At 43.5% G+C, this 144179-nt stretch overlaps 1 protein-coding gene and 1 long non-coding RNA gene across 2 annotated transcripts; one reads left to right on the plus strand and one right to left on the minus strand.

The window, feature by feature from the left end:
* Positions 1–3053: 3053 nt before the first annotated feature.
* Positions 3054–94333, minus strand: PLPPR5 (phospholipid phosphatase related 5). Its single transcript, XM_083620728.1, has 6 exons — positions 93073–94333; positions 53716–53848; positions 50615–50865; positions 22464–22640; positions 21027–21146; positions 3054–7095 (listed from the first exon to the last, which is right to left on the minus strand). Exons 1-6 carry the CDS (start codon positions 93340–93342, stop codon positions 7063–7065), a joined length of 984 nt encoding a protein of 327 aa, XP_083476854.1. The 5' UTR covers positions 93343–94333; the 3' UTR covers positions 3054–7062.
* Positions 27204–55336, plus strand: LOC310765609. Its single transcript, XR_014549671.1, has 3 exons — positions 27204–27630; positions 39148–39206; positions 54865–55336. It is a non-coding gene; the product is annotated as an uncharacterized lncRNA (long non-coding RNA).
* Positions 94334–144179: the final 49846 nt, after the last annotated feature.

The following is a 144179-nucleotide window of genomic DNA, read 5'->3' on the forward strand; positions in this document are numbered from 1 at the left end:
CCCTTCTTACAGTTCTTTATTTTGAAACTAGACAGCCCTTTATATATGTTATATACGTTAAGTATAGTTTGAAGTGGACACCTACCTCACTAAAGGCAGCCCCTCCAGGTATGGAAGAGAGGTAAAGAAAGTTGGATGCCAGGTTTCTCCCCATTCATATTACTGTTATTTCAAAGCACTTCACAGCCCAAGCAATCTGTAGTGTGCAATAAGATGAAATACAGATTCTAAAAATAATAAAACCATTTCTAAAATTAGACCATCAATACAGTGGTACCTCGGGTTAAGTACTTAATTTGTTCCGGAGGTCCGTACTTAACCTGAAACTGTTCTTAACCTGAAGCACCACTTTAGCTAATGGCGCCTCCCGCTGCTGCTGCGCCGCCGGAGCACGATTTCTGTTCTCACCCTGAAGCAAAGTTCTTAATCTGAAGCACTATTTCTGGGTTAGCGGAGTCTGTAACCTGAAGCGTATGTAACCTGAAGTGCATGTAACCCGAGGTACCACTGTATTCTTTACATGATGGAGGTCACACTTCAGGGAGAACCTTCTTAAACAAAAAACGTCTTCAACAGTCCTGCCCATAATGATGCTAGGCAACTTTCTAATTTCAGCTGTAAATTGATTTCAGAGGGCTGCAGCTGCAACACTAAAAGCCCGGCTTCTAGAATGAGATCAGCATATCTCCAAGGCCTGCAGGACAAAATGAGAAGAAACCAATCCTCAAGACAACAGTTACTTTCAAAGTGTGTGCCTATAACCTGTGTGTGTGCTTATGTAGTTTCCAGAATTGTTGTCACTGGTCCCTGAAAGGATTAGAACACCAAGTGCATTATGACAACAATGCACCAATATCTGCTATGGCTGCCAGTGTGGCTCTGGCTAGGAGCCTGGAAATCTCCTCAAATATTAATGCATGGCAAGGTCTCAGCAAGCTCACACGCCTCAGTTTTTTGAGGGAAAAGAACTAGTCATTCAAAGAAGGTAACAACTCCCAGTTGGCACCACCATCCACAGACCAGTGTCAAGAGCTGACACATCCTGCCATTTTGCAGTCGAACAGGACTAGATGCCTGGCTGTGGGCCTCCTGAGAGTCTTAAACACTTGATATCTTCTCTAATTTGTCTTCTGAACTTGTTGCAAACTGCTCTGCACAGTATTACAAGAAAGAGAAGGCAGCCATATTTGCTAGGGTCCCCATATTTCAAGAGGTAAGAATCCAGACACAGTTGCTGAGCCTTTCTTCGGAGATCAGCAGCTGCTGGCAGCAGGGTGGTGAGCAGCCTTCCGAAATCGCCATCTGGGAGGCAACAAGGAAACAAACTCTCCACAGCGCTTGTGCTTCCACCGGGGAACAGACAAAATCCCAGACATTTCATCTTAAATTTAAAATCCCCTTCAGGCAGCCATGTTAGCCTCTGGCCCCTGGACACTACCAGAATTTTCCAGTATATATGGCAACCGTAGATACACCAATTTGCAAAGCAACACTGTTGTGACTTTGTGCCACTTGGAGAAATTGATGTAAATTTCTGCATCTCTGCAGCTTTGGATTTTTATCTCCCTTTTCTTTCTCGCTTTGCCTTTTCCTCCACGCCAGATGCTCAATAATCTTTCGCCCCTTTTTCCCCTGAATATATTATGCTAACACAGGAGAGCACTTATAGTCACACCTGCATTCAGCACAGTATATAGGAGGATTTGGTGGTGAAGGAGGAGGGAATATACAGACACACATGCATAATACTGTTAAGTAATTTGCAAAGCTCCCTGTCGTTACAAATGCAGGAAATGATTTGAAAATGGCCATGAACTGGTTCTCTGTAAAGCACATTAGAGTGAGAATGAAACTGCAAATAGCCATGAAATTTGCAGTCAGGGGTGGGGGTGGGGAGTGACATTATCCCCACCTTTTTTAATATATATTTCTAGAAGGAACTTTTGTAAAAGCTGGAGAGAGTTGCAAGCCCAGCTGCTGCCTCCATATGCCTTCTGCATTTCATAATTGTAGAAATGCCAGAAAATACATCTACGGACATCAGTATGGATGTGCACCCAGCTGGTATCCCCATATGCCTTGTCACAAATTCACATTTCAAATGCTGTGCATGGAAGAACTCAAAAAATTGCCCAGTAGCACCTTAGAGACCAACTAAGTTTGTTCTGGGTATAAGCTTTCGTGTGCATGCACACGTCTTCAGATACATCTGAAGTAATGTATCTTCAGATGTATCTGAAGACGTGTGCATGCACATGAAAGCTTATACCCAGAACGTTTGGCTCCTGAACAAACTTAGTTGGTCTCTAAGGTGCTACTGGGCAATTTTTTAATTAATCTATTTATTTATTTATTTCGACTGCGTCTGACCAACATGGCTACCTACCTGAATCTAGAATAATTGAAGAACTCATCAGAGATGACTTCTGAGAGACTTATACATTTACTTATTCATACCACAGTTTCTCCATGGTTCCTCCCCTCCTCATTTTATCCTCACAACCACCCTGAGAGGTAGGTGAGGCTCAGAGATATTCACCGGCCCACAAACCTGTGAGCTTCGGGGCAGAGTAGAGGCAGAGAACTGCCACGAATAGGCCTTCCTACTTGACTCAAGCTCAACACAGCCCACCAGATGTATACAGAGTCCACCAGAAAAATATGGTGACTTCTTTCTTACCACTGAAGCTCGTCCCCCCCCATTGTTTTTTCCCATTTTAAATGCCAGTACAGTGGTACCTCAGGTTAAGTACTTAATTTGTTCCAGAGGTCCATTCTTAACCTAAAACTGTTCTTAACCTGAAGCACCACTTAGCTAATGGGGCCTCCCGCTGCCGCCGTGCTGCCAGAGCACCACTTCTGTTCTCATCCTGAAGCAAAGTTCTTAACCCGAGGTACTATTTCTGGGTTAGCAGAGTCTGTAATCTGAAGCATATGTAACCTGAGGTACCACTGCACCTCACTTATTCACCGCATCTTACAAACACTCAGCCTGACAACTTTTCAAGTCCCTCAAGGGGACTTTCTCTAAGAAAGAAACTTGCAACGTATGCTTGAAAAAAATTACTTTATTTAAAAATACAGTACACAGCAGTGTGTCTCTTCCCCACCCTGTTACTGCTGATTCACAAAGATAACATGATCAATTTAACCCAAATACTAGGCTCTTATAAATCCTGAGAGACAGACTCAGTTACATGCTGATTTACATAAGACAATATGCTGAAAAAGAATAGTCTTTCTTTTAACATAAAAGAGTCTCTTCCTGAACTTAAGAATCAGATATAAAATCTGCAGAATTGCTGTACTGCACTGACCAACCGAGGATTTCCCTGAATTCCTCGTTGTGAACAATTGTACATAAGGAGGGTCCTAAACAGCTAGACCAAGAAATGAAACAAGCAAGGGGAGCATATGGGATATGCTATGATTTATCAAATGTAATTGATCCTTTAAGAAATGATGCGCATAACACACATTAGACTTATAGTTAAGGGCTCGATTCTTTGCTTCTAGTGAGCACTTTACCCCTTCTTTTTAAAAGATCCACACAGTATCACATAATCTTTGGGAAACACTTGTATGCCAGCTGCCTCTGATCCAAAATCACACAACTGTATCCATCCCTAGAGAAGACATGTCCCCTCCTTAAGAATGCTCCCAGACCAAGAGCTGGAAATTGGCTATTGAAGTTACATGGTCATCACCATCCATCGTGCAGGCTGGATACAAGAGTGCATTTGATCTATCTCTGAAAGAAATATCGTGAGTAAAGTGACACGATTAGCAGAATCACATGGTACAAGCTCTTTCAGACTGCATCACTTCAGACTGCAAGGGGAAGATCACAGAAGGAAACATTGACAACAATTAGCTTTCCTGCACACAGGAAGGTAACATGTTGAAGATTATGTTGCAACCTTCATGGCTGCTAGTCTGAGAAAACTTAAGAGGGTTTTAACAAGAGGGTGTATTGAACAACGTGATCCCCTCCCCATAACCCTCAGTCTGAAGTTGCAAACTCTAGAAAAGGCTAAAGTCATGTAGTTCTGATGATCGTAGAATTTGGAACTTCCGTTGATGAGAACAGAGTTTAATTTGCCATGTTGAATGAAGATAATAAAATGCCCATGAGAATAATTGTGGATGGCACGGAGCACCACATCATTTGATTAAAAATTTGGCAAGTGTACACGAGCCACATAGAATTTATGTTGCAGTTTCATCTCCTGCTGCCAGACAGAGCAAAACATGAAGTATATGGGTAAAGCATGGCTCAAGGGACAATTTTCCTTGGACATTTGCCCTGTACAAATTTCACTTTAGCAGGAGCAAAGAGCTGGGTTACCTTTTTACTAGGGAAGTCTCAGCATGTTTGCTCAAAGCAATTAATGGAAAGGGAAGGGAGCTAATCAGAGCAAAGGACAGCATTTTTTTCCCTCCCTCTGATTTCAAATGGAGGAAATTAAGTGCATGCCTAACTTTCTCAGTGAAATCAAGGGAATATAAAGGTGCATAACTTGGATTGTGTGCAAAGTCTGTTGTAGAAAGGCCTAGCTCACTTTGACACACTGGGGAGGAAATGTGAAACGATGTCTGTAGGTTGCCAGGGTAAACTAGATCTCAAAATACAGATGTTTTGGATTTTATGTTCCTTTGTGATTTTGAAAAGTAGGAACATGTGCAAAGCTGTTCACTAGGCCTTCTCTTGTGTATTCTCACATACTTTCCTGGCGTAACTGAAAAAATTCCTGAGATATACAATAAATAATTGGAAGGATGATAGTACTTTGGTTAAACTTCTTACCATTTTCAAGACCATTTTTTCATGAGTCCTTTAAAAGGAAAAAAAAAAAAGCACCCACCCCCTACTGCCTCCCAGACTAAAGAAATTGAAATGTGAAGCCTCCTGGCATAGAAAGGCTGTGATATAGCCCCATTTTACTTTGGCTGTTATGGTGTTTGAAAGGCAATGTGAAAAGACCCTTTATTTGGAAGCCTGAATCCCATTCTCAAGAGTGCCTTAAGCAGTAGGGAGTGGTGATCTTCACACTGTGGGTTGTAGTCAAGAAATCAACAAGGGGGTTGGCATTGGTGACTTAGAGATGGGACCTGAAGTGACCAAATCCAGATTTTATCCTTCAGTAAAAATGGGAGTTAGTGCTCCAGAACACCTGCAACAGGGCTACAACATGACTTAAGGTGAACCATAGCAGTGGTGCTTCCACTTTTTGGAGAAGAAAGGGGAAGAGAGGAGTCGGGAGAAAGTCATAAGAGATGGTGAATCCAGGTCCAGGAGAAACAGCAGAGAACTGCGATAGAACATGGTTACATTAGGTATTGAAATGACTACAGGATCCTTACAAACCATTCACACTGATCTGGTACTGTTAGGGTGAACAGGGCTATATCATTAAGTTGTCAGTGATTTATTCTTGATCATACACCTAGCCATACCTGCTGCAGAAGAGAGGAATGTGTTGAAACTGAGATCAGTGAAACAGAGCTGGGCATCTTAAGTCCACGTACTTGTAAAAGGAATAGGGAAACCCATTGCTACAGCAATAATGTGCCACGCGGAGGAACTCTGGCCCCCTCTATTGGCTACTCCATGTTGGCCAACATTCTCCTTACCCTATAAAGCTTCACTCTCTAGCACTGGAGCACCCACCATTCACCACTGCTTCACACAAAGGATGGGGACAGATCTCAGATCAGCAGAAGGCAACCTCTTGATGGTTCCACCACCCTCCGAGGTTTGGGGGCATGTCAGCCCAGGAGAGGGTATTCTCTATGGCAGTGGATTCCCTCCCACAGAGGTGTGTCCAACACCTTCATTGTGTAGTTTCCACCAAACAAGGAAGAAGCAACTCTTGACCCTAGCCTTTCACAGCCACAACACGTATTTTAGGACCCATGCTATTATTGTGACTGTAATTTGTTTTTAAAGTATTTTGTAATATAATATTTTAAATTGTCGCAACCCACCTTGGAACCTTGTGGTGAAGGGTAGGTGATAAATTAAAATAATAATGATGAAGATCACCGTCATCATCAGAACAAGGGAGAAGGATGTGAGGACCCCTCAGGCTGGGAGCCAAGCACATCTTATATATTGCTCCTTCTTCATGCCAGAATCAAAGGTTTTGAGATGACTTTTGGAAACAGGTTGCTAGCTATGTCACATTAACCTTGAAGTACTATCAATGAAAGCAATCATTTTACTTTTATGTTACAAATGGGGTAGGGGGGGAGAATATGCTGGACCTCAGAACAGAGCCATTAACCTTCAGTATGAGATTGTTAATCGCTAAAATAATAGGATATCCCAATGCCTAAGTGTTCTCACTTCTAATCCTAACTACAGGGTACATTGTAGACATTCAAGAACTACAAAATCAACTATTCAACCACATGAAGTCAGGAAAATATCCAAATAAATAATTTGTTTTAAAATTATGATACAATATACTTATTACAGTAAAAATTGGCGGGTTGTTGTTGTTGTTGTTTCTTCAAAAGCAGAAGCACCAGTCTTAAGATATAAATGTGTATGTGAAACACGGCATAATACGAAGTGCAAACAGCATTTGAGTATGGGATTTTTAGAAAAGAAAAAAGAAAAGAAAAAGAAGTGTATACACTGAAATCTGTTTGAATGGGAACAAGTGTCATGCTAAAATGTAAAAATAAGTAACAATGAAAAATCAGACATAATAATGTTCCGTCGGATACTTACATGGCTGGGGGTGGGGGGGACAGCCAGAGATGGGAAATGATATATTTATGTGATGTGAACAGATTCATGCTTTCCCAATACCTCCCCTCCCCAAAACCCTCATCCCCTAAATGGTGCAATGCTTTTTGTTGGAAAATATTCCTAACTTTTGACATTTCTGGCATGTTCTTCATAGGCTGATGTAAATCTTCATGCTGCTAATCAGGTCATAAAACCAGACAAAAGTTTTATTTTTCTCCTCTGCTGGAAAACATGTCAGTTATTATGAGTGAACTGTGAAAAGGGATGACGTCCAGTGCAGCGAATAGACATCCGTCTCAACATCATGTGACTTCTGCAAAGGCCGTGATGTGGTTCTACAAAAATGTTAAAAAGGTGTAGGGTTGGGGGGGAGAGAGAGAGAGAGAGAGAGAGAGAGAGAGAGAAGAAAACAGTTAAAAGTCTATACAGTGACTGACAAAACAACAATGTGCATTTCCTACCCTACCACTTTGGGAACAGTCGTGTGTTTTTGGAGTTTTGTTGCGCTGCGGTGATGCAAACACACATTCCTGCAAAAAGTCCAAAATGTTTCACAAGACCACCCATTTTAGGGCATTGTCAACGCAATGTGAATGTGGGGAGGTGAAGGGGACATTTGAAGGAAGAATGAATATTCCAAAGGAGTGTGCGGTACTTAACCCGCTGCCGCCACAACATATATAACACACTTGCCAATTCTCTCTTGAAACTCCCAACCCTCCCCAGTTGATTTTCCTCTGTTCTGACTGACTGCCAGTTTTGCAGGACACTTGAGGTAAAAAACATGAAAAACAGCCTGGGTCTCCTTTGCAGGGTGAATCAGCAGGTAGGAGAAGGGTTAAGCCAGGCATACGAAAACTCGGCCCTCCACATGTTTTGGGACTACAACTCCCATCACCCCTAGCTAACAGGACCAGTGGTCAGAGATGATGGGAGTTGTAGTCCCAAAACATCTGGAGGGCCGAGTTTGCCTATGCCTGGGTTAAGCACTACTTTCCTACCCGACAGTTCTCGCTTGGAAATTGTCAGGGGCCCAGAGTCAGGCTTCTTTCTCTTCATTAGGTGAGGGAGGCAAGGACTCGGAACCTGAGGGGCACAAAGGCCAGCCCCAGAAGTACTGCTATCAGATAAACCTGGGGGGCAGCAGAGCCCCCTCCCCCTGGCCCAAGGATCTGGCACTGCCAGGACCGGCAGAAGACATTTTGGCGAACAACAAAATGTCTCCCCCACTTTCTGCCTGGGAAGAAGGGGAGAGTTAAATTCTACATCAGGAACAAGTAGGCGGGGGGATAAAGAACTACATCAGGATCTGCTGCCCTGTGGATCCTGCCACCAAAGGCCATCGCCTCACCTTGCCTCAGAGTGGGCTGGCTCTGGGCACTGCCATCTTCTGACTCAGAGGACTCTACTGGAGGGCTCCCAGAGGGTTCTCTACTCCAGAAAAGTAGGAGATTACAGGAGAAGGCTGAGGCCCTTTGGGTCAAATAGCATCCTGTAGAACAGGTGCTGCACCTGCTGTTACTACAACTATATAAGACTCAGTTTCAGCTTGTTCCTTGCTGGAACAACATCAGAGCTCTTTGTTTTCCAGTGTATTGTATCCACCTTGCACCCCAATTAGGTTTTGTCTTGCTGGACCACAGAGTAGGACAGAAGTCCTCCACCTGTATTTTCATTACAAGGAAAATATGGAACTGAGAACCTAACGTTTCTCTTTTATTATAACATTTAGTTTCACCTTGTTTCTACATTTACTTTATTTGCCATTGCTTAGCAATGTGAGTATTGGGTAACTTAGGTATAATTCTATAAGGATCTTATAATAATTAGGATTTAAATTCCAGGCAACAAATTAGACAGCGTCTGATAGCGGATCATATTGTGTTTCATTGTTAATACAATTTTAATGCTGCATTTCTTCCTTCCTTCATTTTCACTTTAAAAAAGTATTAATTACTCCCAGAGAGACATATGGCACAGAATGAAGCAGCAAAATGTTAGAATGAAAAGGACATTTGCTCACTGACAGTACACATTAACAATACTTCTTTTTCAATCAGTGAGATGCCCCCTTTATTTGATCTGCTCTACACTGTGCTTCTTTAAACAGGGTGATTTTATTTCTCCATTGTTTGTGCACATTAGCAAACATTTAAAAATACATGTTTGTATATAAAACACAAACTGTGGTCTTCTGTAAACAGAAACTTTACTGACAAATTATCTGAGGCCCACAGTCACAGATTTGCATGGTATTTTGCTTTTACAACCAAGTACTCAATAGCACATTGTGGCATTCAAAATAAGCCTGTCGTTTAGTTCTTAACCAGAAAAGGCTGATGGCAAAAAAAAAAAGGATGTTCTAGATGGAAGATACAGGGCATACATTTGTCAAGGTGCTTAAGTCCCCTTGAAGTCAATATGGTAAGTTAACTGTGACCAATTTATGTCCCATTAATTTCAACAGGACTTTTGTATGACTTTCTCTGATTTCAGCTGGGTCTCCAGCGCTTGAATTAAGTGTTAAGACCTATTTATTTATTTATTTCCCACTCATCACCCGAACGTCCCAGGGCAGGTTACAACATTTGGATGGGATGGCAGTGAAGTTGAGTGACAGGAACAGCCCAGCAGTTAATCACACCGAGCAAGCTGGAGTTAACTCTCTATAGTGGTACCTCAGGTTAAGTACTTAATTCGTTCTGGAGGTCCGTTCTTAACCTGAAACTGTTCTTAACCTGAAGCACCACTTTAGCTAATGGGGCCTGCTGCTGCTGCTGCGCCACCGGAGCACAATTTCTGTTCTCATCCTGAAGCAACGTTCTTAACCCGAGGTACTATTTCTGGGTTAGCGGAGTCTGTAACCTGAAGCGTATGTAACCTGAAGCATATGTAACCCGAGGTACCACTGTATTAGTAAAACAGGATCTGGACAGAAGTGTCAGGCCTAATGAGCACAGCAACTCAAGTCTTGCCCCCATGAAGCAGTTCCCAAGACTAAAGGTCCATGCCTCCTGACCGCCAGCTATGTTTAATCCTCTCCAGGGTGTTTCCCAAGCAATCAGAGATTGTGCCTGTAGGCCATTCTATGCTCCTCCTACTTCATGCCTCTCCTAGTTCTGGGAGACCAGAGGGGAAGGGAGCTTGTTGCAGAAGGAAGAGGAGACACCCATGCCTCTTCACCAGCCAGACTCATCTCTACTTCTTGGCCTCCCTCCTCTCCTCTCCTCTCCTGCTTCAGCTTCTGCCTCTTGTTCTGGACTTCTCTCTGCCACAGACTCTCCCTGCTCACTAAGCCCTGTTACCTCTTCAGCTTCCAACACCTCCTCCCTCCAGTCTTCTCCCTCTTTGTTGTCCCACCACTCATCCCCAGGTTCTGAACATACTTCCCTTGGGGTTCTCCAGTGGGTTCCTACCACCATTCCTCTGCACCCAAGAAGTCTATGGCATTGAGGGAGCTTTGGGCTGGGCAAAGGTGTCCTGCAATTGTGTGCACTCCATTCCTGTCCTGGCACACTGTGTCACCAGAAGGCTACTGCTGCCATCCTGGCACAACCCTTCACACACCGGTGCCGGTTGTTCAAATAATCATTCATACGATTAGTCTTCAGGAACGCCTTGAATCACCTGCAATAATGAGCTACAAGCCTTGCTCTTTAAAATGCTACTTTGTGAAATCTAAGCTTGAAGTGATATATATTCTAATGCAGATATTTGATCATGTCAAGGGTCTTGCAGTATGTCCGACCCCTAATTGGTGAACTCCGGAGTTTTCTATCCATGCAATCTTTAGCAAGTCCTTGAGGTGCACTCCCACAGCACACACACACACAGCAGACAAATTGAAATGTCGTGCGAGCAAGCAGCACACACACACAGGCTCCCAAATGAATGTTTGTTTCTACCCGTCAGTGCTCACAATTAGTTCGCATCAGCCTCCTCTTTGGCTTCCTACCAGAGCACTACACGAGTTTGTTTTGTTCTAATTGTCAGAGGCAGTAACTGGCAGCAGCAACAGAAAAGATTAGAAGCACAGCATGCATTGTAATGATTATTTCCCACCAATGCATCACGGGAGAACCAGAGAAAATGGCATAACACGAAAGCCCAAAGGGATCAAACCAGTAAAATCACCCTCCCATTAGGAAAGCAGGATGCGATGGCTGAACCTCAAGTGCAGGTTTTCAATCAAACATTTCAGCATATTTAGCACTATGCTAAATGTTTATTCTATTAATTTTTAAATATATATATATATATGAAGGAGTATCACAGTCATATAAAATATGTTTTGTGAAAAATAAGAAAGGGGCTGTATTAAATATTGGAGATCTGTATATAAATTTTGACTACAGACTCCTTATTTATACTTTGTATTCTAGATCTGATTTCAGAGCATTAAAATGATCTTATGAGAGATGTCAGTACTGAAGTGCAAATTTTGCAAATGCGCATCTCCTCAGCAAATGAATTCTTTTTGCCTCCCCCTGTTACAGCAGAGGCAAACCAAGTATAGAATACAAAAGAATACTTCACAAAAGTTCCATTTCTCAAAATACCCTTAGCCTGCACTGAAGGCTAACATGTCCGCCTTCGTGAGAACACATGTAAAGCACACCAGTGCGCTTATATGCGCACATACGTTTATTGCCTTATATGAAGATGCTCAAACTGGTCCATTCCTACTATCCAGGAGAAAACCCTAAAGAGGCGTGTTTTAAAAGAGCTCTGCTGGAATGGCTCCTCTTGACCATTACCAAAGCCTCGACTCTGCAAAATGTACAATAATTACACAGACAGAATTGAGTTAGACATATTTTCCACATTATGTACTGTCATCTAACCAGCACTTCAAGTGAAGCAAAAAATAAAATAAAATATGAAAGGCGAAGCACAAAGCATGAACAGAAATAACAGCAGTTTATAGGCAGCTCCCTGAAGGAAAATGCTGGCGAATGGGGAGAAATATGTGATGGGGAAAGAAATGTGGATGTTCTGTGCAAACAATATCGCATATTGTGGAGTTTGCTGTAATACATTCCAGTTGTTCTAGATATACTGATATATCTGCAACCAAGCAGACAAAAATAACCTCCTGCTTAATTCTGGGCCTGTGGAGCATATTTTAACCTTTCAGTTGTGCCTGGATCCAAGCCCGGTTGAGAACGAACCCTCACACCATCCCAATCAGCATTCTGAACTGATTTAACAGGTACAGTCAAACATCAGTTGTCAAACATAATCCGTTCCGGAAGACCGTTCAACTTCCAAAACGTTCAACAACTGAGGCGTGGCTTCCGGTTGGTTGCAAGAGCTTCTTGCAGTCAATCGGAAGCCATGTCGGACATTCGGGTTCTGAAAAACGTTCGGAAACTGAAGCATTTACTTCCAGGTTTTCAGCGTTTGGGAGCCGAAACGTTTGAAAACGGAGCCGTTCAGGAACCGAGGTTTGACTGTATGGTATTGGATTTTGGATTTGATATCCTGCTTTATCACTACCCTAAGGAGCCTCAAAGCGGCTAACATTCTCCTTTCCCTTCCTCCCCCACAACAAACACTCTGTGAGGTGAGTGAGGCTGAGAGACTTCAGAGAAGTGTGACTAGCCCAAGGTCACCCAGCAGCTGCATGTGGAGGAGCGGAGACGCGAACCCGGTTCACCAGATTACGAGTCCACCGCTTTTAACCACTACACCACACTGGCTCTTGCTTGCTATGATCTGCTTTCGGAATCAAGTTTAAGTGGACTGGGAAGGATTATGAAATGTGGAAATGTATATGGTATATTTATAACATACCTACCCCTACACACACGCGTGCACACACACACATCATATGCCTATTGACTGATTTTATTTCAGCCTTCAGGCAAGTTAATGTATATATATTTAGGAGGAAAAGAAAGATGCATTGCATGTAAAGACAACCAGTGCTACCTTGAGATTGTATAGATTTTTTAAAAATGTTTTAAAGATGCTTTTATTGTTTTGCCACTTATTGCTTGTCACCCTCAACCCCCTTGGAAGGAAGGGCTGTATATAAATATAAATGTAATAAATAAATAAGGCAATATGAGAACAATTCCATGTGATCTTATCATGATGCAACAGCTATTTTGAAGAAAGGTCTTTTGCACCCCATCTGCAGCTTGAGACCTCAAATAACATCTTTTCCAGTTCTTTTGAGAATAACAGTTGCAACCCTAGACATGTTTTCTCAGAAGTACATCCCACTGTATTCAAAGGGACTAACCAACAGGTAAGTGGGCATGGGATTGTGGCCTTGGTTTATGGTTGGCTTGTGCATTAACATTTAGTGACATCTGAACAGTCAGCACTTCCCACGTGAAAATGTATTTATTCATATTTATTATAGACAGGCAGACTATAAATAAACAAAACAAAACAAAAGGCGATAAAGGAAGTAAGTCTAACACCCAAGTGTGTGTGTCATCTCTTTCATTTGAATCCCTTTTCATGTCATGTCTTTAAGATTATAAACCGGAGGACAAGGATTGTCTCATAACTGATCTTTGTATGCTGCTCTGGAAGCTTTTCTTGACTGAAGAACAGGAAAAATATGCTTTAAATCTCTCTCTCTCTCTCTCTCTCTCTCTCTCTCTCACACACACACACACACACACACACACACACACACAAAATGTATGAATATCATTGTGAAGCCCCTATGGGAGGATTTGTAGTGCCTCATCAGAATCCTGGATTTATGTGAAATCAGGATGAGATAGGGGAGCAAATGTGAAGGCCGGTTGCACAACACCAGTGGCTATGGCATGGGAGTGAGAAGGGAGGGATACTGGGGGAGGGAGACATGATGGTTTAAAATAATGGCAGAAGTTTAGGTAAAGAAGGGAATGGAAGAGGGAGACGTTTGAGTGCAGTGAGAAGGGGAAGACACCAAAAGGGGGGAAATGTCTGCTTTAAACTATTTTGAGTGTGTGGGTGTCAGGAATGAGCCAGCTCCTAGCGAAGGTTTGCAGCCAACTGCAGAAAGCAGCCAAGAACAGAGAGGCTGAGATGTTAGTCAGGCAGGGGAGAGGCAGCAGCTGCAGACTTTGGTTATTCCTGACCTTGAAGTGTAGGCTGATAAACCAGTAGCGGAGAGCAGGCTAGAACACAGTCAAAGCTCGCAGGAAGCTCAAACAGGCATGAATAAACACAGAGATAGCATGTCAGAACAGGAAGGGGTTGGAGCTAATCCAAGAAGTCAGCGAATGGGAGGGCTACTAGACAGGAAGCAAAACAAAAGACGCAAGAGCCATAAGTTCAATATCTTCAGTTGACATCGGAAGGAGTCTTCAGAAGGATCATCTTGAGTGATGATGCTGAAGGCTTTGTTAGAGCCATCCAGAGCTATCTGTTTTTGCAATAAATACTCCTTTTTAATTACCTACGCTTACTGTGTTATCAAGCTGGGAACCTGGACTCCTAAAAGTGTGTGTGTGTGTGTGTGAGAGAGAGAGAGAGAGAGAGAGAGAGAACTCATTGGCCCTGCTCTTCCATTGCTCCTGTTAGAGGGCAGTTGCCTATGTCCCCAGCCCAATTTCTTTATTGAGGTCAGGATGCCCAACCAACTTACACTGGATATAACACCAGTGGCGCTTTCTACTTCCATGTAGCTTCAGGCACAGAGGCATATCTGTTCCATTCTATCATAGAATTGTAAAGTTGAAAGAGACCATGAGGGTTACCTAGTCCAACTCCCTGCAATTCAGGAATCTTTTGTCCAATGGGGGCTCAAACCCACAACCCTGAGATTGAGAGTCTCGTGGTCTACCCACTGACTCTGTGCAAGGTCCTACTTGGAAGATATTTCTCATTGCCTTTTCTATCTACTCTGATTCTTTTTCCCTAGAATGTAGTGGATTCTCAGTCTTTGGCCTGCAAACAAGACCCGGGTGCAGTGATCATAAGGAGGTAGAGAAGCTAGTGTTTTTCGTTTTGGAAGTATTTTCTTTCTTTCATTGCAAAATGCAGAGCTTGGTTTGGGCAGCAATTAGAGAAAGAGAACATATTTGAGCTGAAGAGAAACCTGGAAGTGGCAAGGAAGAGTTTTGCACAGGGAGAATTGAACACAGGAAATATTTATTGCCTCCCATCCCTCATCTTACAATCCTAAGGATAAATATACTCATAGCTGGGGTTAAAAGCATGTTAATTAGCAATCCTTGGAGGTGAGGCATAGTTCCCCCAGCTTTTATGCTAAACACATAAAGCTTGTCTCTAGCTCCCTTAAACTTGATCACTTGACTGTCAATTACATAGAATGAGCATATAATTAATTGCTGGTCATTACCATTAGTCTGCATTCTCTGTGCTAGGTAACACTCTCAATTAAGTTCTTTTTTTAAAGTTACAGTGGGAAAATGATTATCTTTTGTGCACAAAGTACAATCACAGCCTATGGGCAACAATTGAAAGTGCTGCATTTCTTAAAAATGGCACAACCCTAGGCATGTTTACATCCTCTATGCTCAATGGGTAAGAATGACATTGTGGATCATTAGTCAAGCAGAGCCTTGCTTTAAATCATTCTTGGTCTTTTCTGTCTGTTTGGAATGCAAGTTCTCTCTTGACCGCTGGAAAATCACAGATGAGCCTGGCCTAGTATAAATTTCAGAAGCTTGACCTTTTGCCTTTGTCTGGGCAACAGAGCAGTAGCTTCTGCTTGCTTGCGTTTAAAAAAAACTCCTGATTTAGTTTGAGATTGTATCCAAGCACATCTTAAGGAGGGAGGGCACAAGGTGGCACAGATGGCAGTGTACAGGGGATAAAGAGAGAGAGAGGGGGCAAGGAATTTTTATTCTTTCAGTTTCTTGGGTTGCCCGTGGGAATGGGTGAATCTCTCAAGTTTGGTTTCTCTCAATTTCTCATTCTTCCAGTCTTAAATTCAGTTCTCGACATCAGATTGCAACTTTAAAAAAAAATAAATTCATGCAATTTCATCTGCATTTTAGTGCGAAATTCTTCTAATACAGAAGGCTTGTATGCAATTTCCCCTAATATACACATTTTTCTTTCCCCAGATATGACAATTTTCACTTGTTATTTTTGCTAATATATGCATTTTTATGCATGATTTTCTTAAACATATGCATTTGTGTACACATATGGCTGAGGAAATACATTGCAAAATTCAGTAAAGGGCTAATTTGAATTGATAGCTGTTTAAGGTTGCATATTGTTTCAGGTAGTCTGAAATGGGTAAGTTCACCTTTAAATGAGACCTTTTCCCATTTCTGCCCAGTCCCTAGCTGCTGGTAATAGTTATCTTATGTTTGTGTGTGTGTTTGCTTTAGAAAATGCAAAGCAGGTAAATGTGTGCCTCTCAAGATAGAGGAATGGGTCAGTTTTCCCTTAGTGCTAACTTCTACTAGTCTGGGATCTAAAGATCCATACAAAGTTGTTCTACATTCTAAGTGTGGGAGGTTTGTCAATTTTCTCTTCCACAAGCAGTCCCAGCGCATCATGGAATGCAACTTAGGAAGATATCCTAAGCCACAGTGACAGTACATGTGATAGTAAAAGGTATGGATCATTATGGCAAATGAAAGAAATATAGTTTAGATTGCAGAGATGGCTGGTTATATAGGATAGACAGAGAAAGGTACAGCAAACAGAGCTCTTGGTTTGCATCATTCTCCAAACACCGTGAATACTCATTTCAGCTGTCAGAATATTTTAGAAGAGCAGCAAAACCAGCTCAACAATTTCCATTGTTTGTAGCATCATCATTATCGTCGTTATTATTCATTAAATTCCTATACCACCCTTCATCCGAGGACCACAGGTGTACAGAGGCCTGGTGAATCAGAGAAGAAAGCTGGGAATAACAAGAATTTCCTGACCTTCCAACGCTTTGAATAGATCCAAGGATATATTTAAGCAGAGACAATGCAAATGTCACATTGAATTTTCAAACTGAACATAAGGGATAAGGCAGGCCTGTGGGCAGCTGTGCCAAATCTAGACCTTCTAGCTCTGGTTTCCTGAGGTCAGTGGCTGGGCTGGGAGCGAGAAAAGCTGAAGCCTGAAATGCAGCAAGCAGAGGTTGTTGTTCTCTTGACAAGCAAAGGCAAGAGGAGGCTTCCTAATATTCATACCAGGCTTTGATTCCCCTTTGTAAAGTAACATACTGAATTTCAGCTAGACAGATGGGAAACGCCAAGCTGCCATTTCTTTCACTAATGATTCACAGTGCCATTCCTTATCCAGTTCCGTGTTTTCCTACTGTCTCAAAACATCTCTCCCTGTTTGTGTTCTATCAGGTTCACTGCGGGCCCCCACTGTCCCGGCCATCACCTAGGGAAGAAGGAGGAGCAAGCTGACAGTTTGTGCAGTGTCCGAGAGCACAACACTAGTCTTCTAGCCAAAGCCAGGAAAGTGCCCTGAGTTCCCTCTGCTCTGCAATTGCCACAGCTAGGAAGGGGAAGCTCCAGCCAACCAGCCAGACAAGCAAGAGGAATCATCCCAGTTCAGGGACACTTTCTGATCAGGCAAATGCACCCAAGGAAGGCATGCAGCAGGGGAAATAACGGGTGGAGTCTGGGGGAAGAAGTGTGGCCTGCCTGGGGAGACTCTTGAGGGCTGGATGAAGAGGCCTGGGAGGCCACCTTTGTGCTCCAGCTCTGAGCTTTCATACACCTGCCTTGAAATGAGAGAGTTTCCTTCCCAATACATTCCACTATTCTTTGGCTACTTAACAAGTTGATAGGGGGGGGACACAAACACACACAACCCTCACATGCTCCCCCCATCAGCTCCACCTCTGATAGGCTCACAGAGGTTTTATTTTTGCTTCAGACATGCTTCTGGAGTTCTTCCACATAAGAGGGAATCCCAGGCCAATCAGGATTCTCCCTCACAAGATGGTGCCCTCCATTGAAACACACAGGTAGAGTCCCTTCACATGCTAGATTTGGAATAATCCATATGATTCCACAAGGTGGTGTGATTTATGATGTGCCCAGATTCCCAGCCATGAATATTCTCCTCTCTATCTGAGAAGGAACAGTCTGTACATGAAATACAACATTCACAGAGTGGTGGTGGGAGTGGGTCATTTAATTTCCCCATTCATTAACAAAGCAGCAGATGGGGACTGACTTTTTTAACATCAGAAAAAGTCCATGGGTGAGGGAATCTGAACTCTCCCCCACCTCATCTTCGAATGGAGCTCCTCACTTCCTCCTTGATACTTTTCTCTCAGTCCAGCTCTGAGAGTGGAAGTGAGCTGGGCTGTCAGTAAATTGCCTAAAGTGATGGGGCAGAAGATGACCCACTGAAGGACGGAGTTCTCTTCAACCCACAAAACTCTTCGATGGGAGCTTTGGCTGCCCCTTCCACAGTTCCTTTGGGGAAGGCTAAAGCCTTTCCCAAGTATTTTGCTTCATTCTGACATCTAGCAAAGGCCTAACAGAATGGCTTGTGTAGAAGATGAACATTCATCAAGCAAATGCTGGCTCGAGCAAAGGAGATGGTGACCTCCTTATGACAAAGCGTCTCAGGCATCTTTGTGTTGAGTGGTGTGTCAAAGAATTCCAAGAAGAAATCTGTTTATTCTCTGATGGCATTGAAACACACAAAGGCTCTTACACTTGTCCCTGATCATCTGTAACGCTCACAAATTTCAGGGAAATCACAGGGTTATATCCCAAAGACAAGGACGCTGAGTGCCGTGGTAAAATAAACAAGTGAAACAATAGCAAGGAACAACAGCTCTCATCTCTTTCTTTAAGCCACTTCATGTATTGCCACTGCAACACAGCAGCTTCCATGGTGGCAAGCTGCTTCTCATGCACACTGGCAATGCAGATATATACCTCACCTACACTGTATTGATCTTCTGAGCTCTCGCGTGCTGGCTGGGTGCCTCTTTTGATGGAAACCGGGAGCATTTGGGGCAAAAAGTTGTTTTGTGTGACTAGTTGCTTGTGGGTCTATGAAAAGTGATTAGTATTCAACGAATCTGTACTCAGAGCAGAGCCGCTGAAATTAATGGACCTAATTTAGCCATCTTCATTCATTCCAATAGATACACTCTGAGTCAAACTTAGCTGAATGCCACTCACTGCCCACAACTCCCTGGTGAGTGCGCCTGGCAGAAACTCCAGGTGCACATTTAAGTGTAGAATTTTGCAGTATAATGAACAGTAATAAAACGACCTCTCATGTTGACATGTAAAGGTAAAGGTAAAGGGACCCCTGACCAGTCGTGACTGACTCTGGGGTTGCGGTGCTCATCTCGCTCTATGGGCCGAGGGAGCTGGCGTACAGCTTCTGGGTCATGTGGCCAGCATGACTAAGCCACTTCTGGCGAACCAGAGCAGCACACGGAAACGCCGTTTACCTTCCTGCCGGAGTGGTACCTATTTATCTACTTGCACTTTGATGTGCTTTCGAACTGCTAGGTTGGCAGGAGCAGAGACCGAGCAACGGGAGCTCACCCCATCGCGGGGATTCAAACTGCCGACCTTCTGATCGGCAAGTCCTAGACTCTGTGGTTTAACCCACAGCACCACCCGCGTCCCTTGTGTTGACATGTAAGATGCTCTAAATGTTCTCTAGTTCTCTAGACTGTGTATAAGGTTAAAAAGTAAATAAATGATAGGAGCACTGACCACCACTAATGGGCTGTATATTACATGCTAGGTTAATGGATAATGACAGATTTGTGCAAATAAGGGGTAATCTAACTTTTTTCAAGGTAATTAATATTTCTAAAACATTTTGTCCTGCCTCATTATCCATTTCAGTGGTTGCTTTTGTCACAAAAAGCCATTCTGACACAATCTGACTTTCTATTATGTAACCATGTAGCATCTTTTTGGAACTAAAAATGTTCCTTACTGCCTAATATACCCATGTATTATTTATTCTGACTGACATCTCCTAGAATCACCTGTGATTGCTGCAGGCTTTCCAGCCCTTGCTTTGGCAAGGTAATAATAACTCCTAACCATTCACAGTTCTGCTATCCTGATCAAAGGAAGTGCAGTGTGATGCCTGATTGCCTAATCCTACCAGAGACCAAAATTCTGCTCACTTCATTAGCAGTTCTGTGCCTGGGAAGTGGGGGCAGGGGAGACTGCTGGAAGACTTGTCTATCATCCTGAACCTTCTACTCTTTCATGCAGCTGTCTCTTGGCTGACTCACTTCCTGAATTTCTTCCACTAGATGTTTCTTCTCATATAAAGAATATGTTGGAGGGAGAGGAGCAATGAAGATGTTCTTTGGTACCCTCTACTGGATTTTGGTTTGAAGCTACCATGCCTGTGCTGCATATAATGGGAAACCACAAGCTCCACCTTGGCATGGCGAGAAGATTTTGAAAGCATCCACACCGGGTTTTAAAGCACCTATAATTCATGGTTGCATCTGAACTCAGGGGAATTCTAGATAGTTTCAGCAAGCCTTCCACGACCTGGTATCCTCCAGACCCCCATCAGCCCCAGCCACCATGGCCAATCATCTGGGATATTGGAAGTCAAATCCAAAACATCTGGAAGAGACCAGGTTGGAGGGAAGCTGGATCATACACAGTGGTGTGAAGTCGTCTTGTGTGAACAAACCTTTGTTTAAAATACTTGCAGCTCCCCTGAGTTCCAAAGACTTCTAGGCAATTTTAAATCACAACATGCTGCTTCTGATTTCCCCCTCAGGGTTTGCCAAAGGAGGAGAGAAAAGTGTGGAAACCCAAGACTTGATGCCACTCATGCACAGAGCACGAAACCTGGGGAGATGGGTAACATTTTTCAATCCAAGGTCCACATTCCCTCAAGGGCAACCAGCTGGTGGGCAGGAACTGGAGACAAAAGTGGGAAAGCCAATGGATGTGACTCTTACTTTGTACACTAGGTTATTTTCCAACCATACAGAAGTCTGAGGTTACTACACACACACTTCTCCATCTCCCATTAAGATGAGCAACAGGCATTATCAAAGTGAGGGTGCGGTTTGGAGAGAGTGGGTGTGGCCTGGGAAGGGTGTGTGGCCATGGAAGACTCCCAAGGGCTAGACAGAAAGGGCTGGAGGGCCACATTCAGCCCATGTTCCCTAGGTTCTCCACCCCTGCACTAAATACCGGCTTGGCATTATATACAAGATTTCCCTTGCTATCCCAAGTCTGCAGTTGTCCTAGCATTCGGTGAATGGTAGCTTGTGGCTATGAATCAGAAAGTTCTCCTTTTGTGTCACCAGAATTTAGAAAGGAAGTGACATTTCAAATTCAAGAAGAGCATCTATTACCTTTTCTAAAGGACTCTCTACTCGAGGGAGGCTGATCATAGGCATTTGAGCCAGATTGTCCATGTGAGAATGTTCATGTTCTGGTTGTCTACCTCTAAAATTATTTACCACACACACAACCTAGAAAGAGAAGGAAGAAATCAGATATTATGAGAGAGTTTAATAGATTGGATCCTGAACACCCACATCAACTGTACAATGTCCTCCGATAGAAATGCTAATTATTAAATCACTCTTCCATAATGAATGAGATTACAGCACAAGCACAACATTGTAAAAACACAGCTAGAATATGCTTAGGCTAATTATCAAGAAGATGCCAGTGTACATTGTCGTTGCTTGAATTTACCAACAATTGCTTGTAAATAGACATTTTAGATACCTACCAACAATTGCTTGTAAATAGACATTTTTAGATGCCTCTGGAGTGTTTTTTCAACAGACATCAACATGTACTTATACATCAACTTAATGCACTTATCAATATGCACTTATCCATCAACATGCACTCTTTGAACAGAATAGTCTAACCATCAAGAGCTCATAGATAAAATAAACACTAGTGACTGGTGTGGTATTGCTGACCTGGTTTCCCAACACTGCACATCACTGCCAGTTATCAAGAGGGAGAGACAAGGCAACAGATAGTTCTTCACAGGTACAGCAGCGAAGCCAATCCAACACCCATACTATTGCACCTGAACCACATCAAGCTTCCCACTACCTCCCCCCCTCCCTCTTAACAGCCAGCAGTGACATGCTGTTTTGGGAAACCAGGTTAGCAATGCAGCTCTGCCTACATTGCCCACTACCGTAATTAATGTGGCATATCTTCCAGCACATGGTGACTTTCCGTACTCAACTTGTGCAATGTGGATCCACATTGTCAGAAGGCTGCAACAAAAATGCCATTTTCTAAATGACTGTATAGTACTTTGAACTTTTTTTAAAAAAAGGAAAGCCAGTTAACACATTGCACTGACAATAATTTAGTGACATTGCTGACAAACATGAACTCACATTGGCCTCGGCCTCAATTTGTGCTGAAGTCTTCCAATACAGTGGACTCACTTGGAACTGAATGGTGAGGTTTGGATAATAACCTTTTTAAAAAACTAACATATTATTTTAAACATGGGATCCAGCAGTTGCAGATGCACACAGCTCAGTGGAGGAGACACTTTCACTGCAGGCAAAGGGATGAACACATGTAGCAATTTAAACTAGTGAAATCAGTGATCTCTCATATGAATGTGTTCCATGTGCATGCTGGAGCGCATATTGAGCTCAAGATTAGCATTAACTGTGCATTTGTTTATATTTATGAATGATTGTTATTCAAGCATGCCGCCTGCATTCTGATGAATAAATCATGTGAGGAACCCATTCATAGTCAAACTCATAGTCATAGAAAGAGTCACGTGCAGCCGTACTTACCAGAAACGCTGCTATAGAAATGCCAACTAGAAATCCTGCTATCACGTCTGACCAATGATTTCGATATTCTGCTACTCTGTTGATACCAGTAAGAAATGCCATGCACATTAAACTCAAGCAAAGGACTGGTTTTGCCAGTCTTGTTCCTCTGGCCTTTATCGTGTTGGTGATATACATCTGAGGGTGAAAAGATCGGGGAGGGGATGAAAGCAGCGTGAGTTTTCATTCTTAAGTGGGGAAAGCGTCGCTCAGATTTTTAAAAAGGCAAAACTTACTTTGTTGGTTGGTGGGGAATAGAGCATAATGATTTTAAACAATGCAATGTAGTACATACAAATTTAAGCCTTGATTCATTTAATTGTATATATACCCCTGCAATTTAGACAGAAGTGCTCAAAGCAGCTGAAAATATTTATCAAATGGATACACTAAAAGTAATACACCTGAAACAAAACCGGACCAGCAGGAATACATGTCTGATGTTGTCCTCACATTCCTCCCTTTCTTTCTGGCTCCTTCCCACCAGGCAGTTAGTGGTAAATGACCCTGTGTATGGTGGGGACAATGACAGTCTAGCTGCATTAGGACCAGGTGGATGTTGTCTTCACCTGCTTCCTTTGTTATCTACCAACTTCCACCAGGCCACTGGTGATAAGAGAGAGAGAGAGATGATAGATGATGATAGATAGATAGATAGATAGATAGATAGATAGATAGATAGATAGATAGATGATAGATGATAGATAGATAGATAGATGATAGATAGATGATAGATAGATGATAGATAGATATAGATAGATGATAGATAGATAGATGACAGATATAGATAGATGATGATAGATGATGATAGATAGATAGATAGATAGATAGATAGATAGATAGATGATAGATAGATAGATGATAGATAAATAGATAGATAGATAGATAGATAGATGAGAGACAGATATAGATAGATAGAGATAGATGATAGATGATAGATATAGATAGATAGATGATAGATAGATAGATAGAGATAGATGATAGATGATAGATGATAGATGATAGATGATAGATGATAGATGATAGATGATAGATAGATAGATATAGATAGATAGTTAGATAGATAGATGATAGATGATGATAGATAGATAGATAGATAGATAGATGATAGATAGATAGATGATAGATGATAGATAGATGATGATGATGATGATGATGATGATGATGATGATGATAGATGATAGATAGATGATAGATAGATAGATAGATAGATGATAGATAGATATAGAAGAGATAGATATAGATATATAGAGATAGGTGATAGATATAGATATAGATAGATAGATAGATAGATGATTAGATAGATAGAGAGATGATAGATAGATAGATAGATAGATAGATAGATAGATAGATATAGATAGATGATAGATAGATAGATGATAGATAGATAGATATAGATAGATGGTAGATAGATAGATGATAGATAGATATAGATAGATTAGATAGATAGATAGATAGATAGATAGATATAGATAGATATAGATAGAGAGAGATGATAGATAGATGGTAGATGATAGATAGATGGTAGGAGAAGGAACCATCCAGCAGGAGGAGATTGATGTATTTACCTGCTCTCACAGAGCAATTGTTGGTAAAATGCTGTTGTCAGAAAGGGGAGTCCAGCTTGAACAGGAGTAGGGAATCCATCTCTGCTTCCCTCACTTCCCTGTACCTTCCCACAGGGCAGCTGGTGGTAGATGGTCATGGGGGAGGAAGAGTGGAAAGCCCAGCAGAAACAAGTGCTTAGTGTTGTTTTGCCTGCCCCCGCTCTCCTTTGTGCACACAGTCGAAACAGCACCATGCACTCATCCAGTGTTCTGGGCTGAATAAGCTAACAAAGGGCCCTGACAGCAGCAAGAAAAATTGTGCCCACCACTTTCAGTGTTATTGGAGAGCTAATGCACTTCTGCCTCTTGCCTCTTCATGTTCACTAAGGGCAATTAATGCTAATCAACCTCATTGTGTGGAGAGGACATAAGCTGAAATGTCTCTATGGTTAATCAAGAAACATCTTTGCTCTTAACATTTCCAGCAAGCTGCAGACTAGCAAGTAATCTTGCTGCAGTCTATGGCTGCCATCCAACACTGGCGCACTTTTAAGTAAAATCAATGGACTGATTGCACATAACTCTGCATTAAACTGTGACTTAACATCTTTCTTCGCTGCCCAGTAAAATGTGTTCAACAGACTCAGGAATGAAACACAAACAACAAAACGCTACACTTTGAATTCCTGATGGCTCTCCACTGCTTCTAGTCACCGGATGCAAGAACCGCTTAGCAACAATGTCTGAAACCTGTTATCAGTGCAGGTTACATCTAAGAGGCAATCACCCAATTCATCCTGAAGATTAATCCTATGAAGAAAGTAATCTACACTGATCGGGAGCTCTACTGATCAAGGCTAGAGAAAGACTATGGCTTTCTTTGGCATCTTGAAGGCAGTATGATAGCCACTCCTGGAAAACATGGTTCTGCAGTTTTGGGGGAGTTTCTGAAATGCCTGCAAAACCTATTTGACCAGAGATGGCAGTGGAACAAAGGAAAGGTGGGTGTGCACCAGGGGTAGCAAACATGCTGTGCTCCTGATCTTATGGACTACAACTCCTATCATCCTTGGTAATGCTGGTTGAAGCTGATGGAAGTTGTAGCCCAAAACATCTAAAGGGTGCCATGCTTGTTTCTCCTGGTATGCATCATCCTTCCCCATCACTGTAATCTCCATATGTTTTTGGACTACAACTCCCACCAAGCACTGCCAATAAAAAGGGATGGTGGGAGTTGCTGTCTAAAACATCTGGGGAGCACCAGATTAGGATAGGCTGATATACACCAAGGGAATCAATGACTTCATCATACTACAGTGAGGGGGGAATGTATTTGATCCCCTGCTAAATTTGCACGTTTGCCCTCTGATGAAGAAATGACCAGTCCATAATTTTAATGGTAGGTTTATTGTAGCTGTAAGAGACAGAATAACAACAGGAAAACCCCCAGAAACCCAGAAGACAAAAGTCAGAAATTGATGTGCATTATAATGAGTGAAATAAGTATCTGATCCCCTATCAACCAGCCAGATGTCAGGCTACCTGGTATCTTTGCTGTATGTAACGAGCTGAGATTAGAAGCACCTGCTGTAAGGGAGAGGTCTTACCTGTAATCCCAGCTCATTACAGTACCTGTACAAAAAACACCTGTCAACAGAAGCAATCAAACCAGCATATTCCAAAGTAGCCACCGTGACCAAGACCAAAGAGCTGTCCAAGGGTGTCTTGGACAAGACTGTAGGGACAAGACTGTAGACCTGCACAAGGCTGGACTGGGCTACAAGACTATTGCCAAGCAGCTTGGTGAGAAGGTGACAACAGTTGGTGCAATAATTCGCAAATGGAAGAAACACAAAATAACTGTCAACCTACCAATAAAATTATGGACTGGTCATTTCTTCGTCAGAGGGCAAATGGGCAAATTTAGCAGGGGATCAAATACTTTCTCACCTCACTGTACTTCCAATTCTCTTTTTAAAAAACTAAGGTTTTTCTTCCTCCTCAAAGGGTCATAGCCAAGGCTAAATTAGAACTGGAAATCCAGGTCCATGATGCACTACCTGAAATTGAATTTATATGCTGACTAAATTTGTAAGCATCTCATCAAGTCGAAGCCCACACCACACAGCAAGTTTTCCCCCATGCTGTTGACAGATATTCTTGGTGGCAGTTTAAGAAGAAAGAGATAATATGGTTGGAACCATTCCTCATGGCAACTGCTTGCTACAAGGAGTAGCTCCAGTCCCTGCATGTAGACTATTTACTTTCATTGCCCGGCTAGTTTTTGCAAGGCTCTCTGTCTGCATATGTGCACACATGCGTCTGTCCATAATACACACTGGGATCCTTTGTGAAGGCTAAACTTCCAGTCCTTTACAGAATATGACACTTTAGTCATTTTGCTTAACGTACATTTCCATAAGCAAGAAAGAAAAAATAGTAGCAAACATTACATATGTTCTTTTCTTGAGAGAAAAATGCTGAAGCTCATCATCTGCTTGTGAATGTGCTCCTTTATGAATGGCAAGCTAACAAAAACAATTCTGCCTAACATAGAGAATAAACAATGACTTAAAAAGGCTGCATCTCTAATACTACTTTTCCTTCTTTCTCCCTGCAGTCGGGAATCAATGTTGTTTTTGCAGCTCTTCTTTTATTTCTGTTCCCCAAATTGCAGTGAATTCTCTCTTCTGTAGTAAGACAAGTTGCTATATTAGCATATAATACTGATGAACCGAGAAAGAATTCAGTTGCTCTTGTCTTACTCACAGCATCTGTCTTCAAATACCAATAAATGCTCAGCTGCTTTTGGGGGGTATATTCCCCAAGGTCTGCATTTAACACAGACCCAAACCTTATGTGGCCATCCTACTGGCCAAAATTCAATGATTTCTCCTGCAGCAAACTCAAAAGCACAGATGTTTGTCCTTAAAAAAACCTGGTGCATATCCCTGGAAGCCCATGGCTTCCTGCTAAATGTTTTCAAATGTACTATTATTATTATATAATTTATTATTCAGTGATTACCTATGTGTCAAGGTGATTTACAAACATACCATGAAAAGCTAAAAATGGTTTTTAGAGGCAATAGTAAAGATAGCGTTAAGAACAATACAAAATGAATAAGCAGAGATTTTTACACGTAGCTGAAAAAACTTGTCAAAATAAAGATGTCTTCAGTGATTTCTGGGAAGTACAAATAGTGAGTGCCTTTTGTATGTCAGCAGGGATGCTGTCCCACAGAACAGAGGCAGCCACACCTAAAGCCCTGCTCTGAGTTACTGTATTTATGTGCCGCTGTTCACACATTATGCTGAACCAGCAGGGGGGACAAAACACTTGCCACATAAAGTGTGGACTTGACTCTCAGCACAGGGAAGGCATTTTTGAAGGAGTGCCCTATATAATCCCCACTCCAGGCCTCCTTGTGGCCTCTTCCAAGGCCCTGTTCCCTTGGCAACCATCCAGGCTGCAGGAAAACTTGGTGAAAATGCATCCCGATCAGGAAGAAGTGGAGAGCTATGGCTGGTAGAGCCCAAATACAGCCTGGCCCTGCTGTGGAGGCTGCATCACATATGGAGGTAGGCCTGTGGGGTTGCTATGGCAACGGGGCCTAGGGAGTGGACTGTGAGGAGGCCTGGCAGGGAGATATTTGGGGAAAGAGTGTTGGAATTCCATCCTGCTGGGCATACTTTCTTAACAAGCACCTTTCCTGTGGGGAAGGCATTTGCGAAGAAGCACCCTGCACAGAGTTGAACCCTCCTGCTCTTCGTCGGGGGTGAAGGAGGCGCATTTCTTCCAACCATACATTTAATTAGCATCTTAGTTAAGCATTGGCCCTACCCCTGAATTGATTTGGGGTTGGATCTGAAGCAGATGGTCTCCAGGAGGGGCCTTGGGTTGGGCAGGGCTGGGAATAGCTTTCTGCAAAATCAGGCAATGGCCTTTTACTAACCAGCCTGCTGTTCTAGGGGTAGCCAAGCCAACCATGTTACAGGTCTTGTCAGAAGGCTCAGGTTGACAGAAAGTTTCGGTTCTGTTTCATTCCTGGATGAGCCAACATCTTCCCAAAGCTATTTTAGTAGAAGGGAACTTCAGCTAGCAGGGCTCACTTGGAGCTATCCAAGGTCCTGTTTTTTGTTAAGCAAACTTTTGACCATACTTTCCCAGCCTGGCCTGCTTTGACTTTCTACACCAGCCTTACTCAACCTTGAGTCTCCATAAGTTATTAAACTACAACTCCCATAATCCCTGACAACTGGCTATGCTGGTGAGGAATGATGGGAGTTGTAGTCCAATAACCCAGGAACCCAAGTCTGAGAAAGGCTAAACTACACCTTACCTGATGAACCTGACATGGCCTACTGTGACTCAACCTTGCTTATCTCAACTGGGCATTATCTTTTTTTACTTGACTTCACCACACGCTGCCTACTTTCCTTGTGAGCCTCAATAGCACACACAATGGGATAATCACCACCACCACAACAAAAAATTGTTCTAAATTAAACTGGCTTTTCACTTTCACACAAAATACCCTCAACCTTTACACATCATGCTGAGAACACTCTAAAAGGTGCATTTTCCAAACTCATAAATCCTGTAAGATCAAGGCTTCCAACCGTATCTAAATAATAATAATAATAATAATAATAATAATAATAATAATAATAATATATCAGTCTCATACCTATTGGTGATGCCAGTGAACAGTATCAAAATGTTCCATTATTCTTAATTGTCTTTATAGAATAGACTCATCTTATTAAAACAAAACTGCAGGAATTTAACAAAATAGGTTGGCATCTTTAAACACTACCCCTTTTAGTTACTGCAATCCAAGACAGACATTGACAAACTAGAAAGGATACCAAGCAGAATTGCAAAGATACTGAAGAACAATAGTTATGCAACTGTGTATAGCTGAAATCACACAAGTGAAATGTGTGTAAGACACAATCACACAGTAGTTGTTCTTCAACCTCTTTTGTCTCTTGTGTGTTGATTTTACTGTACATTGCTTAAGATACGTCTGTTAGAAGCAGTATATAAACAAATCAATAGCCAGCCATAGACTGAACATGTCTATGATTGATTGATTCATTGACTGGCAGCAATTAAAAATATGGAAAACTGGGGAGTGTTATGGCAGGGGAACCAAAACTTTGCAGGATTATGCAATGGATTCCCCTGAAAGGTATTGTGGGTTCCTCTTATTGTTTTAAATTGGTTATTAGTTTTACACCATGAATTTATATATAGGAAGTCACCTTGGGAGGGGTTTAAATGTAAAAGGCAACCTACAAGCAAATAAATCTGTGACCGCATTCAGTCAAAACTGATACTGTATTCATTTCACAGACCGTACTAACTCCTGCAGTACCATATTCTTGTTAAATCCTGCCCTCCAGTATTGTTGCCATTTTTAATCTTGGTCTTTCTTGAACTTGATTCTGATTGCACAGTGCTACAGAGGTTTTGTGTGCTGGCAGAGAGAGAAATAGAAATGAGAGCTTGTGTATCTGTCAAGAGAAAACATTTACAGAATGTTCAGGAAAAACTACACAGCGCTTTTAGTAATGGAATTCAAATTCAAGCTCCCTGGTAAATAGAGGCTTCATAAACTCAGCAAGGATTGCCTAAACTTTGTTTAAAGTTATGTTGTTGGTTTTTTGAAATGTGGGGGAAATCACTGCTGTCATTTTGAGACTTTCAAATAAAAAGCAAGACGCATCGGGGGGGGTATCTACTTTTGATTTTATGAGCTATTTCAGGGGCAGGGAACTTTCAGTCTGAGGGACAAAGTCTAAGCCTCTCATTCAGCCCCTTGGGATTCTCCCCAGTCTTAACTCTTCACCAGCACTGCTCCATGTCTTTTCCCTGGGTGCAATTTGGAGTCGCTCACATGAAAGATTGCCACTTATTTCCCTCCCCTTTCTCTTTCCCACTTCTTGTACCTGCAAGGGCATTTTTTATTTATTCTTAATGCTTTTCTCCTCCCCCCCCTCTTTGTTTGTCAATCTGAGTGAACACTTTTTTATTTTAAAAAAATCAAAGCAGCACTCACAACTTGGGATGACACTGTAAGTAATTGAGTGTGGGACATGGAAAGGACAAGGGAAGGATTGATCCATTCATTGAGGGGGAGAACCTGATGCAAATCATCTACTGACCACAGTGCAGCAGTTTGGGGTCATTTATTTCTCCCCTTATCGAATTAGCCCCCAATTGGAAAAATCCAAATTCAGTGGAGAAAATGTGTGAAATTGCAGCTCTCCGCAGTGGGGTTCATGCCAATGATGCTCATTTAATGAGAACGCAAGCAAACTGTGAATCCACAACATACATAAGGGTATGAACAAACCCTTAGTCTCCAGGCCCTTCTCCCTTTTAGGCCTTCTCTTCTAGACACACTCTTGTTTGTCCATATCCATCTTAAATTACAGTGCACGGAAATAATACAACGTTCTTTAGAGATGAAATAATTATGTGAAATTGACTGTTTTTGCTTTGCGGGAATTCTCTTTTCCACAGTCTTACAATCGTTTCCCAACTTAGTATGCCACTGTTAGCGCCATGCTTGCAAACACTCTATTTGTATGGCCTCTAGAATTCCTGGATGAGTTCCTGCTTTTGAACCTCTGGATCCTTGAACTCTAGGTGATCCCAGGAGAAGTCTTGCTACAAAAAAATCAACCTGACTGACTCTGGATTTTCTTTTCCCTCACTGCTGCTAACAGTAGAGTGTGTGCCATGAAGACTAGCTGAGATTGAAGGAAGTCTCTCCTTTTTACTTTATTTTTCAGTTTATCCTAATGCTACTGATTCCTGCACAAAGCATAAGGAAGTCTCTCTCTCTCTCTCTCTCTCTCTCTCCCCCCCCCCTCTCTCCAGCTTTCCTACTCCCACTACACCTCCTCCTTTCCCCTCCCTGAAGCAATCCACTGTGCATTACAGCCTCCGTGGCTGACAGCCATATCACTTCTCATCCCCACCCCTCCTTCCCTTCTCTGGAACAGCCTTCACAGTCAATTATTATACGACCACTTTGTTCTTCTCTCCCAATAAATCTCACTTCTTGGGAAAGCTCTGATCTTGTCTCTGTTGCTCCCCACCACTGTCCAAGGGCACTCTGCTTCTCAGATTTTGACCCAAAGTTAATGCAGCCTGTGATCCTGTGCATTTAATTAAATGTGCTTAAGTTTATGAGCCGATTCTATGGATAGACATGAACACCTCCTCTGGCAACAGAGCCAGGATTGCAGAATAGAACCCGGGACATTTCCCCTAGCACATTTGATCTAATTCCCCCCCCCAGTCCTTTCTATTCCAGAAGAGGCTAGTCTCTGAAGACACAGACGCAAATTGTGCATGCAATATACCTTTAAAGCACATTCAAAGCACATTATTTCCCTCAAAGTATTCTGGACACTGTAGTATACCCTTCATATAGATACAATTCCAGACCCTCCAAGTGTCCCTATTTTCCAGGGATGTCCCTGATTTAGAGAAGCTGTCCTGGTTTCTGATTTGATCCTGGAATGTCCTGCTTTTTCTTAAGATATCCCTGCTTTCATTAGAGAAATGTTGGAGGTTATGGAGTTGGAGAAATGTTAGAGGTTATTTGACTCCCGAGCCGTCTGAAGGCAATCCTGTATAGGGAAGTTATTTTTAACGTTTAATTTTTCATTATGTTTTTATATATGTTGGAAGCTGCCCAGAGTGGCCGGGGAAACCTAGTAAGATGTGTTGGGTATGAATAGTGAAATTATCATTACAGAATAGGACGTCCCTATTTTTATCAGAGAAATGTTGAAGGGTATGTAATTCTAAGTACAGTGGTACCTCAGTTTACGAACGTAATCTGTTCTGGAAGTCCATTCTTAAACCAAAACCATTCTTAAAACGAGGCACACTTTCCCTAATGAGGCCTCCCACCGCCGGTGCCCTTCCTCCATTCAGATTCCATTCTTAGACCAAAGTAATGTTCTCAAACCAAGACACTATTTCCGGTTTTGCGGAGTTTGTAAACCAAATTGTTCTTAAACCAGACTGTTCTTAAACTGAGGTACCAGTGTACCTCTTAATAAACTATGGCACCCAGAATTCTTTGAGGGAAACACTGTGCTTTGAATGTGCCTTAGGGCTTAGCCAGCCTTAGTCTGCAGGTATGTACAGTGGCACATATACCAAACAAGCATACTAACAAATAATGCAGAAGTTCCAGCGGTGTTTCCTTAATTTTACTTCTCCACAATAGCACACTTCTATCAAGTCGACTTGGAAGTCACCCTCACTAAATTCAGTGGGTATAAAGTAAACATCCTTACTGGGAACAAGCTCCATTTAATATGCCTAGGGTAAAGGACCCCTAGACGGTTAAGTCCAGTCAAAGGTGACTATGGGGTTGCGGTACTCATCTCACCTTCAGGGAGCTGGCATTTGTCCACAGACAGCTTTCCAGGTCATGTGACCAGCATGACTAAACCACTTCTGGTGCAACGGAACACTGTGGTGGAGACCAGAGCACACAGAAACACTGTTTACCTTTCCACTGCATTGGTACCTATTTATCTACTTGAACTGACGTGCTTTCGAACTGCTAGGTTGGCAGGAGCTGGGACCAAACAACGGGAGCTCACCCCGTCGCAGGGATTCGAATCACCAACCTTCTGATCAGCAAGCCCAAGAGGCTCAGTGGTTTAGACCACAGCACCACCCATGTCCTACCTTACCTTAAAAGGTAAAGGGACCCCTGACCATTAGGTCCAGTCGTGACCGACTCTGGGGTTGCAGCGCTCATCTTGCTTTATTGGCTGAGGGAGCCGGCGTACAGCTTCCAGGTCATGGGGCCAGCATGACCAAGCCACTTCTGGTGAACCAGAGCAGTGCACGGAAACGCCGTTTACCATCCCGCCGGAGCAGTACCTATTTATCTACTTGCACTTTGACGTGCTTTCAAACTGCTAGGTTGGCAGGAGCAGGGACCGAGCAACGGGAGCTCACCCCGTCGCAGGGATTTGAACTGCCGACTATCTGATCGGCAAGTCCTGGGCTCTGTGATTTAACTCACAGCGCCACCCGTGTCCCTTACCTTACCTTACCTTTACCTTAATATGCCTAGCATGACAGGTACAGCCTAGAGTAGATGATTGTACCAAGAACCAAGGATAATCCTTCAGTGGACCTACAGAAGTCATCTGCTCAGAGAAATCCACATTATGCTGCTCTGGAGTTGCTAGGCAGCCATTATCTTTTTCTAACTGTTCACACTCTTCCACCTCAGGCAACAAAATATTATGGGCCAGTCCTGTTGGCCAGAGGCAAAGGGAGGAAACAAAGGGAGGAACATGCTAAGCATGTTGCTGAAATTGCTTGGAAAATTATATGCACAAACATACATACAAACATACATTCATGAGGGGTTTTATTTTTTTAAAAAACCACACTAAATAAAATTAAAAATTCTTAAATAAGAAAAAAACAAAGCACAAAAAACCAATTTTTTATAATTGGGTCAAACGGTCCAATTTAACAAATATCAGAGAGGAGGGAATATTTTATTATAGCAGCCTCTTATGATGATAAATGCACAATAAATGATCATCTCCCAGCCCATGGGATGGTAATAAATAAATCCATTCTTTCACCCTAGACATATTAAATCTTTTTTGTAAAGTTAGACAAAACAATTGGTTGTCATAATTATGTAATAACATGGCAATTTGTGGTAAACTCCATTAGAGGTCAGGAATAATCATCTTCACCGTTACACATACTGGAAGATGAAAGGTAAACGAATCTTGCTGAGAAAACGGCTTGTGGAAATCATAACTAGAAAAATGCATTTGAAACTTTGATATTATAGGTTCATAGTGCAGCAGGTCAATACAAATCAAGGCTATTTAAAGCAGCAACAAAGAAAGGAAAAAGCCAGAATAGTTGGCTGGGTTTCATTATGGAATGTTTTGAGTTCTGGACTAGGCGTGAGAGTCATTGGCTGACAATGGGTAACTATTTCTCTAATAGTTGCTAACTTCTTGGTTAACCTAACCACTAAAATGTGTTTAAAATTTGACACCTAAAGAGAGCATTTACACTACCTAGGAGTGTACACTTTGTATAATTTTGAGTCGTATCCAATAATAATTCTACTTAGAGCAGACCCAGCAAAACTGATGAGCATAACAAACTTTGAAGTGGATGACCAAGTGAATATCATGTATTTTTTGTCCGGCTTTGATAATTTTGTGGCACACAACATTGCAAGATTTGCGACTGCTGCTCAAAAACCAAGAAGGTACATTAAGGGTAATATGGTGGACTGTAAAGATCTGATCACCAATGAATTTGAGAAACTTATTTGTCTCAGCTTGTTTTTTTTCTAATATACATATGCACTAATTGGGTTATACTGCCTTATAACGGTGTCTCTATGTATATTTTGTATAGCTTGTATAGTATGTATATATTTCCATTTTAGTGGTGGTTGAAATGACCAAGATGGTAGCTACCAACAAATAAATTCAGTGCGGTAAGAGACAAAGAAACTTGGGTAATTTAATTTCAAAGGTTCTACTCTGGCAGAACTTAGTTGGTGCTAACCTTATATAAACGTTGCATCCTTACTCCTTTTAGAAAATGGTGTGTCGCTTATTGAACATCTAAGATCTTTGCTGATTGTGTGTGCCTGTCAGGGAATATTATCCCTTCCACGGTGAGATGTCAAGAAGCAGATAAACAAGAAGAGTTCTTACCAAGTAGTTTATTCAATATTCACAGAGAGATAGAGACGAAGGAATGCGGTCTCTCTTAGATAATGGCGTTGCTCCAAGTAAAGTCCCACCCCCACCCCCAGTCCCTCCTATTCTACGTCACCCCTACACTGCATGATCTGTGCTTTCTGCCTCTGAGCTTTCTGTTCTACTGCTCTCAATGTTTGCCAGGACCTGGAGGGGGGGTGTCTGGCATCTTTCCAAAGACACTGAGTCTGTCAGCTGTCCCTTTCCTGGTCCTTCTTCTTCCTGCTCTCCCTCTCTCAATATCCCCCAGCTTCTCCCCTCTACAGCCTCTGAACTATGACCTTCTGCAAACCGCTGTTCTAAATCTATACTGTCCTCCTCTTCTCGGGAAGCTGCAGGAAGAGGGGAGTGTTCCCACCATTCCTCCTCAGTCCAGCCCCTGATAGTGCCAGAATGAGAAGCTAGTAGTTCCTGGGTAGAATCATTTCCTTTCATAGGTTGAAAAGCAAATAAAGGGTCAGGATACATATTTTGAGAACTAAGCAAACTGAATAGCTCAGGTAGCTATAAAAATAAAAGGGCACAAGCTCACTGGCATGGGTAGAATCCTCCTCCTAGTGATAATTAAGGAGGGCATCTCCTGGAACCAGGAACTAGAGATAGAGTCCTGTGCATGTGATGACATGTCCCTGACATGTCAAGTTCCACCAGCAATATAGTACAGTCATACCTCGGGATAAATACGCTTCAGGTTGAGCGCGTTCAGGTTGCGCTCCGCGGTGACCCAGGAGTAATGGAGTGCGTTACTTCCAGGTTTCGCCACTCGCGCATGCGCAGATGGTCAAAATGACGTCACACGCATGTGTGGAAGTGGCGAAAGGCGACCCGTGCACGTGCAGATGCACTGTCTCATCTTACATTATGTTCAGGATGCGAACGGGGCTCCGGAACGGATCCCATTCGCATCCCAAGGGTACCACTGTATATTACCTCATCTGCCATATTTCCAATGCTTGCTTCCAGGAATGTATTGCCCATGTTTCTTTGCGCAACCCCCCCCCCATTCAGCTTTTGTCCAAGGGAGATGGGTTTAGTTCAAGGAAATAAAGTGCTTTTATAATTCAGGTTTAATTTTAACCAAACTGTGTTTGTTTTTTGAAAAAAGGAACTTTTACTTTAAACACTTTACAGTGGTACCTCGGGTTAAGTACTTAATTTGTCCCGGAGGTCTGTTCTTAACCTGAAACTGTTCTTAACCTGAAGCACCACTTTAGCTAATAGGGCCTCCCACTGCTGCCGCACCGCCAGAGCACAATTTCTGTTCTCATCCTGAAGCAAAGTTCTTAACCCGAGGTACTATTTCTGGGTTAGCAGAGTCTGTAACCTGAAGCGTCTATAACCTGAAGTGTCTGTAACCCGAGGTACCACTGTATTATTATTATTATTATTAAAAAATCTCTCATATTATTTTATTTCTGAAAAACCACAAAGTTTTATCTTCCATATATGCTTCCATCTGCAGAACTGGCACTGTAACAAGTTCCATATAATGTTCATTTCTGCAGTTGCGACAAATCAATCTTTTGGTGTGGCAGCACCTATTTTCTGGAACTGACTTTACTATACTGTGTTCGACACCTGTTAAAAGCTTATATGTTTAGGCAAGCCTCCCCAGACACATGTTTAAAAAATTATTATTATTTTTTTAAAAAAACTTGGTTTTATATTGTGATGCTTTTCTTACATCTTTTAGCTTCTTGAAATCTGTTGATTGTATCAGCAATTTCTTATGATTTTTTTCCTCTTATGTTATGTAAAATGCTTAGAGGGCTTTTTTCTTTAAAAAAAGTGTGTGTGTGTGTGTGTGTGTGTGTGTGTGTGTGTGTGTGTGTAGTTAAATATATATATATATATTGTTTATATATTATATATTATATATTATATTGTTAAATATATATATATTGTTAAATAAAATAAAAGAGGGAGGGAGGGAGTGGGCAAGCATAGTGCTCCCTTGCAAGGCACAAGCAGTGCTTTTTTCTCGGGGGACACAGGGGTATGCATACCCTCAAACATTTTGTGAATCTCAGTTTGGCATCATTGAGGGACAGTATTTCAATATGAGTAGGAAAATGAGAGTACCCCTGAACATTTTTTTAGAAGAAAAAAAAGCACTGTCCAGGAGTAAAATGCACTGTACTGGCAGCGGCTGGGGAGCTAATATATTGCCAGCTCAGAAATTCTGAAACCGTTGTTGCGATCTGAACTTCAAACCTATTTCAAACAATGTGCCGTTATATCGCCCAGCAATGGTGTACCAAACATGCAAAGGGAATTCCAGACTGATTTCAAAACTAGCAAGAATTCTGGAGCAGGCCATTAGAGTGGAGCTAGAAGTTATGGCAGATCTGTGCCGGGGGCTGAAAACAGAAACCCACTCCCTTCCTTTTCCATAACACCTAGCATAGCTGTCAACGTTTCCCTTTTTTTAAGGGAAATTCCCTTATTCCGAATAGGATTCCTCTCAAGAAAAGGGAAAAGTTGACAGCTATGACACCTAGTGATACTCAAGGTTTAACACCCTTGTACTATTACACTTCCTTATCCACAAATGGTCACCAATGAAGCAGATCAGCAGCAAGACAACTTTGCAGCATGAGGGCATCCCATCACATTCTGAGCATCTTGCCTTTGCGAGGGGAGGAGATATGGGGCTGCTGGTTTCAGTCCAGAGTCTTATAACTGTAATATCTAGCCTTAATCTGCAGCCTTCCTGTTTTATACAGACACATGCAACAACCACACACTTAAAATCTCTGTTTTAGCTGCTCTGAGGTTAAATCTACACACATATAAAAAAAACCGTGAAAATGCTTTTTTTAAAAAAAAAACATTTCGAAAGATATATTGAATTTGGCATAGCTCACTTTTGCCATCTAATGGCACAATTGTGTACTGCACTTTACAACACATTCAAAACGTTTTATTTGCAGCTGTATAGCTGAGTCCTCATCAGATTCATCAAAATTCACAAAGACCTTCCGGGCAGGCTGAGCACAATGTAAGGATGAACAACACCAGAACAACTTCCTTTCCTGAAAGCCCTTATATCCAGTTCATGCCAAGGAAAAAGATAATAAGTACAAGAGACAGGGCAGGTCAAGAAAGTGGGTGTAAATAAATATAGAAGGAGGAAGAGCTGAATTTCACAGGTTTCAAACTGAACAGCCAATTATTGTGACTGCAGGCTTAGTTTTTCATTAAATAAAAATCTCGGGTTCTTGATCAATATAGTAATCACTGTATTATTGTGACTCTACAGATACAACTTCAGGGTTCCAAGTAGGACAGCTAAGCTTGTTTTCTCCTCTTCTTCCTTTTACTCTAAACAAAAGCTGTAAGCTTCTGCACAGCCAAGCTGTTTAAATCCGACTGACTTCAACAGGATTTAAGCAGCCTAAAGGTTGGACTAGGCATCTGGTGGGAGATGAGAGAATACGAATTGGGTATCCACCTAATACCTTGAAAAGTGGCAAAGGCAGGCATGATTTAGAAGGATGAAGGGGCAAGCTGGCACCTTCATTATACAACTTTAGGCGCCAGATGGAAGCGTTGCTCTTCAACCAGGCCTTTAATAATAATAATTTTATTATTTGTACCCTGTCCCTCTGACTCGGTTGCCCCAGTCACTCTGGGCAGCTTCCAGCATAAACAAAGGCATAATAAAACATTAAAAGCCAGCCTCTACAGTGCTGCCTTCAGATGTCTTCTAAAGGTTGTATAGTTACTTATTTCCTTGACATCTGATGGGAGGGTGTTCCACAGAGCGGGTGCCACTACCGAGAAGGCCCTCTGCCTGCTTCCCTGTAACCTCACTTCTGACAGTGAGGGAACTGCCAGAAGGCCCTTAGAGCTGGACCTCAGTGTCTGGGCTGATTAACATCTTCTACCCCTTTAAATGTACTTTTTATTTTTTGCGGGGGGGGGGGAAGTTTACTGGTTTGTGGGTTTTGTTCTTGCTTTTATCATGTATTTTGTCATTTTATATACAGTGGTACCTCGGGTTACATACGCTTCAGGTTACAGACTCTGCTAACCCAGAAATAGTGCTTCAGGTTAAGAACTTTGCTTTAGGATGAGAACAGAAATCGTGTTCTCGTGGTGCGGCAGCAGTGGGAGGCCCCATTAGCTAAAGTGGTGCTTCAGGTTAAGAACAGTTTCAGGTTAAGAACGGACCTCTGGAACGAATTAAGATTTACATCTTCCTAGCACCTTAAAGGATAAAACTTCACTGCAAGGCAAGTGATAAATCTCCCTGAAACTGACCCGGCCTAATTATATTTGTTTATTACACAGATTACCAGAAGACAACAATGAGCTGAACTTTTCCTGTGCAACGCAAAGCCCACATCAAGGTAAGAAAACAAACACTGCTAATGAATAATGAACGTCGCTTCGCTTTGTATCTCAAAAAAGTACCTGTATGCCAAGGGCTCAGATGCTTCATTATCAATTTAGTTTTTCATTTAATGAAGTATTTATGAAATGCACACAACTCAGATTTTAGATTTCTGACCACGCAAGCAGTAGTACCATAAGAAAAACAGTAAATGACAATGACTGTGTTTGCATGTAATGCTCAACTGAAGTTGAGCATTAAGAGGACATGCGGCAATGTGGATTCCTGTACTTCCCTCTTCCCCCTTTCGTTTCTATAGTCCATTAACCATGGTTGCTCACTACATAAGAACCTTACACAAAACTGTGGTTAATGTTAGTTGTGATTTAGCACAGTGGCGCTGCTAGGAATGGATTTGGGGACCAAATTCTGCGACCTCTGGAGCTTCCACACTCAGAGAGAGATGACCAGAGTTTCCCCGCTCTCATTTCTTCTTCTGGATTGAGCCAAGGTCGGGTGTCCAACCTTGCTGCTAACCTCCCAAGGGAAACCATTGCTGTTTTTAAAGCACCAGAAGGAAAATGGACTTTCAAATCCAAGTGACACTTTTATTGATAACTTGACAAGAGATAACTTGGATGGTCAGCTGCTGTTTTGATAATGGAGCTGCAAAGAAGTGTTGGGATACTGCCAGGGAGATGGAGGCATCAGGCAGGCCCCCAAGGCTAATCCAGTTGCAGGTAGTTCCAAGGGTGGAACAGGTGATACGGGGTATACTGTGTGTATGACATCTGTATGGTTGTTGCAGTTACACTGATGACTGCAAAACAGAGCATGAATTGGGGGAGGATGTTAGAATTCCTGATCTATGATTGCGGTCATGGGATTTTTGTCTATCACATAACGGTATATGTTTTGATTCCACAGAGTGGGAAGTGATGGAAACAGGATGTTTGTGTTACTGTGTTCCATGAAGTGGAACTATTGTCCTTTGCTCTTTTTCTTTTTGCTGTCTGACGCCAGAGAGAGCCATGTTGCAGTGCTCCATGTGTGTTTATATGTAAATAAAGTAGATTAGCCAAAATGCTGAGTCGCTGAGGTCTGTCACACGCAAGTTGCGCAAACTCTGCAGATCCCTAAGTGTGCCGGTGTCGGTTGGCATCGGTCGCTGTGATGTTTGGGCTGAAGAAAGCTTATGAAGCTCCCGAGCGATCGACCAGGAGGGAGGGAACATGCCAGTCGGGCATGTGTCTCTGCCAGGGTCCTACTCGAGTGTAGGCTGAACTCCTGACAATAAGTGGAAAGGGAACTATAGTATGTGACTACAGAGTGCAATTGCTTTCCCACTCCCTTCAGGCTCCATTTTTAAATCACCAACAGGCCTGGCCAGCTCTCCCAGCCCTGGAGGAGAGCACGGCTGCCAAACAAAGAAGCAGGAAGTGTAGCATCAGGGGAGATGGTAATAGCTGGGGGTGACCTCTAAATCCAAGGATGTGCCTAGTTTAGGGAAACCAACAGACCTCAAATTGTGGTTAATGATTCTGGCTAGTTTTCCTAGACCATAGTTCACCCTAACCACAGCTGTCAAATAACCAGTAACTATGGTTAGTTGAAAACTGAAGACAAAGCTTTCAGGCTCCTTGCAGGCATGCAGGACAAGGGGAAGGGTGAACACATGAGCTTATGCTTAAAAAGGCTAAACTGTGGTTTAGCATTACGTGTCAACCAGGCTATAGCCATAAGGAAACTAACCCTCAAAGGATAACCTCAAATTTCTTCCATTTCTTTCCCCCATCCAAAGCTTTATGTGGGTACAAAGATCTTCATTGAACAAAGCTGACATGATTGTAGGGCAGGGTTGCACTGAGGTCTGAGATTCACATTTTGTGCGGCAGTACTATTTGGGTATTTTCTGAAGAATACAGGAAGAGCCGCCCCTGCTGGATCGGGGCAAAGGCCCATCTAGTCAAGCATAGTGTTGTCACAGTGACCAAGCAGATGCCAATGGGAAGCTCACAAGCAAAACCTGAATGCAACAGCACTCTTCACACTTGTGATCCCCAGCAACTGGTATTCTTAGAAGAACACTTTATTTGTGCAGATACAGTTTGCTGGTGTGCAGCAAACATGGCTCCTGCGTATACAACTGATTGGCTTTGGGAAGTATGTCGTGGGATGAAGTATTGAGGCTCTATCTGAACTTGCTAGACATGGAGACAACCTGTAACAACAACACAGGAACATAGGAAGTTGACTTATACCAGATGACTGCACTATCTTGCTCAGTATTGTCCACACTGACTGACAATGACTCTCTGGGGTTTCAGACAGGGTTGTTTTCCAACCAGACCTGGAGATTAGACCTGGTTCTTCTACATGCAAACCAGATGCTGTGTCACTGAGCTACAGCCCTTCCATAGAGTTGGGGGGGGGATCTTTTAATTATCACTTGTTACCTGAAAAAAATACAAGAGCTTTTCAACTCCAGCTTGGCTTAACTGGAAACAGGTATGAATTTAGTTAGAGGGAAAACCAATTACAGTGGTACCTCGGGTTAAGTACTTAATTCGTTCCAGAGGTCCGTTCTTAACCTGAAACTGTTCTTAACCTGAAGCACTTTAGCCTATGGGGCCTCCTGCTGCTGCCATGCCGCCGGAGGACAATTTCTGTTCTCATCCTGAAGCAAAGTTCTTAACCTGAGGTACTATTTCTGGGTTAGCGGAGTCTGTAACCTGAAGCGTCTGTAACCTGAAGTGTATGTAACCCGAGGTACCACTGTACATCAAGCAAGTAAAATGCCTATATCTATCATCTAATCATCTGTCTATATCTATCTATCTATCTATCTATCTATCTATCATCTATATCTACCTATCATCTATCTATCATCTATATCATCTATCTATCTATCTATATCATCTATCTATCTATCTATCTATCTATCTATCTATCTATCTATCATCTATCTATCTATCTATCTATCTATCATCTATCTATCTATCATCTATCTATCATCATCATCTATCTATCTATCATCTATATCTACCTATCATCTATCTATCATCTATCTATCTATCTATCATCTATCTATCTATATCATCTATCTATCTATCATCTATCTATCTATCTATCTATCTATCTATCTATATCTATCTATCTATCTATCATCTATCTATCATCTATCTATCTATCTATCTATCTATCTATCTATCTATCATCTATCTATCATCTATCTATCATCTATCCATCCATCTATCTATCTATATCTATCTATCTATCATCTATCGTATCTATCTTTAATGTATAGCCCAACTTCCAAGCAGTCCCAACGATCGCATTTCCTCCAAATGTTTTCTACAGGACCACCTCCTCCTTGTTTGCATTGATATTCAGCCAGCAGCTATTCATCACCCAGCCTCAGAGCAAGCCGTTGGGAAGCAGAGAGGTGTGGTGGAGGGGAGTGAGCTGAAAGACTGTGCCATCTGGAAGCGAGGGAGAAAGCAGCGTCACCATCATACCGCTGAAACAGCAGCCTCCTGCAGTGCCCCCACACATATGTGAGATGAGGGGAAGTATGCAGAAGGACTTCATGCACAACTGGAATTGGAGGGCAGGAGATCAATCGCTCAGCGGTGTTAGCCAATTAGTGTCGCGCCTTCTGCTCTTCTCCAGAATCGCAGCCTCGGCCATTTTTCATAGTCAAAAAAGCAGTTAATAGGTCAAGGAGTCTTGCTCCTTTATCAAAGAATACGAGCAACAAGCAGAACTGGTAGGGAAGGGGGAAACAACGTGTGTGTCCTTGTGTCCTGTTCCCTTTCATTGTTTTATTAAAACAGAGGCAAATTAGAAGTAGGAATCTCAGGTGTCAACCTGAGCCTTCTTTCTGCTCCTTACAGTGCTCTAACAGGAAGAGGGTCTGCACTTGTGGCTCCTTCCTTCTGCCGCCCTAAATTTAGGGATGGGGAACCAAGGGCCACATTCCCTTCTGGCCAACCTTCTGAGGGCCAAATGCCAGTACAGTGGTACCTCAGGTTACAGACGCTTCAGGTTACAGACGCTTCAGGTTACAGACTCCGCTAACCCAGAAATAGTACCTCAGGTTAAGAACTTTGCTTCAGGAAGAGAACAGAAATCGCATGGCGGCGCCGCAAGGCCCTGTTAGCTAAAGTGGTACCTCAGGTTAAGAACAGTTTCAGGTTAAGAACAGACCTCCAGAACGAATTAAGTTCTTAACCCGAGGTACCACTGTAGTGGGTGGGACCAGAAAGAAAAGTAGGCAGGTAAAGGAATGTAAATTTTACCTTTGCACAGTAGTTTATGCACACCCCTAACTTCTATCCAGGGAAACAAGAAGCATTGTCAAGAGTTCAAGCACACCTTCCAGCCAAGGCAAAAACATCTGAGGAAGCGGGGCTGAGGAAGGGCATGGCCTGAAGACAAGAGACTAGCTTGGAGAAATTTCTGAGTCCCCGTCGCTGCCTCAACAGTTCCTTCCCCTTCTCTCCCATCTCTCAACCTGTGTGAATGAGCAGTGGGGGCCCAGGGGAGAAGGCGGCCTAAGTCACTGCAAATGATCCAGTGGGTGAATCCTTTCATCCTGCCTGAGAGCTTCCAAAAGGACCGGCATGATCACTAAAGTGAAACCCAGCAGTCCTATTTGCAAGGAATGTGTCAAGGGCAAGCTTGCTACAACCTGTGGCCCACCAAAACCCAAAATGGCCCTCTCGCCGACCTTTCCATGCTGGCCTGGTTGTTCCTTTATTTACTTTATTTTACCATATATCTACAAGCTGACACATGAACATACAAACAATAACAGAACCAAGCTGTTACGGAAATTACGGGGGGGGGCACATCTTTAAAGCTGTTAACAGTTACAAATATTATGCCTGAATGTATCCTTTCGATTTGACAGCTCAGGGAATATACCTAGCTTTATGAATCATATAAAATCAAAACCTTTGCCAAGTTCCTCCATTCGAACACCATTTTGCCCTTGGAAAAAGGACTCTTTCCCCTGCCACCTCCCCAAGCTCAAAGACATGTATACACTCCAGGAAATGCCCGGAGGTGACAATTGCTGGGCTCATTGTTCTCCAAGGGAAGCCAAATCTCATCACTTAGCCACTGGGTGTTGGGGGTCTTAACCAACATACCATGATTATCACTAGCCATAGTTAAGGGTTATAACTGTACTTGGCTTTTGGGTTTCTGTTGAAAATGAAGTAGTATTTTTTTGCTCTATAAGACTCACTTTTTCCCTCCTAAAAAGTAAGGGGAAATGTGTGTGCGTCTTATGGAGCGAATGCAGGCTGCGCAGCTATCCCAGAAGCCAGAACAGCAAGAGGGATCGCTGCTTTCGCTGCACAGCGATCCCTCTTGCTCTTCTGGCTTCTGGGATTCAGAATATTTTTTTCTTGTTTTCCTCCTCCAAAAACTAGGTCCGTCTTGTGGTCTGGTGCGTCTTATAGAGCGAAAAATACGGTATGAGACAAGTACTGCTGAAACAGATTTAAAGGTGGATGCCAATTCCAACACCCCTAACAGAACAAATTGTATCACATTGGAAAGTAGCAAAAGGAAAGGGGATAAAACTCTTCATAAATGATGATATCCACTTTGATTCCCCCCCATAGTGTATTTATTTTGCTAGTGTGTCCAGCTGTGCAAAATAAATGGATTTAGAGTGTTCTACACATGAGAGAAGGTATGGAGGCAATTTCCTAAACTTCCACAACATTCCCATCTTTCCTGGGCGATTCTTGGTTTAAAAAAACCCAACAGTATAAAATAAATAACCACGAAGTTTTCCAAACAGGCAATATAAAAGCTGTTGGTAGAAGGCTGCATATCCAGCAGGAGAGAAAGTCCCAAGTTGTCATAGCAGCATCAACCCACACTAAACAGTGGCGAAAAAAGGGAGCCTGTTGTTAATAAAACAATATGCTAAGATATTTAAAAGCTAGAAGATACCCTGGAGATAATTAACATGGGCATAATGGTGTGAGACATAACATTGGCTACTCCTCTCAGTTAAGAGTGCAGAATGCATAGAACTGAACGTGAGTAAAATTGGATATTTGTGTACTTTTCTCTCTCACCCATCCACCAAGGAGGTCAGGGCTGCTTTCCTGAGTTTTCACCATTTCATCTCCTCACAACCACCATGAGAAATGCTAGGGTAGAAGGTGGTGGCCCAAAACCTGCGTCCCTCTAAATGTTGTTTATTATGCAGGTGAGGAACATCTGGAGGACTATGTGTTCTCCATCTGTCCTACAAGTTTCAGATGTCTGACCCTGACCTCCCAAGTCCATGTCCAAAACGCTACTCATTACAGTGGCTACCATTCTCCATTGTTCAATCCCAGCCTCCAGCAGCCTAAAAGACCATGCTTACACTGCTGTTGTTTAGGAGATCAGAGGCACCATATTCCCAACCCACAGTACCCATATGCAAGGTCACTTCATAAGGTCACTGTTGGATCCTAACACAGCGTGCAATGTTTCTTCACTCAACAGTTATTGAACTTATGGAATTAGCCAATGTAAGCTATTCACTAGCCTAGATGGTTTTTCCTGGTTTAGATGATCAAGGGGATGAAGCATCATTAAGATGCCTTAATGATTATCTGTATCTTAAAACCTAGACGCCCACTTAGGTAGTCAGTCCTATTGAACTCAGCAAGTACCCATGTGTTGGATCGTGGAAGGCGGGTTATTGGCTTGTTTTTGTTTTTATAATGTATTTATGTATTATGTATTTTGTTTTCGATTTTTATGTTGTGAACTACGCTGTGATCTTCAGATAAAGGGTGGCATTCAAATGTAACAAATACTGTATTTTTCCGTCTATAAGATGCCCCCATGTATAAGACACCCCCTATTTTGGGGGACTCAGATTTAAGAAAATGGGGGAAGATGTATCCATGTACAAGACGCCCCCTAATTTTTGACATTTTGGGGGGAGGACTAGTCTTATACACAGAAAAATACGGTAATAATAATGATAATGGGTTTCAAATTAATTTGACTCTATGCTGGTCTTCAAGTTCCATACTCCTGCCCCCGCTGGATGTTTCTGGTGGGCTGGTGAAGTAGTCCTGGATGATACCCAAGTTATTTCCCTGCTCCCTATTCACGTATGCCAACTGGCATACCCAGCAGCAGCTGGTGGGGCACTGCTATTTACCTGGATGCCCCAGAGGGAATCAATGTGGTGAAAAAACTGCTGCAGATTCTGCAGTGCCAGGGCAGCACAGGAGCCCATCGGACACTCCTAACGCAGCACCTGCATTGCACCAACCAGCCTAGTGCCTCTCCCCTCTCAGTTAATGGCAACAGCCAGGTGAGCCACGCCACCCCTACCCTCCTCTGCCAGCCTGGGGGCTGGGGGACAGGGGGTAGGCTGGTGTGGAGGACGCCCTGGTCCTGAATGGGGTAACTGTGCCCCTGTGTGTGTCATTTTGGACTCACAGCTGTCCATGGAGGTGCAGGTCAATTCTGTGTCCAGGGCAGCTGTCTACCAGCTCCACCTGGTACACAGGCTTGGACCCTACCTGCCAGAGTGGTGCATGCTCTGGTTATCTCCCGCTTGGACTACTGCAATGCGCTCTAAGTGGGGCTACCTTTGAAGGTGACCCGGAAACTACAACTAATCCAGAATGCGGCAGCTAGACTGGTGACTAGGGGCGGCCGCCAAGACCACATAACACTGGTCTTGAAAGACCTACATTGGCTCCCAGTATGTTTCCGAGCACAATTCAAAGTGCTGGTGTTGACCTTTAAAGCCCTAAAGGGCCTTGGCCCAGTATACCTGAAGAAGCGTCTCCACCCCCATCGTTCTGCCCGGACGCTGAGGTCCAGCGCTGAGGGCCTTCTGGTGGTTCCCTCATTGCGAGAAGCAAAGATACAGGGAACCAGGCAGAGGGCCTTTTCGGTAGTGGCGCCCACCTGTGGAACGCCCTCCCGTCAGATGTCAAAGAGATAAACAACTACCTGACATTTAGAAGACATCTGAAGGCAGTCCTGTTCAGGGAAGTTTTTAATGTGTGACATTTTAATGTATTTTTAATCTTTGTTGGAAGCCACCCGGAGTGGCTGGGGAAACCCAGCCAGATGGGCGGGGTACAAATAATAAGTTGTTATTATTATTATTATTATTATTATTATTATTGTTATTATTATTATTATTATTATTATTATTACTATTACTACTACTACTACTACTACTACTACTACTACTACTACTACCGGGTCCATCTGTCCACCTGTTGCACCGCTACAACCATGGCAGTATCCCACTCCCTGTTCCAAACCTCCAAAGACAGGACATAAATCGTTACCCAAATATGTAGCCTGGTGACCTATGAATCCAGCTCCCATGTCTTGGGGACTACTGTGTGCTTGGCAGGAAGTAAAAAAAACCAGGAAGTTCCTCAAGTCCATACTTTGTGACTACCTTTGGACTCGTGAACCGTAAGTTGTGCAGGCTGTTTGACCAAGGCTTTAGATGCTAACAGATTTATTTTTTTCTAAGTCACTTGTATGCACTTTGATCTTTATATAATTTATACACCACTGAGTTTGCAACTGGGCTTACAGAAGACATACCAATGGGATCCAACAGAAAAGCAGACTTAATTTTACTTAAAATTATTTTACATAAAAAAATCTTTATATTGTGAACTACCCTGTGGACTTCAGATGAAGGGCAGTATGCAAATATAATTATAATTATATAATAATAATAATAATAATAATAATAATAATAATAATAATAATAAACTTCAATCAGGGGAGCAGGGGAGAGATGATTGATCTCAGCTGGGAGGGGAATTCACAGAATTGAACTCACCACACATGACTCCTGGTGGATATGAGCCATGTGTATTTCTAGTAATGACATAAACCTGAAGCTTTACCGGCACTGAAATTGCGGCAAAAGTGCTCAAGTGCATGCCAGTAACTTTTTGAAAGCAGAAACTATTTTTAAGTAGCTTTTATATAAGTTTTCAGTCTTTTTTTAAAAAAAACAACAACCAGAGATTATACTATGGGGAATAACCAAAGAGTATTTCTCTTCCTTATGCTTTTGGTATTTCTCTCTCTCCCTTCTTAATTCTCAATATTTCTCGTTGGCATACATCCAAGAATTTGTGAAAAGACTTTGGGCCACAAAAGAATGTGTGACACAGCCTGCTTTGTGTGAGATCTGACTCATTTCTTATTTGTACTTGATCTCAGGAAAAGGAAAATGTTTCCACCGTAGAATTATTCCTGAAATAATCAGCAGAGAAAGCTGTTGAGTGTAAGGGAAACAGTTTGACAAGATAAACGCAGTTGCAGCGGCACAGGTAGTCTTGTGTAAAGGGCATTCTGAGAGCTAGACTATTTAGCTTTTGCTATGTTGTTACTCGTTACACTTGATTTTAACTCATTTTAATGAGGCATTCGATATTGCTTCAGTTTCGCTCCCTACCCAGAACTGTGTCAGCATGCCTGGAATTTTTCTCCTTGCCTGTTTTCCATCAGTTATTTCCTAATTGATTCAAATGTACAACTCGCAACCTACAAACCTAAATAAAGTACATATGAGAGTCCCTGACATGTGATCGTGCTCTTCTGGCTGCTGAAAAAGACCCACAGATGTCAGCATCAGTGTTGTCAAATTGCCCTCCCAAGGCCCATTTTTCACTCATGTGGAAGACTTAGATTGTGGCTGGGACTCCACATAAAACCAGGCCAGCAGAAACTAGGGAAAGCGGCATGAAATTAGCTTTCCCCCCACCCTTATTCTCTGCTACTCCAGTGCCAGCATTAATGGGGAAGCTGGAGGAAAATTCCATTTGATAGGTTAAAACATGCCCTTGCTTAATCTGGGGACAAACGCAATCTGACAGTGGATGCATTTCTCAGATCGGTCCTTGGGTATTTTGGTTAATTATTTTAGTCCATCTGAAGAACAAATGAACCTAGGTGGAATGCTAAGTACGTCCAAAACTGTAAGAGTCTTGTGTTTGCCTGGACCTATCCCAGACCTGCCCCACCCTCTGAAATTTTCAGTTATATACATTTCAAACATTTTACAGTCATTTTAATATTTTAACTCTGAAACACTTCTTAGAGCTGTTGCCATGGCTGGTGGGTCCCAGTTTGTCTGCAGACATGCTCTAGATGAGGGGTAGTCACTGTCGTGTCCACCAGGTATCATGGACTACAACTCCCATCGGCCCAGCCAACTCGGCCAATGGTCAGGAATTATGGGAATTGTATTCCAAAACATATATAGAGGGCATCCCTCATCTAGAGCAGACCTGTACACAATCTGGGACCATGAGGTTCATTTACTCCAACCCTCTGCAATCTTTTTGCTCAACACAGGGCTCAAACCCATGACGCTGAGATTAAGAGTTTCATGCTCTACCAACTGAGCTATCCCAGCTTCTTGTCCCCATCCCTGACCTAAACAGGTTGAACTCTACCCTTCTCACGGGCTGCAATGCCAAACAAAACACTCTAATGTGCCAATACACTAGGGGTGAGGCAGGTCCCCATGATCTGTTCTCCCCATCCCCCTCCAAAATCCCTTGTTTCAAACACCTGTACATGGTCAAGAAAACAGAGGCATTTCATACTTTTAAAGGTAAAGGTAAAGGGACCCCTGACCATTAGGTCCAGGTGTGGCCGACTCTGGGGTTGCAGTGCTCATCTCGCTTTATTGGCCAAGGGAGCCGGCGTACAGCTTCCGGGTCATGTGGCCAGCATGACTAAGCCGCTTCTGGCGAACCAGAGCAGTGCACAGAAATGCCGTTTACCTTCCCGCCACAGCAATACCTATTTATCTACTTGCACTTTGACGTGCTTTCAAACTGCTAGGTGGGCAGGAGCTGGGACCGAGCAATGGGGAATCACCCCGTCACGGGGATTCGAACTGCCGACCTTCTGATCGGCAAGTCCTAGGCTCTGTGGTTTAACCCACAGCACCACCTGCGTCTTCATACTTTTAAGAAATGCAAAACTGACCAGTGGTGTAGCGTTGGTTGCTGTGTCCTGGGGCGAGTGGGTGCATGTGCCAGGAGGGCAGCAGCCCAGCCCTCACTGCTCACCCCCATAAGAGCAAAATAGGGCTGCACTGAGCCAGCTGCCCACCCGAGGAATGGGCAGCCCAGCCGGCCAACCCAGAGAGCAGCATTGGTCCAGGCTGTGATGGGGGGCCCTGCGTGTGGGGGGCCTGTTCACGCCTCCCCAATTGTGCACCCGGGGCCACGGCTCCCCTGGCACCTCCCACACTACACCCCTGAAACTGACCCATGAGGCATGTGTGTTAAGGCAGAGCAAGTTTAAATAAACAAGGAAGAACAAGATACAGTAGTTGCTCAAGAAGAAGCCGAGGCATCACAGAACGAGGCTGTCTACTTTACTTACGGCCAAATATGTCGCTGCATATACACTCAGAGCTGCCTCTTTGGAAGGAAATGTTTTTCTGGCTTTCATGATAAGATCTGGGTTTCCAGAGCAAGCCTCTGCACCACTGATGAACTGCGTAAATTGCTGGCATCCAAGAGCGGTGTAGTTGGGTTTGCAAAGTGCAATAAAATGTGGCGCCAGATTCCCAGTCACCACTTGTCCGGCATTTACAAAGATGTCCGTTGCAAAAAGTCCAAATGCATAAATGCCTGGAGAAAAGGAAGAGGAAAAGGAAGAGTTCATAATCTGGAATGCTGACCAAATGTTACTTCAAACAGCAATGACAATTTCTCCATGAAAGTACCATCCAGAATGCATGAGCAATAACAATGCTAATATATACTGTATTTTTTGCTCTATAAGACTCACTTTTTCCCTCCCAAAAAGTAAGGGGAAATGTGTGTGCGTCTTATGGAACAAATACAGGCTGCGCAGCTATCCCAGAAGCCAGAACAGCAAGTGGGATAGCTGTGCAGCGATCCCTCTTGCTGTTCTGGCTTCTGAGAGTCAGAATATTATTTTTCTTGTTTTCCTCCTCCAAAAACTAGGTGCGTCTCATGGTCTGGTGCATCTTATAGAGCGAAAAATATGGTAGTTTGGGTATTTAGGATGGTTTGGGGGTCATCCTCTGAGCGTGCGCACACTACATTGTCATAAGCATACTGAAGCTCTATGAAGGAAGTTACAGTAACCTTACTCAAAACAAAATTTAAAAATTCCTTCCAGTAGCACCTTAGAGACCAACTAAGTTTGTTATTGGTATGAGCTTTCATGTGCACTTCTTCAGATACCTGCATGCACACGAAGGCTCATACCAATAACAAACTTACTTGGTCCCTAAGGTGTTACTGGAAGGATTTTTTTTTTATTTTGTTTCGACTACAGCAGACCAACATGGCTACCTACCTGTAAATGGTAAGCTTACTCTTTGCTTTCAGCCTGCTCAGATTGAAGAACTTTCCATATGTTCGATATATGATTTCTACTCCGATGGGGAGTTTCCCTTCGACAAAGTGTAGGGTCATGGCAATGAAAATAATGAATAGAGTTGGGGCAATAACATAACCCTGTTTAACACCTGATCCCACTGAGAATGGTTCACTTTGAGAGCCATTGTTATCTGAGATTGTTGCTGTCATATTATCATGGAGGAGCCGAATGATGTTTACAAATTTATCTGGGCAGCCAATTTTCAGAAGGACAGTCCACAGGGCATTACGATTTACAGTGTTGAAAGTCTTAGTCGGGTCAATAACCACTGACAACTGGGAAACACTGGCCTGCGAGCGCTCCAGTTGGAGAACAGCCTTTACTGAAGGTGTCATGGGCTTTGAAGACGCTTAAACTCAGGACGTAAAGGAGAAACGTGCTAAGAGGAAGGCACGCTTGGCAAATCCACACTGTGATCAACTCCTGCCCAGAAACCAATGTCCCCACCGTGGAAGGATGTGTGGATCCAGAATTGGCCTCCACAGTCACTTACGGACTCATTGTTAAAACCGTGTTTATGGAAGACAATCTTACTCGGTTACGAGTGATCGCCAAAGAAGAAAGAAGATATAGTTTGGGTATTGTATATTTGCATTGTCCTAGCTAGTTAGAGGCAAAGCAATCCAAGAAAGAATTTTTTTAATTTATCTTTTTAGCATAGCTTACATAAAGTCCTAGAACCTCTGCAAGGCAAAGAAAGCTTGGGGAAATAGATGAAATGGGGGAAATGTTGGTAATAATTTCCCTTAGAGGAAGAAGGTCCATCATTAGGTGCGTTTTTATCCTTCCTCCCACCAAACGTTAGCAAAACTGAGGAATGTTTATTATGAATCTTTTATTATCAAAGCTGCATGTATTAGGCCCTGGGTCTTTATTGTTAATCAAGTACAGATGTATTCATCTTATTACTGAAAAGAAAAAGCAGATGTGTTATCATGTGACGAATTCTTTCAGGGGGGTTTCATCAAGTTCCTTAGAAATCTGTCTGGGAATACCAAGTTGAAAATCACTGCCTCTCTTTTAAAAGATTCTGAAAAGGTTTTCAAGAACAACAACAACAAAAACATTCTCTCAGATGCCTCAAAATTACACTTTTGGGGGGGGATTCATTTTCACTGTTGCATATTTTTATGTTTTGGGATTTATAGGACTATGGTGTGTGGCATCCTATTTTTATTTACTTATTTGCTTCCTTGTAGTTCTCAAGATGAATATTAACGTGAGGGGAATGTATTACCATAGGTCATTCTTCACCAGCTTGTTGCCCTCCAGAGGTTTTGGGTGACTGATGGGAGTTGTAGTCCAAAACATCTGGTGAACAACAGATTGGCAAAAACCACCATCTAGGGAAAGTTTTCCCAAACCAGGGTATCCAGGTGTTTTTTGAACTACAATTCCCATCATCCCTAACCACTGGTCCTGCTAGCTAGGGATGATGGGAGTTGTAGTCCAAAACCTGGAGACCCAAGTTTGGAAAACCCTGATCTAGGGTGAAGACTGGCATTGTCTTTGCTTTCCATCACTCTAGTGGGCATCTCAAGAGAACAGGACAAATCTGTAAGGAAGGCCAGCCATGTCTTTGCACATGGTGCTCACCAATAATAATGTAAGAATTATGGAATTCTAGGTTGTCTGATGTAACAAAGTAAGCAGTTTTTGAAGACTAGTCTGGTGTAGAAGATTTAGCAACAGAATTTCATCCTGAAAGGGCACAAAAACCTCAAAGGCAGCAGCAGAGAACCTCTGACCTGCAAACCTAATTCATTCCACCTCATTTGGCCCACAAAATTGTTTTGGTGAAGCCACACTCACCTGCCCTACACTGGGCATCATATACATGTGAGGCAGGTGAAAAACCAACTGGACTATATGGGATTTGCAGGCACCGCTGACTGGCATCAGCTGCAAAACCCTATACACAGTACTTTGCAAGCATTGAGAATCTGCTGGTCATCAGGGCTTTGCAAGTGCTGTGTCAGGGCGCATGCTTTGAAACAAAAATGGATGATTGACAGGTGGACAGCCTGTGTGACACATGAAGATCTGGAAAGAATGCATAATAGTCTTACCAAGAAATCTGACAGTCCTGCGCACCAGTGGGTTTATATAGCAACAGTCTCCGGTTAATATTGTTTTTTCTTGGTTTTCAAAATCCCGTGTGGCCATCTGTAAGCAAAACACTGCAGTTTCTCCAACGATGATCTTGAAGGGGGAGAACAAAGAAGAAAAGGATTTCAGTAAATATGCTTAAAAGCGTGAGCAAACAGTCCCTAAAGAAGCCAGTGTCTAACCGAGTGAGGTGCTGAGTATACTGATGTTGGGGGAGGAGGGAGGCTGTAGATTGTCATCTGTTCCCTTATTGTGCCAGAGCAGGGATGGTCAACCTGGTGCCCACCAGCCCTAACCATCATGGAACATAGGAAACTGCATTATACTAAGTGAAGACATTGTTCCCAGCTCAGTTTTATCTTCAGTGACTGGCCTGGTATTAAACCAATGACCTGCCCTTCTCTACAGGCAGACTTTGCTTCTGATTTATATGACCAAACAAACTCATGGTGGACGCACTGCTACTAAATATGAGTTTATTTGGCAACATTCATGATTATTTGATATGATTTGTATAAATATGAACCTTGTATTCCACTATGGAATAAACTTTATGCTACTCATTTATTTAAAGCTTTCTATGATTACATATTATAATTATTATGCTATCATGTTTTTTTTTAATTCCTCTTTCTAGATTTTTATTGAGCATTTAAGACAAATATTTTCAGGTGCAACCTGTGAGGTAGAAACGGGGATCAGAAGAAATGATGGCTGATAGCTTGGAATTTCTTCAGTGCAGGTTTTTTATATTCTGGTTAAAGAAGCCAGGCAGTTTTAGCATACAGTTTTAGAAGTCTTGGAAGTAAATTAATTCTGGATTCTTATGGAACACACAAACACACACCAGTCCTACAATCCTTATAAACAGGAAATTCAGGGCTTCGTCTCTCACATATCATCTATGATATCCTTTGCCTTCAGTCCTTGAGTAAATATGAATTTCACCTTGAATGTGAATTAATCAGAACAATGACAACAAAAAAGAGAGCTCTTTATATCCAATCCTAAAACAGCATTTTAAATGTTGTTCATGCAAGTGTTGAGTGAAAGCCTTGACAGCATGTGTATTTCAGAGGTAATCTTGTTCTCCTCCCATCTCCCCACAGCAACTGTAAAGAACACAATGGATTTGGCACCGTATGTAGACACTTCATTTCCAGTGCAATTTTAACTGAGTCCAGAAGCAGATAAATGGTCAAGGCAGAGGGTGCAAGTTCAGAAGAATCTGCTCCAATTTGCTGTTCATGCCTGAGGAAATCTGACAGAAGTATTCTCTGGGCAAACTCCAGCCAGCTTTACCTCAGGACTCTCAAACTCTTGGGGAATGGGGCTCATTATTATTTTTTGACTTAATTATTTGCTCACTGCAAATCAACTTACAAAAATTAACAGCCAAAAGAATTTACATAGAAACAAAGAGAAGCCATTGCAGTAAAACCATTTACAGTGACCCATAAACTTGTCATGTCTAAAGTCTTTGAGGGCAGAAACTGGAAAGTGCTAGAAAATTCTGGAAGATTCTAGAAGATTCATTTCTGATGCAAATATTGTTTTGACTATCTCAAGGTCACGCTGAGTCAGGAGAGATAAGATCCTGCGCTCAGCGAGCTGCTCCCTCGCTTTCGTTTGTACCTCATATGTCTGACGTTTTTTCTGAAGTTTTTTGTAACAAGCCTTTGCCTTTTAGTAAAAGTTTTTTTCTTCTTTTGGACCTTTGACTCTAAATGGTGTTTGTTTGTTGATTGATTGATTGATTGATTGATTGATTGCAAGACGCTGTGCATCAGGTTATGGGCCCAGCTATTTTTTTGAATTTTTGAGCATTTTTTAGAGTATGGTTCCTGAGTCAAGGGCTGGCAGTGGCAAGGTGATGCCAGAGATTGCTAGGAGCCTGTACTGTGAGGCATAAGGAGCATGTGTGGTGAGGTCAACAGAGCTGGACTAGCCATGAAGGTGCTAGAATTATGGCTAGAAAGCTGGAGCCAGAGGAGGACAAGGAACATCTCCTGGAGCTGCTTGAAGAGCAGAACTTCAGCATCAGCAAGCAGTTATCAAGCAAAGAGGAGAACATTGATCATGATCTGTCAAACACCTGGGAGAAGAGATAGGCACTCAGCTGGTGCACAAAAGATGTCAATGATGGTGCCCAGTGGACCTCATTGGGGAGAGAATTCCACAAGTGGAGAAGCCACCTTCTGAACCTCCTTCCGAGGGGACACCCAGAGGAGAGCCTCAGATGAAAGGTCCAGGTAGGCTCAGATCAGGAGAGGAACTCTGAAAGTTATTGGGATACTGAGCCGTACAGGGCTTTTAAGGTCAGTTAAGGCCTCTTGGTTGTTCTTGTCTGACTCTCCATTCTTCCCTGATACCCAGAGCCCTGCTTGCCTCACCAGAGTTGTTTGCCTTACTGGTAGAATTTTCTTTCCTGCATAATGGATCATCCTGGAAAGCTGGAATGGGCCTCATCTGATGATTGTCCTGGTTCTGGCTTGGTTGTCAAATCTTTAGACTGTTGATCATGTCATGGGTTCGGTCTCAGGAGATTATATCTGGCCTTGATCTGCAGTTCTGGACTTGAATCCCACCAACAAAATTTAGTTGTGAGGCACAACTAAACTTTATTGGCAGGTTTCTGGATTCCTGCCACACTGCTTTGCACACCAGATTCGAGGGCAGAGTACAAATTTAGGTTTCCGCAATCAAAGTGGATTAAAGTGCCTTGTCACCCTACTAGTGCAGGGGTGAGGAACCTTTGGCCCTCCAGACAATGATGAACTACAACTCCCATCAGTCCCAGTAAGCGTGGCCAGGGATGATGGGAGCTGTATTTCAGCAACCAAAGGTTCCCCACACAAATCCTAGCACAACAGATGCCTTCTCAAAATGCTAGGTTTTTTTTTACACCTTGGATGTAAAAGTTGATTTAGGTCTATGCTTGGATAGAGATGTAGGCTTTTCTACTCTTTTGATACTGTCATGCTTTTGGATTTACATCCAGTTCATTCAATACAAGTACATGGCCCACACTTTGAACTGTATTCTAGGATTAGCTGCTATTTATGATTCTGTTATCACTCCTCCCACTGGGAAGGTCAAGCAATGTTCCGTGTTCTATTCTGGAATCTCCTTTACTGCCAATTACAAGTTATATTGCAAATTTTATTTATTAACCTCATAAAAGTAATTCGGTAGATTTCTACCTACATTCTTCTCAATCGCTGTTAGACCAATGTTTAGATTCTCCCCTCCTTCTCCCCTCCCAGATTATTTCTAATTTTGAGGCACCTGCCGACACCTGCACCTAATGATCCAAATCTTGGCTGCATTATTTCTCATTAACCTTCTCTTTCCCCATAAAATGAGCATTTAGTTTCAGTGTTCTCATGACAATTGTTTGTTCAGTGATATCCGAATGAAGAAACACATAGGATTGCGTCAAGTCTCTGATGCTTGTTTAAGCTGATGAAAGAAAATGCCAACCTGATGCAGTTTTCATTTTATAAATGTCATAGACCGAATGGAGCAAACAGCACGCAGACCTAGTGGTGGGAGGAAAAAATCCTTAAATAAGAGACACGGGGGAATGATTAATGGACTTCAATGTCTGTACACTAATGCGCAAAGCATGGGAAATAAACAAGATGAGCTTGAGCTCTTGGTGCAGCAAACTAAATATGACATAATAGGAATCACTGAAACCTGGTGGGATAAGTCCCACGATTGGAATGTAATAATGGAGGGATACAATCTATTTCAGAGAAACAGACCAGACAAGAAAGGAGGAGGAGTGGCGTTATATGTCAGGGATGTGTATACCTGTGAAGAGATCCAAGATTTAGAACCTCAAAGCCAAAGTGAGAGCATTTGGGTCAAAATTAAGGGAGAGAAGAATAACAGTGACCTCATTGTGGGAGTTTACTATAGATCCCCAAGCCAAACGGAGGACATAGATGATGCCTTCCTGGAACAGATGGCCAAGCATGCAAAAGGAAGGGAGATAGTAGTAATGGGGGACTTCAATTACCCGGATATTTGCTGGATGTCAAACTCAGCCAAGAGCATAAGGTCAAACAGATTCCTCACTGGCCTTGCAGACAACTTCATTGTCCAGAAAGTGGGAGAAGCAACAAGAGGAACAGCCATTTTAGATCTGGTCCTAACCAATGTTGATGACCTGGTTAGTGGGGTAGAAGTGGAAGGATCATTAGGCGCGAGTGATCATGCTCTTCTGAAGTTTACTATACAGCGGAAAGGAGCAGCCAAGCATACCAGGACACAATTTCTCGACTTTAAGAAAGCCGACTTCATAAAACTTAGGGAAATGCTGGGTGAGATCCCATGGACAGTAATACTAAAAGGAAAGGGAGTTCATGATGGCTGGGAATTTGTTAAGAGGGAGATAGTAAAAGCACAACTTCAGGCAATACCAATGAGACGGAAACATGGAAGGTGCCTAAAGAAGCCAGGGTGGCTATCTAAAGAACTTTTAACTGAGTTAAGATTAAAAAAGGATGTGTATAAAAAATGGAAAAGGGGGGAAACCACCAAAGAGGAATTCAAACAAATAGCCAGCACGTGTAGACACAAAGTCAGAAAAGCTAAAGCACAGAATGAACTCAGGCTTGCTAGAGAGGTTAAAAGCAACAAAAAAGGCTTTTATGGGTATGTTCGTAGCAAAAGGAAGAACAAAGAAACAGTGGGGTCACTCAGAGGAGAAGATGGTGAAATGCAAACAGGGGACACAGAAAGGGCTGAACTCCTCAATGCCTTCTTTGCCTCAGTCTTCTCCGATAAAGAAAACAATGCCCGACCTGAAGAATTTGGAGCAAATGATTCAGCAGAGGAAACACAGCCCAGAATAACTAAGGAGATAGTACAAGAATACTTGGCTAGTCTAGATGTATTCAAGTCTCCAGGGCCAGATGAAGTGCATCCAAGAGTATTAAAAGAACTGGCAGATGTGATTTCAGAACCACTGGCAGTCATCTTTGAGAATTCCTGGAGAACAGGCGAAGTCCCGGCAGACTGGAGGAGGGCAAATGTTGTCCCTATTTTCAAAAAGGGGAAAAGAGAGGACCCAAATAATTACCGCCCAGTCAGTCTGACATCAATACCAGGGAAGATTCTGGAGCAGATCATTAAGCAAACAGTCTGTGAGCACCTAGAAAGGAATGCTGTGATCACCAATAGTCAGCATGGATTTCTGAAAAATAAGTCATGTCAGACGAACCTGATCTCGTTTTTTGACAGAATTACAAGCCTGGTAGATGAAGGGAACGCAGTGGATGTAGCCTACCTTGATTTCAGCAAGGCATTTGACAAGGTGCCCCATAATATTCTTGTAAAGAAGCTGGTAAAATGCGGTCTTGACTATGCTACCACTCAGTGGATTTGTAACTGGCTGACGGACCGAACCCAAAGGGTGCTCATCAATGGTTCCTCTTCATCCTGGAGAAGAGTGACTAGTGGGGTGCCACAGGGTTCTGTCTTGGGCCCGGTCTTATTCAACATCTTTATCAACGACTTGGATGATGGACTCAAGGGCATCCTGATCAAATTTGCAGATGACACCAAACTGGGAGGGGTGGCTAACACCCCAGAGGACAGGATCACACTTCAAAACGACCTTGACAGATTAGAGAACTGGGCCAAAACAAACAAGATGAATTTTAACAGGGAGAAATGTAAAGTATTGCACTTGGGCAAAAAAAATGAGAGGCACAAATACAAGATGGGTGACACCTGGCTTGAGAGCAGTACATGTGAAAAGGATCTAGGAGTCTTGGTTGACCACAAACTTGACATGAGCCAACAGTGTGACGCGGCAGCTAAAAAAGCCAATGCAATTCTGGGCTGCATCAATAGGAGTATAGCATCTAGATCAAGGGAAGTCATAGTGCCACTGTATTCTGCTCTGGTCAGACCTCACCTGGAGTACTGTGTCCAGTTCTGGGCACCACAGTTCAAGAAGGACACTGACAAACTGGAACGTGTCCAGAGGAGGGCAACCAAAATGGTCAAAGGCCTGGAAACGATGCCTTATGAGGAACGGCTAAGGGAGCTGGGCATGTTTAGCCTGGAGAAGAGGAGGTTAAGGGGTGATATGATAGCCATGTTCAAATATATAAAAGGATGTCACATGGAGGAGGGAGAAAGGTTGTTTTCTGCTGCTCCAGAGAAGCGGACACGGAGCAATGGATCCAAACTACAAGAAAGAAGATTCCACCTAAACATTAGGAAGAACTTCCTGACAGTAAGAGCTGTTCGACAGTGGAATTTGCTGCCAAGGAGTGTGGTGGAGTCTCCTTCTTTGGAGGTCTTTAAGCAGAGGCTTGACAACCATATGTCAGGAGTGCTCTGATGGTGTTTCCTGCTTGGCAGGGGGTTGGACTCGATGGCCCTTGTGGTCTCTTCCAACTCTATGATTCTATGATTCTATGATTCTATGAAATAAACACTTTTATCCTGCTTCTTAGTCAAAGACTCTCAAAGTGGGTGTTTTAAAGGGTTTTTTCTAACAAATTTAAAAGCATAAAGTATTCAGGTTGCAGCACATTAATCAGGAAGTAATGTGCTGTGGGTTAAACCATGGAGCCTAGGACTTGCTGATCAGAAGGTTGGCGGTTCGAATCCCCGTGACGGGGTGAGCTCCCGTTGCTTGGTCCCTGCTCCTGCCAACCTAGCAGTTCGAAAGCACGTCAAAGTGCAAGTAGATAAATAGGTACCGCTCCGGCGGGAAGGTAAACGGCGTTTCCGTGCACTGCTCTGGTTTGCCAGAAGTGGCTTAGTCATGCTGGCCACATGACCTGGAAGCTGTATGCCGGCTCCCTCAGCCAATAAAGCAAGATGAGCGTTGCAACCCCAGAGTCGGCCACGACTGGACCTAATAGTCAGGGGTCCTTTTTAAGCCCCACTGAAAACAATAGGGTTTATTTCAAAATCATTCTGAAGGCATCAAGCACATACCAGAAAATGCAAGTTGCCCAAGTAAAGTAGATTCAGAAAGTATGGAAGTTTCAACGGGCAGGCTTCATCTAACCAGTCCCATCAGTAGAAGCTTTGTACAAAGACAACTGCTTGTGTGTCCCCCTCCCCCCTTTTTCCCTCTCTCACACAAAAAAATGGCTCTGGGGGTCAGAAGAACTCCCAGAGCAGCATGGAGGGGGGTGGGGGCATCATTCCGTCTGACAAGCTAGAATTATTGAAGAGCGCTACATTGAATTCCACCTAATGTGTTTACTAAGTACAAGTAAAATGCAACATGCTAAATTATATTGCTCTCTTTTGGCCCAAATTTACATTGTGGGTTGGCCGCTCTTTCAAGCATGTGCAGATACACATACACAAAGACACAGACACGAGAGAGGGAGGACTGACACACAAAGTGGAATACAGCAGATGGGTTGGCAGCTCCCTTTCTCTCCTCTTCTGCCTGCTCTCTATCTTCCCTTCCCCATCCCATTCACTCTCATTCTGTGGCCCACTCCAAGCCTCTTGGTGGAACGTATACAACTTGCAGGTGAGCCACCCCTCCTCTGGTTTCAGAGGTGAACTATTAGCCTAATGGTACACAGCAGTGCTATTTCCCTAGAAAAAACAGGTGCCGGAACTCACCATGAACACCTCCCTCATTCTCTTAGAATGGCAATGACACCCACCTGAGAGAGGCTGAAGCCCAGCAGAGAGGTGCCAGAACTGAGTTCCTGTGAGTTCCCCCTGGAAAAAAGGCCTGGTATGCAGATTTGCATGAACTTCAGAAATAACTGCAAGCACACCAAAAAGGCTACCTTTTAAGATGATTCATAATATTATTTTAAAAAATAATTACTGATTCATTATATCAAATCTAAATTAAAAGCCTTGGAAATTATTCATCATGATTTCATGCATTCATTCAGGAGGAGTTTCCATCCTCAAGCCAAACCAACACACAGAAAAAAAATATATTATTTGTGTTCAGTGGTGGAGCAAGTCGATCAGGCGCCTGGGGCGGCGTGTATGTCCTTTGCCCAGAGGCAGGGGCAGCCGCCTGCGGGGGTGGGGCCAGCTGCCCACAGGGTGGGGCAAGCCTGGGCAGGATGCTCCGTGGGGCCTTGGAGGAGTCTGCCTGCCTCCTTCCACTCCGCCGCCCTACAGCTGAGGTGGAGACAGTGGGCGGGCAGTTTAGGGCAGCACGGAGCCTGCAGGAGCCCAAGCCACTGTGTCACTCCCAGGAGAGACGCATGGCTCGGGCACACTGCAAGCCCCATGGTGAGTGCCGCCCGGCATTTTGTCACCTCCCTCAGTGGTGACACCTGGGGTGGAATGCCCCCACCGCCGTCTTCCTCCACTCCTGTTTGTTTTGCTGGGTCATCCAAGGTTGGTCTTGGCAAGCTTTCCACTTCCAATAGCCAAAGGCAGAAAGTACAGTGGGATCTTGGGATAGGAATGGGATCCATTCTGGAGCCCCGTTCACATCCCGAATGGAACACAAGATGCGACAACATGTCTGCGCGTGTGCGGGTCGCGTTTCGCCACTTCTACGCATGCGCATGATGTAATTTTGAGTGCGCATGCGCAAGCAGCGAAACCAGGAAGTAGCACGCTCTGTTACTTCCGGGTTGCCACGGAGCGCAACTCGAACGCGCTCAACCCGAAGCACATTCAACTTGAGGTATGACTGTATCCTGGCCTGCATATTTTGTATTCCTGATTCTATCACTACTCCATTTTTGGCTTTTGCCCTTGTAACCATGAGTCCTGTTTCTGTCACTGCATTCAGTCTTCTAACCCAGTCTTGACACTGGGTTTATCCTGCAACATCTTTGTAGCTGCCTTGTGTACCAATACGAAAAACCCTTATTTTGCCATGTTACAAGCAGACTGCTGAGTTAAAAGAAGTAGTTTATGGCATTAAAACAAAACTAGTCACCTTCCACCCCCCTTAAGACTCTTGCTGTCCCTCACCAAGCTTTCTGGTGCCATTGGGAGTTGGGTCCAACATCACCAAGAATAAATCACATTGTCTTATCCCTGCACTCAACCTACTGGAAGAGACCAAACACATTGAATTTTAAAAACTTGGAAATTGCAGGATGAAGGTGAAATATCATATGGCCTCAAGGTATGACTGATGTTCTCATTAAATATCCAAGAATAGACCTAATATTCTTGTACTCAGGGCAATAAATTCTGAGGTCTAAAAGGGACGCCACATCTGACATCTTTACGAGACAGGATTTCCTCCAATAATTGTAATGTGCTGCTGAACAGATGATACATATTGAACATATATGGCTCAATATAGCTGAACTGCTTTATTTCACATTTAGCAAGTAGTTCATTTTTAGAAAGGCAATTTATCATTCTTTGAAAATGGAGAGTATTGGGAAGTTTACAACTCTGCTCAGCAGTCTGCTCCAACCACAGTTCTCTTACCACTTACCAAGGGGGTGGAATCATACTCGTGTGTGTGTGTGTGTGTGTGTGTGTGTGTGTTCTTTTGAAGGGATTTTGTACCCTGTGGCAGTTCTTAAAGTCAAGACACCCTATAGTCAAGACACCCATTAAAAACAAAACAATTCTACTTTGAGCATAGATTCCAGTGGCCAAATCATTAGACCCACATAATCTATGGATTTGCCAGCTTTGTTACTGTTCCTGAGCTACAGCTCAGTAGTACAGGATCTACTGTGCATGCCAAAGATTCGCTCCCAGGTGCAATCCCCGGGATCTCCAGGTAAGTCTGGGAAATTCTCCTGCCTGAAACTTTGTAGAGCCACTTCCAATCAGTGCAGACAACACTAAGCTATTGGTTTGTCTCAGTCTAAGGAAACTTCCTATATGCCTTTTATAACAGCAGCCTAAGTAAACATGATCTGAGGTGCATTGCTGCCACCAATCAGCCTCCCCACATCTTGGGTTTAAAAACCAACCAACCTGTGTCCTGTGTGGCATTATTGTGTCCAGGGTATCGTATTCAGGCAAGAGCCAATAAACTGGAGATCAGACCAGATAAACATTTACCCTCATTGCATGATGTTATTTGTTTCTTTTACTGGAAGTTAACTGGGGAAGAAAGACTTGGTGGAAGACTCATGTCAATGACTACCCTGTGCCCTGCAAAATGCCACATAAGGTCTTAACACACCAGAATTAAACAGGGGAACCTCTCCTCCAAGTCAATTACGTTTCACATCAGGAAAATCTTCACCTGCTTCTTTTTTTGCACTTGAGACTGCCTTTGAAGTTTCAACTGAACTACGCATAATATTGAAGGACAGTACCTGTTTTGAATATTTAGTTGTGTCAAACCACTATTCTCAAAATTATTAAGTTTTTTAACCCATGTTTTAAACAGGCTAAGTGAAACCTAATCCGAGAGCTAAATGACACACCACAAAACAGTAGTATATAAGGCAGCAATCTCTAAGCTCTTTGTGGATTTATTAAATGTAAATCCAAGTACAGGCAGTGAAGGACAATTTGTGATTTTTTAATACTTTTTTCCTGCTAAGTATGCATCTCAATATTCAAATCTGCAAATACGAATTTGACTTTCTTCTCTGCTAAAGGCTTGTGTGCTTTAGTTTAGAAATATCATATTCTGAGGCTCAAAAACCCACTGTATATGCAAACCCCAATGGAGTAAACAATTCTTTGATCTTGCACAATCATTTGAGTAACATAACAAAGCATTGAATGTTATTTCTCTCTAGGGTTCACATTCAGGTTTCTTGCAAATAGTTTTTATGAGTGATTGTCAAGCCACACATTACAGCAAAAATAAACCCCCAAGCATCAATTAAAGATTGGTCAAGACTTAAATTCTGACTGTATATACAGTATAGATTATTAGGGAAGCCCACTGCTTATTTCACTCCATTGTAAAAAATTATCTTTATTTCTGCCCTCTTCTTAATATTATTTAACCAATGATCGATCCACAAGAAGGCTTGCCTTTTTATCCAACGACTGCTAAACTTTTTGTTAAAAGCTTTTGCATCTAAGCTTATAATGTCTACCATTCTTTTTGACATTCTTAAAGAACTGGTGAGACCAGACTTTCATTTGCAGAAGTCATGCTGACTCTTCCACATCAATACTTGTTTTTTCTGCACGTTGAACAATTTAGCTTCAATAATGCTTTCCAACAACTTAGCAGTGTCAGAAGTCAGGCTAATGGGCCTGTAATATTTGAGTTTCATCTGAATACCTTTTTAAAAATTCATATTACCCTTGCTACCATCCAGTCCTCTGGTAAGGAGACCAATTTAGTGACAGGTTCCCTATTTTTGCTAGAGCAACAATTTCACACTCGAGTTCTTCAGAAGCTCTCAGATATATTCCATCCAGGCCTAGTGACTTGTTAATTTTTAATTTGTCAGTTAGTCTTGGCACTTCATCTCTTATCACCTCCATTTGACTTCGTTCTTCAAATGCCTTTCCAGAAAAAAACGTGATTCAGGTGTGAGTACCTGTCCAACATCTTCTGCTGCTGGATGTAAAGAATTCATTTTTCTCTGCAATTTTGCCACCCTTCTTCAGTAATATTTTTATAACTCTGTCATCTTGGAATCTTCCTAGCCCTGTGACTATCTCTTCTATCTCATGTATTTAAATAAATTATTATTGTTTTATGAAATGATGTCATTAATATGCTTCTCAATGTTTATTTGATTGCATTACTGATATGTTTACGAGAATTTATGTTGTCTTCGAGTTTTACTTTGAACAAGATTTCAAAGTAGCTTCCCTGACTTTTCTAGCTTCCTTGACTCTGCTTGTTAAAGGTAAAGGTAAAGGACCCCTGGACGGTTAAGTCCAGTCAAAGGGGTGCGGCACTCATCTCGCTTTTCAGGCTGAGGGAGCTGACATTGTCCACAGACAGCTTTCTGGGTCATGTGGCCAGCATGACTAAACCGCTTTTGACACAATGCGTCACTGTGATGAGTGTCAGAGCGCACGGAAATGCCATTTACTTTCCCGCCACAGCGGTACCTATTTATCTACTCGTGCTGGTGTGCTTTCAAACTGGTAGGTTAGCAGGAGCTGGAACAGAACAATGGGAGCTCACCCTATTGTGCAGACTCAAACTGCCAACCTTCTGATTGGCAAGCCCAAGAGACTCAGTGGTTTAGACCACAGTGCCACCCGTACCCCTTGTTAACCATGCAGGTAACCTCTTAGATTTCTTTGACCTTATGCTCTATGGCAGGGGTAGTCAACCTTTTTATACCTACCGCCCACTAATGCATCTTTCTTGATGGTAAAATTTCCTTACTGCCCACCAGTGCTGCAGTAACACGTGCCATAGAACCTCATGGAAAAGTGGGGATTTGAACCCTGGTCTCCCAGATTCCTGATCCAGCACTCTAACCCCTACAACACACATAAAAAGGTAAAGGGACCCCCTGACCATTAGGTCCAGTCCTGGCCGACTCTGGGGTTGCAGCACTCATCTCGCTTTATTGGCCGAGGGAGCCGGCGTACAGCTTCTGGGTCATGTGGCCAGCATGACTAAGCCACTTCTGGCGAACCAGAGCAGCGCACGGAAACGCTGTTTACCTTCCCGCCAGAGCGGTACCTATATGTCAACTTGCACTTTGACATGCTTTCAAATTGCTAGGTTGGCAGGAGCAGGGACTGAGCAACGGGAGCTCACCCCGTCGCGGGGATTCGAACCGCCGACCTTCTGATCGGCAAGTCCTAGGCTCTGTGGTTTAACCCACAGCGCCACCCGCCTCCCCATAACAGGGATAGGTGCCTTAATCCCTATCCCTGTTAAACACCACAAAGGAAAAGTCAATGCAAGCTTGTTGCTGTTGTGCGGATTCATAGCAGGTAGGTGTATCTTGAAGACCTGGACTCACCAAAAGTGACATTTGTGAATCCTTAGCAACTGTTGCCGCCTCGGGGAAATCTACTTTGCATGCTGGCAATTGCTCTAAAGAAAAATCCAACAGTGTAAACTGTGGTCCTTTGAGGTTTTGTAAATGAGACCTGCACTTTTCTGTAAACTGATATTGGCTTGTGAGGTGAGACCGCTGACAGGAAGAGCAGTAGCAAAAGAACTATCAGTAGCAATTTCTAGTTCATTATGCTGAGCCTTCCCCTGGGGCCATTTCTGTTGTATTTCCTTGTTGCCATTGCTCCTTGTTTGTTTAATAGACACAGAATGCCCTGCTTAATTCCCTTATAAGCAGGATGCTGTTTTTTCTCCCCACTATTGGGGAAAATAACCAGCCATTTTGAAGGGAAAGGAAAACAATTTCCTTGTTAATTCAGCTGGATATCTTGCTGATTAGAATAAATAATGAGATTGACACTGGAACTGAGCATTAAGAAACAAATTTGATACCACACGTAAATTTAATGTTGCCTTTGTGATTGTGATCTTAAATTGCCGCCGCTTCTCTGCTTCAAATCATGTTAAATTATTTAATTTCTTTTATCTGGACCTTTTTATGCTGCTGCTTGGTTTAAAGTTTCACGTGTTGGTTTCTATGCCTAAATTGTTTCGGTGATTCTGATGGTGAGGCCTTTCTCTGAACGGTGGCAGAAAAAGACTGAAACAAATAAATGGAATAAGGAATTCAATGACTGATTTCTGTGTGTAAAATATTACACACCACCTCCAGCTTGTTATTGATATTTGGATATGGGGCTTGTGCATGGCATATTATTTACCAATTGACCTGTGATACACATTAAAAGGTATAATGCAGCTAGCTATATTAGGGCAAAATGTGGGTCACATGTCAGCTTAATTTGCTATGGTAACATTACCATTGGTGCATAAAGTGGCCCATCTTTCCCTTTATGGACATTGTGAGGTAAATGGTAAAAATCAGGGCTGGTGTCACAGGGAGCGAGGAACTGCCAGGGACCCCCCTGGACATGCTGCAATGAGGAAGTTTGAGGGGGTTTTTAATGTGGTTTTAATATGTTATTCTTAACAGGCGATTCTGCTAATTATTGCAATTTGAAGACATAGACCATTCACCTGGCAATAAGCAAGGGTGAGCATAAGATCATTTTAAGTCATAGGAATGGAAGATATGTGGTCAATCTGTTCATTTATTTATTTATTTATTAAGGAAATGTTTTAATTTTGGATACGTACAACATAGGAACTGGAGTAAGAATGCAGACTACTGAGGAAGGCTGACGAAGCCGAATGTATTTGGCATTCCAGGTATTCACACAACTCCGCTGAATATTGAGAGCATTTAATGTATTCTCCTGTATTCCTTCTTACTCACATTACTGTGAGGGAAGGTCACCGGTTTAAATCTGCTCAGCGGTGGTGAGCTCCTGTTGCTCTGCCCCAGCTCCTGCCAACCAAGCACTTTGAAAGCACACCAGTGCAAGTAGATAAATAAGTACTGCTGCAGCAGGAAGGTAAACAACTCTGGCACTCATCACGGTGTCCTGTTGTACCAGAAGCAGTTCAGTCATGCTGGCCACATCACCCGGAAAGCTGTCTGTGGACAAACGCCGGCTGCCTCGGCCTGAAAAGCGAGATGAGCGCTGCAACCCCATTGTTGCCTTTGACTGGACTTAACCGTCCAGGAGTCCTTTACCTTTACCTATGCTTATATACATGTTGAGGATACAATGTCATACAATTGTTCCACCTGTGCTAGCATTGCGGCTCATCAGGTGGAACTATCCCCCTCCTCCTCACACACAAACTGCTCTAGGATTCTCCCATTCCCCTCTCCAGCCAATTTTGGGGCCTGGGCGTACGTGGGGCAGGAGAGGGGGGAATGTCCTTATGGGGCTGGTTCGGTAAATCCTGCCCTTCATTATTATATTCTTACAGTTCACGGATTTAGCCAACTGAAGTTTCTGTATTGTACAGGTTTTGTTTTAGTGCATGGGCTTTTATTATTCTTATTATTATATCCTTGTTTTTCCTTTTTACATCCACAACAAGGCTCAACTTTCTTCTTTTGCTTTGTTTATAATGGTTTGTTTTCCTTGACTTTTGTGCTTCATGTAATGGTAAAAATGATTCATTTCACACAAATTCAGACTTTTAAGTAGTAACTGGAGGGGGTGATCATCTCATCTCTCCTCTACACAGCTTCTCCGTTCTTCCCTCACAGCCTGCAAGAAATCCAATTTTCTCCACAATCCCGGGAACCTGCATCAGCTGTTTAACAGATGGGAGTGGGGCAACATGACCGAGTGTGGGGTGATTTAACCTTGATCATTCCCTGGGTAAAGCAACTGAGAATTCAGGGATTCTCTGTATTTGGGAGGGCATAATATAGAACCCTTGATATTGGGAGTTCTTGTGACAACTCATCTCCAGTAGGTCTTGTGCCCATGAAGCAGTTGCTGAGACTGGAGGTCCATGCCTCCCCAAAGCTGCCTAAGTCCCCTCATCTCCAGGGTTTTCTCCAAGCAACTGGAGACTGCATCTGTGTGCAGCCAACCTCTCCTCACCCTCTTCATGCCTCTCCTGGTTCTGGGAGACCAGCGGGGATGGGAACTTGTCACAGCAGGAGGGAGAGACACCCGTGACTCTTCACCAGCCTGACTCATCTCTCCCTGTTGACCCCCCTACTCTCTTGCTTCAGCTTCTGTCTCTGATTCTGGACAGACCTGTTACCTCTTCAGCTTCCAATACAGTGGTACCTCAGGTTAAGTACTTAATTCCTTCCGGAGGTCTGTACTTAACCTGAAACTGTTCTTAACCTGAAGCACCAATTTAGCTAATGGGGCCTCCTGCTGCTGCTGCGCCGCCGGAGCACGATTTCTCTTCTCATCCTGAAGCAAAGTGCTTAACCTGAAGCACTATTTCTGGGTTAGCAGAGTCTGTAACCTGAAGTGTATGTAACCCGAAGTGTATGTAACCCGAGGCACCACTGTACCTCCTCTTCCCAGACTTCTCCCTCTTCATTCTCCCACCACCAATACCTGGTCTCTGAGCCTTCTTCACTTGGGGGTTCCCCATTGGATTCCTCCCACCATTCCTCTGTGCCCAACCAGTCCATGACATCAGGGCAGAAGGAGGCAGCCAACACAGATCACAAATATTAAAAGTGTGTGGCAATTCACAATGCCAGCCCTGGATTTAAACAATGAGGGCAGCAGGCACAGCTGAGATAGATGCAGTCTTATGAGTTGACAAAAGGGAGTAACGGTGGAACCTGTCTCTATTCCAGTCCCCAGGGGAAAATTGCTACTTACCGCAGGTAAGTAGGGAAGACTAAATTGCAGTTTGTAGCTGAAAGGATTATTTGGCAAAAGCCATAAATAAAGATTGACTGACTGGCTGGAAAGAACATGTTAATCAGATATTTTGAACTGGGAGTTTCAGGTGGAGATCTATATGAGAGCATTTCACACAACACCAAGTGACAAGATCTATTATTCAGTCCCCCAGCCTTTTGAAAAACAATCTGTGGTATAGAGTGGCATGTTTTGTGACACAGCAGAGCTAAAAGCTTTTTTGTTCTAATATTTTATACATCGTCTGAGTATGCCCTTTCATTCCCCATGAAAGAGGTTTTCTCTTCAAGCCTAGATTGCCAATGCTGGGAATGCATGAGCGTTAAGAAATTGGAAGAAAAATTTGACGCATCACCACACACCATGGCCTCGATCCTATGAGTAAAATGGAATATGCTAAATTAGATGGCTCTCTTTTGGCCCAAATTTACGTTGTGGGTTGGCCACTCTTTCAAGCATGTGCAGACAAACATACACAAAGATACACACACGAGAGAGGGAGGACTGACACACAAAGTGGAATACAGCAGATGGATTGACAGCTCCCTTTCTCTCCTCTTCTGCCTGCTCTCTATCTATCTTCCCTTCCCCATTCCATTCACTCCCATTCTGTGGTCCACTCCAAGCCTCTTGGTGGAATGTATCCAACTTGCAGGTTAGCCACTCCTCCTCTGGTTTCAGAGGTGAACTATTAGCCTAATGGTACGCAGCAGTGCTATTTCCCTAGAAACTGTGAACACCTCCCTCATTCTCTTAGAATGGCAGTGACACCCACTTGAGAGGGGCTGAAACCCAGCAGAGAGGTGCCAGAACTGAGTTCCTGTGAGTTCCCCCTGAAAAAAGGCCTGGTATGCAGATTTGCATGAACTTCAGAAATAACTGCAAGCACACCAAAACAAAAGAGGCTCCTTTTAAGATGATTCATAATATTATTATTATTTTAAAAAAATAATTACTGATTCATGATAACAAATCTAAATTAAAAGCCTTGGAAATTATTCATCATGATTTCATGCATTCATTCAGGATGAGTTTCCATCCTCAAGCCAAACCAACACATGTAACACACTCTACAGAAGATATGAAATGTAACTTTGGGCCAAAAGAGAGCAATCTCATGAGATATCCCTGCTAGCAAAAGGAGCTGGTTTCCACCACTTCCTCCTATAGTCCTCTGTACCAGCCAACAAAATGATGCTCTGGGGGTTGGAGGATACTCCAGAAAAGTGTAGGAGATGGCACTGGAGGCTTCAGGGAGAATTGGTGGATCAGAGTTCTTTCCATTCACAGAAGGGCAACTCAGGATCCAAGTCCATTTCTGGTGAACATGCTGCATGCTAAAGAGCATACTTCAGCACATCCCTACGCTCTCATGTCCCACTTCACATTAAAAAGGGGGGAGGATGTTAGAATTCCTGCTCCATGTTTACAGTCATGGGATTTTTGACTATCACATGATAGTGTATGTTTTGACTCCACAGAGTGGGAAGTGATGGAGACAGGATGTTTGTGTTACTGTGTTCCATGAAGTGGGACTATTGTCCTTTGTTCTTTTTTCCTCTTTGCTGTCTGATGCTAGAGAGAGAGGGAGCCATGTTGAAGTGCTCCGTGTGTGTTTTTATATAAATAAAGTAGATTAGCCAAAATGCTGAGCTGCTGAGGTCTGTTACACAAACTGCGCAAACTCTACAGATCCCTAAGTGTGTCGGTGTTGGTTGGCATCAGTCGCTGTGATATTCAGGCTGAAGGAAGCTTTTGAAGCTCCCGAACGATCAACCAGGAGGGAGAGAACATGCCAGTTGGACATGTGTCTCTGCCAGGGTCCTACTCGAGTGTAGGACGAGCTCCTGACAAAGAATAGAGTGCATGTTCAGAAGCTTGCATGTGCAACACACATATTGTGCTGTTACATATCCAGTCACACAGCACTTTTAAGTCAACCACACCACCTATATGCCAGGCCTCTGACAGCAGTGTATCTGCTTTAGCTCTGCTGGAATTGTTAAGAATGACTTCTCCAAATAAGGAGCAGAATATACTGAACAAAAGCAAGCCATTGCAAAATGGGAACGGGTCCTGAGAAATAATTAAAAATGTTAAGAGGTAATTAAGTGAAAGCAATAATTATACTAAGGAAGGACATAGACTCAAAGCAAGCTCATAATGAATTATATCAACTTCATTCACAAGCCAGAATGGTTTAATATATGGAGGAAGAATGCTGGAGAATAAAACTAAGATTCGGTTTTTTGGTTCCAGCAGCAGAAGCCCATGCAAGTACTTCTACTAGAGCAATGGGGCTTTCCCTCTCTCCTCCTCCCATAACCCCCATATAGGTCAAGAGAATCCCAGAACAGCATGTGGGGAGAGGAGGGACAAATTGTTCCACCAGGAAAAGAGACATGGTTGTGCTGATGGAGCAATCTGCTTAACCCTACATTGACTTCCTCCCTACTGTTGGAGTGTAAAGGTTTATATGAAGCTTAAGGGATGCTCAGTCTATCATTCAAGTTCACAATGGTACTTAAAGTTATGTTTTATCAATCAATGACCAATAAATTTGGGGTGAATGAATGTTTGGACATGATAAGCTAAACATATTGATGTCCTAAGAACAGCCAAAAAATGCACTATTGAAAACTTGTCAAAAATAAATTTAGAATTTGCCTAATTCAGAAGAATTATATGTGTTGTTGAGGAATTTTTAAGGTCAGTAATTTGTATATGTTCAAGTTGTGGGAATGATAAGAAACAGTAAGGTAGTTTCAATTGTGACCCTAATTTATGTGACTTACTATCTTCACATGATAAGATTCTCAGAAATTGTATACACTCTGAAGTTTGAACATACCGGCCTGTTTTCATCACTTGATTGGTGATATCTTACAAGAGCTGGAAACTTAGAAAAATGCTCTCCTATTTAGAACTACTGAAATCTTAAGATCTAGATTTTGTAAGAAATGTTTAAGTGCCACTATTGCTTACCTTAGACTATATTTATGTGCTATTAGAAGAAGTGTTTGCTTGTTAATACAATTACTGTTGTACGAAACTTGAATTGAATCCACAGCAATTCTAGGTGTATACCTTGTTGAAGTGGATTAAACAGCTATTGGTAATCAACTGGCAGCCGAAATGCAAACTAGGACTGGAGGTTGTAGGAATTGCTGTGATACATAGCAAGCCTCTTCTTTCAGGTGACCATTGTTGAAGAGGATGCTCAGCGTTTGGACTTGGGTACTTTTTAAAAGAACAAAGGGGTAGATTTTTTAGCCTTATATAAGCACATTCTCAGATGAACAGCACCGAATGCTCATACCTGGCTCTGTGTCGTTTGCCCAGGTAAAGGCAAAACAAAATTATGTACTTCTGTGGAGGCTGTTTATGAATAAATATCTCACCTTTCCATTGATACATACACAAGAATACCTTCACTCATCAAATGGCAAAAAAGAAGATGCGAACCTAGAACGACAACAATCTGTCCTTTCCTAAACCTCTGCCTCTTGTGCAAACAAGCAGCAATAAAGCACATTAAGATCTTCAGGCCATCCATGTGTGAGTACATCGCTTAAGGTACAGCATCTCCGATATTCTCCCAGAACACTCTTGCTCCATGCTCCCTTCCCTACTCAGCCCGATGAATTTAAAGCCATCCTGTAGCACTGGGCATGAAAACCCCTAATAGGTGAGTAAGAAATGAATCCAGGCATGATATTGCAGCAATCAGATGTGAAATTTTGGAGACTCAACAGCCTATGGTCAGGTGTTTGCACAATGAGGGATGGAACAAATATATGCCAGATGGGTATTCAATACTAACTTCCTTTGAAATTCAAATCTAACAGGAATTTTTTAAATGGTTGCTTCACTGCAGCCATTATACCAACAGCTATAACTGGAAGCTGAAAATGCTCCACTCTATTGGAAATTTAAAAAAAATAGGGAGTGTGGATGAATCTTAGTGAAACATCAACTATTAAAACATGATATCTGCAGATAGATAGATAGATCAACAGATAGATAGAAAGAAAGGACCAGATGTTTGGTTTATTGTTGATATTTCAGTAAAGCCTCTTCAACATCTCACATGGGCCATACAGTCGGTAAGTAGCTGTCATGGACTGGCTGGATGCAGAGGAAGCATCAACTGGGGAACCCCCAAGGGAGGAAGGCTCAGAGCCCAGAGATTGGTGGTGGAATGACGATGAGTGGTCAGAGGGAGAAGAGGGAGCAGACTGGGAGGAGGAGGTAGAGGAAGCTGAAGAGGCAACAGGGTTTAGCGAGCAGAAGGAGGCAGTGGCAGAGAGCAGTTCAGAATCAGCGGCAGAAGCAGAGGCTGGAGAGGAGTGGGACCAAGAGGCAGAGGTTGCTAAAGAAGCCAGGGAGTCTCCCCTTCCTGTTGCGACCAGCTCCCCTTCCCCCTGGTCTCCCAAAACCAGGAATGGAGAGGAATGGGGGGGGGCAAAGAGAGACAAGACAAAGAAGCTGCGGAAGGAACTGGGGGAGGAGCCTCAAGAGAGCAGTGGAAGGCACCGACCTTCAGTCCTCACAACTGCCTCATTGGGGCAATACCTACAGGGAAGAGATGATGTGATCGCTAGGCCTGCACTGTTTGGGCATCTTTGAATAAAGAGTTAACTTCACTGACACTGGTTGTTTTATTGCTGACCTCCTCCTGACAGTAGCCTTTGGCAAGCTGTTTTTTTCCCCCCTCAGTGTGGGGGATGATAATGCAGGGTTGCCTTATAATGTTGTAATCTTTACAAATAGATAGTGAATGTGGAGTGCTTTGAACACCTAAAAGCGCTATACAAATGTTTGGTCACTTTTTTTGAATAATGAGTGTGGGTAACTAGTGCCAACAGGATTACAGTAGTACCTGAGGTCAAGTACTTAATTCGTTCCGGAGGTCCGTTCTTAACCTGAAACTGTTCTTAACCTGAAGCACCACTTTAGCTAATGGGGCCTCCTGCTGCTGCCGCACTCCCGGAGCACAATTTCTGTTCTCATCCTGAAGCAAAGTTCTTAACCCCAGGTACTATTTCTGGGTTAGCGGAGTCCGTAACCTGAAGCACATGTAACACGAGGTACCACTATATAGCCAAAACAGAGCCACTGAGAAACAAGACTGGAGTATCTGGCGAACCACTAAGTGTTCAGGAATACAAAACAAAACCTTTTGATAGAATATCAAAGGGAGCGAAAACTCCAAAGAATAGCCCATTGAGGAAATAGTCATGGAAATAGTTAGTGGTTGACATGGCAGAACTTCTTACCTAACCACCTATCAATGTTTGCCCTAGGGCATACTGGGAGGGCAAGAAGGAGGGGCGAGGCAGCAGCGAGATGGAGTGGAGTCAGTCCAGCTCTCCTGCCAATGTAATTGCACCACACCAACTTTGCCTCCTCCTCACCCTTCTGGTATGTCTCAGCAACAACCGTGATGAGAGCTCAGGTAAGCAGAGGGGCACCCACCTTGCCAAGCGCTGCTGCATGGGAGGTTGGCTATCGGAAAAGCAAAACAGAGAAGTTTGGGTGTGGAATGGAAGGCTGGAGGAAAGCATGGCTGGTAGACACCCTGAGAAATTAGGAGGTGAGAACACCATTGCCAGCAATGTTTTGTTGTAGGGTCCTCGTACATTATATAATATCCATCTTAGGTGACATCTACTCTGACACTTCTGACTGCTGCCTTTGATCATTAATCTCTTCCCGTGCTTCTATTTCATCAAACTGTCAACAGATTTGCCTCTAGATGGCCACCTAAACGTCAGTGTGAATTATTTCCAAAAATGTCTCTGCAAAGTTTTTGCATAATATGCTTGTAAACCTGCCTTTTGCAACTCATTTTTTTCCTGCCAGTATCATCCTTCCAAATATGCCTTTTGAAAACAGGGAAGAGGGTGTTTCTTCCTTCCATGTGATTTAACAACCATGTTATTTTTAGTGTTTTTCTTTTGAACCAGCACATAACAATGTGTAGAGTTAATGCTTAGTATAATATTACTGACAAGCAAAAGTGCTTTATAGACAATGTTCGACAATGACAACAATGGGCTTTATTTTAAAATAGGTTCTTGTAGGTGTCATGCTACACACAAAACAGCACTATGCTTCCATTGCCGTAGTAGTTCGATTTTTGATTTTTTTTCTTTCTTTCTTTCTCCATGAAGGAAGCTGATGGATCTATTAGGGTGGCATAAAATTCCTGGCTTCCTGGAAATGCATTGTATGACATTTCCTTCAAGCCACCTTCTGCCTTTTTGAAGATACAATCAGGTTTTCCTTGGTCAATGGTTAGTTGATTTTTAATACAGCTTTGGCGTCCACACAGATTTTGCAGATCACTTATTTGTTGCTTTTGAAATTTCAGTGCACTTAGTATAGGGTTGCCATATTTTAGTTTTGCCCAAAGTTGCTAAGCTTCTTCTGCAAATGACACTTCCGACATGGCATACATTCAGATTTTCCAAGACATTAAAGCAATTTCTGCCCAGACACTATTTCCGACAGCCAATTTACCAGTTAGGTCCAAGAAATTCCAGACGTATGGCAACCCCAACTTAGTATTAACTCCTCATGTCACCAATCTGTTTGTTTGTTTTTTAAAAAGCAAGCAAACAGTTAAACCATTTTGGGGTGGCACAGGGCTGCTGTAGGAGCAGCTGTCCAAAAAGCCACTTCTGCGCTACAGAGGAGGTGGGGTTGCGGGCTTCACGGCCCCACCACGCACACGGCGGCTGGAGCCCAGCCCCCGCGCGATTGGAGGGATTCCCAGCCATGTCACCCCCTGGCCAGCCAATCAGCTGGCTCTGGGGGCATGATCTGCCCTATTTAAGGCAGAACACAGCCGGGGATCTCCCTATTTGCCGCCTACCAGCTGTTCCAGTTTTCCCCACCCTCCCGCCCTATAAGGTTTTTGTTCCTTGACCTTGCTATGGACCTTGGTTGGTCTCCATTGAGGGGCCTGGTAGGAATTTTTCCACTTGGCAAATTGGCAGCAGCCACTTGGTTTTCGCCTACCTCATAGCAAATTGTCACAATTTTCTTGGTATTGGCAGTTAGGCATTGGTATTGTTCTGTAGATGGAAAAAGGGAGGTAGCGCCATCACCTGCCCCACATATCAAAGGGTAGTCCAATAAAGGATTTCAGGGGGGTGGCCCTGTCCGAAGCCTGGGGAGGTGAGGGGATAAGGAACGCCCCCAATTGATGACCCTGGGGGAGTTCCTAGTTTCTGTGCATCAGCAGGACTCCCCCTACTAGTGGTTAACCCTTCCCGGACTTCAAGCAGACAGGCTGAAGTCGGATATAGTTGGTTAGGACCAACGCCTAAGCCAATACCACTCATCACCTGTAACCAATAAAGTTGTGGCCTTATTTAGCCCATTAACCTTAATAATAGTGTCATGTGTCATTATTTCCACGGGGAGGGGGCAGAAACTCGCCACGCAATTGCCGTATCCCTATTCCACCAGTAGGAACATCTCCTGAGTTGACTCAGAGGAACTTAGGACCCAAGCCAGCATTCTGAAGATGGCATTAAGAGAGTTATCATTGCCTTATTCAGCATTAGTATTGATACTGGTTGGTGGAATTAAATGCACAGGAGGAAAGCTGAAGATTTCAGCCTGTCTTCCTAGCGTAGGCAAAACCTAGGAAGAAAAGATCCCTATAAAGTGCATGTCGCTGTGAACGGAATGGAACATCCATCAGCTCTCCTTAAACAGGCAAAATTACCATTAAAATCCGCAAAGCTATATGCCAAGTGGAACAGATGGAAGCTCGTTACATTCCTTTTCCCTTGGCATTTGCTTACCCATCATTCTACTTCATAAAAATAATACACATGTGCTACTCCATTTCCAAGGAACATATCCCTTTATGTTTCCCCTCTTTAAAAGATATTTGACTGGGAAGAGCAAATGGCCCAATGAAAAACTCAACCGCTGAACAGCCAGAGATTAAAATGAAGACAAGTTCTGGATTTCCAGTGAAAGGATTTTGCCTTAGACTTTGTTGAAGATTATCCAATATTCTTCTTAATACAATGGTCGTAGAACTGTAAAGTTGGAAGAGACCCTAGACCAAAAACCTCCTACAGCGCAGGAATCTCAACTAAAGCATCCATGACAAATTGTACAAACTGTACAAAGGGTACCAACTGAAAACTGCCCCAACCCCGACAAGCTGAGAAACCTATCCTCTTCAGAGCTAAGTGCTACAAATCTCTGTTGCACAAGACTGTACAGGACTGGAGTGCTACTTTTGCATTCCTGCATTCAGTGTTTCAATTAGAGAAGATGAGCGATCCCTTTTCTTAAAGAAATGTACAGAATTTTATTTCTGAGTTTCCCAGGGACAATAGATTAGAGTGAATCACATCCTACTTAGTGCCATCATGACTCCAGCGAGCCTCAGAGATGTACTATGCAGAGGGGGAGAAAAGTTAAAAGAACTATTAGTAATCTCATTTTTTCAGAACGCCAAGGCTGGCAGTGCCTCCTGAAACCAGCAGGGGGGAGAGGACAGATTGTTCCTTTGGACTCCAGACAAAAACCCTATTGCTCAATGGTTTAGAATGGAAGGAATGCTGAATCGCAGACCCCCAATAATCACTGCAGATCTGCAGATTCTCTTTGATTGCCTGTGACTCTCATCTATGAGAAACCCTCATTACAGGCACAGTTTTAGGGCCGTGTCACCCACAGCCACAGTATGAAGGCTGTATGCGCAACAGAACATTGGTCTTTTCACACCATGTGCAAAACCTTCCATGTCAACTGGGAATTGCAGAGATAAATGAGTGGGTCAGAAGGCCCTTCAGAGACAAACAGGTAGACAAATTGCTTGAGTTACTGAGCTTGTATCTTTTATATGAGGTACCGCAAAAAGAATAGCACATTGGCCTCTTGTGCGGGTGTGAGCACGTATCCCATCTGCTTCTTCAGCCTCCAAACTGCAGAGTATTTAAGACTGCTTTTAACAGGAGCCAAATCAGAAAGCACACACAGACACACGCACACAGAAAATGATGCTCATACATGGTGTTGGTTTTTTTTCAAAAATAAGAATATTACTAAAAGCCTAGCAAAAGGCAAAAGGATTTGTCTGTAATATTCAGAATCAGGCAGCACTTCTATTTACAGTAAGCCTTAAAGTGCTATGGCACCTCAGAGAGTAGCTGGTTTATTGTGGCATAAACTTTCATATGCTGTTGCCTGAAAAAATTCATGCTACGATAAATCATTTAAGCTTGGAGCCAAAGGGCCATGAGTGGCAGAAAACATACCATCCACGCGGCCTCACAAGCTTGTTCACAAAGTCATATGCACAACTGACTGTGCGAAGGGGTCCGGCATCAGAAGGAAATCCTCCAGATGCAACTTGATCTCCAACACACAAGTGTTCTGGCATAAGAAACATAGCCAGCCAGTTCAGCAGTAGCTTGTTCCTGCACCTCAAAAGTGGATCTCAACCTTCCAGCCACAGAGCTACTTGACATGTTCTGAAGTAGTGGGGGGAGAGGAATCATTAGTGATTGGTGCTTCCTCTTCTGCTTCTTCTAGCTGAAGAGACAGGATGTGGGGGCAGAGAATGAATGTTCCCCAGAGGTCATTTTCATCTCCCTACAGGGCGAAACTTGGAAGGCTGGGGAGATGAAGTATGGTTCACCAGTCCTGTTGGACCTCTCTGTCACTTTTCCACGAACCAAAAATGACCCCTAGACTCAGCTAACAGTCTCCTATTGCCACACAGGAGAGAGCATCAGTCGTGGTGGGTAAGCAAATTTTCAGAGAAACTCACTCCCTATTATTTATCTGCCTATTGAGGAAACCCTGAGAAACCTCTAAGGAATACAGGATTCCCTGGGACACAGTTTGAAACCGCTGCTGTCTACAGTGTTACTGCATAAATCAGTCATCACGAGAGAGAGAGAAAACTATCACTGCTTGAATACATTTTCTGCAAAGGCAAACAAGGTCAACAGCAGATCAGAAAATCAAGTTTGGAGACATGTCTCCCTTTGGCTATGCATGTCCTTTCCCACCTCCCAACACCTACCTGACATGTGCTAGGGAACCACAGCCAATCTGGGTTTTTTGGCAGAGGCCTTAGAATAGTAGCTACAGTAATTGCTGCATACTGGGTGAAGAAGTTCTATGTACTCTGAAACTGAGACAGGCTTTAATTATTTGTTTTGGCACCATCAGTTTATGAATTGTTTTCCTACATTATTTTCTACTAGTTTGAGGTTTGAAAAGAAGGGGCTACTGGATCAGGCCAAGGGCTCATCTATTGCAGCATCTTCTTCTCACCGTAGCCACCCAAATGCCTATGGTAAGTCTGCAAGCAGGACATTAGCAGAATAGCACTTTTCTCTCCAGTGGTTTCCAGCAACTGGAGGGGAGGATAGTCAAAGGTTTGCTGAGCATCCCCACTCAGCTCCTTTGCAAAAGTGCTATTTGAAGCATCTGCACCCCACCCCCTCTCCTTGAAACAGTGTCCCATTGAACTCACTGGGGTTTTAGTTCTGAGTATATTTCACAGCTGTTCATTATTATTTACTGCACTCCATTTGGAGACATTAAACAAAAGATACACATGTTGACTAACTCCTACTTCAGCTGGATGTTGGTCACTAAAGTTGTGTGACAAACAGCATCAGCTGAAACATGCAGAGTCAAAGGTTAGCCTGTTCCCAAGCCCAGGGAATTATATGAGCAAAATGTGTGGTTGGGGGGTTAAGAGACAAGACATGCAAAGGCCTGTCTGGTGACCTCAAAACCCTCATCGCTTCCTCAGTCAATCACAGGAATAATCCCAGTGTGAAACAGATGTTAAACCTAATTAACCTGAGAGCCCAAAACCCAATTAACATGTAAATTTCAAGCAAGCACACCTTCTGAACTCCATTTCCTTAGAAAAAGTAGATAACTGAGAGGAGTAAGGGGGAAGAGAGAAACAATGTGGGTGGGCCAACCTTCCCACAAGGGGCTGGATATGACATAGCTCTATGCTCAAAAGACCAACAAGTTATGTTTATGGCACATCCCTCCCAAGTAAGGGACCTTAATAGCACACATTTCTCCAATGCAAGGATTTTTTGCAAGTCCTCATCTCTTGATCCGCCTCTGCTTAATGGACAGCAAAACAGTTTTAGTCTAGCAGAAGGAAGAACTCACACCCTCTGAGTGGCATCTGATCTGCATTGTGATTTGGTCTATCATTGTATACAGTGAGGTTATAGGCAGTATTATGTACAATGCATACTGAGGACGTCAATATTTCCTCTTTCTAGAGCAGGGATGGCCAAAGGCAGGTGCTGCCCCCCCCCCAGCCTCTCTGTCTCACCCTCTGGACTCTCCCCAGCCCACACACTTCTCCCCAGGCTACATCCCTCACCCACCTCATTTTGTTTTTACCTGGCTAGAGTGTGTCTCCTTGGAGACTGATCAATTAAGGGGCTCATGTGCGCTTTTAAAGTCCTAAGTGACATAGGCCCCAAATATCTGAAAGTCCACCTTCTTCACTACAGACAGTTTCATGTGTGAAAATCAGCAGAGGACGCCCTCTTGTTAGTTCCACTGCCTTCAGAAGGTGACGGAGGTGATGGCATTCTCTGTGTTGGCCCCTAACTTGTGGAATTCCCTCCCCACAGAGGTGTGCCTGGCACCTTCACTAGATAGTTTTTACCACATGTTGAAGATACACCTCTTTACCCTGACCTTGATGGTTGGGATTGCACCAGTGGGTCAGAGACTCCTTAACCCTGCTCAAAGGAAATATTGTATTTAGCTACTGGTCTGTTGGAAGGCAGTGTGAGACACCTGCCACGGGCATAGATTGTGTATTTCTACATAAGGTAAAGGTAAAGGGACCCCTGACCATTAGGTCTAGTCGTGACCGACTCTGGGGTTGCGGCGCTCATCTTGCTTTATTGGCCGAGGGAGCCAGCGTACAGCTTCCGGGTCATGTGGCCAGCATGACTAAGCCACTTCTGGCGAACCTGAGCAGCGCACGGAAACGCCGTTTACCTTCCCGCCAGAGCGGTACCTATTTATCTACTTGCACTTTGACGTGCTTTCAAACTGCTAGGTTGGCAGGAGCTGGGACTGAGCAATGGGAGCTCACCCCATCGCGGGGATTCGAACCACCGACCTTCTGATCAGCAAGTCCTAGGCTCTGTGGTTTAACCCACAGGGCCACCCGTGTCCCTCGTATTTCTACATAGCCTGTACTAATAGCTTTATCCTAAGCATTTGCAATGAAATATGCACCCACAACATCAGTATGTCACCATCTAAGTTGCCTTAGAAATGGACTACAAAAAGGATCACGCTCGCTCTCCTTATCATCTATGGTATCCTCATTTGACATAGATAATGATGACTGGCATCCTGATCTTAAACACATTAGTGATGATATTAAGTCCAAATGGAATCTGACATGTCTCAAAAACAGCAGGATTGCAACGCATGAAAATAATGGATGATTGACACACACCTCTACTGTACATCATTCAATAATGCACCCATCAAATCACAGCTGAAGGCATAAACTGCCTCCATCGCACAGGATTGGGTGATAAGGGAAAGCATGGAAGCTCAGTCTGGATGCTCTGTGATTACTGTTTCACCCATACAACTAATCATTGTTCATACACGGTGCATTTCCTTTACATTACATGAAACAGGCAACACACGATTGTGTGCTATTGAAACAATGGGACCTACTCTAGAGGTATGAAGATTCTCAGTCACTATCCTTGTAAATAAAGCTTTTCTAGCACAAAATGTGGCATTACATCTTATTGAAATATATATTTTTAAAAGGATTCCATGCAACGTGTTCAGGATTGAGAAAGTTGACTAAAAGGGTAGATGTGCAGAATCCTCTCAACTTCAAGCAATGTGAAATGTATATCTGCATCAGAAGGCAGCATTCATTGTTACTCATGTATGGTTAAAAGTGATTAGCCAAGAACCAGTGCATGTACAAAGCTGAAAGCCATGGTTTGCACACTTCACAGATCCCTCCCTTCCCTGGTTGCTATGATCCATGGTTTAGGGTTCATGTTATCAACACTAACCATGGCTGATATCACTACTGCAGTGTAGAGATTAAAAACATAGTTTAAAGAGTTTTTGCAGTCTGGGATTACAAGAAAACCAAATCACCACCTACACTGGTGGTGCATGTATGGACATCATAGTTATCTATGTACATCATAGTTATCGCTGAAAGGAAAAGGAAGCAAGAATTCACTCCAGAAAGAAGGACAGAAAGTGGGAAGGGAAAGAAACCCACAATATATTGTGCTTTGTAAGACACTGTGCATCTTTTCCAGCAGAGACAGGAAAGCTCTAGTTGCTGTTGGACACCAACTCCCATCAGCCCCAACCAACATAGCCAATGATGAGGAATGATGGGAGTTGCAGTCCACCGTCTGGAGGGCTACAGGTTCCCCATCCCTACTTCACAGGGAGCAGGCATTGTATCTACACGTCACCAGGATGTGCCCCCATCAGTCCTGAAATGCTACCAAGTACTAAAATTGACAGCTCAATAAACTTCAAAGAAGGCATCAAAAGGCTAAATCCAAAATGTGAGCCCCAAATCCAAATCATAATGCTCACGATTCTGAGCTCAATTTTTAACAGATAGGTGGTGATCGCTTAAAAAGCACTGAATTGTTTGGGCAGAAAATTTATTTCCTTCCTTTCTGTTCAAATGATACAAAACGTGTTCACAGCGGTAGCCAGAAAATCATGTGCCACCAAGGACAGGACAAATGATAACAGTGCCAAGAAAGGTGATTTCTGACTGCTGTGCCTTGGGGAGAAAGTCTCGAGATGTGAGAAGTTGACATATTTCTCAAGTTTTCAGGTCTGTGCTACTGTCCTTGAAACAACCAAGAGCCCCATGGCACATTTGTAAGACTAACAAATTTATTATGGCACAAACTTTTTCTGGTCTCTACAGAACCTTATGCCCTAATAAATTTGTTAAGTCTTTAAAGTGCCACAAGACATGTTGTTTTTGCGCCATCGACTGCCCTCTCAAAGTTGTCCTTGAAAAGCCACATTTTAGCTGCAACAAGACATTTAGGAACCACAACGAAACACCCTATCGAATGAATTATGTGGATTTTTTATTATTGGCAAATAATAATAATCCAGTTATCACATTTATAAGTAAATCACATTTGATTGGATAGTGTTTCTGTTTATTAGTTGATATGCCATAAAACCTTTATGTAATGAACAGTGTTCAAAATTAGCCAGGCATATTTCACATCTGACTATTGGCCACTTGCGACCAAGCAAAGATGCCTGGGTGCCAGACATCTGCACCATCTGGAACTGCATGCCTGGGCATCACTGGATCTTGACTGTTTCACACACTAATACCACACCCTGTAGAATTCTATCAGTTCTATTTTATCCGCACAGCCAGAATGAATTTCAGAAACCAAAATCCTTTTTCTATGCAGCCTGAGCAGGAGCAGTGAACAACGTTACAGTTAATTGTTTTAGCCTATCCTCACTTACACCCCGCCCCAACTGCCCTGCTCACAGTTGTGAAGAATATCCCTGTGTTATGAATGGTCCATGTCACCATTAAGGAAAAGAGGTTGGAATAAGCCAATATATATGTGGACTGTCCCTGGATCAAGTGACTTTTCTTCTTTAAGTTTTCAAAGCTCTTAACCTTAACTCAAAGTTGCATCTGAACTAGCCAGATGTTTAACTGATAATCACTCACAGTCAGTCCATCATTTCAAAAATAAGACTTTAGAGCTGACTTTAGAGCTGTCTTGCCCCCAAAATGACAACTAGACATTTCGTTTTGGTGACTGTAACCTTGGTTTAAGGATCCATTTGGTCCTAGCTTATAAATCTGAGTTTCTAACACTGGTATTGAGGAGTAGGGAGACCATTTCTGCTCCTACATGGCCCTTGGTCTCTCAAGCAGTGATATTGCCAAAGCTTGTATATGAATCTGGTTTGGTTTATGAACTTGTCCTTGCTTATGATTCTCGGTTGCATTACAAGCCAATGTCTATCTAGAATGTTAAACTACATTCTGTAGCTACAAGGTCAATGTTCAGCACTCCAGGCACCCAAAGTCAGCTACTACTGTGCTTGTGCAAAAGGTCTACTTTTTTAAATATTGATCCCTCCTTCTCAATGAAACTCTCGTTGAGCCCTGAGAACGTTGAAGCCCCTTTTGTTTGCTGAGTATCTGAGTCAGCTCTCCCAACTGTTTCTTGAAACTGTCGTAAGTGGTGTTGCGGCACCAGCACCAGCCAGCCACAATCCAAATAGAAAACCTTCTCTTGTTGAATGTGTTTATTTGGAGAGGAGGGAGAGATTCATTTTCCAAGCACCTCCCTCCCGTGGCAAAGAAAAGTGCATGCAGCTTGGGGAATTCAGAACAGCTGCTTAACACAGCACCTTGCAAAGCACTTTGCAAAACCCATGTGGGCAAAAAAACCCCAAAACTGTCAGAGGCTGGCTGAAAGCCGGGACTTGTCAGGGGCTTGACATAACTGAGCCTTGCCTCCATGGAACCTCACAGCTGTGTGAGGGGTGCTTTTCCTCCTCTGCATACTATGAAGAGTGAGAGAAGGTGGAAAGGAGGCAGCCAGAGGAGCAGCATAGATTTTGAAGGAAGAGATACACAGAGAAACACTGTCTCAGCCTCAGAGATGGCAGGGAAATCCTTCCGGGTTGCAACCTGATGTAGAAACCCAGGAAGTAAACTCCTTACCAGAAGAGGCACTGAGGGAAGTGAGGAGGGAATTTGTCTGCTAACCTCAAGGAGAACTTGATAATGAGAACCGTCTCAGCTCTCCTATGCTAGGAGCCAGGGACTTACCAAGACACCTCTGAAGGAAAGATGAGTTTGCGGGACTCTGAGAGCACCCCTAAGTTGGCCGCTCTTATCTGGCAAGAAGGATGCTGAACTGTTATCATGGTGATGTAATAGTGATTGACTGTTGGCAGGGCTACCCACATGTCAAACTTGCCTTATGAGGAGATCATGAAGAAGAAGAAGAATTTGGATTTGATATCCCGAAGGAGTCTCAAAGCGGCTAACATTCTCCTTTCCCTTCCTCCCCCACAACAAACACTCTGTGAGGTGAGTGAGGCTGAGAGACTTCGGAGAAGTGTGACTAGCCCAAGGTCACCCAGCAGCTGCATGTGGAGGAGTGGGGAATCAAACCCGGTTCACCAGATTACGAGTCCACCGCTCTTAACCACTACACCACATCTGGTCTGCTAGCCAGATTCGGTTCCCCACCAATGGTTTAGAGCTCAGTACCTCTTAAAGGTGAGGAGAAGCAGAAAGACACACAGTTTGCATTTGCCAGAACGTACATTTTACTCGCTCCAGGCAAACAGCAGATTACAAGGGTAAATGAAAAGCAACAAAACCATCACGACACTTCGCAAAAATCGTATGGCCAAATGGTTCTGTGGCATCGGGTGGGCTACCTGTCAAGATATTCTTTTTGCATCTTAGTAAAATAGTGATAAGGGACGCAGGTGGCGCTGTGGGTTAAACCACAGAGTCTAGGACTTGCCGATCAGAAGGTCGGCGGTTCCAATCCCCGCAACGGGGTGAGCTCCCGTTGCTCGGTCCCTGCTCCTGCCAACCTAGCAGTTCGAAAGCATGTCAAAGTGCAAGTAGATAAATAGGTACCGCTCCAGCAGGAAGGTAAACGGCATTTCTGTGTGCTGCTCTGGTTCACCAGAAGCAGCTTAGTCATGCTGGCCACATGACCCGGAAGCTGTACACCGGCTCCCTCGGCCAATAAAGCAAGGTGAGCGCCGCAACCCCAGAGTCAGTCACGACTGGACCTAATGGTCAGGGGTCTCTTTACCTTTAAAATAGTGATAAAGTAATAGAAGACAACTTTGTTTGATGCTGAAAGCAGAAGGGATAAAGCACAATAGAAAAAAGGAATCAACAAATGAAAGGCTTTTCTAGTCCAGCATCCCCTTGCTCAGATGGGAAGCCTATGGAAAGTACACAAGCAGGACAGGAGGACTATAGCCCTCTCCTGCTATTGCTCCCCAGAAATTGGTATTCAAAGGTTTCTGATATCATACAGCCATCATGTCTTGACCTCCATGAATTTATCTAACCCCCTTTTAAAGACATCTAAGTTGTTGGCCATTGGCACATCTTTTCTTAGCACATCTGGTAGGTTAACTGCAGTCCTCCTGGAAAAGTAATATACCGTATGCATCATTTCAACTGTAGGTGAAAGATTAGGCTAACATGTATTTCCCAGCATTCAAAGGCAGGAGTTCATAAAAGGCAAGCAGTCCTACTAAAGAACCAGGAAGCATAGTAGGAAAGGTTGTAAGTAGAACTGAATAAAAAAATTCTGTATAACAATTCACATGTTTTTGACAAAGAAAAGCACACACAGTGGAGAATCAAGCGAGACAGTTCTACTTTTCTTTCTTAAATAGATTTCAAGACATAACAGAGAAACTAAAAATATCTCAACATGACTGTGACCTCTAGATATTAAATACTTCAATCAGTAAAGAAAAGAGAATACTCAGCTACATATTCTGCAGTCCAAATTGGCTTCTGGTGGCCTTCGAGGCACAATTTGGGGTACAGATTTTGATCCCCACAAAAAATGGTAGAATTGTTTGAAGCTCACATACTTAAGACTCTGCCTCTCTCTTCCATCCTGTCACCATGCCTAAAATTGGCTGAGAGCTCTCTCTTGATTATGCTACCCACGTACAAAAGTACAAGCAAGGAGGAAGCTAACAGCTATTCTCAGCAGTTACTCAACAAATATACAACTCTTTCCTTTGGTTTTCATTTATCTCTGCCCATGTGTCTCACACACACAAGATTTGGAAGATTGTCTAAACCAGGAGTAGCCTATGTGGGGCCCTCCAGATGTTGATGGATTACAACTCCCAACATTCTTGGCCACTGGCTATGCTGGCTGAGACTGATGGGAGTTCAGAGGCATCCAGAAGGAACCACATGAGTGCCTTATCTAAACTATCGTTTGTAGCTTTAAGCAGAACATTCTTCCCCCTACCCTGTGCACCTCCTAAATCTATTATGAAGGTTCCCCAGCCCTGTGGAGCAGATTTGGAAGTGGCGGGGAGGGGAAAATTCCATTCTGCTAGCACATCTAGTTGAGTACTACTCTATGGTTACCTAGAGAAACCATAGTTAGATTATCAGGAATGAGCCATAGCAAGCTTCAGACTTCCATTCTGCCCCTCCAGTTCCTTTTCACATGACAGAATGAAAGCTTCCATTTTCTGTTTTGACTAAACTGCAGTATTTCGTTACATATGACGATCTCAAGGAACTTTGGTTGTTTTAGTTAGCTGACAAACCAGGATATCAAACCATAGTTTGATCCTGGTTTGTTTTAATGAACTAAAGTTCGAACAAACACTTCCCCAAGTTTGTATGTAGCAGAAAACTGGCTTCGTACTCAAATCTGAAGACATCTGAAGGCAGCCATCTTTAGGGAAACTTTTAACGTTTGATGTATTACTATATTTTAATATTTGATTGGAAGCCACCCAGAGAGGCTGGGGAAGCCCAGCCAGATAGGCGGGGTATAAATAATTTATTATTATTATTATTATTATTATTATTATTATTATTATTATTATTACTATTATTACATGAGGAAACTCATGTAATCATTTATCTGCTATATGTTTTACACAGCTGAGGAATACATAATGACCACTCTCCGCATCAAATGGAGGGCGCTATTTGCGTGGCACCCCCGATCCAACACGACTTCCACCCACTCAATCCTGGACCGCCTCCCCTCGTTGCAAACCTAGAGGTTTCCACCTAACCTTAGCTCAATGAACCAATCACAGCTGGAGAGGCGTAGCCAGGGAAATGGACCAGGTAAGGGCTGGGACAGCCCTTTCGGCACAATAGAGGGTGTAACCTACCTGGGAGTCCTCAGTCGGCTCCAGAGTTTCTCCCGCCCTACCCTCCCTTAGTTTAGGTCTTTTATTGCAGGTTAACATCTTATTTATAGGCATGCGGGTGCTGCTATGGTCTTACGATGGTTGCTGCATTGGCAGGTATCGCCGTCCCCATAGCAAAACGCCACAACTTTGGCGGTTTCAGGCCTTGGGAGGAATCCTTTAGTCTATCTTCACTGGGGAGGGGGGTGAAGCTGTGATACACGCCCCGCCCCCGTTGTGTTGTGTTGAGGGGAGTCATTGGCCATACGCTGAAAGGTTGTCAGTGCTCTCCCCTGTGTGACGGCAAAATGGGGGGTGGGCTCTCTGCTTAAACATACGTCTTCCCGAGCCAGCCCAATTCCCAGATAGATTGATTAACTCTGATGTGCCCCAGATCCCCGGCTATCCGGGAGGGATAAACGCCCAATGCCTACGCCAAGGTCTTCCTACATCTGAAAGTTTAATAAAGTTGTGGCCAATTCTAATCCCATAATATGTGTCACGCGTCATTATTCCACCTGGGTGTCGCCTGGAGTTGGGGAGGTCTCCTCCTGGCCACACAATGCTGTTTCCTGCTTGCAGCAAGGCATTTGGGAAGATAAATAAGGAGGAGAAAATGTATCTAATGGCCACTTTTTAAACAGTCTTGCCAAATAGAAGTGTGTAATGAATATTTAACTGGACCGCAAATCTCCTTAAAAATTAATATCTTGTATCTTGGGAAACAAGTCTGGCAGCCAATGTGTATTGGATGCAGTGACAGAGTCATGTGATGCGGCTAATTAAAAAGGAGGTTTATTCCCCCATGTGTCCTCTTTCTTTCATGCCATCTCTTTCGATACAAGATGCCTGTATCGGGAATGGTTGATCTGTGCAGAAAGCTCTAAAGGTGCCAAACTCAACTATAAAATCAATGGGACCAATCAATGCCAGGGCACAGGCAGTGTTTCTCGACTGTTTTGAACCCAGCATCCCCTTCTAAACTTGTGCCGCTCCAACCGATCAGCAATCGCCTCTTCCACAGGTGAATATGCAGAGATGCAGTCATGTAGGTACCGCTGACTCTGCTTGTGAAATTATGTGGACTGGGGTAATAATCCAGAAATGCACAGCCACACAAAAGCAGCTGTGAACTTCCTTCTTTCCAAATCACGTTGGAATGATACAGACATGGCCACAAATCCAGTGTGGATCGCTGAGGATCCACGACAGAGTGTTTTAGATGTATGGAGGTCTTGACTGGTGATTTATCACGATCCTCTCCATGCTTGGAACTTCATACACCTAGATTCCCCTGCCCACCTAATGAAGCCAAGCTAACAAAATAACATCCATGCTACATACCGCTGGGTCCATACTGCACTCACATGGATACAAAAATAATTATCTGGAGAGAAGAATAGGGTCCCTAATTGCTCCAATACATTTAATGCAAAGGCACTGTACATTCACAGAATCATAGTACTGTAGGAAGGGACCACGAGGGTCATCTAGTCCAGCCCCTTGCAATGCAAGAATCTTTTGCCCTCATGGACTTGCTAAAGGGTTCCTATAAGGGGCTAAATGGATTAGGAAAATGACACCTTCAGTATGCAATGCCTTTGAGGTTTTTTGCTGACACCAGCAACAGTGGTGTCCATCACATACCTGCTGTTAATTACATTTCAGGTATCTGATGGAAGTAGATTTCAGCTTACCTTACATTTTAAAAAATAGCCCAGTGCCCTATGGGAATTATGGGCTAATACTCTATTTTTTTCCCGCCCCACCATCTCCCTGCACCCCATGTAAGGAACTGACTTGCATCACAATCCAAAGGATGCTTACTCAAGTAAGTCCCACAGAGTTCAGTGTTGCTTGCTCCCAAGTAAATGTGCACAGGATTGCAACCTTAAGTCTCCTTTACTTCAGTGTCAGCAGGTGACATTTTTACAGTCAAATGCTTTCCCTTCTTTGACCCCTCCTATAATGCAAGCAAACTTTAATATGTCACTCTCTGTTAAGAAGCAAAGACCCTTAGCTGCTAAAATCAAGACAAAACTACAGTATAGTACAACCCCGCTTAATGTTCAGCTGTTATCATTTACTGTGTAGCTGCATGGAATGTTTCTTGGGGGTGGGAGGTATATGGGGGTTGTTTGTTATATGTATATATGTGTATATATGTGTGTGTATATATATATATATATATCTATATATACTGAAAAGCAAAGCAGCTTTTAAAAAGAGGATAGACAGTTGCATAGTTTAAAACATTAAGTTTTTGTGTGTCTTTTCTTGGAAGGGTACTCAAAAAGTTTTCCCATTTCCAGTTCTTCCTGGCCTGAGAAAAGCACAATATCATTCTATCCAACGCTCTGCCTTAACATTTGCCAAGGTGGGAGGCAACCTGTGCCAGCCCTGGCTTCAATTATTTCTTGATTAGGGCATAAGTTGGCTCTCAGGTTTAAAAACACTATGAAGTCTCGCAGGGTTGCAAGTGTGATTGATTTATAATTAAAGAGACTCCTAAGCAAAGCCCCGCTGTGATGGAAAGGAAATTCTCTCTGAGTTTTATTTTTCCATTCAGAATTTCCGAGGAGACCATTGCTTTATTAAACTGCAAATTCCAAAATATTACCATTAATCTTTATGGCCTTAATATTTACTGCTACCAAGGGGGAAATCAGCAGATTCGAGAACAAGACTAATTCTATGCAGTATCTGTGTGTGTGTGTGTGTGTACATGCACGCATGTGTGCGTTCATGTGTATATATAATCCAGCCCTAACAGCCACACACTCCCCTTTCTGTTCATCTGTTCAATATGGTCAAGGATTATTAAATGATGCTAATGCTTTTGTCAGCTGACATTACAACTTGTACACTGAGCCGTTTAAAGGCAGATGTTTTGTTGCTTTGCTGCTGATATTCTTCCCCAGCCCCCAGCTGAGAACCCAGCTGAACTGCATTACAACACAGCCACATATCTGTGTGTGTGTGTGTGTGTGTAATACTTCTATTTTTAAAAAAAGATATGTACAGAAAACCACATATAAGTAGCAGGTTTTTAGGATTTCACTTGCACATCATGCCACGTGCCACACCGTGTATCTCTTAAATGTACTAGGCAGAAATCAGAAGAAGCACCTGCTCCATTTTAAATAGCGATCTACTGTCAGAAATAACCAAGCTTGTCTTTTTTTTTTTTTTTCCTTTTCGTTGGCTGAAATATTAACATGTGGCTATTATCAGCAACTGGTCTCCTCCAGAATGCTACCCACCGGATCTGTGACTAACACATGCTTTGAATGGAGCCAAACAAAAATCATGTCAGGGTTGGGTTGGGTTTTTAAAAGAAGGATGGGGGCAGGGGAGGCACTATTCCTTCTCCGAAACAGACTAGCACTGAATCTAGCTTTTCTGAAAACCCGAAGGCCCTCTCTCAACTAGCTGTCCTTAGAAAATGGCTGAGAAGAGTGGAGAGCCCCCTCCTCAAATGAGAGAGTCCAACTGGTGGCCCAATTGCTGAACCCATCTCAAAGGCACCAGGGAACAAATTTGGACTCAAGCAAAAAAAAAGGGGTTGCACTATCTGATCCCAATAAAGGAACAGAAGTGCAAGAATGTTGGATAATATTCCAGCACTCAAAATACTAACAACAAGGCATGGCATGAAGGAGGATTTCTTACCCCCAAACAACTGACCCACTGACAGTGGATTCCACCCCCCTCAATTTATTGCCCCTTCCTTGTGCCCTTCCATAGGTGCCAACTCCTAGGGGCTGAGGTCCCTTTGCCTCCCCCCACCCAATAAAATATTTGAGGGCCTCCCCAAAGTTGATAGGCATTGGCATTCCAATGGTGTGGGTGTGCCCCGTCATGTGATCGATTATGTGGGATGGGGCTTACCTGCCTCCCCCACCCCAAATTTTATTCAAGTTGGCACCCCTGTGCCCTCCTGACACCTTGTCAACAAGTTGAGCAACTTAAAAGGCGAAAAGCATAGACTGTATATATTTCCCGGGGTGGGGGTGTGCCAGAAAAAGGGGGACAGACCAAGAGGGTGGGAGAGGCAGAGGGGAGGGACCTCGCTTGCCGACAGCGACGCTTACCACCAGCACGGGCACCCCCGCCGCCAGCGAGTAGAGGAGCACGGGGGGCACCGCGCTGCTCTCCTCCGGGCCCGGGTAAGGCTTGCGATAGGCGCTCTCGTAGCAGAAGAAGCCCTGCACGTTGACCGAGAAGGTGTCGGTGTACTCGAAGTAATAAGCCAGCATCACAGTCCCTGCCATGATCACCATCTGGAAGTAAAGCATTCTGGTGAGAAGAGCAGCAGCAGCAGCAGGAGGTGGAGGAGGAGCAGGAGGAGAGGGCACTGGCATGTACTCCGGCGGCGGCAGCGGCAGCCCCCCTCCCCGGCTGCGCGCTCCGCCCGCTTCCCGGAGGCATCCACCGGGGGAAGGAGGAGGCGCCTTAGTCCCAGGCAGGAGCAGGAAGAAGAAGAGGACCAAAGGCGTCCGGGCGCACGGCCGAGCGCATGGATGGCAAGGGGCGGAGGCGGCGAGGTCCTGGGCGCAGGATCGCGCACGTGGGGCAAGGCCCCTCCGGGGGAGTGATGGAGGCAACCAGCACGGGCTTCCCCCGCGGCAGGCGGAGCCCCGGGCGCCGCTGGAGGGGCTGGGGAGGGGGTCCTAAGCGCGCTCCGTCCGCGGCAGCTCTCCAAGGCGTTCCGAGCGAGGAAGGAGAGGGCAGCAACTGCGCGCCGGGAAACGGGTCGCGGCGCGCGCACACACAGCCCTCCGCTACGACCACTGGGGGGGTTTGGGGGGGGGTATCGCCGGTCCTTTAATCCCGCAGCGTCCTGTATAGATCAGAGTGGGTAGTGGACCCAGCCCCCCGCAGGCGCACGGAAGTCTCCTCTTTGCAGATTTGCCTGCGTGCAAAAAAAATATATCAGTAAGTCGTTCCAAAAAAACCCCCAGATAAATAAATCCCTCAGACTGGAGACTTGGATCCAACAAGCCTTGGAGACGATCGGAGGGATCCTTTCCACTCCAGGAACGGATTCCTTGCTCCCGGCGCGCTCAAAGTTCCATCCTTCGCCGCGGGGATGCGGCCCCCCGGCGCCTCTCCGCTGGCTGCCCCCGCGCCTGCGAAAAGCTCGCCCTGCGCTTAATCCCTTGCCTTGCTTTGAACCGGTCCCTGCCCGAACGCAGCGGCGGAGGCAGCGCAAATGCCGTTTCCAAGGCTGCCGGAGAGCTGGAGTGGGTGGGGAGAGAGGTGGGTGGATTTTGAAAAGGCGCTTCCTTCTCGCTCGCGTCTTTCCTCCCCTATTAAGGATTTTTGGTTGTGTGTGGCTTTTTCCCCCCTTAAAGAAAAAAGCGGAAGCAGTAACTCCCCCGTGCTCGTCAATCGAAGTATCAGCTTCCCATGTGTGTAATATATTATATATATATAATATATATAGCTCCTTCTCTTCCTCCTCCTCCTGCTTTGAGAACTAGCTGCTTGCAAGCTCTGGCATTGCAGCTGGCTCTCAGCTCGTACTAGCTGCTTAGAAACACAAGAGATGCTTCTCAGAATCCAACCATCTTGAGAGGCTTCTTATGCAAACTGGTGCAAACGACAGAAGGGCTGCCCAACGGGAAAAGCCACAACTTCATCTAGCATCGCTCTGGATTCAGCAGCACTATTGATCTGCGGTTAGATGGTGTTCCATCAAAGCACCCACACTTTCTAGCGCAATCCCCTCCTCACTTTCCTTATTGCAAAAAGCCCGTTTTTTTGGAGAAGTGGATTTGCTGCACAAAACGTCCCAGTCAGCAGTCATTGTGCAACCTGGGCTTGCCAAATCCTACCTGAAAATAGTGACAATCCAGAAATCTCCTAGCTTTGGCCAGTACCTGGATGAGAAGCCACCCGGAATCTCCTTGTGTGCCTCCTTGAATTTCATGATGGAAGAAGGGTTGGGATCCTGAATAAACAAAGGGCGCACAAAGAGTTCTCTTGCATACACAGTATGCTGTTAAAGCACGTTTCTCCCCTCAAAGAATCGTTGGGAACTGTAGTTTAAGGGTGCAGCTCTGTGTGAGGTAAACTACAGTTTCCATCATTCTTTGAGGTATGCGCTTTGAAGGTATAATGTGGATGCAGCCACTGCTACAGAGTCAATCCTCTTCCATTGGAAAACTGCATGCTACATTTGGGATGGCAATTGCTTGAGTATTGCAGTGTGTGTATTTTTGAGTGTTTGTGTGTGTGTGTAAGGTTTTCCTCTCTGTTCCATCAGCACTAGTGGATGCAACAGTTGCATATGAGACAGTGTAGCTGAGCCACTGATACTGCTTAATACTTTCTTTATCAATGCAGCTATTTTCATACAAGATAAATTTCCTGCGCTGACATCAATTCTGTGGATATCTCCAGGATAAGGTTGTCACATAGTGTCACTGGTGAAATGGATCTACATATGTATCTATCACACATAACACATAATAATAATAATAATAATAATAATAATAATAATAATAATAAATTTTATTTATACCCTGCCCTCCCTGGCCAGAGCCAGGCTCAGGGTGGCCAACACTAGTAAAATTACAGTAAAAACCTAATTTAAAATACAGGTTAAAATGCAGTTTAAAATGCAGCCTCATTTTAAAAGTAGCCCATAGATCAAAACCATAATGGGAGGGAAACATAAGGGTCAGACTGAGTCCAAACCAAAGGCCAGGCGGAACAGCTCTGTCTTTGAAGCCCTGCGGAAAGATGTCATGTCCCGCAGGGCCCTAGTGTCTTGTGACAGAGCGTTCCACGAAGTCGGGGTCAGTACTGAAAAGGCCCTGGCCCTAGTTGAGACCAATCTAACCACCTTATGACCTAGGACCTCCAAAATGTTGTCATTTGTGGACCTTAAGGTCCTTTGTGGGGCATACCAGGAGAGGCGGTCCTGTAGGTACGTGGGTCCTAAGCCGCATAGGACTTTAAAGGTTAAAAACAGCACCTTAAACCTGACCCTGTACTCCACTGGGAGCCAGTGCAGTGCAGTGAGAGTCACGCAGTTTTCTATGCACAAGTGACTTACAGAAAAAAATCATGCAATGTATTCTATGGGACTGCAGGTTCGGAATAAAATATTCTCATAGGCACATCTATGGAATATTAACTACCGTGAAAATCTGGCCTTGATGGAACATTAATACTGGTTTTGTCCTGGAGCAATTATGTTTTTGCTATGCTTGGGTTTGTGGCTAATGTGGCAAACATTCCTGGGGGTCAAGAGTTAGCATGCACACAAACGCTGCCAATGGTGTATGTTTCTGAGGCGACTTACAATGTCAGTAGCTGTGTGGAATTTCTTTTCAAAATTCTTTTTATCGGACTGGAGAAAAGGCAGGTCCTTTATCAACCCTGTGAAAAGAACTTCCCGAATATCTAGCTATTGAATTAAAGATAACATTAAAGAGAGCATGACCTGAGCTTTCTAATGCAGGTTGTACTGATTTCATACAAGGAGGGACAATTTCCCTCACTACATTTACTTTTCCCCTCACTACATGGACTCTTTGAATTTGCAGCTCTCCAGCTATCCCTCTCCCACTGCCACAATTGCTACCCTACATCAGAGTTTGCCAACGTGATGCCACAGGAGCAACTATGCCCACCAGTACTTCTGGTGACAGCTGTAGAACTTCCCCTCCAAAATCCACAATGCTTGAGAGACAGTTTGCTCTTCCTAGTCACTTCCTATATGCACAGGATTGGGACATGGGTGGTGCTGTGGTCTAAACCACTGAGCCTCTTGGGTTTGCCAATCAGAAGGTTGGCAATTTGAATCCCAGCTCCTGCCAACCTAGCAGTTTGAAAGCATGCCAGTGCAAGTAAATAAATAGGTACTGCTGTGGCAAGAAGGTAAACAGTGTTTCCATGCTCTCTGGTTTCCGTCACAGTGTTCAGTTGCGCCAGAAGCGGTTTAGTCATCAGTGGCGTAGCGTGGGGGGTGCAGGGGGGGCCGGCTGCACCGGGCGCAACATCTGAGGTTAGGGCAAATCCATGGGTTAGGGGGCGCAAATCCACGGGTTAGGGGGCGCAAATCCACGGGTTAGGGGGCGCAAATTACTTGCCTTGCCCCGGGTGCTGACAACCCACGCTACGCCACTGTTAGTCATGCTGGCCACTTGACCCAGAAAGCTGTCTGTGGGCAAACACCAGCTCCCTCAGCCTGAAAGTGAGATAAGCACTGCAACCCCATAGTCGCCTTTGACTGGACTTAACCGTCCAGGGGTCATGTGTGTGTGTGTGTGTGTGTGTGTGTGTGTGTGTGTGTGTGTATTTATACCCTGCCCATCTGACTGGGTAGCCCCTGCCACTCTGGGTGGCTTCCAACAAATATAAAAGCATACTAAAACATCAAACATTAAAAACTTCCCTATACAGGGCTGCCTTCTTGATATTATCAAGAGGAAAAACTTTAGTGCATTTTTTAAAAAGCCAAATGCTGGCTACTAAAAATCAGATGTTTTATTAAACAATTGCTTAAATGGTAATAAAACACAAAATATGGAAGCGGAAAGTGTTTGCAGAATTGCAATAAAAATTCAAAACTGCCTGCCTCTTGGATTTCTGAAATACCTAGTTTTCCATAGTATTTCTTTATGTCCCCATCTAGCCCGGTTAGTTGAATAACGCAATGCAAAAAAGCACTCCTGTTTATCTATTTAAAAGGAGAGGCATTATATCCCCCCAGGCCATTCACATAAGCAGCGTTGTGCTGTGCCATGCATAAGCTAGGTAAGCTTGCTTCCTAATGAGCTGAATTAATCATTGGGATGTGTCTCGCAAGTTGAAGCAGAATATTCACAGCAGCCACAACAAGAACGCAGGATCTTGCCAAGTTTCCCGAGTCACTAAGGCTGCAATCCTAACTGCACTAACCTGGGTGTGAGACCTACTGAATTCAGTAGGACTTACTTCCAAGTAGACCTGGTTACAATTGGGCTGCTCAAGCTTTGACAGGGCAAGGCAAGTTGAGCGAAGCTCCCCTTCCCGTCTTCAAGCACAGTTTCTGAATACGAAAGGGCAAACCTAAATTTATGCAGGTCACCTATTCCAACATTCAGTTGCACTTAACCGTAGCTCAGAAGAACCAGATGCTGACAAGCAGCTGTTGTGCACCTTACTTAAGAAAGACAGTGTGCTGAAAAAGCAATAAAGTTTTCATTGATGAAAAAATGCAAGTAGACAGGTGCAGCAAACATTTCCGAACATATAACTGTCCTCAGCTCAGTTGTATGTTCTTACAGAGAAAGTTGTTCTTCCAGAACAGGAAATCTGCATTCTTAAAGGGAGGGAGAGAGACTGCTTAAATAAACTTCACTAGACCTCTTAGTCAAAAAACATTCCAGCCACTTTACCTATGAGCACACAGATCACCATTCCCCAACCTGGTGCCCTCCTACAGGTTGGACTATAGATCCCATCATCCCTCACCATTGGCTGATGGGAATTGGAGTCAATGACATCTAGAGGGCACTAGTTTGAAAAAGCCCAGTGTATAGATAACCAGTGGCTCAGGGCCAGACTCCCATGTATTCAACAACACAGGATGGCACACTTGTAGAGGTGTGCCCAACATGTCTGAAGCAATGAAAGAGTCTGGCTTTCTGCATGACTTTTTTCATGCTTGCCTCCTAGCATAAATGGACTAGAATCCTCTGGTAGGAAACTATTGGGTGTGTTCTGTATGCAGTGGTGCAGTTAAGGCTGGACTATGGAGATCTGAAATGGTAAAGCTTATAATTCACAGGTATTCTTTCTGCGGCACCCCTGTGGGGCTCAGGAGCCCAGCTGTGTCACCCCTTGCCTGCACAGCCTTTTTCAAACACCCTTCCATGTGGAGTGTTCCCTCAGCCTCCTCTCCTCTCCCATCTTCTTGGGAGTCCTCCTGGCAATTACTGCTGCTACCCCTGGTCTCTGATCTGCCCCCCTGCCCCAAAGAGAGGTGTCTCCTCCCACTGCCCCACAAGGGACTAGGAAGCAACCTCTGGCCAGCCCCAGAGGCACTATTTGTCTGGGGAGCTTGTAGCCGGGGCTGCTGCAACAAACAGCTGTGCAAGCCTTTGGGAGGCAGAGACGTGAGAGGGCATCAGAGGAGGAAGGGAAGGAAAGAGGGACAGAGGCCAGTGTTGCCTGCTGCACCCCTGACCATCATTCAAGGCACCCCAGGGTGCCACGGCACACTGGTGGAAAACCACTGTCTTAGTACTAAGAAGTTGGTAAGTTGAGGACATGCCCTAAGTTCACATAACCCCAGGCATTTCAAAAAGGCCTAGACTAGAGGTTGATCTGAGTACAATAAAGGTGTTTCAAGTCATTCATCATTTCTCTAGCCCACAGGTGGGGAAACTGTGACCTCCCCAAATGCTAATGGTAATACCATATAGCAAAGTGATGTTGTATGGGTCACTTGGTTCTCATGCGTGGTCTCCATTAATAAATACAGGGTGATATTAACATTTACGCAAACCGTCAACCTGATCGTCTGAGTTGACTATTTTGTGATGATGTTCTCCATTATTGTTGTTTAATTTTGAGTCCTGCATGCATCTATTTTATTCGGTAACTGCTGTAACTAATTTCAACTTGAGGGTAAATAAGGCATTAGTAAGAAATTTCTTTGTAAATGGAGTCCCCACTGTGCTTGTATGCAGAAATTCTGATGCACTACTGTAGATATGGAATTATGAATCTGATGGAATATAGTTCTGTGTATTATTGTTGTCTCCAACTTTGAGCTTTCTTATACTCTGGCCTGGATGCTTCCTTTCAAAGAGCTTGAATTTCAGAACCTTTCGATAGCATCAACAAACGTCAAATTAAAAAAAGAAACACTGTTTTCAGTTGCAGAGCAGCCAATCTCCCAGAATCCAGGGTATGAACTTATTTACTTCCCTCTTAAATGGCATTTAGCTTGCAGGCATGTTGTGCTGCTTCTGCAATGCCATTTGTGCAATTTCTAAAGTGCGATGAGAAGTGGCAGGTCTTAGGATGTTTGGAACTGATCATCAGTTAATTGAGATCCGAAGTGACATTTACTAAGGTCTAGTAGTGAAAACATTGGCTTACAAGCATACACACCAGCAAAGAAAAAGGAAAAAAGCTTAATTGTCTGTTGTACCAGTTCCTATGTTTGAATTCCAATCATGTTGTTCCCTAAGGGATCCCTGCCCCCCGGAATCATAAAGGTTAGAAACAAAATTTTAAAACAAACTGAACATGTCGAGATCCACAGCAGAGCAGCCACAGAGTCTCAGCCCTGTTGATATCAACCCAGTCGTCTTTGTCTGCCTGGAAACCAAATCTTACAACTGGAAGAGGAGAGCAAAATCTACTCATAGTATGGAAGCCGAAAGAAAAGACAAGAATGACTTCACCCCTGTAAAACTAGCAAAGATCTACCACAAGAGTGACAACTTATGTTGGAAATGTAAAGAAAAAGAAGGTACCTTTTACCATATGTGGTGGATGTGTCCCAAGGAGAAAGACTTCTGGGAAAAGATTTATAATGAATTGAAAAAAATGTTGAAATATACATTTATTAAGAAACCAGAAGCCTTTCAACTTGGAATAACAGATGTCAGATTGTTTTTGTATGCCACAACTGCAGCTAGAATTTTGTTGGCCAAAAATTGGAAATTACAAGAAGTACCAACAGTGGAGGAATGGCAGATGAAGATGATGGACTTTTGGGAGCTAGCCGACCTGATCGGAAGTGTCCGCGACCAGAAGGAGGAGGAGTACCAAGAGGAATGGAAGAAATTCAAATACTACTTAGCTAAATATGTTAAGATGTCTTAAATAGAATTACTTGTGAGTATCAGATAGGCCTAGGATTTAAATAAGTGATGTTGTAGAATACTATGTTAAAAGTTAAAATGAAAAGAAAGAAAGATGTTAATTGATTAAGTAAACCTTAGTGAAAATAGTTTTGGAAAACTGCGACAATGATTTATATGGAAACTCAGCCAGGGGGATTCGAGGAAGTCACCCAACAATGTTAACAAATGTGGAACTATTACAGCTGGAATAAATGTTTGTTTGTTGTTTGTTTGTTTTTTGATGTTCTTTTTTTATTCGTTTATAAATTCGGAAAACTAATTTTAAAAATTTTGGGGGGGAAAGAAAGATAAGACAAGAAAGGGGCAGTAGACCAAAACAGGAAAACTTTCTCAGACTTAGGGCCATATCTCCTTCAGGACAAATTTCTGGAGACTACATGCCAGTGGTGGGCGGGGCCAGAGGCAAAAGTGAGAGGGTCAGTGAATGTAAATGTTACCTTTGTACAGGAAGCTTGTTTCTACTCACACACTCACCCCATTGCCCTCGGTGAGTTAGGGACTTCCCCTGCATGTGAAGACAGGATCCAGTGGATTAAGCGGACGAGACCAAGAGTTAGTCCAACAGTCAAGAAGGTGCTTTCTGCATCTGCTGAAGGGGCAGATGGGGCTCATCAACCTGGGAAGGTCTGGAAACCAGGCCTTATGAGCAGCAGTTGAAGGAGCTGGGTATGTTTAGCCTGGAGAAAAGGAGACTGAGAGGAGAGATGACAGCCATCTTCAAATACCTGAAGGGCCGCCATTTGGAAGAGGGAACAAACTTGTTTTCTCCTACTCTGGAGGGCAGGACTTGAACCAATGGCTTCAATTTACAGCGGTACCTCGGGTTAAGAACTTAATTCGTTCTGGAGGTCCGTTCTTAACCTGAAACTGTTCTTAACCTAAAGCACCACTTTAGCTAATGGGGCCTCCTGCTGCTGCCACACTGCCGCCATGTGATTTCTGTTCTCATCCTGAAGCAAAGCTCTTAACCCAAGGTACTATTTCTGGGTTAGCGGAGTCTGTAACCTGAAGCATCTGTAACCTGAAGCATCTGTAACCCGAGGTACCACTGTACAAGAAAGGAGATTCCGACTAAACATCAGGAATAACTTTCTGACAATAAGAACTGTTTGACAGTGGAATGGTCTCCCTCTGAAGGCTACTTCAGTGGAGGTTTTCAAGTAGAGGTTGGATGGCTGTCTGTCATGGATGCTTTAGATGAGATTCCTGCATTGCAGGGGGTTAGACTAGATGACCATTTGGGTCCCTTCCAACTCTACAATGTTATGATTCTATGAACTGAAGTAGGACTCCGATTGCAACACCTGCTTTGGTGGGAATGAAATGGGGCTGAACTTCCAGTGCACCCGTCAGAGGAAATTCTTTTTTGCAGCTTCTACCTCCCATATTTTTTCCACTGCAAATCCTGCCTCCCTCTTCTCCCAGGAGCTTAGGAAGCTGGTACAGAGTCTGAGCAGAGGATGAGGAACAGCAGAGAAATCGGAAAAGACGGGGGCGGGAGGACACGAGGTGGCAGTGAACTCAATTGTGATTGGTATATTGAGTCACAATCTCAGCCCATCGGCTGTTTAGCACTTGATTAAATGACTAAAGTAATTAATGCTTTCAAAGCTCTCGGAGCGACTCTGATGAACAAGAAGCAAAGAGCGGCGCTGTGTATGAATGCTCAACGGGGGAAAAGACACACATAGATTGTGCAAAATTAGTGATAGCACAAAGGAGTTGAAATTGTCACTCTTTTGTTCCTTAAAAAAGAAAGAAAGCAGGGATTGAAATGTTTCCTAGGGGGAACAAAGGAATCCTGCACACTGCTGCAAATGTGTAAGAGTGAATACAAATGACCCTTTACCACATGTTAACTTACCATGCTGCTCAAGGAATCAGTTATTTGGTAAAACAATCACCTGTTTTGGCAAGGAAGGACTGGAGCTAGGTGGTTGAGCACATGCTTTTAATGCAAAATGTCCTAGCTTCAATCCTGGTATCTCCAGGTAAGGCTGGGGAAAGACTCCTGTCTGAAATGCTGGAGTTAGATGGACCAGCATTTGACTTGGCATAAGGCAGCTTCTTATGTCTGTATGGGTTGTATTCAACTGAATAATAAGGCTACTTCAAGGATGAGTGCTAGCACAATGGGGTTTCCCATCTCCACCTGCAGGCACCCCTACTGTCTACACACAGAGGAAAATCTCTTCCCCTTAGGGAAGAACCAAAGCTCAGTGGCAGAGCACATGTTTTGAAGGCCGTATGCCCCAGGTTCAATCTTTAGCATTTCTCAGGTAGGACCTAGGAAGGACTGTTGTTGTTTAGTCATTTAGTCGTGTCCGACTCTTCATGACCCCATGGACCAGAGCACGCCAGGCACTCCTGTCTTCCACTGCCTCCCACAGTTTGGTCAAACTCATGCTGGTAGCTTCGAGAACACTGTCCAACCATCTCGTCCTCTGTCGTCCCCTTCTCCTTGTGCCCTCAATCTTTCCCAGCATCAGGGTCTTTTCCAGGGAGTCTTCTCTTCTCATGAGGTGGCCAAAGTACTGGAGCCTCAGCTTCAGGATCTGTCCTTCCAGTGAGCACTCAGGGCTGATTTCCTTCAGAATGGATAGGTTTGATCTTCTTGCAGTCCATGGGACTCTCAAAAGTCTCCTCCAGCACTGTAGGACTATCTGAAGCACTCAGTGCTCCATGTGCAGACAGTACTGATCTAGATGAGTGTTTCTCAAACTTGGGTCTCCAGCTGGTTTCAGACTATAATTCCCATCATCCCTGGCCACTGGCCATGCTAGCTAGAGAGGATGGGAGTTGCAGTCCAACAACAGCTGGAGACCCAAGGTTGGGAAACACTAGTTTGGATGGATCAATTGTTAGGCATTGGGAAGGAATCAACTCACATTTAAAGGGAAACCTACCTAATTTTCAAACCGAAACAGCCGTCCTTTGAGAGTCACAGTTCTCTGAATTTTGCAACACAGTTCTCCAGCTAATGTGCATATAAATGCATATACTGGGGTAAAGTGTGCATTAAAATAGCATGCAAAAACTTGTTATATTAGGAATAATGGCTTTACCAAATTGTATATATTAGGAGAAATTTGCACCAAAGAGCTGATGAGAATTTCAAGAGGACTTAAAAGAAAAATTCACAAACTGATGTGGAGATGTGGAGAACTGAATTTAAGTGGAAAAATGTGAAGCTGACATAATCCGAAACTGACAGATTAACCTATCCCTGGGGAGTTTGCTTACAAAAATGTGTATATTAGACAAAACTGCATACAAAATAATTTACACTAAAATGCTGCTGAATTTTCATGAAGACCCTTTTTTTAAAAAAAAAAGAAAGGCTTTCTGAGGCAGAAATGTGAACTGAACTTAAGGCTGGAAAAATAAGAAACTGGCATAAACTGGCATAAACTGAAACTGACAGATTAGCCCCTGCCTGTGGTCTGGCTTGGTATAAAGGCTACTTCAAATGTTCCTAAGAAACCATCCCAACAGAGGCTGTGAGAGGGAAAGAGCCTATGCTTAGATGTTGCTGGATTGCAAGTCCCATCATCCTTGACCATTGCCCATTCTGACTAGGGCTCATGGAGGTTGGGAATCCGGCATCATCTAGAGGGCCACAGGTTTCTCATGCCTGCGATATGCAAATCATAGCAGCTAGCCCGCACTGAAGAATCCATCACAAGCAGGCCATGACTCTACCGCTGTCTCTCTACTGCTGACCCTGATTTTAAGCAGTCAGAATTTTGCCTGGTGTAAGAAATATAAATCAGGAAATGAATTAGAAAATTATTACAACCATCACCCATTTATTGCCAAGATGGGTGAATATAATATTGAATCATGCTCACAAATTGGCACCGGACTGAAAACTATAAATTGCATTGCATTTGTAAAAGTCTGGCGCACTTTTTGGCACCACTGGTTGGGCAGAAATTGAATTTTCAGTTGGTATAATTAAGAACGTATGACCCAGTCTCATCAGCTTTCGATAAACGTGTAAGTAATTTCATTGGAATAATTCCCCCCCGGGGATACAAGAAATAGCCTGGGGACTGTAGTATTATCCAGGGCTGATGAGACAGCACACTGGTGAATAAGCTGACATATGCAGAACTCTTCTTGCCTTATTCAATGGCAAAATGGGCAGCTGAAAAAGCATTTGGACCTATCTTCTTCCTAAACTACAGGACCATTTCATATGCATCGGTTTTTATCAGCTGCTAGCAGTGCCTCTGCCATTTAAAAGCTTCTTAGCACCACCAGTGCAACAGAGACAGGAGACAACAGTTCCAACTTAATTCAAAGAGTGTAAGAACAGATGACCATTCATTCATCAAAAGGTCACTTGCTATCATTTGCATGTAACCACTATGTACAACTGCCTCCATATCTTCTACGTGTTTGTTGCTCTTGCCTGCTTTCTTTAATACTGCGGCACCAGGGGCATAGCCAGGGGGGAGCAGGGAGAGCCGCCCCCCCAAAAAAATCAAGTAAATGAATAAAAATATTTAACGAAAAGAGACAGAGGATGGTGGCAGGTGGGTGTCCTCTCCCCCTTCAACATAAATCCTGGCTACGCCCATGTGCTGCACCTATTTCACTGGGCAGGACCCACTGCCCAATTGTTTAGCACAGTGGTTTTCAACCAGTGTGCCATGGCACCTTGGGGTGCCTTGAAGGATAGTTAGGGGTGCCTCAGGCAACACTGGCCCCTGGCCCTCTTTCTTTCTTCCCTCCCCTCCCTCCTCTGATGCCCTCTCGCGTATCTGCCTCCCAAAGGCTTGTGCAACTGTTTGTTGCAGCAGCCCTGGCTACAAGCTCCCCAGGCGAATGGTGCATCTAGGGCTGGCCAGGGCAGCTACAGAAAGAATGTCGTTGGTCAAGGAAGCCATGGACTCAAAAAGGTTGAGAACCTCTGGTTTAGCAGGTTGGAAGTTCCGTTTCAGCACACACCCTGGTCTGGTAGTACCCCCAGAGCAGCTGCCCAGCTACTGAAGACTGGTAGTTTTCGGAACTTTGCAAAGTATAGACATGCTTGCTTTCAGCACACCAGCATTTCCAAAGACCACCATGGACCTGGCTCTGTTTTTAATTTTTATTTATTTAAAGATTTATAAACCACGCTTTCAAATAAAATATAGAACTTCACAATACAGACCGGATTCATATAGAATTCTTATAGAATATAGGCAATGCATATCAATTCATACAGACGTTACAATTCACACTAAAAACACAGTATTAGAATGTAACAACAACAACAACAACCACCACCACATCTCAAGGTTAACATGGCGGATTTTGTGCACATCACTCAGTTTGACCTTTGGACATTTTGTGAAAGAAACAAGTGCTATGTCCACACACAGGCAGAACTTAATGCAACCAATTGTTTAATCAACTTGTATAGGTATAATAATGATGAACATAAAGGGGCTGTCCCTGCCATTCTATCATGGTTACAAAAAGATTGCTTTATCAGCTTACAAAATTCCTGAAGCTTCAAACCAAGGAAGACTGTGTCCCTCCCACCAGTCACCTTTTTGTGTGGAGATTTATGTTCTCTCTCAATATTTAGCTGTCCATGGGCACACATTAACTTTCAATTCCCGACACTTCTGTAGAGGCCTTAAGCCCTTTGCTTGAAAATTGATACCTATGCCCAGCCAATTATGAGAAAAATGAAGACAAATGTCTGAGTCCAAGCTAACTGTAACTGAGGAGACTGGCTTCATTATTTCTGGGAAGATGTGTGAAGGCCATTTTTCCATGACTTCACAAAAGCCTTTCTAGTTCCTATTTGCTATGAGACTGTGAGTCCTTCTCCCCATACCGACTTCATCTACTCTCAATGGTAGTGTTTGAACTCTTTCTTTCACACACACTTACAAAGGCAGGCGGGCAGGAAACATAAGGCCTAGAACTCTTGCCACCACTCCTATTAGGCTCCTGGTTGCCTCATTTTCATTTTTCATTTTTTTTTATTTTTAAAAAAGAAAGATCAGCTGTATTTTAAAATTCTCATTTTATCCAACATCACTGAAAAAACTACTGAAAAACTCATGGGACTACATCATAGAAATTCAGAAATCACTTCATAAACAGCATTTTAGCTATATGGCCAATGTGGTGTAGTGGTTAAGAGCGGTAGACTTGTAATCTGGGGAACCGGGTTCGCATCTCCTCTCCTCCACATGCAGCTGCTGGGTGACCTTGGGCCAGTCACACTTCTTTGAAGTCTCTCAGCCCCACTCACCCCACAGAGTGTTTGTTGGGGGGAGAGGAAAGGAGAATGTTAGCCGCTTTGAGACTCCTTCGGGTAGTGATAAAGCGGGGTATCAAATCGAAACCCTTCTTCTTCTTCTCTTCTATGGCTTAAAAAAAAAGAATCTCCTGTGACTTCTAGGCTTATCATGCGATGTTCAGGGTTTGGGTTAAGGCCCCTAGCTTACAGCCACCATCCTTGATGGCTTTGGGGATTAGACAAATTTATGCAGTGCTATTTTTCTAGAAAAATGGGTTCCAGAACTCACGATGAGCACCTCCCTTATTCTCTTAGAATGGCAATAGTGCCCACCTGAGAGGTGCCAGAACTGAGTTCCGGATAGTTCCAGATTAAAAACGCCCTGAATTTATGGAGGATGAGTTTATCAATGGCTGCTAGTCATGATGGTAATATGCCACCTCTAGGATCAGGAATAGCATGCTTCTGGATACCAGTAGGAAATGCCCTCATGCATCTGGTTGGTCACTGGGACACAGTTTGCTGGATTAGATAGACCTTTGGTCTAATTCAGCCCTTCTGTTCTTGTGTTGTTATTTTTGTTTTGTTTTTCACTTACTCCAGAATGTATATGTTATGTACTGAGTTGAATAGGATCCAAACTGCAGCAGTCTGATTGGTCCTAGAACAATAGGATCCAAAAGGCAGCAGTCTGATTGGTCCTAGAACAATAGGATTCAGAATGCAGCAGTCTGATTGGTCCTAGAACAATGCAGCAGTATGATTGGTTGGCAGGAACCACCCAATCATGCTCCAGATAGAAGTGAATCCACAACCTGATTGGCTTACAGTAGAATTCCGGAATTAGCCAATCATGTGCAGCCCATTGTGTAAATAATGTATATAAAGCAGATACTTTGAGGGGACATTCATTCATTCCTCCTCACCACTATGAGCTGAATAAAGAGCATGAAATCACTTTGCGACTCTGAATATATTTCAGTATACCCACATCAAGTCATTTCTAGATACCAGGGATGGGGAACTTGTGACTCTCCAGATGTTGCTGAGCAACAGCTTCCATCATTCCAAAATATTGGTCATGCTGGCTGGGGCTTATGGGAGTTGGAAGCCAACAACATCTGAAGGACCATTAGCTTCCCATTCCTCTTATGCACTAAGGGGGACATATCTGTGGGGATCATAGATCATATCATAGAGCCAGTGTACAAGACCCAAGAAAAGAGGACTAGGCCTTATTCATCTCCAAAGCCATAGAAGGCAGCGCCCTTGATGCTGCCTTTGGATTGTCTACCTGCATACAGTAGTACCTTGGGTTAAATACTTAATTCGTTCCGGAGGTCCGTTCTTAACCTGAAACTGTTCTTAACCTGAAGCACCACTTTAGCTAATGGGGCCTCCTGCTGCTGCCGCGCCACCGGAGCATGATTTCTGTTCTCATCCTGAAGCAAAGTTCTTAACCTGACGCACTATTTCTGGGTTAGCGGAGTCTGTAACCTGAAGTGTATGTAACCTGAAGTATATGTAACCTGAGGTACCACTGTACTTGTTTTCCACTCAATCAAAATATTGGTAAAGAAAAATGTGTTTCCAAAAACCAGCACAAGTCTCCAGTATTTTCAGGACTGAACCGAGGCATTTTGTTGCCTGAAGTAAGAGGCAAGATGGAGCCTTCTCCTGCAGTTCCATCACATGTTTCTAACTTCAACACAGCGGCTGCATCCACCTGTCAAGGTTCAAGGAATCCTTTCCCTCCCCCGGTGGCAGCAAAAAAAAAGCAGGTAACAAGAAGAGTCCTTACCACGTAATTTATTCTGGATTTACACACAGAGAGAAAGGAATGTAGTCCCTATTAATCAATTGCATAACCTAGCAATTCTAAAATATAGACATGCTTTTACTCTCGCAAGATGGAATGTATTGCCCTCGGCTGTACTTGAGGGACAATTCCAACAGATTCCACACAAAAAACACTTATGTCCCTGTGGAGATGGCAGTACCAAATTGATGGCGCATGCCCTTCTGGCTTGCACTCTTTGTAAAAAGGAATGAGATTATCACCCCTCTTTTATTGTCCATTCTGGGTCGCCCAACCACTGCCACAGTGTCCTTTCTCTTGCCAGATCAAGATGAACAGGTGACAGCAAAGGTTGCAAGGCTTTTAGCTGGGGCAATCAGAATAAGATCCACTATTTGACTATTGATTCAAAACCCTAAAATGTATTTTATTTAATGACTTTTTTATTTCTGTTCTTTGTATATCGTATTGTTGTTTTATTGCTATGGCCGATGACAGACACAAATAAAGATTCATTCATTCATGGCATTTCTCCAAGTAATCTTCTTCCCCCTTTTACTCTCCATCGCCTGTGGTGCCACCCTTTATACAGTGGCTGCGTAAGGCCCTTTGTCTGTTTGCTTTCTGCACTTCCACTTTAACAGCCCTCCTGGTTCTATGAGAAGGGGGGTCAGGAATGCTTTCTAATGATAACGCGTCAGCCAGCTGTTTTGGCTCTGCTGCTTCCTTCTCCTCCCCTTCCATTATCTCCCAGCTCCATCCTTCTTCTATCTCAGTGTCATGACCTTCTGCAAACCACTGCTGTAAATCTATACTGTCTTCCTCTTTTCAGGAAGGTTCAGGAAGCGGGGGGTGGCCTCCACCATTCCTCCTCAGTCCAGTCCCTAACATCACCACACCTGAAGGCAGCAGGGCCACTTTATGGGGAACAGTTGCACACCCAGTTCAGTCCTCCACCACCTTAGTCTTCCACCATCTTGCTGCCACTGTTTGTCAAAGGAGACTGCCTAACATTGCCTAATGACAGGGCCAGCCCTGATTTTCTCATTGTACAGAAACTTGAAAAAGGGGAGGGGGTTAATCCTGACAGTTTCCGCTGCTTCAGGTACTTTCTAAGGATCAGAAAATGATATGCACCAGAGGTACCAAAAAATTCTGCACACTTTTGTAGTTAGGATATAACAGGGCTGACACAGCTCATCTGTTTAGACCAGAACCTAGCACTTTTCCAAGTTTAGTTTCTGCTGAATAAGTTTAAACTTGTATGAAACTCGCACAAGTTTCCCCCCCTCTGCATTGGACCTTGAAACCTGACCCTTACATTTCACTATTCATTACAGACTGCTTTAAGCGAAGACAAGAGACATTAAGACAGATTAGGTCCAGTGCATTTTTGTTTAACATAGAATTCCTTTAAAAAAAAAGATTGATATAGGGTGGTCTATAAATACTGTACATGCAATGTAATCAATCAATGAATGCAGATAAATAAAAGTGCTATCCAAGTTTGCATCTGTGTTGGATTTAAATTGTTTTGACATATGTTATAATTGTTTTCATATATCAAACTGTTTGATTTTTTTTATCGCTGGTGTTTTTATTGTGAAATTGCTTTGAGGTATTCTTTGGGAAATGATTCTTAAATGGAATTAATTACATCGATAAATGAATACTATGTAACAGACAATCAAGCTGGGCCCATTTTGTACATAACTGAGGTAAAAGGGGACCCTGAGGCAAAAAGTCAGCAGTCTTGTATACTACAATTATAAGCAATTTCTATTTCTTAGCAATATTTCACTGGCTATAGAATATACATCTGACAACAGCTTTATGCTTAATCTTTGGTGACAGTACAGTACACATTTGCAGTCTGATTTACTGATGCCCTTAAGAAACATGCGAAGTGATTAATTTTATCTTCATTCAACAAACTACTCAGGGTTTTTTATGTGGGCTGGTTGACAATATTATAATTTTCTCTGTAAATTGCAAAACAAGGCTGTCTGTTGGTTCACCAGAAAGATGCCTACAAGGCCACCGCAAAATGAATACCAACAGTTCCAGTACTGCATTTTCTGCCTACCTCTATTACCTGAAATAACTTTTTTCAAACACTCAGGCTACCCCCATAGAAATGGTCACCGTATCAAACTGCCATCTTACTTCAAAAGAAATATCAGACCACTACAGTGGTCTCAAGGACCACGTGAAGCAACCCACAGGCTCTTGAAGACAAAATTCCTCTGTACTAGGAGGAATAAAAAGTTAAAGGGACCCCTGACCATTAGATCCAGTCGTGCCCAACTCTGGGGTTGCGGCGCTCATCTCGCTTTATTGGCTGAGGGAGCCGGCGTTTTTCCGCAGACAACTTCCGGGTCATGTGGCCAGCATGACTAAGCCGCTTCTGGCAAACCAGAGCAGCACACGGAATGCCGTTTACCTTCCCGCTGGAGCGGTACCTATTTATCTGCTTGCACTTTGTGCTTTCGAACTGCTAGGTTGGCAGGAGCTGGGACCAAACAACAGGAGCTCACCCCGTTGTGGGGATTTGAACCGCCAACCTTCTGATCGGCAAGTCCTAGGCTCTGTGGTTTAACCCACAGCACCGCCCGCATCCCTACTAGGAGGAATGCCCATTTGCAAAAGCTGAACAGAAGAATCAATGAATAGCACCTTCTCAGAATGAATATTATGCCTTCTGGAGACTTACAACAACAATGGTTAGATGCAGGAATGCTGTAGTTTGGCATGGAAACTTTTTTGTTCAGGTACACAGCAAGGCCGATGGGGCAGAGTCTCACAATGAGCCACATCACCATTGACAAACAGTACACCTCACACTGGGCAAAAGATTCCTGCATTGCAGGAGGCTGGACTAGATCAGAGTTTCCCAAACTTGGGTCTCCAGTTGTTTTTGGACTACAACTCCCATCATCCCTAGCTAGCAGGACCAGTGGTTAGGGATGATTGGAATTTTTTAGAATAAAAACAGCTGGATACTCAAGTTTTGGAATCTCTGGACTTGATGATCCTTGGGTTCCCTTCCAACTCTACAATTCTATGATTCTATGACTCTAACTCAGAAAAGAAAAATATATTTCCACAACCCTTCATCTGAATTGTGCAACTGCTTTGCAGCAGCACTGCATTGAGACATCATTCATTTATTTAGTTCATAACATTTAGACACTGCTTGATTGTAGGAAAAACCTCAAAGCAGTTTATAAGCACACTATTTATTGCATCAATGACATGTTGCAGGATACACCTGCAAAAATAACCCAAACCCTACAATTCTGAAAGAGTATCCTTTTTATTTTTCCCATAGAATGTAAACTCAGAGCCACAACTATCAGCGTTACGATGAAAATGCCACTGGATTCTTCTTTTCTGCTCTGAGAGTGAATTTAAGCCCTTGAATCAAGCCTGCATACCTCCCTGGCAAATGACTTAATGTCACATCCACACAGAACCTGCCAGCACTTTTACTGCTTAGATTGTCATTAGTGCAAGGGGCCCCTTTGTCAGCAGAAAAACGCATTTCAGACTGTTTCCCATTGATTTTGCAGTTTATATATATTGCCCAAATCAATCAAAGCTTCAGGAAGGAGTTCTGAACTTTCCATCTCACTCTTCTAATGAGTCGTTATATTCTAGGGCGACTGAGCAGCAAAGCTCCTGCCAACGTAAGTCTACCCTGATTTTTAGGCTGCCTACAGACAGTCGCTATTTTGCAGGAGGAATTCAAAGCGCATACTGCAAATTAAGGTTTGTTCAGTTAAAGCGGATTTAAGCCTCCCATCACCCTAGCGCAACAAATGTATTTTTTGTAATGAGGGTATTGGTTTTACTTTGAAGATTCTGGGCATCACATGGCAGGACAATGTCTCAAAGAAAGGTGAACTTTCCCCAAGTCCACATTCCCAGCATGGTTCAAAGTCCTGGCTCAGTGACATCTATGCTGACTCGGCCATGTCCACGGAATGGAAGATGTCAGGATCCCAAACTGTCAGGGATGTCAGGGAACTGACGTCAGGCAACAGGTCTGTCGCCAGACCAAGTCTGCATTACAAAGATGTCTGCAAAAATGGCATGAAGGCTGTAGTAATCCTTTGTAGACGGCCGCAGTACTAGGTCACATACAATATCCACAGTAGTGATCAGGGGCAGAATGACCACTGGGAGGTCCATAGAAAGAAGAAACGCCATAGTACACCGACATTAGCACAACCGGGCACTTCCATCTAACCCACCTGCAATAAAACATGTCTCTCCTGTATCGGCCTTTGCAGCCACAGCAGGTGCTGTAACTCTCCTTGCAAGAGGAAGCAGGGACTCTTGATGCCTTTGTAAGGCTTTATTTAGGAATGTACAGGCTTAGCAGATAGAAGAAGAAGAAGAAGAGTTTGGATTTGATATCCTGCTTTATCACTACCCTAAGGAGTCTCAAAGCAGCTAACATTCTCCTTCCCCTTCCTCCTCCACAACAAACACTCTGTGAGGTGAGTGAGGCTGAGAGACTTCAAAGAAGTGTGCCTAGCCCAAGGTCACCCAGCAGCTGCATGTGGAGGAGCAGGGACGCGAACCCGGTTCACCAGATTACGAGACTACCGCTCTTAACCACTACACCACACTGGCTCTACTACAGGATTGCTCCGGGAACCTGGACCATCAGCTGGTTCCGAAGCAACATCAGCTCTTCCTTAGCCTAGCCTCAATGGAGAAAGATCTAAAATGTTTCTTCCAAATTTTTCTCATTAGCTGCTAAATTAGACCCAGGGCCAACACTACTGTTAGGGAGAGTGAGGGAATCGCCTTAGGGGACAGATGCCCAGGGGCAGCAATAGCCCTTCATTGTTCCCCCTGGGCCCTCCACCATCCCCTTCTGTTGCCGCATCCCCTTCTCCTGGGCTCTGCTGTCTCGGATGTGGAGGATCACCAGTGTTGAAGCTGGTCCAGATGGTTTCTGGCAGTGCAGTGCCATCATGTCTGGATCAGCTCCTCACCATCATATTGTTGTTGTCCAAGCATATTTGAAGCAGCTGGTCATCCAAGCAGGCTGAGGTGATCCTATTGCAGCCATTTACTTGAGCTTTGTTGTTGTTGTTTAGTCATTTAGTCGTGTCCAACTCTTCGTGACCCCATGGACCAGAGCATGCCAGGCACTCCTGTCTTCCACTGCCTCCTGCAGTTTGGTCAAACTCATGCTGGTAGCTTCGAGAACACTATCCAACCATCTTGTCCTCTGCCGTCCTCTTCTCTTTGTGCCCACCATCTTTCCCAACATCAGGGTCTTTCCCAGGGAGTCTTCTCTTCTCATGAGGTGGCCAAAGTATTGGAGTCTCAGCTTCAGGATCTGTCCTTCCAGTGAGCACTCAGGGCTGATTTCCTTCAGAATGGAGATCTTCTTGCAGTCCATGGGACTCTCAAGAGTCTCCTCCAGCACCATAATTCAAAAGCATCAATTCTTCGGTGATCAGCCTTCTTTTTTGGTCCAGCTCTCACTTCCATACATCACTCCTGGGAAAACCATAGCTTTAACTATACGGACCTTTGTTGGCAAGGTGATGTCTCTGCTTTTTAAGATGCTGTCTAGGTTTGTCATTGCTTTTCTTACTTGATCTAATTCCCCTCAAATGTCAGGCTCCACCTTGCTCAACAGGTAGGGCTGGGAACCTGGGCCATCTCCAATCTTGCTGGACATTCTATAATGTCTGAGCACTGGCAATACTGGCTGAGGTTATACGGAGTTGGATTCCAGCAACATCAGGAGGAATTCAGATGGCAATGTATTATGGTTCTCAGTTTTGAAAATAAGGCTCATCTACCTCTGGTCTTACTGGCTGGAACTTAAATAAAAACTTATGAGAGAAATTCATCTTTTGTAATCCTCACTCTTTCCCCCCACAGCCTTCATAGCTCTGCTCTCAGTAAACACTCAGTACGGATACCTTCCTCTGAAATATTCATTGCCACATTATGTGACCTCAAAGCTTAATTTCTCAGTTCATTTCCAATAACAATTTGCCACCATTCTTAAAAGTTAAAATATCAGGCAGAGTCAGATATAGCTTCACATTTTCTAATAATGTCTTGCTCTGTCCAACAATGGCAAACAAGAATAGCTGCTGCCGTATATAAAATTTACAATGTAAACTGCATTAAAATGAATGTGAAATCAGAAATGACTCAACCGGAAGATTCCTCTCCCCTCCCCCTTCCTTAAGTTCATCCAGCCGTAAGTTCAAATAACACAGCCCACTAGGCAGTCTAGATAATTAGTGCAACATCAGCACATGGCTGTACTGTACAAAAAGGCCTGGGGTCTTGACAAAAGCGAGAGAGAGACAACCACAGAGAGGGCAGAAGGGGGTATGATTTATCAAAACAGAGCCCTCTCTGAGATCTCCTTTATGAAATATACATAGAATTCCTATGGGTGAGTTCTATCTCTCTTTTGAATCTGCTTTTAAGATCTCCCTCATTATCAAGTGACTCAGTCTGCCAAATCCATTAATTGCTGGCAGAGATTAATGCTGACATACTTGTCCACAAAAATGAGAGATGCAAAATATTTGTTTACATTCAGAGCCTTTGTCCCGGACAGTGGATGGAGCCTCCAGTTTGTAGGCCTGGATTTGGTAGGATCTCAGTACAGGCGATGAGTGAGCTCTCCAAGTTTATCTGGAAATTATTGATTCTGAATTTATTGAATTTATTATGACAATGTCAAGGCCTTTCTTCAGAATCAGTTTGGGTGCAGATTAAGTGCACATTGATTAGTTGCTGTTTACTCATGGTCTAAACATCTTCCTTCAAAGTCACACTCTTATTTCAAGAAAGATGTTTTCTGGGCAACCCATGCATTATATTTTGCTGTGAAGAAAATGGAATGCATCTCTGCAGATAGGACATCAGTTATACTAGAATCACCATGTGACACACAAACACATATATATGTATTTCTAAGTACTGTATCCTGGGTGCCTATTTAATGTTTAAGATTAACAGTTTTGAGCACGAAGTAATTTTGTGAATATCTGCTTGTGTTTTATTATTATTATTATTATTATTATTATTATTATTATTAGACAGAAATTAATCTGTGGTAGTGTACATCTCTCTTCTGCAGGCCCAATGGTCAAGTTCTGGGCACAGTATGTTCTGTTCTCACCACTTTGCTAATGACCATTGCCATAGAAACAGAGACATGTTTGCCTTGAAGAAAACTCTAAAATATTTATTGGGTAAATCCAATTTCATTAAAAAATAGCTCAGTCTCTTGTGACAAGAGTCCCACTAAGGCTGTGTACACACATTTTACTTTTAACGCCCATTCAAAACACACTTCCCCCCTCAAAGAATTCTGGGCACTGGAGTTTACCCCTTGTGGAGTTACAATTGCCAGCAACTCTTAACAAACTACAATGCCCAGAATTCTTTGAGAGGTGAAATGTACTTTAAAAGTAAAGTGTGCATGTAGTTCAAAACCAATGAAAGATGTTGACCATAGCTAATTTAAATATCATGTTTCCCATGGGACTTTGGGTGAATCCCATGGACACTTATTGGACAGTTCATTTCCTTCTGAGTAACCACTCACAGGATCAGGCCATGAGGACATGAACTGAGAGACCCTTTTAGCTATATGATGGCGACCAGTACACTACAATTTGTAGCAGCATAGCTCTCCCGATGCTCCCTCAGTAGCAAAGTTAAAGACGCAATAGAAAAAAGAACTCTGGATGAATGGACTCCTATGAATGTGCATTTCGTTGTATGTCAGCTTTTTTTGTATGTTTTGCATCCCACCCTCATCTCTACCCAATTTCCCTTCACGCAAATCTAAAGTTATGCTGGCATCATAATTTCAAGTTGCAGCAACATACAGAATTTTGTAGTAATCCTAACCTTACCCAGCTGATATAACCCCCAAATACAACTGCAAGGGATAAATCCTTCCTCCTGGTATTTTCAGTCTTCCATGAACACACCTAATTTTCATTCTTTGGAAAGTGTAATTTTGGAAACTTTGAGTAAGCGTGTGTGTGTGTGTGTGCCACACACATATGGTAATAGTCAATGTTAGTCATACCCAGAGTAGAATAATGAGTATGAATAATGATCAACAATCACTTGAATTTAATGGGTCTACTCTAAGTTTGACTTAGTTAGCTATCACCCAATGTGTGTATATCTAATAGGTGTGTGAGTTGTTGGCATCCGTCTGTCTCGGGAGACAATGGAGGAGTGCACCTTCAGAGTAAAGGCAAGCAGTTGGAGAGTATTTACTCTTATATCACAAAAAAATGTGATTTTACATCCAGACTTTGCCTATATTTTGCCCTACCAATGATCAAATTGGGACGAGAACTCCATTTCTCCCCTCCATCAGATATCATGAAAGTCCAGCACCGTATCGTCTCCCATCTCAATCAAAGACAAATAAAAACAGCTTCTTGTTTCCAGTGCTATCCAACTCCAGAAGAAAAATGATCTAGCCATGTTCACTTTGAAGAGCACAAACTGCCTCTGATAATGTATCCTGCAATTTGTCTTCCATGTAATTACCTCAAAGTGGGTTCTGGGTGTGCTGTGCTGCACAGTGGCCTTTCAGTTATTTATAAACTTCGGTTGGAATTTACTCATCCGTTCCATGTTTCAGCCTCTTGAAAGATATCTCCAACACCTTCAATTTCTGGCATTTATCAGCACAATGTTGAAAAAAAATAATTAAATGGCAACCTATCAATGGGCACAGTTCTGAACCAATTTATATGTTTGCAACAAAGTCCTTGTGGCTCAGGACAAAGCATGCTGAATCATTCTGACATGTTGTTGTTTAGTCGTGTCCGACTCTTCGTGACCCCATGGACCAGAGCACGCCAGGCACTTCTGTCTTCCACTGCCTCCCGCAGTTTGGTCAAACTCATGCTGGTAGCTTCGAGAACACTATCCAACCACGGTGAGATATAAAAGAGGTGGCAGAAAAATAGAGAGGGGGAAATTGTGCCCTTTCCACTTTTGGCTCTGGCCCCACCAACTTGGGGCACAGGCTCTGTCCAGTACTGTTTTACGGCCCCACCAACTCATGGCAAATGGCCCCCAGGAGATTAACTCCCAAGAAAAAGCAATTCTAGATGGGGGGGGAATGTTCTCTACTCTTGTGGTAGAGTCTTTGTTGCTGAACTTCAGCACCCATCATCCCTGGCTATTGGACATGTTGGCTGGGACTAATGGGAGTAGTAGTTCAAACATTTGGAAGGTCCTACACTGGGGAAGCCTGCTTTCCATTGTCAGGCTCCCAGCCATTTCTGTGGCAACTTGCAGAAAATGCCTGCGCAATCAAATAAATGGTTGTGGAATTGCTTGGTTCATGAAATGTGGACTTCCCCAACATGGGACCTTCCAGATGTTTTGGAAGTGAAAATTGAGTTTCAGGAAGCGCAAATTGAGTAGGTTTGTGTCATAATGTGAGGTAAACTAAATTTCTCCCTCATCCGTCTCCAAAAACAAGAGTAGATGCTGTTGTTCTGCTTTCTAGACATGAATACTTGTAAGGGATGGTCACAGAACAAATTCTGTGCAGATTGGGAGAACAGATTTCATATATACAGAGCGTTGCAGAAAATGTTGATAGCTGGGCTACACTCTCAGACAGGAGTCAGCAAACTTTTTAGCAGGGTGCTGGTCCACTGTCCCTCAGACCTTGTGGGGGGCCGGACTATATTTTTTTTTGGGGGGTGAACAAATTTCTATGCCCCACAAATAACCCAGAGATGCATTTTAAATAAAAAGACACATTCTACTCATGTAAAAACATGCTGATTCCCGGACCGTCCGCGGGCTGGATTTAGAAGGCAATTGGGTCGCATCCGGCCCCCGGGCCTTAGTTTGCTTACCCATGCCGTCTCAGATGTACTACTGTATCTTAATGCAATGGGAAACAACATATCCGTAGTTTTGGCTAGACACAAATGCATACCTTAGTACTCATGTGAAACACCCTTTGAACTCTAGATCAAGCCTTTAATTGCAGGGGCAGAAAACCTTATGAATGAACCTGTTAGCATCAACAGCTCAGAAGATGCTTTTTCAAAAAACCCAGGTACATCATAAAACCCAGATAATTAAAGCACATAGGAAGTCCAAGAAGCCAGCTCTAGCATGTCATTTAGAAAAATCAATATGTACAAGGACACATTGACTATAGCAGTTGCCAGAAGTGCCTTGCCAACATTCAAACCACAGTTTCACTTCTGCGTGCATGGCTGTAGAATCCAGTAAAATGCATTTAGCTAGATTTTACAGGCAGGGAATAGATAGGGAAGCATCTATACTTAAGTCGTTAAAAAAGAGATGTCAGGTCTTCAGGCTACCTGGAAGCCAAACTTTATGAGCTAAAAGCTCTTCCCTTTCACTCCCAGATATATTGGAGCAGGTGAGCCTTTTCTATGGAGATATTTGACTTTCACTTGCTATATCTTAAATCATTGAGCTCATTTCACAATAGTCAATTCCCCTATGCAAGCTTGACATTCTTTCCTTCATCCAATCCCTCCAAAGAATGGCAAAGCATGGAGAAACCTCACTGTGAAGATTTTAGGCGAGGACCTCTAAGAAAAATTACAAACTTCTGCTGAAATGGAGCAAATGGAATTTAAGACTGGGTAATAGGAGAATCCGAGATAAAGCAAAATTGAGAGACTCTTCCATCCCTATTTTCAGTGTTGTAGCAGGTTCATGTAGGAGCCTGCAGGACAAACATCCCACATACACAAGAGCTCTATTAAATGTGGAATGTGTTTGCTAGATTGAGGTGTATTTTTTTTAAGCCTCTTCAGGAAAGCTGACAGGTCATCGATCTGTGATTCACTTATGCACTCTGCAAAGTTTTTTATGCAACCATTTCCCACTGAATCTTAAGATATTTTCCTTGCCAAGAACCAAATTGAGTTGGACAACATACAGCTGATTCAACAATATGAAGGTAATGTTGTCCTTGCTTTTATTTGTGAGGTTTTCTGGGTTTTCCTGCCAGTGAATAGTACATGAAAAGAATGGCCTAAATATACTTTTCTTCTGGCTATATCTCTTTGTTTCTCCCCATTTTCCTCAAGCCACAACTAGATGTGAGGTGAGGCACTGCCAGTGGTAGCAAACAGTGCCATATCGTTTATTCCTCCTTCCCCCAGTAAGTAACATTTAGTACTATAGAACCACTGCATTGGCTGCCAGTTCCAGAACCAGGGAAGCCTGATATTCAGTTTCATCACATCATGTGCTTTGTAGTATTACATTGCAGTACTACAAAGCACATGATGTGATGAAACTGCTGTAGACATTACGGGGGGAGAGAAAAGGAGAGGGTGCAGGTCTTTTGTTTTGCATAGAAGCCATCCAGCTCCTGCCGCATTTACCGTATTTTTTGCCCCATAGGGCGCACCGGCCCATAGGACGCACCTAGTTTTTTTTGGGGGGGGGGAATAAAGGGGAAAAATTTATTCCCCCCCCCCCAGGCGCGGGGCTGGGGCGGGGGAAGCCTGAGCTTCCCCCGACCCCAGCCCCCAGAACAGGCAGCTCTCCGCAAGCCTTGGGAGACCAGCGCGACTTCCTGCCGGGCTCCCACGCCTTGCGGATATCTGCCTGAAGCCCAAACCAAGTCGGGGAACAGCGGGATGGCAGTGTTCCGCCTCCCCGCTGTCCCCTGAGCTTGTGGGGCTGGCGGCAGGCAGAAGCGCACTTCTCTCCGCCGTCAGCCTCCCAACCAGGTCAGATGCAGGCTGCTATCTGCAAGCCTAGGGAGCCCGACGGGAACTCCCGCGAGCTCCCAAGGCTTGCAGAGAGCTTCCTGAAGCCAGGAGAGCAAGAGGGGTCGGTGCGCACCGACCCCTCTCGCTCTCCAGGCTTCAGCGAAAGCCTGCATTCACCCCATAGGACGCACACACATTTCCCCTTCATTTTTGGAGGGGGAAAAGTGCATCCTATAGGGCAAAAAATACGGTAATTCTGACTCCAGATGCATTCCTTGAAACCTTTTTATAACTCTGGTAATAAGAATGGTTCTTTATAAAATGAACAATTGGTGCAAAGCACTAAATGGACTATCGCTATAGCCCTACTTCAGACCTTCTCCACATTTAGGGCAAATGTCTGGAAAAGGAAGAGTAGGACCACATGGCTGGCCCTCCCTCAATTTTGTGTGTGCCACTGGTCCTTCAGTGTGATGTATGTGTGCTCAGTGCAAAATCAGCAAAGGATCTTCTACGTGTGTGCAGATCTAAGCATGCAGGTGCTGGGACCCTGTGCAACTGGGAATTGCAGTTGCATGGACTGTCAACAAATGTAGTGCTATGTGTTTTACAGATGCCCCTTTGTGAACATTGTGTGAATGTGTATGTATGGCAAGCGGGAGGGCCAGTAGTGTGGTCCTGCTGCTTCCAACTCCACACATTTACCCTGGACTCATTAGTAAAGAAAAAGTGTTTTATATGCGTTATAAAACACTTTGACACCAGATGGCGCTGTGGAGTCCCGTCTTTCGCCAACGTGCTTTCCCATTATGAAGTTTACAACGTGTTTTCCTGAAACGCTTTTTTAATGTATCTAGATCCAGCCCCTTGCTGTGGAGAAGCCCTGAACAGGATTCTTGTGTTGTCGGTACCCAAAATTTTACTATGCCATAGCAAACTATTATGTTAGCGCACATAAAAATAACACCTCCAAAACAATTAAGAAGTTTCCCTTTAGAATGCATAGTAAAAAAATATATTAGGTGATATCCAACATTAGTAGTACTCAGAGCAACCCCAATGGGTTACTTCAACTAAGTTTGTGGATTACATTTAACTAGGGCTTTTTTTTTCAGCTGGAACTCACCGGAACTCAGTTCTGGCACCTCTCAGGTGGGCGCCATTGCCATTATAAGAGAACAAGGGAGGCATTCATGGTGAGTTCTGGCACCTCTTTTTCTAGGAAAATAGCACTGCATTCAACTAAACAAATTCCCTTCTTTGCTCCTATAGTAGCTCTCAGGATTGAGCCATGCAATATAACGCACAATGAATAATGCTCTGCACCTCTATTTATGGCACCATTTTTTATTTGTGGTGATTTTGCTTAATCTATCACTTCAAAAGCATTGAAGCCAAATTCAAACACACACACCCCCACTGCATCCCATCCAGACCCATGTAAACTGCCAAGGGGCAAAGTCAGTGAACAGGACTCCTATTTCTCCTACCTTCAAAGAACGAAACAATCATAACGCAGGAACGGGACCGTTTATGGCCGTGGAAAGTGATTGCTAGTAAATAGATAGCATGCTGTAACAACACAATAATGGCTCCTTGAGCTCACTGAAAGCACGGTGATAAATCTGAGGGTGTTTCTTTCAAGAGAGGTTCTTTTTTATTATTACTCTTTCAGAAACATAAACGGGTAATTCCACAATAGCACTTTGAGTGTTTTCTTACCTCGACTAAAATAAAGCATGGCAAAAGTGTCTTGATCTTACGAGGATGCGGCCTAGTGTAGGAAGGCATCTTGACCTGTGGGGGGAGAAAAGGCAAAAACACCTGGTGTAGAACAGGCATGTAAAGTATTCGTTCTTGTTCAGCTTTGATCATTGCCCTGCACAGAGCAAGCCTGGGCGGGAAAATAAATTCTAATCCATGCAGATAGATAGATTGATGGATAAATAGATAGAGATAGAGACAGAGATAAAACGTACCTAAATATATGCATATGGGTAGAGACAGATAAAGATAACCTGTGTATATATACTAAGGTTGCCATATGTCCAGAATTTCCCAGACATAGCAGGATTCGGTCATCGGAAAAAGCTCAACAGCTTTGGCCCAAAACTTCTTTTTGTTTTTTGAGATTTTGCAAAATAATAATAATAATAAAATCAACAGCTTTTGTGTCCAGATTTTCACTTTTTGAAATATAGAAAACCCTAATATATACCCATATTTGAGCATTTCTAGCATTCTCTTTCTAGATAATTATCTTGTGCAGGATCCCTTTACCACAGGGCTAGGACATGACATCTTCATGCCTAGAACAGGAGAGAAGATGGCTCCTCCACTATAGTTCCACATACTGAAATTGACCAGATTGGCAGCTGAGATTCTTACTTCAACACTAACAAAGTGACAGTACATCCTACTTGAGAGCAGCAGGCTAGCTTAGGGTTGCAGTGCAGGCCACATGGCACACAAAGTTCTCTTCTTCATTTGCCCTGTGCCCCATCACCTCTTACCTGAGGCAACCACCTCATTCAGTCAAATGGTAGGGCTGGCCTTGTTCTGCCACAACATGAAAAGACAAGGATGTGAAGGGAGATTCCACCCGCTTTTTTAATGGGGAATTTAGGGGTGTGTCTGTCCTGCACATCCTGGCATTTACTGTAGGAAACAGCAGGGCGGTAGCCCCCCTGTAGCTATTCCAAACCCTCGAAGTGTGAAGCAGTTCTAAGCAATCAAACATGATTGCAGTGTAAAATGTGAAGTAACTGCAGCACCACTCCTGACAAGTGATTGGAGGATCTGACATACTGTCAGCCTCTCTCCTAAGACTGGTTCATCCTCTTTGCTCCATGATGTCAGCACAAATGGGCTATCCATCTGGACAGAGCCACAGATCTGTCCAGGAACCATGCATAATTAGGGAATGGGGATTCTTGTTTTGTGAAGCTCATTGCACTGACAGTTTGGGACACAGAATATCAGTCAAGAGAAAACGCAATGGAGAGAAGTTCCCCAAACATCCAGTCCCATAACCAAAGCTTGGAAAAGCCATTGCATCTTCCATTCCTCTTGATTCGTCTATCTAGGGATGTATTGAAGGAATAAGAATGGAGGCGGCAGCAGTAACTGAAGAAGGCAGTTGCCAATGAATAAACACAAACATGAACTGGAGAGCATTCATGTCCTGACTTGTAAACAGTCATACCACTTTCTAGTTGTTGTTGTCCCCCCCCCCCAACAACAACAAAAATTCCCTTTGTCCCACAAGCCACACAAAAACATCTGGAATGAAGAACCTCTGCAGATATCTGGAAGAATTAAAGAGTGGGTCCCTCATATAAGGTTTAGTACAGTCAAAGACGACTATGGGGTCGGAGCGTTCATCTAACTTTCAGGCTGAGGGAGCCAGCGTTTGTCCACAGACAGCTTTCCGGGTCTTGTGGCCAGCATGACTAAACAGCTTCTGGTGCAATAAAACACCACATGGAAATGTTGTTTACCTTCCTGCCACAGTGGTACCTGTTTATCTACTTGCACTGGCATGCTTTTGAATTGCTAGGTTGGCAGGAGCTGGGCTCATTGTCTCAGGGTTTGGGGGGGGGAGAGGTGACAAAACTGATTCCAATAAGTGCCCCCCTGTATTTCCATAACAAGTCCTTGAGTCTGTACTCTGAATAGTGACACCAGGGACTTAGAATGTGCAGGGCTTGTCAGTCCATCCCCTGAACAGTCTCATCAGGGCTGACCTTAAGGCAATTGGCACAATTGGGCCAAATTGGGCCCCGTGTGCCGCTCCTTAGGGGCCCCCCGCACCAGGGCAATCTAGATGGATTTTATTTATATCTATAAGATTTTGCAGACTTTGGCTGCGAACTGGGGCCCTACAAAAAAAAATCCAAGTTGCGCCCCACTGCTTCAAATTGGGCCCCCCTGGCTAGCCTTGAGTCTCATAGTTGCTGGGCCTGAGTTGCCCTGTCCTTGCATGAAGTCTTGGGTTTACCATTTTGGGAGAGGGGAGACTGTGGCACTGGGGACAGGGCAGGATAGTGAGGCCCCCTAGATTTAGAGGTCTAAGTTGCCCTGCCCTCACATGAAGTCTTGGATTTGCAATTTTGGGAGAGGGGAGGTTGCCTGCTGGGGAGCAGGCAGACAGGCAAGGCCCCCTAGATTTAGAGGCCCAAGTTGCCCTGCTCTCACATGAAGTCTTGGGTTTGCAATTTTGGGAGAGGGGAGACTGTGGCACTGGGGAGTGGGTAGGCTGGCGAGCCCCCCTATATTTAGAGGCCATAGACTTCAGCCTATTTAGCCTATACATAAATCCAGCACTGCTCCTTGTTCTCCCCCAGCCCTGGTCATTTCGCTCCTCCATATTCCAGTCATTTGCTGTTAAGACTTTCAACATATTGAGGTCTATTGACATGCTGCTCATGTTCATAGCAAGAGCAGTGAACAAGAAAATGCCTCATAAAACTAGAGGCAGGATGGGCTCCTGAAATTGTCATCTGATTACTAAGGATCGGAACAAGCATAAAGTGCCGGTTGAATATGACAGCTCTTTTATGGAGTAATAATTTACACTCAAGTCCATATCCCCAAAACCCTTAGTCAGTGTTTCTTTCTCCTTGCTCACACAAATTTCCCATTGACCCCCTTTTTCGCATAACCCTACAAAAGAGATGCGCTGTTTATGCAATACAATCTATTAATATTGCATATGGCTAGTTGAGTGCCCAGTCATACTAAAGTGAAAGGTGCAGCTCGCTGAAGGGAGAAATGTGCCATTGTTATAATTTATTATTCATTGGGGGGTGTCAAAACGCTAGAAAGAAGTGAAGACTTATGGGAGAAGTGAGGTCCTGTGAGCTGTGGCTAATGAGAATAGTGACTTTCCCGAATCCATCCAATGTGTTCAGGACTGAGGTGGTTATTTTTGTCACGGCTGCACTCTGTCACTCATGGACCACATCTGTACATTTAAAACACATAGCTTTCCCTCAAAGTATCCTGGGGATTGTAATTTGTTATGAGTGCTCGGAACCATAGCTGTGTGAGGGGTAAACTACAGTTCCCAGGATTCTTTGGAGGAAGCCATAGGCTTTAAATGTAGGGTGTGAATGGGACAGTGACTTATTGAATGCAGTCACAGCCAAAATAATCACCTTAGTCCTGGGGTTGCCTCAGCTTGCCTGGAACTGTGCTGGGTTGAAGCCAGGTGGCAGAGAGGCCAAGGTTGGGCAGATTTTTTTTGGCCAAAGTTGTTGAGCTTTTTTGGCAAAATCTTGGGGGGGGGGGGAGTGAAATTCGCCAAAATCTACAGTTCCAACATGGGTTGCCATATGTCCCGATTTTCCTGGACATTTCAGTGATTTCCGTTTTGGTACTGTTTCCAACAACCAAATCCCAGCTATTTCCGGAAAATTCCATACGTATGGCAACCCTACTACTGACTCCAATCAGCTTTCCCCTCCTACACTATTTCTTGCTTCTTGGGAGAAAAGCAATGAAAAACCTAGACAGCATCTTAAAAAGCAGGGACATCACCTTGACGACAAAGATCCATATAGTTAAAGCTATGGTTTTCCCAGTAGTGATGTATAGAAGTGAGAGGTGGACCATAAAGAAGGCTGATCGCCAAAGAATTGATGCTTTTGAATTATGGTGCTGGAGGAGACTCTTGAGAGTCCCATGGACTGCAAGAAGATCAAACTTATCCATTCTGAAAGAAATCAGCCCTGAGTGCTCACTGGAAGGACAGATCCTGAAGCTGAGGCTCCAATACTTTGGCCGCCTCATGAGAAGAGAAGACTCCCTGGAAAAGACCCTGATGTTGGGAAAGACTGAGAGCACAAGGAGAAGGAGGCAACAGAGGACGAGATGGTTGGACAGTGTTCTCGAATCTACCAGCATGAGTCTGACCAAACTGCGGGATGGGAGGCAGTGGAAGACAGGAGTGCCTGGCATGCTCTGGTCCATGGGGTCACGAAGAGTCGGACACGACTAAACGACTCAACAACAACACTATTTTCAGGCCAGGTTTTTTTCCCCTCTCTCAACCAGGAATGATTAGTTAGATGAGGTGCTACTACAGAGCTGGCCTTCTGGCATCAGTCTTGCTGCCACCTACCAGGATGGTGAAGGACAGGGCAAGGTGGCAATGAGGTTAGGGCAGTGTGGGTATACCAACAAGAGCACTAGACTGGCTCTGTTGGGGTCCTTGCCACTTCCCTGCCCCTACCGTCCAGGTAAGCTGCATAGCCCTCAACTGTCCCGAGAAAACCGGTACATCCCATTTTTTGCTCAAGAGCATGGCAGCCATTTGAGGCGCCATGATCTCACACCGCGATCTCACCCCAAAACAAAGCACTTTTACGGGGCTGTGATCTCGTGCGGGTCATGTGACTCACCAGGAAGCACAGCCTGGAAGATGCATGGCCCGGTTTTATCCTGGACTTGCTGGAGGGTATGAAGCTGTAGAGATCTTGCTGCCTGAAAGCTAGCTCCATTATGCTGTCCTTCACCGGCTCCTGCTCTCAACAGCCAACCAGTATTCTGTGGGAACTGAGCATGCTCAGTTGGGCTGTTTGAGGGTTCCCCTCCATCCGTGTGTGTGTGTGTGTGTGTGTGTGTGTGTACACCCGCAAAATGTGGGCTTCCGTCAAGTCTTTCAATGCCTCCCTCTTGTGCATGGATGGGTGGTGGAGTTCTAGCTACATAAAAGCAAAAGCAATAAAAGACTTTAGATGGATATCAAAGTTCTAGGTTTGAGAGTTTCAATAGTTACATTCAGCCATAACTTTCTCAGCAAGGCCATACCTTATAATAATAATAATTCAGCATTTAACTGAGACAGGATTGACATATTAGATTCCAGTCATTCACCTTGTTACAATTTTTGGCTGAGGTTCACCTAGGCTGTGGGCAAAACAGATGTCAATAATTCATTGCATCTAAAGATAAATACTGTCAACTAATCAAACGTATTTAAACATTACACAAACTCATTATGGTTCTCTGTAGCTTTCTCAGCTCCCCAGGGAGGTGTAAATGTAATATTTTGCCCAAAGGTAGGTGAATAAATGTAGCTGGGAAGCACTGAGTTTAGCTGGAGAGTAAGATTAAAGGAGTCAGCACATGTGCTCTGAAACCAGGGAAGAAAATATTTGCCTGTCAGATAAGGGAAAAAATATTTTCTAAATACTTGCAGATCAGTAAGGGCCACCAGTTTTAAATTAACTGTCCAAAGGCTTTGCATTCAAACTGCATGAAAATGTTGTGTGTGGGTTTTTTTTTCTTCAGGTTTCTCTTTGCTGGTAATTAGAAGAGTGGTCATTTTCGTCCCTGGGCATTATGTATTTATTTAAACCATGCAGCACCTTAGGGAGATACACAGTTAAAATATATTTTTAAAATGCAATCTCAAAAAAGTTATAGAATCATCTGGAAACAACATTAAACCAAGGAGAAGCAGAAACAGACACTGTTAATAAAAATAAGAACCAGAGTTTAATGAATGGATGAAGCTGCTGGATCTGAATACTAGAGTAAAGCGAAAGTTCCATTGATGAATGTTTGGGGCCACAGGGACTTTGACCTCCACAACAAAATATTTGAGGAGGTTGGACACCTCCCCCAAAAGTTGATGGCCATTGCCATTCAAATGGTGTGTGTGCACTGTGTCATGTGATTGATTATGTTGGGGAGGGCTTACCTGGGCCCCCCACAATATTTAATTCAAGTTGGCCCCTTGGGTTGGAGAATTGATGGGATGAGGTGTTTGAGACAAACTAGATATGCAGCCGTGTGTCCCTTTTCATTTTCTTCACCACTTACAGGGACAACAATCCCCACTGGAGATTATACTCCTGCAAGACTTAACAGTCAGGGAGGGGGCAATTCTGCAGTTGTTTACACTATATAAATGTTGGTTGATGGGACTTCCAACACTTTGAAGCCAAAATCTGGGACGCCACCTTCCGAGACGCTATCTTTCCGTTTTTTATTGCGAGAGTGCAGCGGCCATTTTGGTTGCTATGATCTCATACAATTTTGTGCCACAGCCGCTCCCCCCCAAAAAGTGGGGGTTTTTGGTGGGGGAGGGAATTGTGAAATTGTATGAGATCACAGCAACCAAAATGGTCTCACGATAAAAAAACAGGATGACACTGATGGAGTATGATACAGTATTATTATTATTAATTAAATATATACTGCCCTATACCCGTAGATCTCAGGGTGGTACAGAACATAAAATTACAATATAAAAAAAACAGAAAATGCCTATGGCAGGGCCAGCCAATGAGCTCCTGATGTTGTTGGGCTCTGCCTCCCATCAACCCTGACCATTGGCCATGCTAGCAGGAGTTGATGGGAATCCCAAGGCATGCAAGACTTCATAGGTCAAAACCATGCAAGATATGGATGTACTAAGTAAATCAAGGTAGGCCACACAGCCCTCAACACACCTCTGTTTGTCTTATTACTGAGCTGAATATGTAGCTTAATTAGCTGAGGAAGACTCTGAAGCGAATTTTTCCTCAGAATGGAATTCCTTCCCTTTGCCTTGCTTTAGACCAACTCTGCAAGCTGAAGAGTCTCTTTGTGGAGGAAGATAATGATTTAAATGAAAACAAACTCCAAAAGGACCCGAGAGAGAGCACAAATGCTGAACTCAAAGCAGCTCGCAAGCCACAGATCATATCTGACAGACCAGATTATAAATGGACAAATCCATTCCAATTTATATTCCTGTGAATACTCCCTTGAGGCTTTAGGTTGGCTTTAGTGCTGTACAAGAAGCTTTTTCTTCTGTCAGTCTGCATAATCGTCCGATGTCATGACCCCAACAAAGCAAGGCATAGCCGCTATCCTCAGTTATTTCCCTTCCCCATTACAGGAAATTATTGACTATATTACTTTTGTTGCACCTGTTTGTCCTCAAGTAGTACAAAATGTTAAAATGGCATAGAACAATGTAGTCAGTTTTATATCAGCAGTAAGTTGATGCCCACCAGAAACCCAGAATTTAAACCAGTTTAAGCCCAGAATTGTACCAAACTAAAGCAAATACAATTGCACTGTCTCCACGTTGACGCCTTATTCAGTCACTGACATAACTATGATCTTAATTTTAGTCTGTTTTTGTCTTTTAACATTTGTATGTTTTAAAGTAGGGTTGCAATTTTCCCCTCAGTTCTATTGTTTTATCTCTTTGTAAACCACTTTGAGGTTATTCGCCATCAAGCAATGTATAAATTTTATGAAATGAAATAAATATGCTAATTGTTGAGGAGCCGCCACAGAAAACAGAAAGCTGGTATTTCATACACACATTTGTAGTTACCTTGGTTACTATAAAGGATGAAATCAGAACATACATGCACCTGTCCCTTGAAATGGGATGTGAGGTGGTACTGCAAATTAATTAAGGAAGTCCTATTTTCAACAATGTCCAAAATTTGATATGCATGAGCTCTATATATGCATCGACCTTACCCTGTTAAATTGGTTTAATAGTTATGAGGGGTCTCTACCAAAGAATTGCTAGGGTCTTCGTGAAACTTAAGTTCTTTGGAGGAAGCCACGACAATTAAACTGGCATGAAAACCAATGTAAACTTGTAGTGTAGATTTATCCTCTCACAGTAGAATAGCCTGTTTGAGTTGGGTTTAAACATCTAGGTTAAATCATTAGAAGGGGAGGTTCTTTTAACACAATGACATTTTATTGGGTCGTGATTATGCTCCAGGTTCTTTCTTTCCTTACCATTCATTCATATATTCTGTTGCCTCTCCCTGAGCCTTTCAGATGGGAGCACCCTATACACATAAAGTAGTCATTAATCATAGCAGCAGAAGAGATACAACTCAGTGATCTGTACATGGAGTAGTTTCTGCCTGAAACACATTTCCCTGTCCCTGTAGACCAGGAGTCGGCAAAAAAAATTAGCCGTGGGCTGGTCCACTGTCCCTCAGACCTTGTGGTGGGCCAGAGAGCAGCACCCGGGGGGGGAGCTGGAAGAAGAGGCGAGGGGGGCAAGTAGTCCTCCTCCCCACCCCAAACCCCCAGCCACTGCGCTTACCTTCCCTGGAGCTGCCACCACCACCACTGCTGCTGCTGCTGCTTCTCATGGGTAGGCAGAATGAGCTCGTCCGCTTCACTCTCTGGCCCACAGGAGCACTAGGGCGGCAGCAAAGGAGGGAAGATGAGTGGGACGGAAGGGCTGGCTCCGGAGAGGGGCTGCTTAAAATTGTGCTCAGCCAGCTCAGCCCAGCCCCCTTCCTCCTCTAGGCAGGGCGGGAAGAAGTCAGGAGGAGGGAGGGAAAAGCCACCGCCACGGTGTGTGTGAGGGTGAGGGGGGAATGGAATGGCGCAGGGGGGAATGGCGCAGCCCGAATGAACAGAATCCCCACGCCGATCCACGGACATTCTGTAGACCGGATCCTAAAGGCAATTGGGCTTGATCCGGCCCACGGGCCTTAGTTTGCCGACCCCTGCAGTAGACTAAGAATGTGGGAATATGTCCATTTTAGTTTCTCTCAGTTTCTCATTTTTCCATTCTTAAGTTCAGTTCTCCACTTTTCCATAGTAATTTGCCACATTATTTTCTTTAAAGTGCTTGTGAAAACCCCTTTCTCTTAATGTCTCTTAATGTACATTTTTGTGTGTGTAATTTTGCTGGGTATACATATTTTTGCAAAATGATTTGCCCTAAAATAACGCATTGTTGTATGTTATTTTCACCAGTATATGCATCCATATGTACACTGTACCCAAGCATGTGTATTTTAGCACACATAATCTGACTGGAGCACCGCATTGTAAAAATTGGAGGAGTGCGAATTTCAAAGAACGGCTGCATTTCGGTTCACATCTGGTTCCAGAAAGTGCAAATTAGGTAAGATTGCCTTTAAATGAGAACTGAATCAAATTTCGCCCCCAGTCCTAGACGGGGACATGGGTTCATGACAAGGCCTTCAAGGAACTGAGCCTTGCAGTGGAGGATGACAGAGAGGATACAAAGTCCTCCTGTCTCTGTTCCAAGAGGTTTGGAGTGTGTATGTTCCAGGATGAGACTGATAGACTTACTTGCAAGCTCTCTGCTATAATAACTTCTAGTTCTCATCTATGCTTCTAACTACTTACTGAATTGCTGATGGAGCAGGTTTCTCCCTTTTTCCCAGAACTTGGAAAAGTTTGCTTCCTCCAGTTTCTCCCCGGGTGCCTTGGGTTGTTGCTTTTTCAAGTGCTTAATTTAAGAGGGGGAAATCCCTGTAATTGCCTTTAAAAATCAACAAAAATATCTGCAGATTACACTCGGAGAGGCACACACTGAAGTGAAAAATGCTTCAAATTGTCTGGTTATTGTGCTTGGTTTTTGTTTGGTTTGTAAATGCCACGTTTTATCTGTTTGTCAGCTTCATAAATTTCCCTCAGCGTCATAAACCCATCATATCTCCTTTCCTTTGGCCAATCCACACCCACCCCATTTCTATACACACTATAAATGTTTTATGTGCAGAAATCTCATTGCCTTTTGACACCCCATAAAACAGAGAGACTTCTTCTCTCACCAGCTGCAGTTTGAAAACTTCACGGGAGATGCTTGCGTCAACTGCAGCTAGTTCTTCCAAAAAGAGCCACATTTTGTTTGTGATCGCTGGGGTAATGGGAGAGAGAGAGAGAGAGAGAGAGAGAGAGAGAGGAAGAAGAAGAAGAAGAAGAAGAAGAAGAAGAAGAAGAAGAAGAAGAAGAAGAAGAAGAAGAAGAAGTTGTTCAAGATGTCCTTCAACAAGATGTTTTCCTCCATTTCTCATTTTCCCAGTCTTATACTCACTTTTGTACACCTGTGATTTTTTAAAAAGTCCCCTCAAAAACCCATCAGCATTTTAGTATGCCATTTCCTGCAATATTCTCATCTTTGCAAACACAATGCATTTTTGTATGCCATTTTCACTAAAATTTTCATTTTAATGCACACTATTCTACAGAAAAGTGGGAGAATGGAATCACAGAATTCAGAGAAGAGGTGATTTTGAAAGATAGCTGCTTTTCAGTTTGTTTACTGCTTTGGGAAGTGCTAATTAGGGTTACCCAGTTTCCCCCCATCCCTGGCAGCTATGCACATATGGTTGACATAATTTATCTCATTCTCCCTCCCTCCCTCCCTGTCTCTATACATGTAGGAACTGCAGAATCTGAATTTATTTTGAATCACAGTACCACGCTGGCTTTTACACCTTTTCTATTATCTAAGAGATCAAGGAAATGTTGTAGCATACAAAATCCTTTCTTTCAAAGCCTTCCCCTCCAGATAAGTCATTTATGTCATGAATAGCAAACAGTACATAAAAGCTGATCAGCTGCAGAAATTTACACATCTGAAGTAAGTCTTGATCTTTAGACTTGCCACTCTTCTGAATACTGGAGGATGTTTTGGGTTTTTTGGAATCCATGCCCTCCAACATTTGTCAGATGAAATCAGGTGTACTTAAAAGAGAGAGAGAATATTTTTCACAGAGGCATGGACGGCCATAACAGAGAACAAGCTACTTCTCCTCAGCAGCTGCTTCTGACATTATGGCTCTGACACATAGAAAGGATTTCTTTGTGTGCATGCTGAACATGAAAAGTGGCATGCAACAAATCATGCACTCACAAGCTGAGCTGTGTTTACAACTGCTGGCAAGCTAAAGCCAATTTTGTTTTCAATTTTTGTCTGGGCTGTGTAGACCAGTGGTTTGATCCAGTCCACTGGATCAAAAGCCCTTCTGTGAATGAAAGGGCACAACTGGATTCGACCCAGTAGATTGTTTTTCATCCAAAAGTACAGTGGTACCTTGGTTGTTGAATCGCTTGGCTCCCGAACAAATCAGCTCCCAAACACCGCAAACCTGGAAGTAAGTTTGTGAATGTTTTTCGAAAGCCGAACTTCCAACATGGCTCCTGCAGCTTCCGCTAGAGTGCAGGAAGCTCCTGCAGCCAATCAGAAGCTGTGCCTTGGTTTTCAAACGGTTCCAGGAGTCGAACGGATTAAGTTCGACAACCAAGGTACCACTGTAACTGATTTCTCCAGAATGATTGGTTGACCCTTTCCTATCCAAAAATGTAGCCTCAGTGAATTGTAGTCAACTAAATTTTACTCAGAGTACACCCACTGAAATGAAAGGACACAAGTAAGTTAGCCCCCCCTCCCCCCCCAGTATTTTATTCAAGTTGGCACCCCTGGTTGTGTACATACGGCTACTACCTCTTTATCCTTCACAAAAACCCTATGAGGTAGCTTGGGCCTAAATAAAGTTACCCAGTGAGCTTTGTGCCGCAAGCGAGTGTGTGAAGTGCTAGAGACCATACCATGGCACATGCGAAGATAGTAAAGGTAAGGTAAAGGGACCCCTGACCATTAGGTCCAGTCGTGGCTGACTCTGGGGTTGCGGTGCTCATCTCGCTTTATTGGCTGAGGGAGCCGGTGTACAGCTTCCGGATCATGTGGCCAGCACGACTAAGCTGCTTCTGGCGAACCAGAGCAGCGCACGGAAACGCCATTTACCTTCCCGCCAGAGCGGTACCTATTTATCTACTTGCACTTTGACATGCTTTCAAACTGCTAGGTTGGCAGGAGCAGGATCAAGCAACGGGAGCTCACCCCGTCGCGGGGATTCGAACCGCCAACCTTCTGATCGGCAAGTCCTAGGCTCTGTGGTTTAACCCACAGCGCCACCCGCGTCCCTACACGTGAAGATACAATGCTGCAAATAGGGGGTTTATTCTGTGATTCAGCCCTCTTTAAATTGTGCTGCCTCCACAAAGTATGCCAAAGGCTAAATAAAGACTAAGGTTTAAGTAAGTGGATGAGCTGGCATTTCATCTCCTAGATGATGTACCTGCTTCAGTGTCGACCTCACCTTTCCCATTCCCCATTTGGTGCGGAAGACAGGGAATATAACAGGCTGAAAGGCACCGTTTGGTTTAGTCACCCATTTTTCAAGTGATAGTTGCTATGCCTACATGAGACATGAAGCAGCCACCTCATTTTATTCCCAGCGGGCTGTGCTCTTAAAAGCGTTGACCAGCAATAGAGCTTTGAAGAAGTGAAGGCTTGAAAGCCCCTCTCAGCAGAGTATATTTAAAATTCCTTTTGTCCTGCGACAGCGCATTTTACTGAAGAAAATAAGCTCTGGTAAATAAATATCCTTGATATGGCAGCTTTAGGTAGGATAAGATTAAAGTCGAGGTGATAGGGGGTGCTTTTGCTGAACAGTTTCAACAGCATCCAACCCCCCCCTCTTTTTGTGGGGAGGGGGGTATTTTTTTCAAGAACTGTAATTGGGGGGGGGGAGGCAAAAGAGTCCATCCATGCGGAGTGGGAGGAAAGGGGAATCTAATTGGCCTTGATCACTTATGCCAGTGATGTAGGAAGGAATATTCTCACTGTCAATTGGCTTTATTTATGCTCAGTAACACAATCATATAGCCAAACATGATTGGCTAAAATCAACAGTACCTGAGAGAAGAAACAAAGAACAATTTAATATAAAGTGGGTTTTTAAAAAATAAATAAATATATACAACAACAAAATTTATGCTACCAGAACTTTATAAATAAATGGTCCCTCCTAATTCTATTAATGGTGGTAGGTTTTTGCACCACATTTGTTTAATATTTAGCTTAGCTTAATATCTAACAAGGGACGTGGGTGGTGCTGTGGGTTAAACCATAGAGCCTAGGACTTGCTGATCGAAAGGTCGGCGGTTCGAATCCCCGTGGCGGGGTGAGCTCCTGTCATTCGGTCCCAGCTCCTGCCCACCTAGCAGTTCGAAAGCACCTCCAGGTGCAAGTAGATAAATAGGGACCGCTTACCAGCGGGAATGTAAACGGCGTTTCTGTGTGCGGCGCTGGTGCTGGCTCGCCAGATGCAGCTTCGTCACGCTGGCCAAGTGACCCGGAAGTGTCTTCGGACAGCGCCGGCTCCCGGCCTCTTGAGCGAGATGAGCGCGCAACCCTAGAGTCGGTCACGACTGGCCCTGACGGGCAGGGGTACCTTTACCTTTACCTAATATCTAACAATGCATTTTTAAAGAATAATTTATATTACTGGATATTTATAGGAAAATGTCCCCTCCTCATTCTATTTTTAAAAAACCTTTCACCTGGTTAAATATTGACTCCCCCGCAGTTTGATAGCTGGGCTCTTAATAAGACTTTAGTAGATCTACTCCTGTAAGAATCTGAGAGCTGTAGACCAGAAGGAAGCTCTCTAAAGATCTTCCCCAACTATTTGTTAAAAAAACAGAAGCTTTTCTGTTGGGTATAATAGGACAGGAACTACCAAAAGAGCGGAATAAATTCTTTATGTATGCTGCAACGGCGGCTCGGATTCTACTAGCCCCAAAATGGAAAGACGACAAGATACCAACGAAAGAAGAATGGCAAGTCAAGCTTATGGAATATGCAGAAATGGTGAAACTGATGGAAAGAATCAGAGAGATAATGAAGAATTTTAAAAAGACTGGGAACCTTTTATGTTGTATTTACAGAAATACTGTAAAGATAGGGACTCACTAGCAGGGTTTGATTAAACACTTACGTGTAAAAAAATAAGACCAAAGGTTAAGTAAGGACAACATGGAATGAAACTGACTGTAAGATGTAATCATGAAGGAAAATGTCGTATAAAACTGATAAGAAGAGTATTAAGATATAAGCTTATAATAATAAGATAACAATTAAGCAGAAGTAGTAAATATTTCAAGAACCAGAAGGGGAAGTTGAGGGAAATCCGCTCCACTTCCCAGTGGGGAGGAGTTGCGATGGACCATGTGGCCACCCACTCCCCTCTGGGGGCAGGGGGCAGGGGACTTAGTCCCCCATTGCCCGGGGATCCCGGCCATGTCAGAGCCCGGCCAGCCAATCCACTGACTGGGGGGCGTGGCCAGGCACGAGCCGGAGGGCTTCCTCTTTGGCTCACTTCCTCAATCACCCGTCCTCCCTCCCTATTTTGCAGGTTTAGGCACCGGCCTTGCTATGGACCACAGTTGGTCGCCATGAAAGGGCCTGCTAGGAATTTTTCCACTTGGCAAATTGGCACTGGCCATGTGGTTTTCGCCTACCTCGTAGCAATCATCACAACTTTGTTAGGGCTGCGGTTAGGCATTGTTTGACCTTGTGATGGGGGAGGAGAAGTGTGGCCATCACCTGCCCCTCCAAGCTTAAGGGTATTCCGTTAAAGGAATCTGGGGGTGTTGATCTTGTCCACAGCCCGGGTCGGGGGCTAGGGCCATGACACGACCCCAATGAGAACACCAGGGGGAGCTCGAGTTGGTATGCATAGACAGGGCTCCCCCTTCCAGTGGTTTACCCTTCCTGCGCATCGGGCAGGAGTCAGATATAGTCAGGTCCATTCAATGCCTAAGCCAATGCCACACACATTCTGTAATCAATAAAGTTGTTGCCAAAATTTGCCCAATAACATTAACCTAATATCCATGTCCTTGTTATTTCTCAACAAGGGGGTGGCTGTGGGGTCTTGACACGCAAGTCACGGGGCAAGGGGTGGTGGTTCTTTTATATGACAAATGTTATATTGTGCTGTTTGATTGAATATAAAACTGTAAAAATCCAAGAAAGATCTGCCCCACCTGGACAGGAATTCTTGGTGCAATTGCCTCTTTGCATGCACATCCAAGCAGATACGTGTCTGGATTGAGGCTAGAGAGTTCTTTTCTTGTTAAATAAAGCATGCTGTTAATGCACAGTTTCTCCCTTCCTTCCCCTCTTTCAGAAATAGCTAGGGAGGGGGATTCACTTCTGTCTAATAATCTTAAGATAGATCAAATGATGAGTATTGCTAATGAAATGCATTGCGCTATCAAAGCACTTTTTTTGCCACTCACCTTCTTTCAAGATTGACGAGGTTGCCCTCAGAGTGAAGAGATTCCAGGTGACTGGATCAGACAGCTCTTTCATCTGACTGAAACCTTATCCTTTATACAGTGAAAACTCAAAATACTTTGATTTTGCTCCTGGAAACCCTTAAGCAGTTTAAAAGTGTGCTTTTAAATGAACATTTAAAAATAGTTCCCAATAAGTTCTGATGATCATATTGAACTATTATTGAATGACGATATCTCTTTAGATATTAGCTTTGTTTGGTTTTTATGGTATTCAATGTTGAAAACCTTTAATAAAATGGAATTCTCTTTTTGTTTTGGTTGCTTGATGATCATTTGAAAATTTGAAATTGATTTTTTAAAGAAAAGAGAATAATATTGAGCTACTATGCAGGGTTATAAGAATAAATGTGTTCATAACACTCAGCTATGGTGGTGGTAGGGATGAGATAACATAGTATGAGTCTCTCCCCTCCAACACACAGGTGATATTTCTTCTTCTTCTTCTTTGGCGATCACTTGTAGCTGAGTAAGATTGTCTTCCATAAACACGGTTTTAACAATGAGTCTGTAAGTGACTGTGGAGGCCAATTCTGGATCCACACTTCCTTCCACAGTGGGGACATTGGTTTCCAGGTGGGAGTTGATCACAGTGTGGATTTGCCAAGCTTGCCTTCGTCTTATCACGTTTCTCCCTTTCATCCTGAGTTCGAGTGTCTTCAAAGCCCACGACATCTTTGGTAAAGGCTGTTCTCCAGCTGGAGCACTCGCAGTCCAGTGTTTCCCAGCTGTCAGTGTTTATACTACATTTTTTAAGATTTGCCTTGAGAGAAGTCTTTAAACCTCTTTCGTTGACCACCAGCATTACACTTTCCATTTTTAAGTTCGGAATAGAGTAGTTGCTTTGGAAGACGATCATCAGGCATGATCACAACATGACCAGTCCAACAGGGGGTATTTACTACGCACCTTGAATGACTTTACAACCATATGGAAGCCCAGTTTGCATGATCCATTTCCTGAGGGTGGATGGGAAGGCCACTCTTGGGGCGGGGTGGCCTTCTTCCCTCTGATTTTACTCCCACATTGGATTCCCCCCGCCCTTATACAACCCAGAGGAACAGTTCCACTAGTCTAGACCCTCCAGGTGTCCCTATTTTCCAGGGACAGTCCTGAATTTACAGAAGCTGTCCAGGTTTCTCATTTGATCCTGGAACGTCACGCTTTTCCTTAGGACATCCTTATTTCCATCAGAGAAATGTTGGAGGGTATGGAGTGACATGATTCCCCCCCCCCACTAAGCATCTGAAAGCAGCCCTGTGCTGTATAGAGAAGATTTTTTTATGTTTAATGCTTTATTACATTTTTTATATGTGTTGGAAGCCACCCAGAATGGGTGGGATATAAATAAAATTGTTGTTGTTGTTGAATGCTCTCCCAGGGAAGTTTTCCTGGCACCTTCATTATACACCTTTAGGCGCCAGGCAAAAAACATTCCTTTTTAACCAGGCCTTTGTACATATTTTTAGATGAATGGAAAACATTTTGGGCTGTATATTGTGGATTTTTATTTTGGGGGGCAAAAAATGACCATAAAGCCATAAGTGCTGGGATAATGTGATCCTATACCCTTTAAAATGTGGCTCCTTTTTGAGGGGCGTGTTATTGGATTCTTGTTTTTATTTTAATTTTATATATTGTGAACTTTTTTGTGAACCGCCCTGAGACCTCCAGGTATAGGGCGGTATATAAATTCAATAAATTGTTGTTGTTGTTGTTGAATAGGACATCCTTATTTTCATCAGAAAAATGTTGGAGGCTATGCTAGTCTTCACAGGAACAGATACAAAAAGAGTACCTCTTACTCTACGAGTGGGGTCATTTTTCAAAACATTTGGATCAGCTTAGACAAATTACCCAATTTTCCGCTAGAGTTTTCCTAAGGTTATTTCTTTTTTCTGAGTTGATCCAAAGAAGATTCAGGAAGCTCACTTGTCTCTAGTTCACACTGGAAGTTATCTGAATGGCACACAAATTGCCCTTTCACCATTGCACCACTGCCTGATTTCACCATGCATCCATGCACACAAACATGCCGCTGAATGCACGAAATGGACCCGCGCTGATGCATTGAAAGTGCTTTGGACATGCTATGTGCTAAGAATTATGGTTTTTGCTAGGGAGAGGGAAAGAGGATGCAATAGAGTAAAGCGGAGGTGAGGCAACAATGGGGGGAAATTGAATATAGCATATGTGGATAGTGTCATTATATCATTTAATCACTAGATGGCACTGGATGTAGTTGTATCTACAGAGTAAGATTTGCCCTTGATGTCAGATAAGTTGGTCCTCTTTCTGTATGTCCCTGTGGCTGATGAATGCCACCAGTACTCCACATGCACCAAAACATTTTACCTACCTATATTAACTTTACATTCCCCTTTCCTCATCATGTAGAAGGAGACATGCTATGCAAAATACAAGATTGGGGGTGCTTCAAAGCCACTGATTTATCCCAGGGTGGCTGGATGCAAATGGGGCAGAGCTTCTGCACCTGAAATAGTTGTGCAAAAGTGTGGATTTCTAGATTAAAGCTGCATCTCTTTCATCCCTGATAACTGTAAATTTCTCTTTTGTGCCTTTGGAGTATGGGTTGAAATTCCGCTAAGGTGAATGCAATTGTACTAATGTGAAGCATGAAGAAAAGACCCTTTGGATCTGTGGAGGATAATGACAGAGAAATGACTCATTTTCATCTCTTGCATGTTTAGATAAGTGACCCTCCAAGCCTTAACTGATGTAATGAGTTCTGTTAAAGGAGCTAGACTAATTCTGCAAATGGTCTTGACTACTTACAGTGCAGTAGAGTCTACTCTGCACAGTTTATCTGCTTACAATTAGTTGCTTATTAGCATTTGAGTGTTTTGTTTTTTGTTTTGTTTTTTACTATTAGCGAATTTGGCCATTGAAGCAAAAATTTAAGCAAGCACATCTATGATGCCAGTAGTAATGTATGGAAGTGAAAGCTGGACAATAAAGAAGGCTGATTGCCAAAGAATTGATGCTTTTGAATTATGGTGCTGGAGGAGACTCTTGAGAGTCCCATGGACTGCAAGAAGATCAAACCTATCCATTCTTAAGGAAATCAGCCCTGAGTGCTCACTGGAAGGACAGATCGTGAAGTTGAGGCTCCAATACTTTTGCCACCTCATGAGAAGAGAAGGCTCCCTGGAAAAGACCCTGATGTTGGGAAAGATGGTGGGCACAAAGAGAAGAGGACGACAGAGGACAAGACGGTTGGATAGTGTTCTCGAAGCTACCAACATGAGTTTGACCAAACTGCAGGAGGCAGTGGAAGACAGGAGTGCCTGGCATGCTCTGGTCCATGGGGTCACGAAGAGTCGGACACAACTAAACGACTAAACAACAACGACAAAGCTCAAGTAAATGGCTGCAATAGGATCACCTCAGCCTGCTTGGATGACCAGCTGCTTCAAATATGCTTGGAGAACAACAATATGATGGTGAGGAGCTGATCCAGACATAAACAGCATAAACGACTAAACAGCAACAACATCTATGATGAGGACAAATGTGGTTCTCTCCCACCAAAAATAAATAAATTGCAGATTTGTGCAGAAACAGGAGAGAATGAAATTGTGAATGAACACCTCTGCAAGACATACCGACCAATCCATCCATCCCTAGCTGATACTAGTAACGATTATCAAAATGTGAATTGTTCAGAGGGCAGAGGGATCTTCTGGGTAAACCAATGAGACCTGGGAAATATTACAGCAAGCCGTTGTGTTACAAAGGCCAAAAGAATATGGAGATGTGATATAAGTTACGACACTGCACCAAAACAAGAATAAGTATTCTTATAATAACCACAGTCACTGAAAGTGAGTCAGTATATTTACAGCTTCCTATTAATGAAACAGAAACTCGAAGGTGCTGTTGTTGTGCCTTCCCTTGAAATCAGTTTAGCCTAAACCCAGAGCGATTTATGCAGTTCATGCTGACTTTGATGATTAAAAAAAATCACAGTTTGTAGGCAATATGAAGTCCAGAAGGAATAAGAGGCTGTTGCAGATGAGCTACATTATGTCTTACATTATCCCAGCACTTATGGCTTTATGGTCATTTCACGCAAAAAAATAATAATCCACAAAATATAGAACAAAATGTTTTCCATATATCCAAAAATGCATATATTCCAATGTACTTTAGAGCATTGATTGATGCAGAATGGGATGGAACAGATCAGTTGCTTGGAAATGTGTGACCCAGAACAGGATTGAAAAATAAATGACATCTTCAACCCTATCCTGTGTGCCCACACAGATAACACATAAGAGAGACAATATATATTGTGGTTCCAGGTGGTCATCTCTTTGCTGTTTTTCTGTAGCAGGCCTTTTCTTTATTGATCTTGCTGCCCTCCGCAGAGAACACTTTGGTAATGCATGGGGCTTTTGTTAAGACACACTTAGGTCCTTATTAGTGTCAAAGCTATGTACTTTTAAGTCCTGCTGATTTCAGCTAGAACCAATTAAGCATGTGCTTGACTCTTCCACTTAACTCAGTGAGACTTAGCTTTGGAGCAGGAGAAAACAAGCTTGCTCCATCTTCCATGGGACATATGTGAAATATGTGAAGATGGTTAGCAGATCTCCTTTCAGTCTCCTCTTTACCAAGCTAAACGTACCCTAGTCCCTCAACCTGAAGTATACCTGAAGGAGTGTCTCCACCTCCATCCTTCTGCCTGGACACTGAGGTCCAGCGCCGAGGGCCTTCTGGCAGTTCCCTCACTACGAGAAGCCAAGTTACAGGGAACCAGGCAGAGGGCCTTCTCGGTAGTGGCACCTGCCCTGTGGAACGCCCTCCCACCAGATGTCAAAGCGATAAACAACTACCTGACATTCAGAAGACATCTTAAGGCAGCCCTATTTAGGGAAGCTTTTAATGTTTAATAGGTTATTGTATTCTAGTGTTTTGTTGGAAGCCGCCCAGAGTGGCTGGGGAAACCCAGCCAGATGGGCGGGGTATAAATAATAAATTATTATTATTATTATTATTATTATTATTATTATTATTATTATTATTATTATTACCGTTCCTCATTCCTAATTACAGAAGCTGGGATTTCTTCCGAAGGCCAGGTGTCCATGAGCACCAAAAATCTTGGCTGTGTCATTCAACAGGCACTGTAAGCCACTAGTAATAAGCTCACTCTCTGCAAATGTATGTAAAGTTCTATCGCAGGGGGAAATATATGTATCCACCTTGAATTTAATGGAACACATTTGCAATGCAACAGGTTCCTGCGCTGACGCTCATGAATCTTTTGTGAGCTTAGAGTAACTCTGTGCATGATTAGGTAAAACTGCAAATGTATAGCTGTAGGGGGAGGTGTAAACCACTTTGCAGAGCACTGGAATTCATTATTATCATAGCTCATCTATGGCCTTGCAATGGTATTTTCTCCTTAAGCTGTCCAAGACTACAGAAAGCCCACCCACTGCATGATTCTAGGTCTGCACTGTCTCTTAACTCCAATCTAGGAATGGGGAAGAAATCACACTCAGTTTGCATTGAAAAACAAACCTACCTAAGCTGCGCTTCCCTGAACAATATTCAAACCAAAGCAGCCGGTCTTTGAAATTCGCATGTCTCTGAATTTTGCAATGCACCTTTCCAGCCAAGCCATCTGTACAAAAACGCATGCATTGTGTACAGTGTGCGTAGGAACTCATATACTAGTGGCAACAACATACACATGCATTATATCAGGGAAAACTGCTTTGTAAAACTGGATATGGAAGCATAATTACATGCAAAAACTTGTCTATTAGAGGAAATTCGCACCAGAGTGTTCATGATGACTGAAAAAGGAAACTGATGGGAAGATGTGGGAAATGGAAGAATGGAAAAGTAGGAAACTGAGAGAAACCAAAATTGATAGGAGCTTGGTGCCATTTTTTCCAAAAGAGCTTAAACACATCTTAATGGCAGCTGCGCTGTTCTTCATCTCCTTAGTTACAAAACAGGATTCATCACTCATTGAGCACATAATACAATTATGTCATAGAAAAGTGCATCAGATTGCTTTCTGTTTTAAATAAAGGACAATTCCATTATTCCATTTTAAAGAAGAGATAGAAAGATTACTTCACTTGTTTATCTTCCAGTGTGATGCGTGCTATTATCTGTCAGAAATGTCCTTCCCTCATCTAGACAGGACAGCACAGGTCTCTATGCAAAAGGATAAAAGGCCATGAATCTGACATCAGAATTGGCATGATTGATAAAAAGAAACAGCAGGGAGACAGTTCAGTCTCCCAGGACTCTCTGCCTTAAGGTAATAATTAAGCTGCCCTTGCATCTGGTCTGGGAGATGCCAAATGCAGCAGTCAGACTGCTCACAGGAACAGACTACTGGCAACAAGTTACTCTGCTGCTGAATTTGTTATCAGTTTCCTACTGGGCCAGGGTCAAGGATCATAGAATTGGTGAGCTGGAAGAGACTGTTAGGGTCATCTAGTCCAACCCCCTGCAATGCAGGAATCTCAGCTAAAGCATCCATGACAGATGGGCATCCAACCTCTGCTTAAAAACCTCCAAGGAAGGA

The sequence above is a fragment of the Podarcis filfolensis genome (genome assembly GCF_964270895.1).
Source record: "Podarcis filfolensis genome assembly, chromosome: 6".
NCBI lineage: Eukaryota > Metazoa > Chordata > Lepidosauria > Squamata > Lacertidae > Podarcis > Podarcis filfolensis.

Excerpts from the sequence above, each read along its gene's own strand:
- PLPPR5 (XM_083620728.1), bottom strand. The coding sequence starts at position 93,342 with ATGCCAGTGCCCTCTCCTCCTGCTCCTCCTCCACCTCCTGCTGCTGCT. Across the intron at positions 21,147-22,463 it reads TTTCTATAGCAGCGTTTCTG|GTTGTGTGTGTGGTAAATAA; the intron begins GTAAGTACGGCT and ends TTCTCTTTCTAG. Across the intron at positions 7,096-21,026 it reads TAGAGAGTCCTTTAGAAAAG|AACCACATCACGGCCTTTGC; the intron begins GTAATAGATGCT and ends ACATTTTTGTAG.